This window comes from Scardinius erythrophthalmus, assembly GCF_964197995.2.
Source record: "Scardinius erythrophthalmus genome assembly, chromosome: 17".
In the NCBI taxonomy this organism is placed as follows: Eukaryota; Metazoa; Chordata; class Actinopteri; order Cypriniformes; family Leuciscidae; genus Scardinius; species Scardinius erythrophthalmus.
Window position 1 is genome coordinate 37,154,588 of NC_138237.1, and position 144,179 is coordinate 37,298,766.

Consider the following 144,179-nt stretch of genomic DNA (forward strand, 5'->3'; position numbering starts at 1 on the left):
CTGGATTTGGTCTTTCAGACACAGGGCAATATTTTTTTTAAAACGTATCATTTCCCAGAGGGGTGAAATTAACCTCAATCTTACCTTGATCATGCAAAAATTGTCCAGCATCTCTGCTTTATCTGAGGATGATGTACAATCTTTCCACCAAGAGTACAAACAAAGGAAGACAATACACTGTTAACAAAGCGCCGGGCTTTGTCAATCTTCTTGGGGTGGGAAGACCTCCACCAGCATCTCTGGGTGATGGCAAAGAAGATGATTTTCATCTGAGGGAACTGCGGTTGGAGGTTTTGCAAGTCCTGCTTGATCCCTGCGACAAGCTTCACGCTTTTGATGGTCCCAAGGTCATTTCTGCCACAGTGGACCAACAGGACATCTGGCACGAAGGCACTGATGGAAGAAGGAGAGGAGATTTCTCCAAACCACCGGACTTGGGCATTCAGACCAAGGTTGGTCCCGATGGTCTCCCTCGCATGTTTTTCCCCACGGCGAATAGCTGTCCCCAATAATGTATATTTTGGGTCTTGTTGATTGTAAAACAAAAAGAAAACAACATTACCTTTAAAAAAAGGATCTGGTGTAATATTAAATGTAACAAATTATATTTAATTTTTCCATATTTTACCAAATATAATTATTTTAATTGGATTTAGATCATTCTCAAATTATTCTCAAATTAAAAATCTCATGGTGAAATCACAATACAAGATTTTATTTCTAGATATTTCCACGTCATTTTTTACTTACTCTTGGCCTCTGTGGAGATGAATGATACCCGTTAGAAGGATGTTGGGTCTCTTGATGCCATTTTTATGTCTAAAATAAGGACAATGACTTACAATCCATTCAAATATACTATTGCTTCTGCATGAGAAAGCAGAGGTGTGTTGCATTAATAACTAGTTGCTAACATATTGAATGCATGTTAACAATAAATTACAGGATGCTAACCTAGCTAAAACAGACTTAATGAGCTAAATATGAAGTTGATTTAGCTATCCACCAAATTGTGATAGTTGTTTAATTGTAAAACCTTATTTTAACAAGGTAGGGTTAGGGTTAGGGATCGTTGGCGATTCTCGGACACCATGGCTAGTAGATCAACGACATCAAAGCAGATAGGACATTCTTTAAAACGTCTTCATTCGGGTTCGAACAGCGTGAGGGAGCGCAATAATGACAGCATTTTGGCAGATTTCTTTTGGCCGTAAAGCAATTGTTTAATTCGCGAGACCTGATATCACGCGATACTTCCTGACGAGGCGGCCCGCGGGCTCAAAGTTGCAAGTGCGGATTTTCCGCTCACGGGCACCAGGGGGGTGCGAGACGACCACCATTCAACCCGAAATAAGTAATATAACCATTCCAATGACGACGAAGCTGTTCAGTTAAGGTAAAAAAGTTACTTAGATCACCTTTAAGTGCAGGGGTGTGTACTTGCCCTTGATTCTACCAGAGTGAGGGCGGGGCCTTGATTTCGCGGCTTTACTTCCTGCTCACTACTGCGCAGGTCTAGTCCCGAGATGTTAGCACCATTTCGAGACAATGGCGGCTTCACTTCTCACCAATGGAAGAAAGCAAAGGGGCGTCGTCCATCTTTTTTTACAGTCTATGGTACACAGTCATACCTGGAAACAAATCCTGTTCAAATAGGCTATATGGGCCATTCTACAGAATTGGTTCAAAGTTAGAGTTGGAAACATCTTGAAAAAATATGTCTTTATGTGTTCTGTATGTATGCAAATTGTGTAATATCCAAGGTAAACATTTCTTGTAATTGTGCAGTTAATTCTCATACTGAATTTTCAGAAAGTTTTGGAATATTTATCCTCTCCCCAAATTTGTCACTAATAAAAAACAATAATAAATAATTTGAGAAGGCTTATATTGACCTGTTACGATTTTGTTTACATCTACCTTGTAAATATATTTTTTGCTATTTTATTAAATAGTTTTCACATGTAAATCAATGTGAACAACAGGCGCATCTGTGCCGTTCATTCACACATAGACACGCGTTTTGCAGTTTAAATACACTATATTGCGATTAGAACAAAGCACTTAAGATTAAAAAAAACGAACTATTCACAATCATCGCAGGACGACGTAAAGTGCATGAATCTGATTAAACTTGATGTGTTTTATCGAGTTGATGTGGGTGTTGACAGCTTTGCATGGATCGCCTCAGTTCATTTGCGTTTGAATAGCGCGCGCTTATCGTGGGCGTGTCACATTAGCAGATAATGAGTTGCCATGAGAACGACTGACATCTCTCTCTTTACATACAGATTACATTAACAGAGAGTATTTGTTTTCGTTTTGAATTAGATTGTTTAAAAATACTTAAATGATTATAAAGATGAATTGCTCTTGCCTGTGTGACTAGTATTCGCTGAGTTTTGGTTACGTTTATAGACGTGCTGTTTTTCAAACAGTAGGAAAGAGAGACACCTCGACACATCACTGTTTATGGTATATACACACTCAATTACAGTATATATTTTTAAATATTGCACCGTATGTTAGTTTGATTACTTTCATGTGTAACTGATCAAGCTATTGTATGTCGCCAGTAACGTTAGATTAGCTAACGTAACTTCGGCAGACTACTGAATAGAGATTACTTGTCAGTGTTATTCAGCGGCAATGCACACCCCTACATAAAAATAAAATAGATAAATATTACTTTATCTGTTGTTTGAAAGACTAAAGGCACAATAATCTTTTTCCAAAAAAGCTATGGCGTGGTAAACATTAAAATGTGAGAACGTTAACTAACACCATAGCTACTTGCAACTCTGTGTAATTTAGATACTTAATGGGTTTTTGTTTATTTTTAGGCAGAATTTAGTTGTGGAAAAAAGTTGAGAATGAAAAGAGGACAGAGTCAGACTCAGCAACAGGACATCTAAGGTTTATTTAAAGGGTTAGTTCGCCCAAAAATGAAAATTCTGTCAGTAATTACTCACCCTCATGTTGTTCCAACCCTGTAAGACTTTCGTTCACCTTCGGAACACAAATTAAGATATTTTTAATGAAATCTGAGAGCTGACTCACTCCTTCATGGGCATCTATGTAATCGATATCTGCCATCCCAGAAAAGTTAGTAAAGACATTGTTAAAATAGTCTAAGTCACTACAGTGGCTCAACCTTAAGTTTATCAAGCAACAAGAATTATTTTTGTATTAATTAAGGCCTTGGAGGCCGCCATACTCCTGGTAGAATGAGCTCTGACCGCTAAAGGTGACGGCCAACCCAAAGCTTCATAAGCAAGAGAGATAGCCTCGACTATCCATTTGCTCTATTTGGACGCAGAGAGACCCTTTTAGGCTATCCAAAGCAGACAAACTACTGAACAGATTTCTTCCACAGGGCAGCTCTGTGGACATAAGCACAACTGGACAAAAAAAGGTTCAGCTTTTCCTGGTCCTGATTTCTGAAAGGAGGAGGACAGAATGCATGCAAAATAATAGGCTGCGGTATATTGGTTGGCACCTTTGAAACATAGCCCAAAGGTTGGAGCAATTTACTCTATTCCTTTAGACCATCACTGGTGCGAATTCAAGGCAAGTGGGGGATACTGACCGGCCCTGAAGGTCTAGTACTCTCTTTAGCAATGATGTGCCTAGAAGAAACACTGTTATTAAGGTCAAAAATGTCTCTGGAACTGTATCAAGGGACTTGAAGGGAGTCGCAGATACGCTAGTACAACCACCAGGTCCCAAGCTGGAACCCTGGTACGAATTGCAGGCCTCCACCTCAAAGTGCCATGAAGGAAACGTTATCTTGTTATCAAAAGGAATATCTCTCTCCCCACAGATACACTACCCAAAAGGACATGGTAAGCAGCTATGGTACGGGTATGGGTATGGCTATGCTCTTACATTTTGGTACCCTGGGATGTACTCTGCTCTCAGAGAGAGCATCTTCCCTAGGGACCGCAGAAGGATCTGGTGTGCCAGTTTGCATAGTGGATGCAAACGCAGACCCCCCTTGTGATTTATGTAAGAGACCATCAATGTGCTGTCTGTGCGGACAAGCACATGATGGCCTCCTAGGTCTGGGAGGAAGTGCTTCAAAGCCATGAAAACAGCCATCATCTCAAGGAAATGTATACATGTGCCAAAAAAGATGATGACTCCTCCACAGACCCTGAGCTGAGCGGCCTTCCATTACCGCTTGTGAGAGTAACTCATTGACAATGAGCTCCTTACACAGGACCCTGGGTCAAGAACCAAGGCTTCCTCCATATAACCAAGGTGCAAAGACATCTGCCTGTGTCTCATGTACAGCAGGTCAAAAGTTGTCACGTTGGACGCAGCTGCCATCATACCTAACAGTCTCCAAAACTGTTTCACAGTGAGTGACTGGCCTAACTTTATCTCTTTTACGACAGTGAGGGTAGCAACAACAAGAGCAGGCAATAGGACAGCTCGCATTGTCACTGAATCACACACCACACCAAGAAAAGTGGTCCTCTGAACTGGAGAAAGCACACTCTTCTTGGCATTCAATCTCAACCCCAACTTTTGCATGTGGGTGAGAACGACATCTTGATGCCAAACCGCTAACTGCTCCGACTGCTAAATTAAGCCAGTTGTCTATGTAGTTCAAAAAGCTAATTACTTGCAGTCTGTGTTGCTAGAGCTGCATCTATGCATTTCGTGAACGTGTGGGGTGATAGAGCTAGGCCGAGCGGAAAAACCCGATACTGTTATGCTTCGCCCCCAAAAGCAAACCTTGTGAACTTCCTGTGTTGTGGAAGGATGAAGACATGGAAGTATGCATCCTTTAGATCTATCCTGACAAACCAGTCCTCGGATCATTTTGAGACACAATCTGCCACAAAGTCAACATTTTGAACTTGAGCTTCTTCACTGAACGATTCAGACAACGAAGATCTAATATAGGACGCAACCCCTCATCCTTCTTGGGAACAATGAAGAACCGGCTGTAGAACCCGGACTCTCTGTTGGGTATAGGAACCATTCTATAGCTTCCTTTGCTAATAGAGATTTTACTTCTTGTTCCATAACCAGAGCCTGCTCGGGATGCACCGCCGTGAGTAGTGCCCTGTTGTATCGCGGTGGAGAAGAACCAAACTGAATTCTGTACCTTTTTTCTACAATCTGTATGCAACCCTTTCACATCTAACGCAGAAAAAAAATATTTTAATTTCTTTTAAAAAGTTCTTTCACTTTTGGAGAGTTTTGTTTTTCCATCATCTATATTATAAACAGTGGTCTGCAGGAAAGTGTAGAAGTTGATGAGAGCGTTGTCAAGGGATTGTTAAAAACAAAGTACACTTTGAGGAGCTCATCTAAAGCACCCATAGAACCAGCTGTTTGACTAGGGGTAAGCTTATTATCCAGTGCAGTGTAGGGCAATCTCATCTCAACTCCTCCCTATGGCCAGAAGGAATGATGCTGTGATTGATTGGGTGCTGATCGTTATCAGCTGATAATAGCTTTATATAGTTTGATCGGTGGTCTCTATAAAGGCCAATCAGAAGAGCCGATCAGATGACACAGAACTCGAGAGACAATTGGCTGTCCTACCGGGTGTCTGAAAAGGACAATACATTTGCAACGTCTTTGCGGAGGGCGAAGACATAGCAACGACAGCAAGAAACTAGGGCTGTGCGATTTTAGTTATTTTATTTTCTTGACAGCGGTGCGCTTTCGTTCCTCCCTAATGGGTCAAAATTAGATCAGTGATTGCCGTAAAGTACAGTCTACTGTTGCTAAACTGCAGAGCTTTGAGCTTGACCTTTTCAGTTCTGGAACAGTATTGTGCAGCTACTTCATGCCGCATGCACATGCTCTTAAGAGGCCCATGCCACAAGTGTGTGTATTAGGACAGACCCTTGGTGTCACATTAAACTCAAACTAACCAGGATAATTTTTTTTAAACTACACATTAACTATTAGAAACTAAAGATTTGTAGTTAAGACTGCTTTTTGGCCCTAGAGTGTATGTGTGATGTTCAGTGGTCCATGTTGACCTTTTGTATGAACTGTACTATGTCAGCAGGGTTTCCTTCAATATTTACAATGGTTCCGTGGCTTTTGGTGTACCTTGTCCCAAATTTCAAACTTGCACTCTTACACCCTTTGAGTTTTCCTCTTTGTTATGTGCTTGATGTTATAAAGGGACGATTGTGAAACATTTAAGTGAGATATAGGAATTGCTATTTGCTACAACATGTGAAATCGATAGAAACAATCAACCAGAGCTTAAAAATGGGATATAAAGCCAGAAATTAAATATAACTTTATAATAGTATAATTGTAACTAAACCTTGTAACTTCAGGCAGTGGATCCTCAAACTGATCCTGGTATTTATAGGCTGGTATTTACCCTCTAATCATAGCCAATAAAGCCTGTGCATAACACTTCATCTTTTATAACACAAGATTTCGGACAAATGTATTAAATGACAGGAAAAGCTGAGTGCCCACATAGCTACAAAAACCTTTTGTCAATAACCTTTGTAACCTGTTAAGTTAATGTAAAAGTAATGCTGATCTTACTGCCTCAAATGCGGCCGTTAATGACTGACAAAACACAAATCTTCAACATTCACTGGTGAAAAACAACATTCAAAAGTTCAATTTGAGCTTGATTTTGGGAAAATGTTAATAATATAATGACAGACGCAAGTGCCACAATACTAATTTTGTTCCCGTTTAAATATTTGTTTCCGGTTCGGAGTCCTGCAACCAATGAAATGGAATAACATGCAGTACTGAGTACAGTTTATTTGGAAAAAAACAAAAAAAAACCCAGCAGTATTAAGTTACAAAACAATAAATAAAATAGAATACAAACATAAAAAACAAGAGTGTCACCAAATCAAAGAAAATATCAAAACCAAATGATTCCCGTAACTGATGACCCACACCTTCTAAACCAGGGTTTCTCAAACTCGGTTTTGGAGGGCCACTGTCCTGCAGAGTTTAGCTCCAACCCTGATCAAACACACCTGAGCAAGCTAATCAATGTCTTCAGGATCACTAGAAACTCACAGCTAGGTGTGTTTGATCAGGGTTGGAGCTAAACTGTGCAGGACAGTGGCCCTCCAGGACCGAGTTTGAGAAACCCTGCTCTAAACCAGGGATGGGCAACTTCGGTCCTGGAGGGCCACTGTCCTACAGAGTTTATCTCCAACCCTGAAAAAATCACCTGCCTGTAACTTTCTAGTAATCCTGAGGACCTTGATTAGCTTGTTCAGGTGTGTTTGATTAGGGTTGGAGCTAAACTCTGTAGGACATTGGCCCTCCAGGACCGAAGTTGCCCATCCCTGCTCTAAACTAACAACCAAAAAGAAAATGTAGAAACAAAACTGAAATCTTCATCGTATTCAGTGCTTTACATAAACTACGCTAAATAAAACCAAAAATACAAAAAGTGTCGATCGCTCTTTGCCTAACTAAAAATGAGGATTCTAACTGTAGTTGTTTGCAAATTGCTGTAAGAACACAAATCAACAGAATTAGGAAGCGGTACAAAGTGGCAACGTATAGGAAGCCAAACAAGTAGTAAATTCAGAATTAGATAATTAACAAAAGCATGATCAAGTGCAGGGCCGGATCTACCATACGGGCAATCTGGGCATGTGCCCAGGGGCCCTTGCGCAGAGAGGGGCCCTCCGTGATCAGAGTTTTTTATTTATAATTATCCAATCAGAATTATAAAAAAGTGTATATTACATTATATGATCTCTTATTCATGCAGATGCTTTTAAACAATTCATGTGCGATAAGACAAAAGTGTGACTGTGACACACACACATACACACAGAAAGACGCTCGCGCACACCAGTATCGTGCGCACAGACAACACGCCAGAATACAGTTATCTTTCGTGCTTGAACTTACAATAACACACAATTATGCCAAAATGTCTGTTTTGTCGAGTATCTTCATAACATAAGAGCTGTCTTATGATGAACTTGAAGAGTTGTGAGAGAATGAGGTACGTGTGAGATCCGCGCCTCCGTCAGCTGGTCTTAAAGAGACAGCAGCCAATAAAGCTTTCTGTCAGTAGAGTTAATCAAATAACAATAAGAACAGAGAAAATGACTCACTGCTGTTGACTAAAGGTTTTTTTTTTTTTTTGCTATAATAAGGATTAGTCTATATTTAATTTATAATTTATGCAGTGCAGTTTGATAACTTTACTCATGAGCTTCAGTGCCCAGGGGCCCCTGGGGGTACTTATCCAGCCTTGATCAAGTGGCAAGACCACAAACACACCTCACTGTAACTTTGGCTAATCAAGAACAAAGACTACACAAATTTGGCTCTGATCTCGTCTACCCACACTCACGTTGAACTTGACACAAGACTTAATTACATAATGCTGAATCAGTGAAGACAATGGAGTCAAATGGAGTGAATCCTGCAATACATATCGGTAACCAAAGTACGCACCCAAAGATTCAAGATCACATGGTGAACACATTAAAATACATTCATCGCTGACTAGAAGGTAAAGCTCAACTGAAGGCACAGAATTAAGTTAACCCTGACACTGATCAGGCTCATTACTCAAGCAGTGACAAATAAGGCCTTTTATCCAGGCGGCACATCAGTGGATTGGTCGAGTGTCGTGTTGTCACAACTATGATTGACAGTCAAGTTGTCCAATGATCGTAAACCTAAGAGCAGAATATAGAAACAGCAGAGAAGAGCAAGTGAGGGGAGCAAGAAAAAAATTCCTTGCATTTTCCTTGCAGCACCTTTACCATCGTCTCTCTTTATGTAAATAACCCTCAGTTCTTTGAATTAGCAAAGAAGAAAAAGCAAAGTACCTCCTAGGTTCACAATTCATTATGCAAGATTTCTACATGGATAATGGAGTCTCCGGTGTTGAATGTGCAGAGAAGGCCATCCATTCAGCGCGAGAAGCTCGCCAGGTTTGCGTACTAGGAGGTTTAAGATTGCATAAGTTTGTGTCCAACAACAAGGCAGTTTTGGAGAGCATACCACCCTCTCAGTGTGCTGTGGACATTACAGCTGTCAATCTGTCCCTCACTGACAGCCTTTGGGCATTTACTCTCAACTGGTTATTGATAACTTCAGATTTTGTGTCAACCTAAGGGACCAGCCAGCAACCCTTAGAGGCATACTGTCTATAGTGGCCTCATTATTCGACCCCCTAGGGTTTCTTGCACCATTCTTGCACAAAGGAAAGGCTGTTCTGCAAGAAATTTGCAGAAATGGCATGGGCTGGGATGATCCTTTACCTGATGGTTTGCAGCCAAGGTGGGAGCATTGGAAGGCCGATCTTGCAAACTTAGAGAAGATCAAGGTGCCTCGTTGTATTGTGCCTGCTGGATTTCAGAGAATCACAAAGAGAGAAATTAATCACTTCTTGGACTCCAGCACAAGAGGATATGGCCAGTGCTCATACCTTAGGCTCGAGAACGAACAAGGTGATGTCCATTGTGCTTTGCTCATGGCAAAATCTAGATTAGCCCCACTTAAGGTCACAACAAGAGTTGACCGCTGCGGTTGTGTCAGTTGAAGGGAATGATATGTTAAAGGAAGAAATGAACCTTGCAGATGCAGAGGCATATTTCTGGACTGACTCTCAAGTGGTGTTAGGCTATATAAACAACGAAGCTCACCGCTTCCACATGTTCGTCGCAAATTGAGTTCAGAGAATTCATCACAGTACAACTCCTCAACAGTGGCGATACATGCCCTCAGATGAAAATCCAGCCCACTATGCATCACGAGGTATGAGTGTTAATGAGCTTGTCACTTACAGCTGGTTCAGAGGACCAAACATCTTGTGGGAAAGGCAAATAGCTCCCCCTGTGGATGTTAACACACAACTTCCAATTGGAGACCCAGAGGTCAAGATGGCTCAGTCACTGAACAAGCAAACGGTACAGTATTCCTGCTTATCCAACCGTGTCACAAAGTTGTTCTCATGGTCCAATGTCATCCAAGCAGTTGCATGTCTACTTCGTCGAGTCAGGAAGGACAAGTCAAGTGACCACAGTACAGTGGCAGAACGTAAGGATGCTAAGTGCATCATCATCAAGGACGTACAGAGTCAGATGTATGCAGAAGAGATAGCCTTACTCCGTAAGGGCAAGCAACTCTCACGCAACAACAGGCTATGCAATCTAGATGCCTTTGTCGACCACGATGGATTGCTCAAGGTGGGAGGAAGGCTTTGCAATTCTTCTGTCCCTAACTCCATTAAATATCCAGTAATAATTCCAAAGGAACACCATCTTACAAAACTTCTGATTGCTGATTATCATGAAAAAACAACATCAAGGAAAAGGCTTAACTATAAATGAGATCAGATCAAGAGGATTTTGGATCAACAGGAGTAAATAGGACTGTAGCCTCCTTTGTACGACAGTGCGTGAGATGTCGCAAGCTTCGCAGACCCACAGAAGAGCAAAAAATGGCCACCCTACCCTCAGAGCGTATAGATCCATCCCCTCCATTCACGTACTGCGGAATGGATATTTTTGGTCCGTTCGCTGTTTCATCGCTATCAGAGGGGCAGTTCGTCAAATAAGGTGCGACCAAGGCAGTAATTTTATTGGAGCTAAGAATGAGTTAGCTAAGGCCATGAAAGAGATTGACACCAATCGTCTGGTAATGCTCTTAGCAGAAAAACAATGTGACTTTGTCTTCTACGCACCCCATTCAAGTCACACAGGAGGAGTTTGGGAGAGACAGATTAGAACTGTGAGAAGTGTTCTTCATTCCACTCTGTCCTGATCTTCTGGAAGGCTTGATGATTCTTCCCTTCGGACCTTCTTCTACGAGGCTATGGCAATTGTAAATAGCCAATCGCTCACAGTAGACAATCTGAATGATCCTAAAAGTAGAGCCCCTTACCCCAGATCACCTGCTTACTTTGAAAACTACCCAAGCTCTACCACCCCCTGGCAAGTTTGTTAGAGAAGACGTATATGCTCGCAAGAGATGGCCCCACGTCCGTGAGACCGCAGTGTGTCCCATTTGTCATTTTTAGATCTCAGAAGGGTGCTCGCGAGCGCCCCCATGTGGGGTCGAATTGCGCCCTTGATGCGCACTGATGCGGGCTCCGCAGCAGACTTCTTCCCGACAGTCAAAGCGGCATTACGTCACGAAAGTGTGGACTCAGAGGAAGACCGCGAGTGCTTAGGGTTCCATTTGGGACAGGGCCATAGTCTTGGAGAAGGCAGACGATTTGCCCAGGAATCAGTGGCGCTTGGCAGAAGTTACTGAGACTGTATTTGACAAGGATGGCTTGGTGAGAAGAGTGAAGATACGTTTTGGAGACAGAAAACTGGGGAAGGATGGTAAACGTCTGAACAAACCTTCAACAGTTGATCGCCCAGTGCAGAAGCTGGTCCTGCTGCTACAGGCAGCCTGAACTTCCTGACATATCCTTTGATTTATGCAGTTCATAGTAGAATATGTTTCAGTTTTTCTTTTACATCTAGCCTTAAACATGGGTAATTTATTTTAGAAATCATTTGTGATTAAAGTTTGAGATTTGTAGTCACTCATGATTTGGTGGGAGTGTAAATAATCAGTTATTTGAATTAGTTTTGGGCATTAATATATTATTCTGATATTATCGTAATTATATATTTCTTAATATTAGTTTAATATTCTTAATATTGTGTTTATTATATTTTAGAACTTTACTTTGCACTCTTAGTTATTTAACCTATAGAGACCTTTATTTTGAAAGGCGGCTTGCCGGAAAGGTGAAAAGATTGCTCACGCACAGAGAGCGCGCATACATACAGTATAGATTGCTGACAGACGGAGACACAGAACCATGTAGTTACGGATTCACAGATCTGAATTCTAGTGTTAAGGTCACCTTTAGTGAATTTAGGCATCTAGTCTTTTTTTTTTTTTTTTTTTTGGTAGCATTTTTTTTTGTGTCTGTTGTTTAGCACCTGGTTGGAAAGGAGTACAAGGTATACATAATGTATATTTATGCACTTGTATAATGTTACATAACATATCTTGTCTTTATGATTGTTTTATATGTGTTTGTTTGATTTATGAGTAATTTAAGTTGTTTATGATAAATGTTAGTATTAATTTTGTAATTGTGTTGCTATATCGTCTACTGTTTTGTTTCAAATATGTATGTGTATTATTTACAAATTCCAATAATGTTAATTTATCTGTTCTATCTCTTACGGTGTTGCTTCACAGTAATATTTCCATGTTTGAAAGCTGTGTATCGAAGAGCTTCTGTGCTCCTACGTTTACATGGATACCTTTTGGTTCAATCGGAATGAAATCAATACGATTGATGAATCCGAACACGGTGTTTACATGAACGATAAATAAAGTAATCGGGTTGATGTGCACGTTTATATGTCACAAGTTTCAAATCGGAATGGATTTTTTGACATGCGCACACTGCACAAATATACAGAGTTTCCCGCTGTTCGCGGATAACTATTCTCCTCTATTGGTTATTTATTTGTTTTAAACAGCAGACGTAATATTAATCTGTCTCTAGTCATGATTTGAGACGAGCATATTAACCGTTTTGCCGTGCTGCTTATCACGCAGTAAAAATGCCCCTCCCCGCGGCCAAAACCAGTCGTCTGTGGATGAGAATCGAAAACCAGGACTGATGGGACGTTGTCTTGCTCCACTTCACAGATGCTGAGTGAAAGGAGGATTTTAGAATGACAGGACACTCATTTATATGACACTTTATTCATCAGGAAGAACAGCTCGTTCAGCGCATCATACGTCATTACGCTATTTAACGTCATTGCACATGCGCAGTCCTTTCAGTTTCGGTTTTCAATCCGATCAAGTGTTTACATGTTCTCTCGATCGGATTACAGAAGGAATAAACCACCCCTTTCAATCCGATCGAAATTTCATTCGGATCGAGCTCAATCGGATCGATTATCGTGTTTACATGAAGGTTTTTTAGTCTGACTGAGCCGTCAATCCGAATATAGGCTAAGTGTCCATGTAAACGCAGGTGATCGGGCTGTAGTCTGAATCAAGCTTAATATTTTCAGTTCCAGTTGTTTGCGCGTTGTCTCAAGGACACACACCCACAGTAGGGTAACTTTCTGTTACCTTAAATTATACGCTTATCTCTGTAAAGCTGCTTTGAGACAATCTACATTGTTAAAAGCGCTATATAAATGAAGATGACTTGACTTGACTTGACTTTCATGAATACTTCACCCACTGGAACAGTTTTACAGGAATTTTTTACAATTCTTTTACAATTCTCTAATTGCACCACAAGGAGGAGTGAGAAAGCTTCCCGAGGAGCCTCACATCCTAAGTGGAGCTAAGATACGAGAAAAGGAAACAAGGGATGCACAAATAAGAAATGTAAAGCACCCACTGATCTTCTCCTGCAGAGGTTGTCTTTTGTCGCACTATGACACAGGCGTATGACATAATACGTAATGAGTAGTTTTTTGAGCTTGGTTTCCATAAAAGCTGTTTTAGTACAATGAATTAAGTTAAAAGATCAAGGAAAATTTGATTTCTCAATTCATGACCCCTTTAAAATGTTTGTGAATACAGGTCCAGTTTAGGATGAACATGATCCTTTCATATTGTGTAAAATGTGAAAACAAAAATGTTTAAAATATTTTGCTAACTTTCCAATTAAATTATGAAAGCGTTATTTCTGAATGTCCTCTGAATGTTTAAAACTTTTAAAGATGATTAACTTATGGGAACATTCCATTCTATAATTTTGAAAACTATGGGAATGTTACTTGTGAATGTTCTGAACATCCTGAAAGAAGAGTTAACGTTTAAAAAATGTTCGGCAAACATCCAAGTAAAACGTTTAAAAAAAAAAAAAAAATCCATTTATGATATTGTCACGCTTTAGCAAAGCATGGTGTTGGAACACAATGAAGACGATTAATGTAAACAGACTTTATTAACAAAAGAAAAACATAAACTCAGCATAAACGTTAACGAGAACCAACAGATGAGAACTGAAACACAGGCAAACAAAGATGATTGAATGAACACGTTTCTGGAATATGTTTGTTCATTACTTTGAGAGAAAGTTGTCAAAACCTTGGCCAAATTTCTGAGAACATTTCCTGTTAGCTTGGTTTAATTAGTAGCCTATAGTATTTTTGGTTACCAGTTTATATTTGACAAACTTTTTTTAAAGTGAACTTTACAAAACCATCGTTTTCTCATTCATCTAAAAAGACAAAAAAGTAAAGAAAGAGACTTATCTTACTTTCTCAACGGGTTTCCTCAAGGTCACTTGTTCTGCACAAGCTCTTTATGAAAATTCCAGTGCAGGGGATTTTAATCAGATTAAAACTTATTGCACTCTGTGTGTGTCATGGAGGGGGTGACTTTTAATTCACTTCAGCTCTGCGTTTGGAAGAATGCTTTGTGTTGAGAAATCAGAAACTCCTTTGGAAACCATTAACCCCAAAATTAATCATTCAAAGTTTTAAATAGCTTTTGTTTTTTGCGTAATTTTCATTGAAGGTAAAGAGTTCAGTCGTGGTGAGTTGTGTCAATCTGCTGAGGAAAACTCTAGAAATATTACGGGAGTCTCGGATCAGTATGGGCTTTGCGGATCTTCTGGATGAAGTTGGTGGGTTTGGACGCTTTCAGCTGATTCATGTCATGCTTCTGTCCATCCCGGGCCTTCTGATGGCTTGCCAGAATTTACTAAATAACTTTACTGCTGGTGTGCCGGAGCATCACTGTCGCATATCGAATATAACGGCCGCACTGAATGAGAGCACCTCATCACTCCTGCGCGCGTTTATCCCACTGGATTCATCACTGGCACTGTCTAAATGCACTCGGTACACTGAAACTCAGTGGCATTTAATCAGAGACACACTGAGTCACAGAAATGCGACTGAACTGCAGACAGAGAGTTGTGCTGATGGCTGGACATATGACAAGACTGAATTCACCTCATCTATAGTGTCAGAAGTAAGTGGTTTCATTAGCTCTGACACAAAATATGTAGGCCCTTTAATCAACATTAGCCTATAGGTCGAAATTTATACAGTGGTGTACAAATGTTTTAGGATAAAAAAAAAATAAATAAATAAAAAAACAGAAAAGTTTTGAAAGCTCTAAATAGGCTAAATATTGCAAATTCTGCACTTCTAGGTTTATGCAAATTAGTGGCAATGAGATATGACGACAAATTGTAGACATTGAGTCAGGTCAGATTTAATTTTTTTTCTATCGCAGCACGAGATGCTCTTTTCAAATCATGCTGGAGAACATGGATCATTAGGTTTAGTCCATGCCAGCATACAAACGGCTGAAAGCAAAAGAAAACACACTAAATATTGAGACATTCTCAAATGAACATGAATTCAGCTTTTTCAACATTTCACTTGTTATTACAGCGATAGGCGAATTTGCAATTTTATTAAATATATGAATAAAATAATATTAAATGAGAAAAGTGGGAAAAGTATTACTAGGGTCATTCTGTATCAACTCAACCAGAGGTCACCGGCTAAAATGTTTGACTTTGATCTTTCTTTCTTTTTTCTGTAGAAAGGCAAACATAAATAGTGATGATATTCAAAATATTAAATGTCACAGATGAATATGTACTGCGTAATCTACTGTTTTGTAGAGGGCGGTCAAAATGTCTATTTTCACCTGAGATTTGAAGCCAAATTAGAGGGGTGTAAAAATGACTTTAGAAAGATCAGGTTTATGGTCTTTAGGTCAGCATCATTATTATATTTTTACACAGTGATTGCTAGGTGTATCATAAAATCTGTTTACTTTAGCAATCTTTGTTTAATTAAATGCTAACGGTGACCGTTCAAAAATGCAAAAATGTCTTCTTGTGTTGTTTTTGCCTAAAGTTTGAATGCCTGTAACTTTAAGAATTATTAAAGATATCTTAAGATCTTTTTAGATTCCAGTTCTTAACAAACTTTTCATTTAGTATCTTCATTTAAAGGCCCTCAATGGATCAGTCCCACAGATATGGAGATGTTAATGCAGCGCCATGATTAAATTGGTCAATTGCACACATTTTCAGTGGTAAACCCCAAATGTGGGTCACTTTGCATACAGTTTTTTTTTTTTTTTTTTTTTTTTTTTTAAAGAGGAATATCTGAAGAACAAATAATGTTGAAACTAGAAATGTATCTCGTGTTTTTCTATCAACACCAGTAATTTTTGAACAGGTCCTAACTATGGTTTGCAGATTATTCATAAATAGTCTTATAACTATTCTTAAATTATTGTAAAACCTGCTCACCCTGCACCGGATCCTGTGAGCAACAGTTCAAAGCCACCTCCAACCCTGGAGATATTTTGAATTTTGAAATATATTCCATCAATCAGATCTAAAGATATTCCTCATAGCGTTCTAACACAAAAAAAATATACCGCAGACGCACCCACTCATGAAGCACTCGCGTTTGGTTCAACTTCAAGAAGCATGCACAGAGACTTTTTTCTAATTTCATCTTCTATCCTTAAATATGTGAAAAATGTTTCTCACGTCACTGCCCCCTTATCAGATCATATATTAGTTGCAGTAAAATTAAGTGACATCAATGATAACCCGAGAATGAGGGGCTATTGGAAACTTAATAATACCTTGTTACAAGACAACAAATGTAATAATAGTATCATCAATCTTACCAAAGAATTATTTACCGGATTAACCAGAGATTATAAAAAAAAAATGGGAGTTCTTTAAATATAAATCTAGATATATTGCAGTTAAAAGACGTAAGGAACTTAAAGATATTAAACATAAAACTGATTCAGAATTGGTTAATACACAGCAAAATCCCCAGAGTAAAATTAACTCTGTTCAGAGAACATTTGGTCCCTCTCTCAGAGTTAAAATAACTCTGAATCAGAGTAAAAGTTATTGAGATACTTAAGTGTATAATTAAGTGATGATTGGGCATTAATGATGAACACCTGCTGTTAACAAGTTCTCAGCAGAGGAGGATTCAACAACTCCATAAACATCATTACCAGCTTCACTTATTACTAACCAGACTGACTTTGTTTCTGTCATACGTTTACAGAAGTTCGTATTGAGAATTAACAGAGGTTTAGATGTTGACGATTTATTGAAAATGTATGATCACCATTATCGTGATGAGTGTTTCCTTCAGTTGGGCAGTTTGACTCTAGCTTTTTTTTTTTTTGAGTGTTTATGGTTTTTGTAACAGCTTTTTCCAAAACATGTAATTTGTTGCAAAGAATGCCAGAAGTGAAGATGTTCAGGTGATCTAGTTTTCAACAACAAAAAGTAGAATGATGCGCTTATATCATCACTGTCCAAAAGTGGTCATTTGATGTTAATAGATTATATTGACTAACAATACTCTCTTGCCACAGATTGACATTTTGAATTTTTTAAATACATAATAGGGGGAAAAAAAATTCTAAGACACAGACATCAAGAATCAGCATATGAATCTCAACAATGGTGACATGTGTCATGCCGCAATGCATCCTGGGAGCCATGAGTTTTATACTATTGTGGCTCCCAGCATGCATTGCAGCATGAAGCATGTTACCATTGTTGAGATTCATAAGATGATTATTGATGTCTTTGTTTAAAAAAAAAAAAAAAAAAGCCCCATTATGTATTTTAAAAATTCAAAATGTCCAATCTGTGGTAAGAGAGTATTGTTAGTGAATATAATCTATTAACATCAAATGACCACTTTTGGACAGTGATGATTCAAGTGCATTTTTTTACTATCTGCTGTTAAATACTATATCACCCAATGATCTTTTTTTGGCTTTCTTTGTAACAAATTACATGTTTTGGTAAAAGCTGTTACAAAAACCACAAACTTGCAAGAAGAGTCAAACTGCCCAACTAAAGGTAACCCTCATCACTATAATGGTGATCATACATTTTCAATAAATCATCAACATCTAAACCTCTGTTAATTCTTAATAAGACCTTCTGTAGATGTCTGACAGAAATAAAGTCAGTCTGAGGTGCGTTTCCCAAAAGCATCGTTGGCCAACTATGGTCGCAAGTTCCATCGTTACCAATAGAGTTTAATGGACATTGCGATGAACTTGCGACCATAGTTGGCCAACGATGCTTTCGGGAAACGCACCCCTGGGGTCCGTTCTTCGTACGTCGCTAACTCACTTAGCTGGATTTGATTGTTGGCGATTTGGCATAATCTTGGATTGTTTGGTTCTTCAATGCTCTTCCTGGACTTGCTGTCATAGCAACATGTGCGCAAACTTAAACCTGCTCGGGAGCAGGCTTATTTCATGTTAACAGGATTAGATCCCGGCTTCATAAGCGGAGCTGATACGGGAAGTCCAGCGCAGCGCGATAGTGCACTTTCTGAGATATATATTTTTTCTCGTGATTCGTGAGATTGTCGTTTTTTGTCGTTTTTTTGTCGCTTTTATGTTTAAAAGACAGTTTTAGTTTTTTTTTTTTTTTTTTTTTTTTTTTTTGGTATTTCCAAGCCACTTAAGACCCAATGTTGTAAAGCAGTGTTTTTTTTTTTTTTTTTTTAGGCTATCATAATTTTTTATGAAGATCATACAATCATGACCATGCCGATTACAGATATGTCACTCAGGCTTCACTAACGTGATTGGTACCATAGACCATAGACTGCCATCAAGGCCTCAATGAAGGGGATTATGTGAACAGAAAGGGGGTTCACAATGTAAATGTGCAGCCCAGTTACTATTGTGATTCTTAATATTCCAGATTAGTAATATTATATCAAATAAAAAAAAGGCAGTTGACTAAAATCTTCCATATCACAAATGTGAAAGCAAAATGGCCAGGATCTGTGCATGACTTAAGAATTTTCAGAGATTCACATTTATGCACATTATTTGAAAGTGGTAAGAAAAGTTCCACAATTAAATATCAAGCTCACTGTATTACATACACTTATGCTGATCCTAACAGAACTGCATTTTTTCATAGGTGATTATGACATGTTCCTGCAGACAGGTGTTTTATGACCCCATTCCCTGACCCAAACCAGTTACAATGCAGCTCTAGCCAGGACAAGGGGACACAATGAAATGAACTTTGGCTAACTAAAGGGAAGATTTCAGTGTCTGAAAAGTCTGAAGGTTGCACACCTGACAGGGCCTGTGACATTGGTGCATGTGCCATATTACACAACATTGCTAAAAAAAAACACTTTTCATTAAATGTTTAATAAAAGACAAATATGCTTAGTTCCTTGAGTTTTATTTCAATTGTTCTTTGTAAAGAAAAGCCAGTGGTCAAGTGCCTGCAACAAGAGATATTAGACACATGCCTCATGCAACAAATAAAAAGGAAAAGTTGGCTATACACTGCCCACCTGTAGACCTATGTCTCCTCTGTCTGTGCAGACTCTTCTGTAGACCTTTCTGTACATGTGGAATCCTGCAACTTATATTGCAGCCATAAAGCATACAAGTATAAATGAAGTAAAGTTATTTATGCACTTGCAGGTAGGCTAGTTCCTCCATATGACAGTTATCTGAGAGGGTTTATTCACTGTCCAGTGCAATGGAAACAAATGGACATTACAAAGTCTTATACTTTCTTTCCTTTGGAAAGTTAGAAAATGTCCACTTACTGCACATATTTCAGCCACCACTTTCTTGGGAACAGATACAAGTGTTGGTGTATTATGTAAAAGTGCACAAAAGAGGAAAACACAATGTCATTACAATGAACTACATTCGGGAAAAATGTGATCAAAATATTTTTACATTAACATAAGTTTATCAGTTTTCACTTTCACAAGTCAAAGAATTCATCATTACTCAAGATTTAACAGTTGAAATGACTGTAGGCTACGGCCTTAATTTAACGCAGCAAAAATTATTTTACAGTGTAGGGCACTAAGATCTTTTCTATTTGTTTCTCAGCCTTTTTCTTGGTTGCTTTTATAAACAGACAACCATTTATTTAACAGTGCCTTTAAAAGAGACTATAATATAACTAAAAATTACCATTATGTAGAATATTTTTGTACTTCACTTTTATTTGTTCCCATGTTCTAGTGTGGTGACTCTGACATTACAATGAACAAAGTAATTATGCAATTATTAAAATACAGAAATATAGGCTAATAAGTGATAAAAACATCCAACATGGCCACTTCTAACGGATTTAAATTGTCTGCTACTTTTTGCCAGCCCTCTCTCCTGGCTTTTGCAGACTTTGTGTTCCCTGGCGTTTTGATTAAACATTAAAATTCCGAATAAACTTCGACTATTAGTTCTTGCTCTGCTGAGGAGAAAAACTGAGCGCGCTCTTTGGCCACGCTGAGCAGCCAATAGCAGCGTTGCTGATCAATGTTTCTATCGATACATATCCCCTTTTAAACCAGCGCATGAACGCGCAATTATCTCAGATAACTCAATCCAGCGATACTAATCATATCCGGCAAGTGTGTTCGAAGAACCGAGTTAGCCAGATCATGATTAGCACGATTATATCATCTTGGATGTGTCATTTGATCTCGGATGTAATAAGCAACGTACGAAGAACGGACCCCTGGTTAGTAATAAGTGAAGCTGGTAATGATGTTTATGGAGTTGTTGAATCCTCCTCTGCTGAGAACTTGTTAACAGCAGGTGTTCATCATTAATGCCCAATCATCACTTAATTAATCACTTAAGTATCTCATTAACTTTTACTCTGATTCAGAGTTATTTTAACTCTCTGTAGAGAGGGACCAAATGTTCTCTGAACAGAGTTAATTTAACTCTGGGGATTTTGCTGTGTATCAACAGCTCAGTGATCGTTCACTTTGATACGTCCAAAAGGTTTGACATTCATTGTGGAGTCAGACAGGGCTGTCCAATCTCCCCATTTTTATTTCGATTAGCTACTGAACTACTTTGTCTAAGGATCAACCAAAATGAAAGTTTGATTGGAATTTCTATATTTGATCGTGAGTTTAAAACACCACACTATTCTTGGAGGATAAAAAACAGATACCTAATGCTCTGGAATTAGTGAAACAATTTTCATGTGCTTCGGGTCTAAAACTTAACATTTCGAAATGTGAAATCATCTCAATTCATGATATAGATGAGACATCTTTGGAGGGGATCCCAGTTAAAAATTGTGTAAAATATCTAGGTATCCATATCACAAAAAATCCAGTTACCAGACATCTTTTAAACTTTTCTGATAAAAACTAAAAACGTCTTTAACATCTGGCTTCAGAGAGATCTTTCATTATACAGTAGAGTCCTTTTATCTAAGGTGGAAGGGCTCTCTCGCTCCCTGCTCTCTCTCTGTTTATCAATGATAAAGCTATAAGGGAGATTAACAAAATATTTTTGGATTTCATGTGGAAAAATAGGCCTCACAAATTGATAAGAGAAGTACTCTCTAATTCCAGAGGTGAAGGTGGCCTTGACTTTTTGGATTTTGCTGATACTATAAACACCTTTAAAGTAAACTGGCTGAAAAGATGCCTTGTGAATCCAGTGTCGTTATGGTTTTTCATTCCTAATAATAACTTCAACAAACTCATTGGCCTGTCTTTCCTATTTACCGAGCAAGTTACCCATCTCCTTATCTAACTTTCATCAGCAATGCCTTCTCTTGTGGAAATTGTGTTTTGTCCATAGCTTTTCCCCCCACAAAGTTCTCCTTTGGAATAACGCGGATATAACCGTTAGAAATAAGTCTCTCTTTTTTCCTAGATGGTTTAACAATAATTTTAATTGCATTCTATCTGTCTTTGAGGATTCTGGTCATATTCTAACTTATAAGTGATTTTTGAATCTCCATAACTTTCCAGTTCCACCAAAGGAATATAATACCTTGATAAAAGCTATCCCAGCAGGCTTAATTCAATTAATTAAAAATCACCTTAACTTCAGTGAAGGTAATAGTGTTTATCTGGCTTTACGCTTGGGCGAGATCGATTCTTTAGATCGAAAATGCAACAACAGACATATTCGCACAATTTTTCAAATGAAGAGAAAGGTTACTCCAAGGGGTAAATTCTATTGGGGATCTAGCCTGGTTAAAACCAGACCCTTCTCAGTTGAAACTGAGTGTAGGGTCTGGAGAAGCTATGTAGACAAATCATTTCCAAAGGGGCGTCACCAACCGACGTAGCTCAGCTTGATTGACAGGTGGTCTGACCAATCATACTTCGCCATCCGCCATTTTGTCCGACAAAGCAGTCAGGAGAGTAGATTAACATAGGAGGATTTGAACTTGAAAAACGGAGTGTACTGACGCCTTTCCGTGGTTAAAACAACATTCCTTCTTATGTTTGTTCATGTTTATTTGAGGCTATAAATTAACTAGAAGGAAGAGATGATCGGTTCACAAGAACAGCTTTAACTGAGACTCTACAGCGATCTGTCACGACACATTAAAGAGCAACAAAACGGTATTTATTGTTTAAATTTCTTTTAAAAAATGACCAAATTTGAAAGCTGAGACTTTGTTTAATATGTTTAATATCAAACGTAACCGAAAAGTAGCCTGCTCTGTCCTGTCTGCCAGCGTGTTGTCAGTCTCCTCTCTGCTCCGCAATGTATTTTTCACTGCGTGAGATCTCCTTCAGCGTCATCATGTAAATCCCTCCCCAAACGTTTCTGATTGGTGCCGCGATTTCGGCGGCACAGTAATGAGTTTGAATGGGCTCTTCTCCAGACTATCCTGGAGAGAGAATTGAAATTCGCCGGAAGTAGTCTGGGTTTTCCCAGGCTATTGGGGATCCCTTGTAACAAACATAATCTGGAGAAAGGCCTGGCTTTTGCCTAGTAAATTTTGTGTATCCAACAAATTCATTATAAAATCCTTCACAAAATCTATCCTGTTAACTCATCCATCTCTAAATACTCTGATATTGATGAGACTTGCTCTTTTTGTGGTTTTGTTGAGGAAACTGTCACCCACTTATTTTGTGAATGTAATGTAACCAATAGATTTTGGGCTAAATTGAGTGTTTTTGGCCCTACAAATATGACCCACACCTTCATTCTCAAAGAGGTTATCTTTTATTATGAAAACCCAAAGCTAATGTCCCTTGAGCATGATGTTAATTTCCTTATCTTGTATGCAAAATTCTTCATCCACAAGCAAAAATGGCTTAAGTCTCCTTTGAGCTTCCCTCTTTTTCTTGCTGACCCTACTTCTTTTATTTCATCCCTTAGACTTATAAATAACAAAAAAAGTGCAACATTTTTAATGCATTATGATGATTTATTCAAAGATATGACTTAACCTTGTTGTTATGCTTTTCTTTTTTGTATGTATAATTACATAATGTGCTATGTGCCAATCCAGGTTATTTTTATTATTATTATTTATTTATTTTTGTATTATTGTTTCTTCATTGTAAGAGATGCAACCTTGCTTCACTTCCCTGAGCTTGTAATTATGTGTAAATTCTGCAATACATTTTTTATTATTATTATTATTATTAGAAGCATGCACAGATCGTAGAAAATTGAAAACTCACCAAACTCAGCATAATCCATCACTCAGCTCTAAAGATATTCCTAATGGAGTTGTAACACACTAACCAACCCCCCCACCAGGTTGCAGTGATGAGCATTATTGAAGCCGATCACATTCACATGACATGTATGCAGCGATCTCGTCATTGTTACTCATTTTCTGCACACTAACGAATGCTTTCATCATAACGAACAGTGCAAACACAATGGAAATAAGAGATTCGTTGATTCTAACGGGAGTTTTGGCGAGAGTCCAGAACACTCGCGCTGTTTGATTTACAGTTCCAGCGATTGTAAAGGGACTATCGAGATGATCATTTAGTCAACAAAATGAGTTACACTTGATGCCCCATAGAAATCAAGTGAGGGAGTCAGGACCACCATTTTTGTCAAGCACAAAGAGTAAAAAGCATGTGTAATGTTTTGCAGTAACTCTTTTCTCTCATTTGTCACAGTGGGATTTAGTTTGTACACTTCGTCCACTCAAACAGATGAGCCAGACCATTTACATGGGAGGAGTGCTGACAGGTGCCATTGTATTTGGAGGGTTATCAGACAGGTAAAGCATCCATAACTTTGTGTACACGGTCACGTCTTTGGGCAAAACATATTCACATATGATGCCTTTTTGGACAAGTACAAGTGCATTTAAACCTATATATAGCAGCAAGTTTTTTTGTTTTTTTTTTACAAGAAATCAACACCACAATCTTTAGCTGCATAATAACATTAATGATCTCGAATCGGACTGGTAATAATAAGACTGCTTAATAAAATATGTATAACATGCAGAAAGTAAAATGAGAACTGAAAGGTTGCCACCATGGATGAGATAAATATGATGCATACGTCATGAGCTCAGGATTGACACCTTTTTCAGATCTTCTAAACACAGCGTTAGAATAAAAGAAAATATAAAATAACAATGTGACAACTCACCTCTCCCCGCAAGCTGAATCGCAAACAATTTCAGATATCTCAATGTTTTTTCAAACTCATTTGAACAGTTAGATAGAAAAGAACTGATTCAAAACAGCTGATAGAAAACACACACACAACAGGTCGGTATACAATAATTTCCCATTATCCCAGAAATTTTAATATATAACTAAATTAAATATTTTTAACAATTTACTTATTGACTAGAAATTTATTTAAAAATGTACAGGCCCCATGAGACAAGTCTAAAATGTAAGTTTTTTTGGCTTTCATTATGAATATAAATATAAACCTTGAGGTTAACTATAAGCTTGTGTGCTCCAAAACATTGAAAAAACACATTTACTGTTTTCCTTATGGTGAATGGCACATAATCCACTATATAGGGTATAGGGAGCGATTCAGAGAGCATAAATATGCGTCCTATTGGTTCGAATTTAGGCAGCTTGTAACGGCGAAAAAACTGTCTGTTACAATATAAAAAAAATCTTCTCTATACAGTCTCAATCAGTGAGTGTCTCACTTCACTGTCATCCAACATACAATATACAAAAAGGATTTACAAATAAAAAGTGCAATGAAAGTAATCTCTCAAAATAAATAAGTACTTCTCTAAATGTGTATACATAAGTTATTTCTAACAAGAAGTTGGTGAACAAGAAGTTGGTATTACTAACAAGTACATGGCAGGGGGCAACATGCACTTGGAGTGAATTGAGGTAGCAGTGGCATTCCTTAATTTGATGTGGGCTGTGAGTCCAAGAGAGGTGTGATGTGGATAATTGAAAGACATACTGCCTTGATTCACTTCTCGCGAGAGAGACGGCGCATTACACTTCTCTTCTGAAGATTAAGAGATCATTTTGAAAATTATTGTTATATTACATTACAGCATGTAATATCTATGCATGCTTATCTGCACCACATCCCAACATTGTTAACAATTTTATGGACTACAAAAAACACTACAGAACCATTTTAAACTGGTGAATTTCAGATTCAACTCTTTATTGTGTGTTTATATTCTTGTGTAGGTTTGGACGAAAGCCTATTCTGATTTGGTCATATTTTCAGCTCGCTGTCTTAGGCACATTTACAGCTCTCTCTCCGACGTACTTGGTGTACTGCATCCTCAGATTCCTGACAGGAATGTCTGTGTCCGGAGTCATTCTCAATGGCGTCTCACTCAGTGAGTGTCTCTCTTCACTGTCATACAGCATACCATATCCAACAATTATTTACAAAGTAAAAATAAAATGAAAATAATCTCTCAATAAATTAATTAAGTCAATCACTTTACGTCAATTAGCAAAAGAAAAACTATAAAGGTAAATGTTTAAAGCAGTTGTTCCCTTTCAAGGGAACTTGGTGCTGCGTCATGGTGTTGACGCTATGGGAAAGCCTCCAGCATTAAATGTTGAATAGGCATCTGACTCAGAGGAGTTAGATGTTAAGTACGTGATATGTTCATTTTTTCCACACACTTCTTTTTATTCATTTCTTTTATTCATTAATTGCCTTAATATTGGGTGTATAGCTACGCTGCATTGCAAACGTTACGGTTCTGCAAGTGTACCATACTGATCTCCTGAAAGAGATATACTTCCTTTCTGGGGGTTCTTGGATGTAAATGTTGTTTGGGTATTGAGGGATGTGTCCAATTCTAGCTGAATATTGTGTCCCAATTTAAGGATTGGTGTGTCACAATTGATCAGGACAAAAGGGTACATATTTCTCTGCCTGAAATGGGAAGTTCCCCAGGCTGCTTCACAAGTAAAGCATGCTTATGTTGATTCTTCCATCAGTCTAACCCGAGGGTACCCAACGGGTGAACAATATTTGATGTAACAGGTGGAAAAATACTAATGTTGTCATTTGTGATGCAGGTCAGGAATCAATAGGCATGGGCGGACTGTGGGTCCAATAGACTATTTCGAGTCAATTCGGTAACCACTGATTGATAATTGGTTGTGTGTTCTAGACTATTAAGGACTGCAGGTGCGGGTTTACCAAACACGACTGGTGCAGGACTCAACCGTATCTATATGGACTGACCCCGGCTTCATCCCTGGACCCCCACTTGAGTTGTATTGCCATCATTGTTACGACGGACACGTCCTTTCATAGCAGTCCTAGATGACTGGGTCCTACCGACTAGGAAAAAGGAAAGTATAAAGATATCTGAGGGCTCAAGGCTTTAAGTTGACAACAGCCTTTGGAGCTCAATGGCCGCCCAATGGCCCCACTTTCCTCAAGCCCCAAGATGGTGCGACTTATTGTCTCTAATTCTGAGAAAACTTTCTAGTCGCAGGGCTTGGTTCTGCCCCCCACGGCTCGGGATGTGAACAGTTCTGCCCCCAAAGGGGGAACCATCTTATGGGTCTGGTTTATTGAAAGCACTTTAAAGAGAGTTCAGTTGTTACCTGGTCTATTGACTGACTCTATTAGACACTCAGATTATGAGCTCTCCCTGTCAGTGATTCAGTGCTGTGTCAGGCAAGGCCTTTCTACACAATTCTGAAAAACCATTCTCAGGCATGGTGTTAACCCTAGGATTAGATATTTTTGGGTTAACTTTTGCTCAGCCAGTCTGTGATTGCCTTTCACAGCTTGGTTGAATAGGCTTTTTAAGAGCTCTTTTCAGTGTTGTGACAGAGTAGACCTGTCTGCACGCTTCTAAGTTCTTATGCTTTCGCCTTCTGGGTTAGTAACTCATGTTCACTAAGTCTGTCATAGCCTTTCATAGCTTAGGTGGGAAGGTAGTTATAGGCAATGCAAGCGAAGGGCCAAGGCATTCATTTTCAAGGCCCGTGATGGTTTTGTAACCAATATCTCTTTTTTTGAGCAAATCTTCATATAGCATTGGGCTTGGCTCTGATATGATTGCCTTTATGGTGGTGTTGGTATTAATATTCCCATAGCGTCAACACCAGGACACAGCATTGAGTTCCCTTATCTCAGGCTACATTTAACCCAGTTCCCTAAGAATGGAACTAGATGCTGCGTCACATTGTCATACTTCTGGCATGTCTACATCATCAAATCTCCGTTAACCAATAGAATTGGTGTTTTCACACGTGCCTCAGACATTGGTCATGCTGGAGGTGTTCCCATAGCATCAACACTATGATACAGCATTTCATTACTTATGTAAGAAGGGTTTTACATACCTAACCTGAGATGTTTCCAGTCCTGGTGATGGGGACCTACCGCTCTGCACACTTTGCATATATCCCCTATTTAACACACCTGAATCAGATTATCAGCTGATTAGTTGAGAGCTCCATGAACTGAATTGAGTGTGTCAGATAGAAATTGCGCAGAGCGGTGTGTCCCCAAGATCAGGATTGAAAACTGCTGGGTTAAAAGACATTTAATATCAGTATTGAGCTGACTGCACTATTGGATGAAAATAAAACTGAATTGAGCTAAGTAATTACACTATCATTGTTTCATAATGAATGAGTTTTGCTTTTTGTTACTGTGAAGCTGCTTTTAAACATTATATATTGTATAAAGCTCTATATAAATAAATGTGACTTGACTTGAAATGTTTGTATATATTGTATAAAGTTCTATATAAATAAATGTTTCTCGACTTGACTTGAAATGTTTGTGTTCTCAGAGGTGGAGTGGATTCCCACTAAGACTCGAACTCTGGTGGGAACCTTATCATCTTTCTTCTTCACGTTTGGTCAGATGGTTCTAGCTGGAATTGCATACAGTTTGAAAGACTGGCGTAAAATACAATTGGCTGTCTGTCTCCCTTTCTTCATCTTCTTTTTGTACAGCTGGTGAGAAATTATTCAAACTTTTTGATACTGAATAACTTCATAAATAATGACATTCTATATTACTGGTGTCTGTGACTTACTGGAATTATTAGAACAACCCAAGCTCACTGACAAAAAATTTGCTTGTGGTGACATTTCTGCAAAATTATATTACATTTCTTTTTGCATGTTGAATGTAAAAAATCAATAAATTTCAACAAATTTACTGTCACTGGTGTTTAAATATGACATTGTGGTGCCATTCATGTGCATTCAACTCATTTGATCTTTTCAACATCATTTGAATGCACCATGAACCAGCAGAACCAGGACTGAAATCCGTAATAAACACTGTTGCTGAATTACTACAAATAAATTGAATTAAATGTCAAGAGGTACACGGTAAAAAGAAATCCTGTGAAAATACACACTGGCAGCAGTAGTTACCAGCATTTTACTGTAAAATTATGATGCGTTACTATTATTGAAATTAACAGCACAATACTGTTTTCCCAGCCTGCTGTCACAGATACTCGAGACAGGAGATGAACTCAAAAGCAGGGATTTATTTACCAAAGACAAAAAAAGAAATCAATAAACAAAACCAAAAACACGTTTGTAGCAAAGTAATGAAAATGAAAATGAAAAGTAAACAATAAAACAAAATGAAACGGCAGCCACCTCACAACTGACTGCCATACATAAAACATAAAATGGCCCAGGATTTGTCCTCTCTCACCCTTCATTGTCGTCTGTCCTCCTTACATCCTTCTGGAGCTCCTTTGTGGGACTCAAGAAAAAGACTTTAGACTTTGTTCAAGACTGATGTGTTGCACAGGTGTCATTCATTAGCATTCGCTCAAATTTCCTTTGCAACATCTCCGGGCAGCTATTTTGGGCATCCAAGACCAAGGGCCTCATTTATAAAATGTTGAGTAGAAACCATTCTAAATTTGATCTTTCGATCATTTCTCAAAGGTGCATATGTGTGCACAAAAAACGTTCATGCGCCTCTGTTCCAGAAGTGAAGTTTATAAATCTTAAACCATCTTGAAATTGTGCGCAGCTGAATTGTTTCCGATCTCCGCTTTGTAAAAGCAGCCTAATTAATATCATTGACATATAACAGAGCACCAGTCAACGTCCAAATCCAAATACCTGCAGTACTCCAACTCTCTGCCACAAGAAAAAGTGCGTTCGTCTGCTCCGACCCTGTCATGGCGCTAAGGCAGTGAGCCTCCATTATATCTTTGCTCTGACCCTTGACTATCGACCTAGAAACTTAATTTCCTCATCTTGATTGCCTACTTACAAAAAAACTAGGGGAAAATGGTCCAACGACTGAGCAAGATAGGCAATTTGGCGGCCATTTTTATATGCAAATTAGAAGGTAAAAAACTCAAAATTTCGCTTGGGTACCAGTTTTTTTGGACTCAGCACCCTTGAAATATGTAAGGTAGGCCAGTTCCCCACTTGTACCCATAAATGCTCCTCACTTCTTATAGAAGGCCATTTTTCTGAAATCCGTCTAGTCTACCAGCTGACAGATCACCAAAGACACAAAACATAAGTTCCACAAAAAGTATGATTTATTAGTGTGGAAAAAGTAATTAAATTAAGGAGCCATGGATTCAGGGTGCCCCAAGGGCAAAATAATAAACAAAATAGACTTATGTATAAATTACCTTATCAGGGAATAAACAAAATTACAAAGAAACTTCCCTAACTCCCTTTAAATAAACAAATCACAAACAAAGTCAAAATAAATGGCAGGACAGCCCTATGCTCCTAAACCATAAGAAAGAACCAAATTAAATCATCACAAACAAACGAACATGATCAAAAGAAGGTTTTGGGATCTTTTGACAGGAGGAGGAATCCGGAGCTCTTCACGCCACAAGGCCAACGCCAGAATGAGCTCCACATCTTTGATTAGCGCCACCCTTTTAAAGCATGCATCAGTAGAGTAAGAAATGGATTTTCTTGGCAATGATTTTTCTGTGGTAGGTCGCCAGGTCTTTCCCCAATCAACTGCAATGATTGGGTAACAGTTTTGCATAATTAAAATAATTCTCAACGTCCCTGCAATTACGAATATGAAATTGTTTTTAAAACTTCCAATGTTGAAAAATATCTTGTTACATAGTTAGTTTGCCAAAAAAAAGTGAAACATTTATCTGTATTAAACATGCTTTATATGTCTTGGTTGTGACAAATAATGTTTAAATACTTGGAGTTATCACAGTTATATTTGACAGGATAACTTACGGTGAATTTACTTGTTCTATAGGCTATTCATCGTTCATCCGGTCTGGTCTCGTCTGTTTATTTCATTTTGTTTGTATGTCAAGTTAATCTCTCGCCATCTCTTTGTCGTCTTTCCTCAGTTGTTATTTGTTTGTCTTTCAAAGCAATATTTTTCTTGTTTGTCTCTCTTATTTTTTTAGGTGGAAGAATCAGTCTGTCTCTTTGACTTGAGTGCAGCAAATCTGTTGATTACTCTTCCTAGCTCAATTGAGTTAACAGATTCCTTTTCAATTGAAAGAACATCAAGGTTGTGAAGTCTTTCCTGACCAATAGTTTGCCTCAACCATGTGTACAGGTGTCTCAGGGCACTGAATGATTGTTCACATGTACAACTGCTGACAAGCAGTGTTAGTACAATCTGAACAAGTTTTTTGAGAAAGGGGAACCTGTCACAGTCCAGCAGGCCGTATAGAGTGAATATATCTGGAATGCTACCTTTTTCCTTCTTCCAGATTTACTCTTTGCAGATATTTGTGCTACCCATCTGTGATGGACAACAGACACTCAAACATTACCATCATGTAGACCACAGGAAAACTTGCACAACTTTACCCTGAGGCATACTGCAACAGGTGTTACCAAGTGCATTTGTCAGTTGTCATTTGTCTGACTCTTATCCTGTCTGACAGAAAGAAAAGCTTGTAGCCTACTGAAGGCGGAGCGTTTTGACCAATCAGGTGAAAGGGGCATTTCAGCGCCACCCACGTGTGCAAATGAAATATCGAACCCATAAACCGATTTGTAAACCACAAACGAAAAATTAAAAATCAAGCCCGATCCACATTTTTCATTTTTTTAAACTAAACTAAAAAACGAATAAACAAGCTGGTTTTCATTTCTCGTTATTCCATTCCAAACAGGAAATTAAATGATCAGAAAGCACACGGACCAAGGGCCAGTAAAATTTCCATCACTTTACCATCTGAGTTCACATATTGTCATGACTTCGGTCTGATCTGCTGTGTTTTTGTCTTTTCTCTGTGTGCCTTGTTGTCTTTTGTGCACATGTGCTTGTTTTGATAGCTCGCCATGTGCTCCGCTGTCATTGTGGCGTCTCCCCTCCCACTTGTTATCCTTAACTATCCTTGTTCTCTTCACACCTGTTGTCAATTAATCCCTCATTATCTCCCCTATTTTAGATCCTCTTGTGTTCAGTCTTTTGTCAGACTGTTGTTGTGAGTATAGCTTTTCCTGTGATCAACTTAGCCTTGTCTTGTCTTGTCTTGCCTTGTCTTGCCTTGTCTTGCCTTGTCTTGCCTTGTCTTGCCTTGCCTTGTCTTGCCTTGTCTTGCCTTGTCTTGCCTTGTCTTGCCTTGCCTTGTCTTGCCTTGTCTTGCCTTGCCTTGCCTTGTCTTGCCTTGTCTTTTTTTTTTTTTGTCCTGCTTCCACTGTCTCCCTCTCATCCTGCCAGGCCTGGTTTCCTAGACTGCCTGCCCAGGTGTTATCTTCTGTTGGGACTTGGATGTACCACCCCAGACCCTCTCTGTGTGCTCATCACCTTCTTCAGGGAATTCAGTGTGTGACTTGGACACTGCGTCGGGTGACGCTATAATTGGTTTCTTTTGAGAAGTGCTCTCCTGGCCCAGTGGACATTTATTTGGACTTCCTCTTTTCTTTTTGTGTTCCTGTTGTTTTTTCCTGGGCTCATTTGAGAGCAAAATAAACTATTTTGTTACCTGCAACTGAATCCGTGTCTCTCCCTGACAGAACGGTCTGACCATAAAATGGATTCAGCAGGTTCAGACCAAGTCAGAAACGCGGTGAGTCAACAGGGCGTTCTTCTGGGACAGCATTACAGCCAGTTAACTGCCACTTCACAGGAGGTTGAGTGCCTGCCCAAGTAGCAGATCTCAATCTCCAGATCCAAGTACTCCAGCGGGAAGCCTTGGCCAGCAGATCAGTTGCTGCGTACGGTCGTTCTCTACCTCATGCTGAGCCTGAACCCCATGCCAATAGTCCGCCACCTCACGACGGGGACCCCAATTCCTGCTGTACGTTCCTGTCTCAGTGCTCCCTTGTCTTAGCACTCCAGCCTTGACGTTATGTTACGGAAAAGTCCCAGGTGGCCTTTATCACACTCCTGAAAGGAAGGGCCCGCGACTGGGCAACGGCTGTGTGGGATGCTCGTGCCCCATTCTGTTCCAAATTCGAGGACTTCAGAGCGGAGATGATTAAGCTCCAGGCGGCCTCCCAGCTGGTGCAGTTAAGTCAGGGCGGCCGTTCTGTTGCAGAATACTCCATCCAGTTCAGAACTCTGGCGGCCACCTGTGACTGCAACGAGGGTCGTCTGTATTCCCTTTCTGGTCCTGAGAGAGAGGCCATGGACAAGTATATTCAGGAATCCTTAAATGCTGGCCTCCTCCGTCCCTCTTCCTCGCCCGCTGGGGCTGGGTTCTTCTTCGTTAAGAAAGATGGCTCGCTGCGACCCTGCATTGACTACCGGGGTCTAAATGACATCAATATAAAGAACAGGTATACTCTGCCTCTGATGTCATCAGCTTTTGAGTTGTTACAGGGAGTCAGGGTCTTTACCAAGCTAGACCTCCGTAATGCCTACCATTTGATCCGGATACGTGAGGGGGATAACGTGTCCGTCAGGTGCTACAACGGCTGCTGGAGAACCAGCTTTACGTCAAGGCGGAGAAGTGCGTGTTGCATGTATATATCTCCATACTCTTCTGTACTCTTAAAGCCTTGCCATGAGGCCATGCTGCCACTGTGAACTGTGTTTTTTTTTTCTCTGAATGAACAGGGCTTTCTTCCAATTTTTGTAGCCCTGACTCTGCAGTTTGTCACTGATTCGAATTTGCGACAGCAATAGCAAAATGCTACATTTTTGTCTATTGAGTACTTAAGCCAGACAAAACTGTCATACCATTTTGAGTTGAATGCTTTCATTTGAAACTTAAATTAGCTCATTGGATATTGGGCAAACTTCACTTATTTGGGGCCTATCTCAGTCACCTAGGTCATCCTTGTCTTTTCTGGCTCTCCCTAAGACATCTCCTGTTCTTTCAGCAGTCTCATGCTCTTCCCTTCTGGATAATACTGGATACAAAAAAAAAAAAAAAAAAAAAAAAGAGATTCTGGGGAAATATGTTATGTTTAAGTTAACCCTCTGGGGTCTGAGCTGTTTTCTGGGCCCTGGAGGTGTTCTGACATGCTCTGACATTTGTGCTTATTTGTGTTACTTGTGACATTTTCATGGCTAAAGTCTAATTACACTGTATTCAGCACAAACTCTGCTACAATAATATTTCAGCAGCATGTGTGTAAAAGTTTGTTGTTTTGAGATAATGACATTTATGCGTGGTTTGTGAAAATACAAAAAAAAATTCTCACTGAAATAAGGTCATGAAACCCATACTGATTATTTCTTCACAAGACTTTTGAAAACTGTATGACGTAGCCTAGAATATTTGCTCTAAAACTATGTGAAAATCACCCTGACTGCTCATTCAGATAAGAAAAAAATATTGATTTAAAATTTTTACGACGTGTTTTGTGTGAAAAAGCTTTATGCGGGAGCTCATTAATATGTGAGATTTTCACACCTGAGAAAGACAAAGACCCTCCCCTAACGGCCCTATTAGGAGCTATCAGGCCCTATCATTCTGAGCAACCTTGCACAAAGAATGAGGAGATTTAAAAAAGAATGGCTTTTAGATTTTTTGGATTTATTTACAACACAACATAATCCAAAGATACACAACAAATGACAAAAAAGCACTCATTGAAAACAATTATCCAAAGACAGAGACCTTTGTGCCATTCCTAAAAACATTGTACATACCTTTCATTTCCAAGGTGTTTTATTTTCACTTTACCATGTTCATGTACAGAGGCTCATGTGAATGTTGAAGTCAGCAGGAGTGGCATCTGGGCCCTGAAAGAAAAAAAAAAGTGAACATACTGATATCAAGAGAAAGGCCTGCACGATTTTGGGAATAAATTTTAGATTTTTCAGGTTAAAATTGCACACACATAAATGTTTCCAACAATATATAATATAATGAACACCAGGTTTGTTGTGCCTTGTAGGCATAGGCTATGCGCAGTGCTGCATAAAATAATAATAACAATAGGCCTAACCTATATCAGCCTATAAATCTTCCAAAATATTTCAGTAACAACTAAGCTAGAGAAAAATATATCGATTATCATGTTACTTCAAATGTTTCCATTCGTTATGATGATATGAAATGAGATAATAGTAAAAACATGAAGCCGTTTGGTGCTTTTCAAACACGATCGCGATCCAAAATATGATACATTCAAACGCGATCGCGCTCAAATATAAAACATTATGGTTACCATACACATATCTACATTTGAGCAGATATCCACAAACACAGTAACAGTAAACACAGGTCTAAATATTATAATATCCACCATATATCTAGCAACAGTTCAACTGCAATGTGAAATTTATGCAACAATAACAAACTAATATGTAAGAATTTCTTACCATACATCTTTCTTGTCTTCAAATCGCGTTATTCTTCTTCTGAGGTAGCCTAAATCCAATGTAAGCTCACGGCGCGTCTTTCAAACTCGACGAAAAGCAGAGACTTGTGAAGTGTTTTGGTGTTTTGTTTCTGAGGTAACGAGCACGTTCGCGTTCCATGTGGAGATTTGCATGTGAATATCTTTTGTGCGAGTGGGCGTGTTCAAATTAAAAATAATTAGGAAGCGTTTGAGAAGCTGGACATCTTGTTGGTTTTATACAAATTACTTAAACAGAGAATATTTGTTTTCAGTTTGAATCGATCATTTAAAAGTACACACTTAAATGTTTATAAAGGTGTATGGCTCATAAATGTGTGACAAGTATTCGCTGAGTTTTGTTTCAGTTTTTAGACGTGCTCAAGAAAAAAAAGTTCACCGCGACGGAGAGGCAGAACGCACACCCTGTTTATTTTCTTTATTTTACAAAAGCACAATGTTTTGATTTGATTGTAAGTGGACACATACAAAAGTAAAAATTTCATTTTTTATATTTCTTTTTTCTGTATGACCATAAATGACGGAGTAATTTAAGTTTATAGTGCTACAATGTGAAGAAAATCCAGCAAAACGCGCCGGCGCGTTTGCCGACCCCAGAGGGTTAAAGAGTTCAGATTCAACCCTATATAAATAACACAGCTGTTGTTGGGGTTATCTAGCTCTTCCTCTAATTCACTACAAACCCCAGAGCTTTTAAATGTGCTATTACTGTCATTGTTCCTCCCCCATCTCCCTTTTCCTGGCACAAATGAAACAGTCATCAAGTTAGGCTAGTATTATAATGCCCTGTTGCCTTAATGATATTAATGCTGCCTCCGCATGTTTTGTAAATATGTGGAGTGCTAGAGAAAGGCTAAATGGAACACGTTTGAATTTGTATGTTGTATGTTTCCCCGAAGGCAATCCTTAGAAATTTTCTTTGTTGGAGATGGATCTGGATGTGATAATAAGCATCCTTTAGGTTGATTGAAATGATCCAGTCTCCCCTCTGTACAGAATGAAGCAGGGATTTGTGTGTCAACATTCTGAATCTGTATTTCCTCTTGTACTGTATTTGTTCAAAGATCTGAGGTCAAAGATATGGTGGATTTAATGCAACTGTGCAATGTGACCAACTGGCTAAGCTATGTGTTTTTGAGTACTAGCTCATGAGAGTCAGTGTGACGAGCAGGATGGCGCGAGGCTTGTGGCGTGATTGCTGATGAGCGTCACCTGTGCGACGCACCAGTCTCGCCGTTCTCTCGTGGCCCTCGGCCCTGCTCAGGAGCTAGTACTCAAAAACACATAGCTTAGCCAGTGTATTATTCTCCAACCAATCACACTTATGAGCTGGTGAATTTATGGCATTTGACAAATGCTTTTATCCAAAGTGACTTTTTATGCATTCAAGGTGCAGAACAAGTTTCATCAAGTCCATTCCCTGGTAATCGAAACCATGAGCTTTAATTGCTGATGTACTGCACAACTTTTTGGTTCTAGGTTCATGTTTTTAATTTACTAATAAGAACTGGGAGTGATTTTTAGTCCTGGTCCTGGGCATCCATCGCTCTGCACATTTCCTATAGCTGTGTACAAATTCAGAGCCTGCATCTTTTGAAGCCTGCATTTGAGAGCCGAAAGCTTCACAGTGACGTTCAAATGCAGCCTTCAAATGTGTCCTTCTTTCCCTGGGCCACGAAGGATAGAATGAGTGCCCATGCTTTCACAGTCCAAGAAGGTCTAAACGAGCATTGTTAAATGAGAAGGTCTAGCCTACTGAAGATTACTTTAGTGACAGCTGCCGTTGACGAACAGCATTAATGTGCCGCATCACATACCTCATGGATAGGTGCCCTGAAAGGAGGGCTCTAGAGGATGCCATGCCTCTGGTTGAGTGAGCCCTCACGACCAAAGTTGAAGGCAAACTGCGCACTTGATAGGCCAGGGAAGTAGCCTGAACTATACAGGTGCTGATGGTCTGTTTAGAAGCGGGGAGCCTCTTCTTGGGTGACCCGAAACACACCAGCAACTTCGCAACACACCAGTCCGATTTCCTCCACTGAGAAGACCTTTGAAAATAGATATTAAGTGCTCTTACAGGGCAGAGCAAATGAAGTCTCACATCTTCCGCCATCACATGAGGTGGATGATAAAAAGCCTGCAGAACCGTTGACCTCGCCACATTCGAAGGCACCTTTGGTACTCAGCCCAGTCTGGGGTGCAAGATGGCCAAGACGGGAGCAAACTCCAGGCACTGTGGAGATATGTAGAGCGCCTGGAGATCTCCTACTCTCTTAAGAGAGGTGATAGCAAGGAGAAAGGCCACATTAAGTGACAGGTTCTTGGCCACAGCCGACTCTAGAGGTTCGAAGGGGGCCTCAACCAGCCCTTCGAGAAACCACTGCCTGATCCCAAGTGGGGACTCTGGTCCGAGTCGCAGGCCTCATCCTCCATGCACCACGGAGGAACCGTATGACCAGCTGATGCCCTCCCAAAGGACCATCACTTATAGGAGCGTGGAAAGCCGCAATGGCAGCCATGTACACCTTAAGTGTGGACGGGGTAAGACCAGCAGAGAAGCGATCTTGGAGGAATGGGGCTGCCAGAAGTAGACTGACCCTGTCATGTCGGACTCTCTCCCGGACCTCAGAGGTCCCAAATGAGTTAGGACCTCTTTTCCGGCGGTCCTAAATTCCACCTTCTCAGGAGGCTGTGAGTGAGAGCACCACCTTGAGTCCCAGGCTATCTGAGGGGGAGCTCTAAAGGCGACACTCTCCTTCTGACCCTGCCAGTACAAGGAGCTTGATAACAGCTGAGGCTGCCCCCTGGTGGCAGCCTTTTTAGACCTTGACTGGCGAGGCAGATATTGCCTTAATGCTGCTGACTGCTTCTTTGTCTCCTGGAACCTGACACCGAGTGCATAAACAGCGTCGCCGAACAGGCCAGTAGGCGAGACAGGGGCATCAAGGAGGAAGGCTATGTTCTTCTGCTTGATGCCCAACAGATTAAGCCACAGGTGCCTCTCTGTGGTTACCAGCGCTGCCATGGAGTGGCCGATGGCACAGGCCGTCTCCTTGGGAACCTGGAGAGACAGATCTTTGGCTTTACGCAGCTTGGCAGTATCTTCAGCTGTGGGACCCTCGCCCTCATCAAGGTTTTTTAACAGGCCTGGTAAGCCTGCAAGATGGCCATGGTGTCCAGGCTCGCACCAGTCCGACCCGCCACCATATAAGCTCTGCCCACCAAAGCAGATGTAGTTAGGCAGGGTTTGGTGGGTAGCGCCGGGGCCTTAAGGGATGACGCAACATCGGGGGAGAGGTAGCTGGCCAAAGCCTCTTCCACCCGCGGCATCATCTCATAACCATTCTCTCTAACCCCCATGATGTTGTTATAATCCAACACCAGGGGATTAGTCAGGCGAGATGAAAAAGGCCTGTTCCATGACCCCGGCATGAAGGCTATGATCTGTGCCTTTCTTGTGGCCAACTAATATTTAATTTGGCCACCCCACGAGTTACAACCTCCACAAGCTCCTCGTACATGGGTGCAGTCTGAAATGGCAAGGCTTCATTTTCTAGATCCCCTGCCGCGATGCTGAGCACATCCACATCAAAAAACAAACAAAAACAGTAATATTGTGAAATATTATTCCAATTTAAAACAGCTGTTTTCTATGTGAATATACAGTAAAGTGTAATTTTTTTCCTGTGATCAAAGTTTTCAGCATCATTACTCCAGTCTTCAGTGTCACATAATCCTTCAGAAATCATTCTAATATGATGATTTGATGCTCAAGAAACATTTATGATTATTATCAATATTGAAAACAGTTTTTATTTCATGATGCTATGATGAATAGAAAGTTCAAAAGCACAGCATTTATCTGAAATGGAAAGCTTTTGTAACATTAAACACTACCGTTCAAAAGTTTGGGGTCAGTAAGAATTTTATTTTATTTTTGGGTGAAAGAAATAAAATAAAACAATACTTTTATTTATCAAGGATGAGTTAAACTGAACAAAAGTTACAGTAAAGACATTTTAAATGTTAGAAAATATTCTATTTTAAATAAATGCTGTTCTTTTGAACTTTCTGTTCATCAAAGAATTTTGAAAAAAAATTGTACACAACTGTTTTCAACATTGATGATAATAATGAATGTTTCTTGAGCATCAAATCATCATATTAGAGTGATTTCTGAAGGATCATGTGACACATGTGACTGGAGTAATGATGCTGAGAATTCAGCTTTGATCACAGGAATAAATTACACTTTAAAATATATTAAAATTGAAAACAGTCATTTTAAATTGTCATAATATTTCACAATATTACGTTTTTTTTTATTGTTTTTAGTCAAATAAATGCAGCCTTGATGAGCAGAAGAGACTTCCTTTAAAAACATTAAAAAATATTACTGACCCCAAACTTTTGAACGGTAGTGTATAAGTCAGCATTTGAACTGCTTTAAAGTTGTTGTTGTTGTTGTTGTTGTTGTCTATATATATATAGTAACGTTAGATATTTAAGGTAAGTTGAAACTCAATACTTACTGTACATTTAAAATTATAATCTGTCACTTTCTCTCCAAAAAATCATGAGTCTTTTGTCATTTTTCAGCCTGTGCAGAAAATGGCAGTGTGATTCTGAATATGATTCTGAAAAGGTCACCAGTGTGTTTAAAATTTATGTAGACTAATTAGAACTATAGAAATTCTGCACACAGTACAAATAATGTAGCAAGCATTAACTAACTGAAAAAATGTCTCCATGTCAAAGGTGGTTCTCTGAATCTGCTCGCTGGCTGGTGCTGAATGGTCGTTCTGAGGAGGCACTGAAGCGTCTCCAGCACGTAGCTAAAATCAACGGCAAGCCCGAGATGGCAGAAAAGATCACTTTAGAGGTTTCACATCAGCCTTTCATGTCTGTGTCATAATTAAACACTATACTTATCAAAAGTTTAGGGTTGTTTTTTAAATTATATTTATTCATGTGATGGCAAAGCTGAATTTTCAGCAGTCATTACTCCAGTCAAAAAATCCTCCAGAAATCATTCTAATATACTGGTTTGGTGCTTTTATTATTTTCTATTATTATTATAATAATTATTGTTATTTTTGTTGAAAGAGGTTGTACTGCTTAGAATTTTTTTGGAAACCGTGATACATTTTATTTTCAGGATTCTTTGATGAATATAAAGTTCAAAAGTTTGATGAATATAAGGTTGATATTTATTTATTAGAATATTTGTAACAATGTGCTTATCTACTGTCACCTTTGATCAATTTAATGCATCCTTGCTGAAGATGTTTAATTTTGTAAAAAAAAGAAAAATTAACCCAAACTTTTGTGTGTTTTTGATGGTTTTATGGATGTGCTGATGTTTAGGTGCTGGAGTCACACATGCAAAAAGAAGTTCAGTCTAGTAAGAAAATGTATACTGCGCTTGATCTCATGAGAACACCAACCATGAGGAAGATATCCACGTGCCTTATGTTCGTCTGGTAAGAATCAATTTGAACATGTCAATGTTTCAATGTCTGTATGCAAGACACCTGGATGGTGGTTACGCCTCTTCTTTTGTGTATAAATACAAATACATAAATTAAAAATCAATAATAAAAATGACTACTGTTCTTCCTAACAGGTTTTCGACTAGCTTTGCATATTATGGACTGGCCATGGACCTGCAGAAGTTTGGGGTGAACATCTATCTAATGCAGGTCATCTTTGGGGCGGTAGATTTTCCTGCTAAACTGGTTGCTCTTCTGATGTTGAGCTTTCTGGGCCGACGTTTGACCCAAGGCTTGTGTCTACTTGTGTCAGCATCTGTAATATTTGCCAACATTTTTGTTCCTAAAGGTAAGACAATAGCTCTCTTTCTATTATGATGCCATTGACGCTACAATCATTCACCTAATGCAATGGCTAATCACCTAATGTGATGACACGGATTTATAAATAATAATTATAACATTTAATAAACCCTGCTCCTGGAGGGCTACCTTCCTACAGGCTTCAGTTCCAACCCTGCTCAGACATAGCTGGATGTGGTTTTTAAGTAACCCTGAGCACATTAACCCTCTGGCCAGGGCCGGCGCTAGCCATTTGGGTGCCCTAAGCACAAATGCTTGGTGGCGCCCCCCCCCCCCCCCCCCACCCCCCACCCCCCACCCCCCACCCACCAAGGGAATAACAACCATTCAGAATTTCTTAGTTAGGTTCTCTTTACTTCCAAAATAACTGCTGCAAATAAATAATTTTACATTAACAATGCCACCAAACATGAAAAGAAATAAATAATATAAAGGTTAAAATTATAAATACCAAATACCACCACAATTACTAAAAACACAGATTTGGAACTGAACAATGTAAACACAGAAAGTTAAAAGTGCAAAGGTCAGGCACAATATAATAATTCTGTACATAATTTGACAACTCTGTGAATATGAAAATATACAAACACTGAGATTGTGTTTTTTTTTTTTTTTTTTTTTCTAATTGCAGTTTCAAAGTTTAAAAAAAAATATATATATATTAGCCATGCAGGGCTAAAGCCCCGGATCTTTTGCACTACTATAGCGACGCCCCTGGACATGCATAGGCGTAATTTGCGGGTAGGACATGTCCCCACCACTTTTGAAACATCTCGCGGCACGAATGTACCAATACAAACAAACAAAACATCTCCAGTTAACCAGCAGAGCATTCATTTAATTCGTTTTTGAAATAAGAGTCGATCAAGCGCTGAAATGTGTTGTTTTTTTAAATCAACTGATCAAAGTGCTCGTTGCCGAGCGATCAGTGGCGCGGATACTATGTTTGTTTCTGGCTCGCGCACAGCCTTCACTCCATAGACAGTAAAAGAAATGGACACAGCGACCCCATTGGAACTCAATTGAGACAAGTGAAGCCCGTTTTCAGCGATTTCTTAGCACTTCCTTTCCTGACGCGCAGACTCAAACCGAGCAAAGCGTTACACGGACCACGTGAGCAACCCGTCTGTCTTCTAGTAGCTGTGCCAAGAGAAATCTGAATCATTCCCTTCCGAATCTTGCAGAGACGGAGAGTGTGATTAGGAGCTGTCCATGAGCTTGGAGCAGGAGAAACTTTTGCTAAGTATTCTGATTAATTATATTGTCATTTTGCCTCCACGTCTCCCCGATTGCCCGCGAGCTTCTCCTCCCGTCCATACGGTAATCTCTCTAGTGTGCGACAGAGAGTCGCGTGGTTATGACGCAATCGTTAGCCTACTTTTACAAAAACTGCTTCTACGGGGCCATAACATAAGCTACAAGATAATGGAGCATTTTATACATTGTCGTGTTTCTTTAGAAATAAAAAATGGACAAATGGAGTCTTCAAACGCCTCAGATGTAAAGTTATTCGCTGTCAAAGTGACGCCAAAATGAATGGAAGTCAATGGGATTGCTAACGCAAGTGAAGTTCTGCTACAAGATGGCGGCACCCGGTCGACTTCAACTTCCGGTCGACTTCCTTCCCGCTTGGCTTCACTCAGACGCGCGTTTCAATCCGTTGTGGAGAGACTCTCTATTCGCTCCGGTACAATTAGAAAACAAAAAGCACAAAAAGTGTCCCTGCCTGATATACAACCACTAAAAAACATAATCGGTTTTGATGAGAAAAAAAAAAAAAAACTATATGAGTGCGGATTAGAACTCAGAACCTCTGACACGCTTGGCAAAAATTCTACCACTGGACCACTTAAAAACACACATAGTTTTCGTCGGATCAACATATAATAGGCCTCATTGAACGACCACTTAAACCCAATATTAACATGCTTTAGACATATTTTATTTGTTATTTATACTAGTACCCTATTGTGATGATTTTTCACGATCCAGATTTTTTGGTGCCCCCCCAAGCACTTGGTGCCCTACGCGCAGTGCGTGATGTGCGTGTGCGGAGCGCCGGCCCTGCCTCTGGCACTCTTCAGGCATTTTTGACCGAAAATAATTTAGTAAAGGCTTTGGCACTTACCTTGTGAAAAAAAAAAAATAATTCATGGACGTGATTCGAAAAGGTGTAATGGTCCTGGAGAAAAAAATTGTCACACTGTATTCGCGGTTAAAAATGGCCACATTGGAAATTAATGGAAGGCGAATTTCATCTAGTGAACATTTTTGGTAATGCACCAAATACATTTTTAAGATACATAAGCTACATTTTTGAGATATCAACCTCAAATATATTTCATATAAAAATTTAAAACAGTATTTTTGTAAATTTTTCATAACCATAAACATAAACTTCTATAACTTTTTTAAGTTCACTTTTTTTTCACTTATTTCATTTCAGCAATATTATGCCAAGTGTCTTCAAAAAGAGACCAAACTTTAGAGAAAATTTTATCACAAGATTTATGACAGTTTAAGTTGTTACTGACTACAAAAACTGGTTACTGGCAATAAGTGGATTATAACTAGAGCATAAATATAATTTAGTACCATACAATCCCCTAAAATACAAAATACAAAATATGAAATAAAAAAAACATTATAGAACTAAAATATAGTACATTTATTTAATTGAAACAAAAAATCAGATTTTTTTTATCACCATGCGAGGAGCACCAGACGGTTAATTAGGTGGTTCAGGTGTGTCTGATTATGGTTGTAGCTGAACTCTGCAGGATTTTTAATCTAATGTTTCTTGATTATTAATAAAAGTTGTCATACAGGGATATCTACACCTGTCAGCCACAATATTACAACCACTGACAGGTGAAGTGAATGACATTGATTATATTTTGTTACAATGCTACCTGTCAAGGAGTGGAATATATCAGGCAGCAAGTGAACAGTCAGTTCTTGAATTGTGTTGGAAGCAGGGAAAATGGTAAAGCAAAAAGATCTGAGTTGCTTTGACAAAGACCAAATAGTGATGCTAAGACAACTGGGTCAGAGCATTTCTAAGAAGTCTTGTGGGATGTTCCCAGTATTCACATGCAGTATGAAAGCTAGTCCGTCTGGTCTGATCAGATACATACATACAGCTAGAGTTACTGTAGCTCAGATTGCAGAAAAACATAATGCTGCCCATGACAGAAAGTGTAACAACACACAGTATTATAGCAGTCCGCTTTAGAACTGGGCCATGGAGCAGTGGAAAAAGTTTGCCTGATCAGATGAATCACGTTTTCCTTTAGATCAGGTGGATGGGCATGTGCGTGTGTGGTGAAGAGATGGCAGACAATCATAGGAAATCTATGGGAAAAAGGCAGGCTGGCGGACGCAGTGTTGTGCTGTTCGGCTGGGACACCTCGGGTTCTGACATTCAAGTGGATGTTACTACGACACAAACATTGTCTTCATGGCAATGGTATTCCCTGTTGGCAGTGGCCTCTTTCAGCAAACTAATGCACCCTGCCACACTTTTTCCTTTTTTTCTTGTTTTCTTTTCTTTTACAGGGAGCATGTGAGGCACTGTTGTCATGCCAGAGTGTAGTTTGTTGTAGTATTAAAAATGTAAGTGTTTTAAGTGTAGTTTCCATTCTGCTGCTAACTCGGCAAAAAGTGTTCAGGAATGGATTGAGGAACACGACAAAGAGTTAAAGGTGTTGCCTTGGCCTCCAAATTCCCCAGATCTCAAAATCATTGAGCATTTATGGGATGTGCTGGACTAACAAATCTGATCCATGAAGTGCCCACTTCACAACTTGCAAGAGTTGTAGGATCCGCTGCTAATGTCTTGGTGCCAGAGACCACAGAACACCTTCAGCGGTCTTGTAGAGTCCATGCCTCGACACATCAGAGCTGTTTTGGCAGCATGAAGGGTCCTACATGTTATTAAGCAGGTGCTTTTAATGTTGTGGTTAATCAGTGTATTGTCATTTTATAGTATATAAATGCACTAATTATTTTTGATCAATTTCAAATTCACAAATTCAGCCTTATACTATTTAGTACTGATCAGAGGTGTAACTGGTTGTTGAGTACATCAGTACACATGCTGTCTGTTCTGCTTTAGCTCCCTATTCACTAAAATAATTAAGCTGATCGTGCAATGGCGCAAATATGCCCCCACTAAATCTATGCTGAATCCATGCAAATGCCAAACAAAAATTCAGAACGTGCAAATCCAGATAAAAATGTATGCAAATAATGCAAAAAATACAAAATGTTATTATTTCCCAAGAAACAAGGTTTAGCTGAAAGTTTTGTTTAATGTCTTATGTCATGTGAAAACACAAGCTACAATATCACACACACGGGTGTGTCTAATCTTAATAATTCATACTGACTGGTAATTAAGCTGCTTGTCATTGCAGATATGCAGTTTACAAGGACAGCGCTTGCCGTTATTGGGAAGGGCTTCACGTCATCGTCCTTTACTTGTGTCTACCTATTTACTGGAGAGCTTTACCCTACTGTCATCAGGTCAGAATAAACATAAACTATAGAATCTGTCTTATAGTTTTGTTTAAACCATTAAGCTATTATGCAACAATGTACAATATAGTCCCATGGAATCTTGCACCATAATACCATTGTATATGAATATAGTGGGATATTCATTCAGTATCATGGCATTGTTATCTTATACCATCACTGTTGAATGGACTGTACAGAACATGGATATTATAGTCCTAAATATAAGTGCCACAGTATAGTAAAATCGTCTCGGTTACAAATGTAACCCTGGGAAGGGGAATGAGATACAGCGTCCTAGGGAGCTTTGAGGAACACTTTCAGTGCGACCAGAGTCTGAAGCATGTGTCTAATCGTGACCGACGACAGTCTTTGACGTCACCACCAGTGTGACCAGAGTATAAAAGGGGTGCCTGTAGTACGTCAACAACTTCTTTTGTCTGAAGGAGACATGGGCAGGCATACCTGAAGCATGGCAAAGAGACACAGTGTCTCGTTCTCCTTCTCAAGGAACCAGGGTTACATTTTTAACCGTGACGGTCCCTTTTAAATGAGAAAACTCGCACTGCATCCTAAGACACTTTCGGGAACTAATACCGACATCGCAATGCTGAAGGAATGAGTGCTGTAACAGCTGACATAACTTCTATGATTCCACGGAGCTAGGTCCGGAGTCACCTTTCCCTCTCTTAGATGGTACGCACCGGCGGCTGTCGTGAATATTCCCTAGGGCCAGAAACCCTGTATACATACCCTGTGTGCAGAGCTCAGGGCCTGGTATTTTTATGAATACCTTCAAGGTAATATGGCCAAGGATAAAGAATATCCTGCTTGTCACTTCAAGGGACACTATACCCCCTGGAGGCCTCAGGAAAACGAGGAGCAGAGGTCTCAGCACAACGACTCTCTAAATTGAGAGGAAACCTAACAAAGCTTCCCTAAGGGTGGTTCCACTAAGAAGGCTCACAGAGAGACATGCGGGCCAGTGTAGCCAGCCTGACCGAGCTCTAGACGACTCTCTAAAGCGAGAGGAGACCTAGCTACGTTCTACGCTAAGGACTGCTTACCAAGGAGGCTCAAAAAAGAGCCTGACAACTCGATACTGCTATCCAGGGGTGTGTTTTCCGTACAACAACATAACTCGCTGCTATACTACCTTAGTACGACTGTTTCCTGAAACTGCATTGTCGCAAATTGGTCGTTCAACCACAGTGGTTAATGATTTCATGCAGGTGGTGGAGTAATAACTATTTTTAATGAATCTGTTTGAGATCAATTAATGTTAGAAGTTTTGCTATAAATTACAGACATGGCATCTGAGGCTATTTCTTATTTTTCTCAGTTATTTTGCTTTATTTCCAGATTCACTCATAGGCTCGTTCTTACACACTAGAGCACGTTCGCACATGCGCACTCTTAAAAAAACGATGCTTTAAATCTCTTGACAAACTAAAAGACGTAAATTACATTTGGATGTATCCTAAAGAAAATATATAAATTGTACTGAATGTCAGCTTGCTCATTTGGCTCAAGATAAAGATTTATTAAGTCAACATGTCATGCAAACAAGAATGCTTCTTACCACAGGTCGAGATCTGTTGTTCCAAACACACAACTTTGCGATGCTGTTTGCGAATGTTCATTAGAACGATGGTTTCGAGAAACACTGACTCGTTGAACTATGCTGATAACGATGGAGCTTTATACTTTAATAACGTATACATTAATAACGTAAAATAAACAAATACAAAATGAAAGCAAAAGACAGCAGCCCCTCACGGACGACTGCTGTCACAAATAATGAAACATAAAACACAACATAAGTCCAGGCTTGTTCCTCACTCGTTCTTCAAGGTCGTTGCTCCTCCTTTTATTCAGCAAAATAAGTTGAGGCGTATATATATATACACATTCAACTCACCTATGTTCCTCAACAGTTTTCAGCAGCTCTCTATCACCCCGTCTCCTCACACTCGCCTGGTTACTTTCCTAACCAGAAATACGGGGGGAGTTCTCTGGGCTCGGGCCAAAATACCGAGCTCGGAGCCCTCTCCTCGGACAGCACGCCAAATACGCATACTACTTTATTTGTAAGTGTGAACTTGTGAATGTAATGAATAGAACTTCATTATTGTATAGTGGTACCAGAAGGAGAACATAAACACTGCTCAGGTACAATGAGCTGAATGAGAGAAAGAAATAAAAAAACATACTAAAATCACAAGTCCCCTGTCACTGGCAGAGTCAATAGGTTTCCATTAAAGTCAATGTGTGTGTTTTCACACTGAATGTGAAAGTGCAGAAACAAAATAAAACATCCGGTTAATTTTCAAAATAAAATACACTATGCTCACGGCGGATCATATTAACCTGCACTACACCTTAAAAAACGTCATAATGGGCGGAGACAGGCCTGAAGGGCTACTCCTCTGGATGGAAACAAACCTGTTATAGTGCGATCATACATGAATTCGCGAGATCTTGTGGGTCCTTGTGACTTCAGCTGTCAGTCATGGCCGCAGCCGTTCCACAACAAATCCGGACCTGATGGGAATTGAAGGAAGGCGGAGCACGGAGCCGAGACGCAACCGTTCCGCAGTTGGTGGAAATCCGGGGTCATTCCTGTTCTGCTACCGTGATTGATATCCTTGTGTATTCTCCTCATGTTTCCCTGTGTTTGTGGATTATTACCTGTGATACTCACCTACTCCAGCCCAGCTTCACTGAGGGTCCGTTTACACGACACCATTTTCAACTAAAAACAGAAGACTTTTTATGCGTTTTGTGCGTTCATTTACACGACAATGGTGTAAATGTTTTAATTTTGGTGGCTTGAAAAAAGGGTTTAAAGTGTAAGTTTTTGAAAATGACACCCTTATCATCACTGTGTAAACTACAAAAACGACAACATATGTGAAAACGGTGATGTCATGAACATGCGTAGGCCAGAGTGGTGCCGGTGTGATGTCACTTTGTAGGGCAAAATGCGGAAACAAGTTTGCATTTTAACATTTCCGGTTCCATCATCCCAAAGTCAGTGGTTTTTTTTTATTGGGGTTTTGGTTAGCCTAAATGGCTGAAATAAGGTATGTGGTGAACACAAGCTTAAGACACTGTCACGTTTTATTCTATGACATAAAATACATCAATATTACCTCACTCGTGATTTTTTTAAGCTGTTACGTGTCTTGAAAAAGGCGGATGCTAACAAGTGGCTAAATGGGACTACAGAGGCTGTCGAGGAGATTAAACGTCATTAATGATGCTGTAAAAGCGGACTCTTACAAACCATTCTAACGCAAACATTCTGGGAAAATGTTTTTAGGTAACGTCTGAAAGAGTTGTCGGAATCTTAGTGATGGTGACGTTGAATTTGTGGGATACACCGTGGTGTAGTTCGTTTATATACTACCTTTAGCTTTTTACTTCTGGTGACTGCATTTAGGCTTCAAATTTTATATAAGTTGTGTTCATCTGTCATCATTATCTTGATAGACAAAACTTGCAAGCATCATAAACTTTTGTTGATCACAGAGCTTGTTTTTTAGCGATAATCCAAAAGCCTATGGGAAAATCCTATTGGGGTTTTGTCGAGGGAACCAGTGTGATGCGAACTACCGGTTGGCCTACAAAGTGACGTCATGCCTGTAAACTCTATTGCGGGTTTAGTCTAGAGGATTTTTATTTTATTTTTTTGCGAATGAAAGGATATTAACAGTAAGAAATAAGGGGGGCATACAGACATCATCACAAGTGGATATAAGAATTACACCAATTAACACAATTTAACATTTTGTCATCATGAAAAATTAACAGACTCAAGGATGATAGACTACATGTTTTCGAAGCCTTTGTGTTCAAAGGTTTTTACATTTTCTTAAAGGAAGTAAAACGGGACTTTATATCAGAGGAGAACATTATAAACTTTAGATTACAGTGAATGTTTCTGGCTTTGAAAGACAAAGTAATAATGCAGTATTATCAAGATCAACATCATTAGAATGAAAATCTGACAAAAAATATATATAAATTAAGTAATTTGTGTCTATAGGCATATGTGCGTCCGGCTCGAGTTTACTGTAGAGTATGTGCGCAGGCGCGTAGTCTTTCTTTACAAAGTGACATCGCCCATTACTTGTCTGGCATGAATAATACAGCGTTATTAGTTGTGTTTTCATAACATTGTCATCTGTACAAAGAAAAATCTTTTCCGTTTTGATCTCATTGTTGTACATACCCTGAGGTGTGTGTCCTGTCAGCCAGCATCATTATCAGCATATCATTATTCATCATATCAATCCCTCTCACCGTGTCTGCTGCTGTTCCCGTTTACCGTGTGTCTGCTGTGTGTCCACAATAAAGTGTTTGTCTGCATTCACTTAATACCTTCTCAGTGTGTATTTACTGACAAAGTGAAAATAGCATATTTTCTTAGCGATGGATGCTATTAACACTTAGTGCAAATATAGATATATTTACACCATGTAAAAATAGCAGCATTTTCTTTGCAACAACTGTAAATAGTAGTTAGAAACTATTTGCACCTCTGTATTTTAGTACATTATAAAAACAGTATGCAATAATAACATATTGAGTGTAAATTATTATATTTATTAAATAAATGGCGCCTTATTAGGACAATAAAGCCCTCCCTACACCAACCAATAAACCGGTAGGCACTTTAATTCACATATTTCTTCATATTTATTGAAAATAAATGCCTTTCCGATCTGATATGCGATGGGAAAAGGATGCAGAACGAGTTCGGCAAAACTCGGATTTGAATTCTGGTTCAAACTCGCGTCAGAAGTCTCTTACCTTCCTCCCTACGCCACTGCCTCTGATAAATTACAGGCTTTTTTTGTACTTTTGTCCAGCCAAAGCAGACATTGGTGGGTGGAGTTAGAGTATAGCTTCTACCAACAAAGAGGACTATTTGCACTTGGTGTAAATAAACACTCAGAAATGTTATTCCATAGTGTAAGTTGAGCGACCAACCAATAAAGCTCATGCAGCCTCTCCATTGTTACTCCGGTTTTCATGTTTGCTCCACAGGCAGACTGGCATGGGCTTTGTCTCCACCATGTCCAGAATAGGATCCATGGCCGCCCCTGCAGTCCTGATCTTGGATGAGATTATGCCGGCTCTGCCTAGCATTATATACGGGGGATCGGCTGTAATTGCTGGTTTAATAGCCTTTTTGCTTCCAGAAACCCTCAACATTCCTCTGCCTGAGACCATTGAGGATGTAGAGGAGAAATGGTAACGTCAGCGGTTCACATGATCAATCTCGATAATAAATCAGATCACGTGATTACTAAGTATCGGTTTCGCGACTTCGTATAACACTGTACTGTACATTTCTCTCATACAGGGAAAAGAAAAAGCAAAGTCTTCAGGAACAGACACAGAGTGAATCGCTGACCTTGCAGGACTTCAAACAAGATGGAGCAAAATATGAAGAGAACAAGTCTCACCTCCATCCACTGTCAGAGAATCCAGTTCAAATAAAGGAATAGTTATTACACACTGAGACAAACACTCAGAGACTGTTGATGTTGGCTGTCTCAATCTAGACCAATAAAACTGGACTACAGCTTTTTTATTATTATTCTTAAAGGAAAATGAGAATGAAAGCAGCTGATTGCTTTAAAAGTGAAGAGATGTATACATTACATGTTATTCTCCAAAAGTGCATAGGTAATTTATGCGACACTAGCAGTGTAATGCGTGATAAACAGACTGAAATTTGAGTCATTATTAACCTGATAATCTTAAATTGTTTTCTTTTTTTCCCCCTTTCATGACGCTGAAAAATCATGAGAAGTTGAAGTTAATGCGTAATTGCAGGGATTGATTTTGTTCAGATTTTTAAAGGCACAGATAAGTGAGAAGTCGTATGCAATTATGCTGAGTAATACCTTCTGGATGATTATTTAAAATGTGAGTAATGAAGGATCTGCAGTCATTTAATTATGTGAAACTTATGATGCAGAATGATTCTGCTTTTATTGTAATAACTAAATGTTGGTTTACAATAAAGCTCAGTTCATCAGCTAATGCATTATCATGAACTAAAATCGAGCAACACTTTTTTACAGCATTTAATACTGTGGGTTAGTGCTAATTTATATATACAGTACCAGTCAAAAGTTTGGAAACATTACTATTTTTAATGTTTTTGAAAGAAGTCTCTTATGCTCATCAAGCCTGCAGTAAAAAAATAAAAAATAAAATAAAAAACAGTAATATTATGAAATATTATTACAATTTAAAATAATGGTTCTCTTTTTTAATATACTTTAAAATGTAATTTATTTTTGTGATGCAAAGCTGAATTTTCATCAGCAAGTACTCCAGTCTTTGGTGTCTTATGATCCTTCAGAAATCATTCTAATATGAGGATTTGATACTCAGTTATTATCAATGATGGAAACAGTTGTGCTGTTTAATATATTTTTTTGGAATACTTTTTTCAGGATTCATTGATGAGTAAAACGTTAACAGCATTTATTCATAAAAACAGCATTTATTCAAAATAAAAACATTTCTAACAATATAAATCGTTACCATCACCTTTTATCAATTTAACGCATCCTTGTTGAATTAAAGTACTAATTTCTTTAAAAAAAAATAGTTATTGTTCCCAAACTTTTGAACGGTAGTGTATATTGTTACAAAAGATTTCTATTCTAAATAAATACAGTTCTTTTTAACTTTTTATTCATCAAATAATCCTGAAGAAGTATCTCCGGTTATAAAAAAAATATTAAGCAGCACAACTGTTTCCAACATTGATCATAAATCAGCATATTAGAATGATTTCTGAAGGATCATAAGACACCAAAGACTGGAGTATTTGCTGATGAAAATTCAGCTTTGCATCACAAAAATAAATTACATTTTAAAGTATATTAAAAAAGAGAACCATTATTTTAAATTGTAATAATATTTCATAATATTACGTTTTTTTTGTTGTTGTTTTTTACTGCAGGCTTGATGAGCATAAGAGACTTCTTTCAAAAACATTAAAAATAGTAATGTTTCCAAACTTTTGACTGGTACTGTATATATATATATATATATATATATATATACACACACACAGTATATATATATATATATATATATATATATATATATATATATATATATATATATATATATATATATATGCTCATTCATAATACATTAACTGGTATTATACTATGAGGCTGTTGAATGCTTGAATCTGATTGGTTGACAAACGTTCTAAGGCGTGCAATTATTTAAAGTAGTTCCAGGCAGGTCTCGACCGCATTACAGTGATATTACATTATCACTTTGCCACATGATTTCAGTTATTCCAAAGGTCCTTACAGCTGACAGCAGAAAAATAACAAAAACCCCCAACAACACTGACCAAGCAAATAAATAGTAAACAATAGGATAAAAACGACAAATTATATCCTGGTTGTTGTTGTTTTTTAACCACAAAATTATTATTGCAAAGTTTTTAGTATGGAAAGCACATCCTCTCTCTCTCTCTCTCTCTCTCTCTCTCTCTCTCTCTCTCTCTCCCACTCAAACGCGCAAACACGTAGCCTACAGTGCATTATTTTTCTAATGCTTTAAATAAGGTTTGTCTTCCAAATGGGTTACATGTACAATGATTTAGACTAAAGGACTAAAACCAGTTCTTTTAAGAATAAAAATGTTACAGTTAATTTAATTGTTATCAACTAGAAATTAAAATTACACCACCTTATTTTGTAACACTATTTAGCCTATTTTTAAGCCAAGAAAACATGCACTAAATGCACAGTGTGTATAAGGTACAATTGTACAAAAGTGACTATTATGAGTGATAGTGTTGATTGTTTTTTTCTCTGTAAATAAAGTTGCAAAAATCCTCTGTGAGGGATTGGGAGAGAGGTTTAGAGGGTTGGCATAGCAAAAATTAAACTGATGTCCATGGTTCAAGTTGATATACCACTCACTATTTGCACATTAGATTTTGGATAAGTTGTAGATTTCAATATATAGTGATATAGCGCGAAAAAAATATTAGTTATAAAACCTCTTGCATAATTTAATTTGAAAAACTGAAATTCTAAAACACACTTTGTTCAGGCGGCCTTTGAATGAGGTGAAAATGACCATTTTGTCCATACGAGCAGTTCAGCTTTCATTTTACTGCAGGCTATCGCGTCATTTGTCTTTCAGTTCTTGTCTAGTAGGTTTAAGTTCACCTGATTACATTATAACCCAACCCACATGCGCGAGACTGAGTGACTGAGTGGAGAAACCGGTAAGACTCAAACGTCAAGTCACAAACACGCTGTCTAACGTGACGTATTCATTCTTCATGAAGAACATCACGAAGGTAAGTTACATGGTCTCTCATATAGATATGCTATTTATGTAAGTCGAGCTTTTATTTCATTAGGACTGTTTTTCATAGACTGAAAAAGTATGTTTACATACAGCAGTAAAACTAGCTGTCAAGTTTCATATCAAATGTAGCCTAGAGCACTATAGTAGCCTATTTGTAAGGATTATTAGGGATATTATTAGATTTTAGTCGTCGTCGTAATAGTAGTACACAACAAACACAAAGCGTAGCTTACAGAAATATAGAATAGGCTTCATAGAAAATGAAATTTCGACCTGAAAGGGTCCAGTTGAGTTAGATTTGGTGGCGTTAATAAACGTTTTTGTTGGGGTTATAGCCTATTCTATAAACTAGTTTTAGGTGTTGTAGATAAACACGAGTTTTATATCCCATTATACTCATAAATCGCCACGTTATTTCCGCTTAGGAATACAGTATTTATATGAGAAGGATTGTCGTTTTATCTAAAGGGGGCGCTATAATAACAGTGACAAACATGACAATATTTCTATAAACTTTGTCATTGGAAGGAACAAGAAATAGGCTACTGGTAAAAACTGAGAACAGTTATTGCTTCATAAATTATACATTTATGAACTTAAAGACTAAAACCCTGATAAGTTTAGCTTGCAGCAACATATTTATTTGTACTGTCTATTAAGGTCCAACATTGTTGTGAAATACAGTGGTTTTACATTTAATTATATGACCATCAAACACTGAATTTATTACATTGTTACGTGATATATTAAAATATGTAACTCAGAAATTCAATTATATTTGCCACTCACTCATCAATACAAAATATGTACAATATAAGTTCTAATTCCCTTGATATACTTATTATATTCATAAATATATAGTGTGTGTGTGTGTGTGTTTGTGTGTGGGGGGGGGGGGTGTTCCCCTTTGACCAACCTTTTGTTGATGAATGGAAATAAATCTCTGCTAAATACGTCATGTTTCTAAACAATTGAAAGGCAGTGATCACTGTATACTTATCACTGCATGCAATTCTTGATGTTTAAATTCTTGGCATTTCTAACCCAGTCATGCATAGTCTAACATATGTTATGCATTATACTTTTTTTGCTGCAGATGTCTGTGTCTGATCCACCTGTTCTCATACCTGTGCCAAAGCCACGATCAAGATATTTACTCAAAGCAAGTGCAGGACAAACATCATTTACTGACAGGTGAGCAGATGCTGTTCAACTATTGTCTGTAAAGTCTTAATCAGAAAAAAAGCTTACCTTTTTATGCCTTAACACTACAAAGAAAGGCATTTCAAAAGAAACAAAGGACTTGAATTTTCTATCAGGAGTCTAATCCTAATCCAGGATATCTAATATCAAGAAATCTTTTTTGGAAAGTCAATACATTTACTATACTTCAATATCTTACAGAGATGGCGTTGGTCAGATGCCTTGTCCAGAAGTTCAGGTTGATGCACAGATGAACTCTGAAGGTACTTTTTATTATGTGGTTTTTTTTTTTTTTTTTTTTTTACAAGATATCAGTAATATGTTTATCCTACAGTATTAGTCGTCCTCCGTGTTGACCCAGAATACATTATACTTAAAATGTAAAATTTTCCTTAAATTGAAAAAGAAAACAATAATATATTATGTAAAGTGGGTACAGAAAGTCGCCACAACTTTCAAAATATTCACTTTTTTTTATCCCTATAAAAGATTACAATGAAAACAGCCAAACAGTAACCCACAATATTTCATATTTCAGGAAATCAATTAAATATAAAGCCATAAAATAAAAATTTACATTTAAATTTACAATTTACGTGGCACACTTTCTGTGTAATCCAACACCAATGACTCGAAATGTGCAAGAGATAGTTCACCCAAAATTAAATTTAGCCCATGATTTACACACCCTCAAGACATCCTAGGAGTATATCACTTTCTTCTGTCAGCCGAACACAATTGGAGTTATATTTAAAAATGTCCTGGCTCTTCCAAGCTTTATAATGGGAGTGAATGGTGACTGAGATTTTGAAGCCCAAAAATGTGCATCCATCCATCATAAAAGTAATCCATACGACTCCAGGGGTTGATAAAGGCCCCTGGACACATTACACAAATAATGGCTTCAAAACTAATACAGTAATAAAACATTTATTCGTTAGACTGATTACGACAAGCACAAAATGAATGAAACATATTTAAAATTACAGCACAGTAATGAGTCTGTGAAGCCAATTTGACTAAAGGGTGCATTTAATGAATTAAATAAAATAACCACAATGCACTTCCAGTTTCAAATCTTTTATCTCAGAAATCAAAATGGTGTAAGAGCAGCATTTAAATATCATTCATGTTTTAACCATTTAAAATGCCCATATTAAAGTTTTAAACCAAAATAGACTATGATGAAATGTTTCTGTGTCTCAGGCAAACTGCACACAGTAGATTTGTGGACATGTTCAGCACACTCAAACGCTCTCTCTGGGGTTTCTCGGTAGATCTGTACACACTTAAATGTGAATAAAGAATATTAGTATTTTGGTTCATAAGTCACCGTAGCGATGTAACCTGCAGACAGGTAAGCAGTCGAATTCGAGGAGAATCTTTCTGGTGAACTGATTCAAAAGTCGCTGAGATGAAACGAGGCATATTTGATTTATGGACAATATAAATGGAATAGAGTTGCATCTAAAAATTAGCTTTTCATTTAGGGTGAATTTTGATGTAGGACGCTTCTTCAAGTGCATTAGCAAAAGCGGGGCACAAACTAATGCAGGGCTAGTTGTAACACAATACGAAGCTTAGTGTATTTACTAGTTGCCAACGCTATATAGTGAAAAAATTGCACCAAAATTAAAAAATCTTTGGAAGATATAACCAGAGCAAAAGTACATTTAAGTAAAATTTTCATCTCTGTTTTTTGTGTTTATTTAAAATTAGACACATCTGATATTATTTTAATCGTATATCTGTTATTTAACAGTTGATATGGTTCTTTAATGCATCGCTAACTAGCAGAAGACACTAGCAGGGTTTAAATCCCAGTTGTGCAAGCGGGGCATGTTGTCACACTGCGTTACAATGAGCCCCTATTAGAACTATGATATTCTATTCTATGCTTTTATGAATTCTATTGAGAAATCATTAGAAAAAGGTGAATAAATACTGAGAGTCAATGTTCAGAAATTATTATTATGTTTTAAACTATGCTGTATAGCTGTGTTTTGCAGTGTGTTTGTTGTCAAATGTTGTCTAATTTATTTTTAGCCTTTTTTTATATACAAACTTAATAATTGTATTTTATTGAGAAACTATTTTAGTTTGAACTGTACACTTTTTGATTAGATCAGATAACATGGTCATACAATGAACTCCACCTATGGGGCATGTTGTCACATTTCACTTCCATTCTTTCGGGGTAAATCAAGTAAAAAAATATACACTGTATTAATGAAACAAAACCACATAATTGTACTAGACATGAGTGAAATTAATGTGGGAAAAAATAAATACTCCTAAGTATATTTACACAAACTGAGACATTCAAAAGCTGTGTGGTTGTGCCCCGCTAAAACTTTTTTTAGCGTTTATGGTCATGTGACCCTCGCGATTAACTTTAAAGCTAGACGATAGGAGTTAACATGAAAACAGAATAGCCTAATTCAAGTAATTTTGTTTTTGAGATACATACATTATCGTCATGCATTCAATATGAAGTTTAAATAAGTTTCATATGTAAGAAATGTGTTTAATAGTAGATACGGTACGTTAGGTAAATGTGACTATCTGCAATGTCAGAAGAATAGAGGGCAAGTTTTAAAGTGTTAATGAGCAGAGAGGAATGTTGGGTTTCCTTGTTTTATGGGGACTTTCCATAGACATCATGATTTTTATAGTCTATTGTACAAACTGTATATTCTGTCACCTAAACCTTCCCATCACAGAAAACTTTCTGCATTTTACATTTTCAAAAAAAAAAAAAACCACTTAGCATGATGTATAAGCTGTTTTCCTCATGGGGACCAAAACCGTAGGGAATACCTGATTATTCATTTCAGTTCATGAAGCTTTCTGCTAACGAGCTGATGATCTGAATCAGACGTTTTAATTTAGCGAGATGTACAAAATGTGCAGAGCGTTGGGTCCCCAGGATTGAAAACTACTGCTTTGCCAAATGGCTTCATTATGGGTGCGTCTCAATCAGCTCCTGTGTTCAGTGGTCAGGGCACTGATCTGGGAGTCAGCCATTTTAAAGGTAGGGTAATAGAAGTGGTCTGAATATAAAAAATAAAAAAAATTTACATATTGCTTCTGTGGAAGTCTCTGGACCAAAAAATTATGTTGTGCCTTCAGGAACAGGGTTGGGGAAACACAACCTTGGTCATTACTTTCTGATTAATCCCACATCTGTTTCTGTTCTGGTTAATTAACTGTTTAAGCACTTATACAATCCCCAAAAAGCATTTTTTTTTAAGCATTTACAGTTGAAAAGTTAAATGTTATCAAAAGAAGAACGGATAATCTGTATGCCATCTTTATCAAAATTGGAAAGAATAACTCTTGGAACTTTAGTAGGCAAGGGTCACGTATCTGTGTACTATAATTTAATGGTCAAACACAGTTCTGAATCAACACTGGACAAATTAAATGCCTGGAAAATGGATATACTGGAAGATATAGATGAGGCAGACTGGAAAGATGCATGTCTTAAAGCACAAACACAGACAATAAATACAAGGTTTAAATTACTTCAATATAAATGGTTAATGAGAACCTATATAACACCTGTCAAAGTTCGTCAAATGTCCGGTAATACTCCAGATGTGTGTTCTAAATGCTTGGATAATAAAGGTACATTATATCATTGCCTCTGGGAATGTCTAAAAATACAAAACTTCTGGAAGGAGGTTATAAAATGTATGTCAGACATGTTTAACATTAAAATTCCTTTGAATGTAAAACTTTGTATTCTTGGAATATATCCAATGGACTTTATACAAACATCAAGACGGATTCAATTCATAGACTTTGGTCTGCTTCAAGCCAGAAGAGCTATTGCATTATGCTGGAAGAGTATGGATGCTCCATCCATGAAAATGTGGATAAAGGAGATATCAAACTGTATCGGACTGGAAAGGCTAACTTATATTGCTAAATGCAAGAGGAAAGGCTTTGATCAGCTGTGGGAGCCATACATAAATATCATGTAAACTGGGAATGTTATCATGTAATTTGGGAATCCATTCACACGGATCCGCGAAAACGACTAAAAACGCTGTATTCTGCTGCCAGGCCAGTAGATGGCGATGAAACTCTATAGACTGAACACAATCATATGCATGACGTCATCGTCTTCAGAGATTCCTGTTTTTGTTGTTTACATGGAGACCGTTTTCAAAAACTTGCACTTTGAAACCCATTTTCAAAAGTGTATGTTTTCAGGCACCCAAAACGCTGTTCTCGTGTAAACGAATGGCCAAAACGCATAACATTTTTTACGTTTTAAGTTGAAAACGGTGTCGTGTAAACAGCCCCTTAGTTTCCTTAGTTCTTTGTCCGGTATTGTCCATGGTTTAACATGCTTGTGTTCTCCTGAGCTTCTCCCTGGATTTTATTTTATTTTATTATTTCTCTGAAACACCAATGAAGACAATTGTTGACAATGCTCCTTTGATTACATGCAGTGCAGCTGTTGTGAGCTACAAAAAAGACAAAAATATATACAGAAACATAAATACCATTTAAATGTGTAAAAGTCATCAATATATCTAATCCCATGCAGTGGCTTTGTATATTCTCATAAATATATTCTCATAAATGTCAGATATCAAAAAACACGAACAGAACAACCAACAAATGTAGACAATAACCAACATGTAGCAGCTGAAACTGAGGGCTATAAATACACATGCAAACACCAGGGACTAAATGAGACAATTAAGTAGACACAGGTGCACCACATGAGGGTGAATCAGAAACCATGGCAACAGTGGAACTGGGACAAATGAAACTGAACTGGGAACAGTGCAAAACTAAACACAAAGTCCAACTCAAGCAAAACACAAACACAGATCCAATCTTACAGCATCTTGCCGGTTCTTGCATGTCTTGTTAGCCGACATGGCAAGTTTGATTACGTAGTGATGATGAGATTTCAAAACATCAGTATCAGTGAGTAATGATGACATCACACAAATCTGTTGTATTGAGGATACTTGGAATATTGAGCATGATTCACATGATTAGATTCATGGTGATTTTTCTATTTTTACTTTCATTGTTTCAGAGCTGAATGGACATTGTTGAACATTCTTTCTTTTGGCTTTGGAATGATATAAATGTGTGAGATGACATTCACCCAAAAAATGATTTACTCATGTTTTTCCAAACCTGTATGAGTTTCTTTCATCTGTTGAACACAAAGAAAGATGTCAACAAAATCAAGGTTCTGTTAGTGAGTGGAGGCGGGGCTCATTTGCATATTCATAGAACCGTGCATACTAAATGAGGCAAGGGTGTCGAGTTACATTTAAGCTATTTTAGGGCATGAATAATTTTTTTAAAGGAAAAAAACCTTAAATATGTAATTTTAGTAATTGAAGATGAGTTTAAGGGATAAAATAATTGACTACAGGGGGACTTTAAAGAGTGTTTGAGTATTTTTGTTTCCTACTATGGAAGTCAGTGGCTATCATCAACTGTTTGATTACCAACATTCTTCAAAATATCTTTTGTGTTCAACAGAAGAATAAACTCATACAGGTTTGAGGTGCGTAAGTGATGACAAAATGTATTTTTAGGGGGAACTATCCCTTTAAAACAGTGATCTCGAACTCAATTCCTGGAGGGCCACAGCAGTTTAGCTCCAACTCACTCCTGCTTGGAAGTTTCTAGTTATCCTGAAGAAATTGATTAGCTGGATCAGGTGTATTTGATTAGGGTTAGAGCTGTGACCCTCCAGGAGTTGAGTTTGAGACCACTGCTTTAAAAGGACTTCTACTGCTCACAGTCACAAACAAGGCAAACCCTTATCAAAGTGTGTAAAAGGTATGGAAGCTGGTTTCCGCCACAGAATAAAAAATACAAAATGCACTTGTGACTTTTTATCTTTTTTTCCTCATATAAAGTCAGAATTGCGAGAGATAAACTTACAATTCTGACTTTATAACATGCAATTGTGAGTTTATATCACGCATTTCTGACTTTATAAGACGCAACTGTGAGGAAAAAAAGTCGCAAATTATATTTTAAAAGGTTTTATTCTTTGGCAGAAACAAGTTTCCATAAAAGGTGATGGGTTGATGACTTTTTTTGTTTTGTTTGTTTTGTTTTCTCAGTAGAAACGTATATCAAAAACGATGTAAGTGTGGATGATTCATCTAGTCAGTTGCATTCCAGCTCTGAACCCCCTGATCTTCAAGCGGTTGAAACCAGCTGCAGTGAAACATTGCCTTGGCCAGCATCACTCACCATCATTCCCAGTTCAGATCCGGATCCAGCGAAAACTGCTGACTCAATGTCTTCTGACGATTCCACTGTGACTCTAAACTCCTCAAAATCACAGGAGGACCTCACTAAGGATGATGACCTCACTAAGGATGATGACCTCACTAAGGATGATGACCTCTCTAAGGATGATGACCTCTCTAAGGATGATGACCTCACTAAGGATGATGACCTCACTAAGGATGACCTCTCTAAGGATGATGACCTCACTAAGGATGATGACCTCTCTAAGGATGATGACCTCTCTAAGGATGATGACCTCACTAAGGATGACCTCTCTAAGGATGATGACCTCACTAAGGATGACCTCTCTAAGGATGATGACCTCTCTAAGGATGATGACCTCTCTAAGGATGATGACCTCTCTAAGGATGATGACCTCAATAAGGATGACCTCACTAAGGATGACCTCACTATGGATGATGACCTCACTTCTGATAATGCAAGGTAATGAATCACTACTGTTTCCATCACAACTGTATTTTTATTTTGTTTATGAAATGGCATGTTTCTTGACGAAACTTGTCTTTGGTAACTTCTCTGTTTATATTTTTCCTTGTAGTGTCAGAGATCAGTTAATGGATGCTCAAACACAACTCGGCACCAGTGAAGGGATCTATCAAGTTCCCAAATCACTGAACGTTCAGATCAAAACTGACAGATTCAAGAAACCAAGGTACATTATGATTACTCCTCAGAAAACAAGGTTCCCTATCATGTCTCATATGACAATCTCGTGTGCCAATATTATATATTTAACGCCTAATCAAATAAGAAATACATTTACAAATACATACATTTTGCGTACTTTTTTTTTTATTTTTGCATTGTGACGTTAAAGTCCCCCTGTGGTGAAAATCAAGCTTTTAATGTTGTTTATATGTCTATGTGGTGTGTTTAATATGCTTTAAGACAAACCATGTGTAAATTCATAAGTCGACACCATTGCTGAGTATTTCCTCCTTAAAACTGCAGTGAACCAAAGACAGTCTCAAAAACACGCTTTGAAATCGCTGGTGTTTCTGACGTCACAAACTACCTTGTAACCAATCAGATCCATGTGTGATCGCCAACCAGTGGATCTCTGAGCTGAGTGAGTGAGTGGAGGCGGGGCTCATTTGCATATTAATAGAACCGCGTAAATGAGGCAAGGGTGTTGTTACATTCAAGCTATTTTAAGACATGAAAAATCTTTTTTTCAAGGAAAAAACGTCTAATTATGTCATTTTGGTGATCAAAGATGAGTTTTAAGAGATGAAATTATTGACTACAGGGGAACTTTAAGCATATGTACAACTCTAATATAGAAGCAAACTTGACATTGCATATTTTTTTTGCAAGATCTTAAAATATCTTGAATTCTTGGTCTGCAGGGCTGCAACCATTCGTGTGAGCAGGAAGAAGCAGACGTTATCAGGCCCGCGCCAGAGAACCACTGAGTGTGCGGTGACACAATCCAGCTGGCTCGACGTGTGGAAGGGACGCAAGTAACTAACTCTTCACAATCTCAGAAATCACATGACAAGTTCAAAGAAAAGTCAAAAATCCATTTGAAACATTTCAAAATAACCAGCTATTCAACAGCTAATTTAAATAATGCATTTCAAAATAACAGTATTAATAATAATCAAACATCTTTACAAAAAAATAAAAAATTAAAAGGGCCTTTTCACACCAAACACTTTGCGAAAAGAAAAATTAAATGCAGAATTAGTCTGGGGTATTATTCTGACAGCCAAACAAGTTGGCTTAAGGAAATGGAAATTTGCACACATTTGTGCCCATAAAAAGATACTTCTGGTAATCATGAAATTATACACTGCTCAAAAAAATAAAGGGAACACTTGTTAATCAGAGAATAGCATCAAGTCAGTTAAACTCCTGGGATATTGATCTGGGCCGGGTTTCCCGATAACGATGTATCTTAGCTCTCAAGAGCGCTTTCTACGTGCAAAGTTACGAACGCTCGCAGCAATTCCACGAGCGTTTCCAAAAAATGCACTTAACATGAACGCGCTCTACGTGCTACTTAAGAGTCGCTGTCCATTCGCGAAGTGCTGAAATATAACCTTATATGGAATCGTATTCTGAACGTTTAACCTAATAATTGTCATCTGTTGTGGATTAGCAATCAAGACAAGTCTATATAAAGCACCTACAGGCGGAGGCACTGACAAAATGGTTAAAAAAAACCCACGAAAAGATACCTTTCAAAAAGATGAAATTAATGTCCTTTTAGAGGAGATAGAGCGAAACAAAGATGTAATTTTTAACAGATTTAAAGGATTTCTTTTATATATTTATTCATTCATTTAATTTTGATTAAAATTATTAGATTAAATTATTTCAATTTTTTTCTGACCTTTTAAATTATTTAATTTATACATTAATTTAACCAACAACAAAAAGAGTAATAAAGTGTACAATAAAGTACAATCAAAACCTTATATTATAATCACATACATTTGAATAAAGTTAAAGGTGTAATCTGCCGGTTGTTCTGCAGGTGTCCTCATAACTCTGTCTTCTTACGATGCACTTGGGGATGTACGATTACTCCAGAGCACTCGTAGATCTACGAAGATTTTCAAGTGCTACTTAAGCTACGATGCTTTTGGGAAACAGACCGTAATATTAAGATCAGTCGTACGATCGTTTTTACGATCAACTTAGGCTTACGATGCTTTTGGGAAACGCAGCCCTGGTAAGTTAAGTAACAGAGGGGGTTGGTAATCAGTTTCTGCTGCTTTAGTGTTAATGTAATTAACAGCAAATACAGCGGAAAAAAAAAACTACGGGCCCAAAATAGACCCCTGAGGTACACCACAAGTTAATGGTACAGAAGAGGAAGAAAAAATCCCAACCTCCACAGAAAATATTCTATGAGAAAGATAGGATTTAAACCAATTCAATGCTGTACCTTGAATTCCCACGCAGTTACTCAAGCAAGATAGCATGGTCAGTGGTATCAAAAGCTGCACTGAGGTCCAAAAGGAACAAAATTGCACAGTTACCTGAATCCACAGCCAACAAAAGATCATTCAGCACCTTCAGCAAAGCTGACTCTATACTGTGATGTTGTCTGAAACCAGACTGCAACTTATCTAATAAGTTATTCTCACTTAAAAATACAGTAAATTGATGGAAAACAGCCTCTTCCATTACTTTTGATAAAAATGGTATTTTTGAAATTGGGCGATAGTTCTGATCTGAAATGGCCTTTTTGCAGAGTGGATTCACTACTGCGTGTTTCAGGATTGATGGAACAGTGCTTTGAGAGAGGCTGCTATTTATAATAGTTAAAACAAAAGGTTCAACTACACCTAACACTTCCCTAAGTAGACGAGGAGGCACCACATCCAAGGAGCAAGAGGAGAGCTTCATTTTATGGAAAAGCTCTATGAAAAGAAGAAGAAATAGGCTCAAACTCAGTTAAGCAGGCTGAACATGGGTCATTAACGGATGAGTTCAAATCAAACTTGGGGATACAAAAATGAATAGTATTAATTTTATCAACAAAAAATTTCAAAAAATTATCACAGATTGTAGGTGTAGCATCAGGAAATGAGAGCAAATTGAGATTAAGGACATGATTAAGTACAGGACAGATTTCATCAATCTCTATATTACTGACAGTGAGACCTACTGAAATGACCAAATCAAGAGTATGGCCTTGTTTATGCGTAGACTCTGTGACAGACAAAGTGAGATTAAAAGTGTCAACAATTTGAAGAAATTCAAAGAAGAAGAAAGGTTGAGAGGGACAACACACATGTATATTAAAATCACCTAGAATGAATAGTTTTTCTTAAGGTACCAGAGAAGATAAAAACTCAGAAATTCCTGCAGAAACATCTAATTATAATAGAAAGGTCGATAAATCAAGGCACAGAGAAGGACATTCTCTGTACTTATCTTAAAAACTTGAACTTCAAAACTGCTAAAATTGTCCACTGATAATAAACAACACTTAAAACTGTTCTTTAAAATTGTAGTTACCCCCCCCCCCCCCACACACACACACACACACACGCACAACCCAATGTCCGTGGAGAACTGACAAAATTAGTCATTAGGTGCCGCTTCAGCAAGAGGACCAAGTTCATCACAATTTAGCCAAGTTTCAGTTATAAACAAAAAATCCATATCATGTGATGAAAAGAAGTCATTAATTAAAAATGTCTTGTTTGAAATCGATCTTGCGTTCAACAGAGCCATCTTTACAGTCGTCGTTTCCGTAGATTGAGTCAGTGATGCTGTTTGTCAACATCAAGAGTCCGAAGTTTACCCCAGCCTGGGCCCTGGGGGCTTGATCTTAAACAAGCTAGATCCGGTAACAATCTGTACGCCATATCCAAATGCTGTGGCCAGAGAGGTACGGGGCACGAAGGTCTTGTAATTGGCGATCAAATGTAATTAAAGATGTAGCATTATGTGTTAAACAACAGTTACGAACAGAAACAGCGGGACACACTACACACACATAGAGTGACGGCCTGCCGATCAACTCACTGGCGCCATCTTGCTCCTAGAGGAAAAACAGTTTCATAGGAACATAAAACATTTGTGCTCAACATTTGCATTTGGTGTGAAAGTGCCTTTTGGACACCCATTGATTATAAGATTTCAGTGAGGAAAGAGAAAGTTCTGTGTTCAAATTCGTGTTAAATTTAGCAAATGCCAACTTTGTTTTGCAGGCACAATGTTCTGTGGACGACTCTAGATGGGCATCTCATGTCATTGTGGAAAAAACGCACAGTGAGTTGTTTCATAATAAATACTGAATAAATCAGTTTTTGCCTCTACCTATTTGTCAATATAACCACATTTTCAATGTGCTCCAGGACAAGTTCACAGAATATGTGTTTCACGTAACAAGCATCACCAACATACGGAAGCAGGATCAGGGACACTTCTCCATCGCTTTACAGAAGAAGCAGTTTGAGTTCATGGCTCATAGTGAGGGTAAGCTGTATTTTGGAGAACTGGAAACTCTGGGCGTAGAGAAGTGAAACATGCCATTTCCTAAATCTGAGAGTCTGTGTTTGATTCACAGTGTTAATATTAGCATCTAGTGACTGAAGGTCATTGCGTTCAGCTCTATCTTGTGAATGTGTTTTGTCGCAGCTGTGCAGGAGAGCTGGTTAGTGTCTCTCTACGCCACTCGAGGGAGGGAACCGGTCACTACACCCAAACATCACGGACCACTGGTCATGAAAGACCCGAGGAAAAAGGTGTACACTGCTATCTGTGGATACACCCTTTGGATTTACAGCAGCAAAGAGGTGTGGAAAATTGCTTACTAATGTGAAACTTTCAAGAAGAATTTAATAGTAAATAATTTTATCCCTTAATACTCATCTTTGGTCTCCAAAATGACATATTTAAGTGACGTCAGAAACACCAGCGATTTCAAAGCGTGTTTTTGAGACTGTCTTTGGTTCACTGCAGTTTTAAGGAGAAAATACTCAGCAATGCTGTCGACTTTGAATTTGCACATGGTTTGTCTCAAAGTATATTAAAAACAACACATAAACATATACACAACATTTAAAGGCTGGATTTTCACCACAGGGGGACTATAAGAGATAAGAGTGGAACAGCTGTTACTAAGCCAGAGTGTTTGTAGCTCAGAGCTCACAATCTGTACTGGTGCCTTGACACCTGGCGTTGACATGCTTATCCGGATAGTAGAATCCAGATATGAAAGTGGATAGCGTTTATCCTCATTCCAACGCAACTTTAGTGCCGTGGGAAAGAGAGCCGATCACACTTATAAAATGCAAATCACCACTTACATATAACATGATAGTTTGCATAAACTAAAAATTTCTGTCATTTTACAAAAGATAAAAGCATTCACAGATCGTTCTGTCATTGTAATCTATATTGTCCCTCTCTTTACTTAAAGCACACACACACAAAAAAATCTCATAAAATAATTAGCCAATTAAATCAACAATTTCCAATATTTTATCTGAGAACATAATCTACAGGCTCAGTCTATCAAAGTGACGTTAATAATTATTTGAAGCATAACCTCAGTACATATTACTGTGTAGCTGAATCCGGATTACGAAAATAAGACAAACTGTTCATTATAAACTGACGAAAATAACGACTTGAGTGAACTTGAACCCAAAACTAAATTGTTTAAAGTCCCCCTTTAATCAATAATTGAATCCCTTAAAACTCTTTTTTGATCACCAAAATTACATATTTAAACGTTTTTAACTTTAAAACATGCTTTAAAACAGGTTAAATGTAACTCGACACCCTTGCCTCAGTATACGCGGTTCTATGAATATGCAAATGAGCCCCGCCTCCACTCACTCACTCAGCTCAGAGATCCACTGGTTGACGATCACACGTTGATCTGATTGGTTACAAGGTCGTTTGTGACGTCAGAAACACCAGCGATTTCAAAGCGTGTTTTTGAGACTGTCTTTGGTTCACTGCAGTTTTAAGGAGAAAATACTCAGCAATGGTGTCGACTTATGAATTTACACATGGTTTGTCTTAAAGCATATTAAAAACACCACATACACATATAAACAACATTAAAAGCTGGATTTTCACCACAGGGGGACTTTAATAACATGAAGCAACAACTGTCTGGTTAAAAGTGTGTTGAGACTATGAGCAAAGTAAAGTTATTATTTAAATGCTATATACTGTTTGTTAAACTTAAACAAAGCCAGACTGTGATATATAGTTGTTGACACGGGAAGTTTGCAAATTGAACTTTTTTTAATTAACAGGACTTCAATATAGGTCTTGGCATGATGTTTGTGTCTATGAATATAGCATCTGTGAAGTCGACAGGGCGTCACAGCTTCACTCTCATCACTCCATACAGGACCTTTAAGTGAGTCTTCCATTGCAATGTTTTTTTGTATTACCTCTACACACTTTGTTGACTGTGGGTTGGTTTGTCCAGTTTCTCCGCAGACTCCGCGAAGGAGGCGTCCATGTGGCTGGAGAATCTGAACGACGTGATTCGCAGCGCTCTGTCCTACAGCGAGGTGGCTCATCGACTGTGGTCGAGTCCCTGTAATAAAGTGTGCGCTGACTGTGGTGCTGCCAACCCAGAGTGGGCTTCAGTGAACCTGCTGGTGGTCATCTGCGAGGCCTGCGCTGGCGCACATCGATCCATGGGCAGCAACCGGTCCAAAGTGCGAGGTCTGAAACTAGACAACAAGGTTTGGACGGAGCCTTTAATTCAGGTGAGGTTTGTCAAAACAAAACGCATCATCCTGTCAGCATGTTTTTATATTATACAGTACTGTGCAAAAGTCTTAGGCATGTTAATCCCCCCCCCCCCCAAAAAAAAAAGGTTTTAAGTCACTTATGTATATATTTTGCTGTAGTGTGTCAGTAGGAAATATCAGTTTACATTTCCAAACATTCTTTTTGCCGTTAATTGTAATAATCCAGTGAGATTTCTGTATGCACAAGGAGTCTGACAACAGCCGGTATGATCTGATCTCACCATCATCGAGTCCGTCTGTGATTACATGAAGAAACAGAAGAAACTGAGACAAACTAAATCCAGAAGAACTGCGGGAACGTCTCCGAGACGCTTGAAGAAACCTTCCTGCAAAGCTACCTGAAAAACTATGTGCAAGTGTACCTGGACAAAAGCCGTTCTAAACGCAAAGGGTCGTTACACCATATATTGGTTTGAATTAGTTAATAGAAGTTAAATCATAAATAAATTCAATTTGTGCTTTCATTTTTGAAAGCATTCTCACTTTACAGCATTTTAACACAAGTGCCAGTACTTTTCACAGTGCTGTAGCTTTACAGGAAGGTTTCTTCAAGCATCTTGGAGACGTTCCCGCAGTTCTTCTGGATTTAGTCTGTCTCAGTTTTTTCTGTTTCATCATGTAATTTGCATATGCATTTTAAACACTTACATTTATTTTCTTGCTCCGTCCATGCAATAAATGCACGTTCTTAAATGAGCGAGGTCTATCTAATTTCAACTTGGTATAATTCAACAATCAAATCAGAGCTGTGTATTAATATTTACAAGTAAATATGAAGATACATATTCTCGAAGATACAACTCCTTGTACAACCTTGATTGCATGCAAACATTTGCCCGTTTTCGTGTGTGTTTGTCATCCTCTGCATTTCTGCCACAGACTGAAGCGCGTGAGTAGCCTATAAAACACACCGCGCCGTTACATTCAGTTAATAAAGGAAAAAGACTGCAAATTTCTGGTGTTATTTTTGTGACTGTTTGGGGCATTATACAGCCATTCATTAAACCTTTCAACACAGAACCCACCTCATGTTGCTCAATCAATGCACAAATCGAAAAAACAGATCAACACTATCTGTTCCTAAATTCTGTTTAGATGAGTCAGCCCAACCCTGCCCATGTCTTGAACCGGTCCCGGTTATTGGCATTGGTCTGCCTGTGATTTAGCCTTAAGGCATCTTGTGCTCTTCTCTCAGGTTGAATTTGGTGGGATAGCTCAGTCAGAACAGACTGTCAAACCTTTTTCTTCTCAGGGGCTTTTGCAGATCTTTTGATTTTGGCATTATGGATGATTGAGGTTTAAAAAAGGTGTGGCCTTTTTCTTTCATTCTACTAATTTGCACTTGATTCCAGAATATAGCATATATAATAAATGTAACCATCTTGGAGCTCGTAGTTGGTCTGTGAGAAAAGGTTTATATGGTGTTGTTAAAAATCATTTTTTCTGTTGAGAAGGTGAATAGTAGTATATGTACTTACATTCTTTGATGTTACTTCAACTTTGGATTTTGAAATTTGCAAAACCAAAATGTATAAAAAAAAGTAAAAAAAAACTTTTTAATAATGTTCAAATTAATGTAGTATAATTTTTTTGTTTAAAGTCCCCTTGTACTCAATAATTGTATCCCTTAAAACTCCTCTTTGATCACCAAAATTACCAAAATGTTCCTTAAAAAAAAAAAAATCATGCCTTAAAATAGCTTGAATGTAACTCGACACCCTTGCCTCATTTAGTATGCACGGTTCTATGAATATGCTAATTAGCCCCGCCTCCTCACTCTCTCAGCTCAGAGATCCACTCGGCCAACTTACTGAGGTAAACACTGCACAATGATATCGCTCTTTACAACGTCGGACACATAGTTAATGTGATTAGCCTTTTGCTTGACTTTTATCAAACGGCAAATAATGTGTTGCTAATGTTACACAAACCATGTTCCAGTTCGCATCTCAGAGTCTAACAATCATCAGAAAAACTTTGAACAACTGAGAACGTCAGTGGAGAAAGGCATATCGTTCATCATAACATCGTAATATACATTCACTGCAGTTTTAAGGAGAAAATACTCAGCAATGCTGTTGACTTATGAATTTACACATGGTTTGTCTTAAAGCATATTAAAAAAAACACAGACACATAAACAACATTAAAAACTTGATTTTCACAACAGGGGGACTTTAACAATAACATCTAATCAATCAATCGATTGATTGATTGATTGATTGAACAATCTAAAAATGTGATTTTAGTTTAAAAGTCTTTTAACAGTAGATGCAAATGTTTTGTTTCTCAGTTGTTTATGCTGTATGGCAATAAAGCTGCCAACAGTGTGTGGGGTCACAACATCCCTCCGGCGGAGCAGATCGGACCTGATGTCTCACCAGATCAGAAGGCGGAATTTATTCTAGCCAAGTACCGTAAAGGACTTTACCGCAAAGCTCACCCGCTCGCTGCAAGCCAGAAACTGCTTGACCAGGTCAGAAATCTGATCACGGCACCCTGCAATCTTATTAGTTTCAGACCTATCTCACTCTGACCACTGCATTATGTTCTGGTGCTCTTCAGAGGTTGCGTGAGGTGGTGTGTGGTCCTGATGTAGAGGAGACTCTGTCTCTGCTGTGCTCCGGGGCAAGAGTTTCGTTCAGCGCCACAGATCCTGAGCTTCACTCCGCCATCATTGTGGCAGAGAGTTCTGGACAGGCACTGCAGACTGAACTACTCCGACATAATGAGTTCGTGGGTTAGTGGAGTCCTGATCAGGGCGAATTAAACAGGATTAAATTAATCTCTAAGGGTGCTAATTGTGCTATTTCTTAAAATTAATGCTACAATACAAAATTATTATGATCTATAAAATAAAATAAAAATCTTGATCTTGAAGTGTAACTTGGACATGTTTTAGTTAAACTGACTCTTGTTCATTATCTAACATAAGTGTAATATTCTTAGTTTTTTTTTATGAAAAGGATGTTTTTAATTCTTGTTGCTCTGTTTTTAAAGAGGCACCTGACTTTGAGCAAACAAAACATTCAGAGGAACAGATGGGTAAGAATGCAGTACACTTTTAGATTATTGTATTGAGAGTGAAATACATTTTACCAATGCAGAATCAGTTTTATGAAGCCACTTTGATTAAAGTAATGACGCTGTGGTTTTTCTCTGATTTCCACATGTGTAGAAGAACTCCACGGAAAGCTGGATGAGGAACGTTTCTTGTTCTCACAGGAGAACGAGTCTGCTGCCTGTGATGTGCTGGATTTGACAGAGGTCATTTCAGTGTTTGACTGCTCTGCAGGGTAAGCTCATGCCACAATATTTATTAGTGTGTGAAAGGATGTATGACTTGATTTACTGTCTACAAGTTAGGACAGTATTAATTCAGGTGTGCTTGATAGCCACGCATTAAACACAGGTTTATGCATATGATAATATTTGTAGACGCATTGTGTGTAATAGGTTGTGGATGTAATGTGTAGATAAACAAGCACGAATCTGAATCGAGTCAGAGTTATTTTAATGAACAAGGAGAATACTCATGGAAAAAAACAACAAGGAAACTACACATTAACATAAACAAAGAGCTGAGAGGGCTTAAATACACGGATGAGGTAATTAACTGGAACAGAAACAGGTGAGCGATAAATTGGAAACCATGGAAACTGATAATGACCAGGAACACAGGCAAAACGGGAACAATGGTAAAATGAAACCGAAACATACTCCTGGTATTAGTCCCCCCTCCCGGGAGATGCGTCCTCACCTTTACGAGTCCAACTAAGGGGGACTAATGCCAGGAGGAGAATCAGGGGCTTGCGAAGGGTAGGACACAGGAGGATATGATGGTGGGAGAAACCAGGGTGGCGATGATGGTAGGAGGAGACAGGTGGGAACCCAGAGCACAGCCAGGATGAAGGCCCACAACAGAGTCGAGGGAGGGATGAGCCATGGTGGAGACCAGGGGGACGACAGACTGAGACGGAGCCGATGGAGGTGGAGACTTAGGGGGAGCCGAAGAGCAGATGGATCTGGAAGCCAAGAGCTGCAGTGACGAGACCTCGGCGGGGCCTGGCGAAGCCAAAGGGGTGGAGTGACGAAACGCAGCTGGAAACCCAGATGCACAGTGGCGACTGATCCTGGTGGAGCCCGGTGGAGCCATAAGGACGACGTCCCTAGGTGGAGCCAATGGAGGGAGGAGCCAAGGTGGAGTGACGGGCTCGACAGCTGGAGGCGGAGCAAGGGGATCCTCTTGCCAAGGTGGAGCTGGAGACGGAAGACCCGAGGCAGATCCACGCAGCAGAGTGGAGTCACAGACAGGCAGTTGAGGGACTGAAGGGAACCAGCGGAGGCGGGGCCAAAGGACTGGCTGTCTTGAGTTGAGGTGGCAGGAGAGGGAGGCTGTGTGGGACCAGCGGAGACACAGGAGACTTGGAGCTGGACAAGACCAGTGGAGACGGAGACTTGTTGTTGGGTGGGACGAGCAGGGATGGGACGGGAGACTCTGGGAAATATCCTCTTCAACTTCCTCAAAATAATTCCTGGAGGCCAGGGCTGCTTCTCATTTCTTATTTGTGCATCCTCATTTCCTTTCCTCGCGTCTCAGCTCCCGCCCCTGTGGGATGCGAGGGAAGGCTGCAATGAAAGAAAATGAGGATGGAGGAGTCGAAGGAAAGCTTATTTGTGTATTGGAATATTCTTGATCACTCGAGCGTCACCTCAAAGCGTCATCTGCTGAGCTCAAAGGATCTGCCCTTATGTTGTTAAAGTTTGGATATTTAAGAAATTAATAAAAAATAAAGATAAAGCAAGATGCACTGTTGATAAACGTGTGATATATGGTTTATTTAAATAATAATATAAAAATACAGAATAATTAAAAATTGTTGTGACAGATATGAAGGGGCTGAGAATTTATATGTGCGTCAGGATTCTCGACGAGAAAGACTTTCCGCACAGGATACACCTGTGCATCCTTACTCATCATAACTCCTCTGGAAGCCTCCTCGTTCCTCACCTCCTCAAATTAGAGAATTAAGATGGCTGAGTTTGAACGGGTCAAGGGCTGGAGGACAGAGGAGCGAGGAAACAAGGAAGCATTAATTTGAGTATTGAGAAGCACCCCAGGTGTAGCAGCGGGAGTGTGGGCGGGGCTTCCCTCCATGTCCTCGTACTCCACTAGCACACCCACTGGGACGGATAGTGTTGCCGGCTCACCTTGACGAGCCGGCAACGAGCCGGTTGCCGGCTCACCTTCACTCACCTGGTCAGACGATCCGTCAGGCTCCGGGGCGATGATGTGCCCGGCATCATTTGTCTGTTAGCAGCGTGGGAGGCGGCAAGCTGCGCTCTGGGGCTGGAGTGGGGCTGATGATGTCCTCCTCAACCAGGCAGATGGTGACGGAGATCCCGCAGTTCACCAGCATGCACTCCACAAACATGGTGAAATTAGGAGGTCCCCGAGGACCATCACCGGGCAGGCGTGCCTTGGATCGCTCTCTGAGCTGTGCATTAAACGATATGAATGCACTCTACGGAGGCTCCGCGTCGGGCGGTTCTTTGCCTCCACGGGCGTAGCTGTGCTTTAAAATTGTTTAATGCACAGCTATCCGTGGATTATCCCTTACTTATCTGCAAGTAGTTTTTTTTATGATTTCACGTACATTACACGTGTGCATTAAATACAATTAAGTTTGTTTCTTTTTCAGAAGTGAATAGTGTTGTCCAAAGTGCTGAATACGGTACCAAGTCGGTACTGATATTTAAAAATGTGACGATACCAGCATTTTGAGCGCTGTTGAACGGATTCTTAAACACCTTTGATTGGCCATTGTGTTCACGTGCTCAACATGTATGTCTCTGATTGGCTACAATGATCAACGCTTCAAAAACATTTAGTCTTCTCCGAGCGCTCACACAGATATACACGGGAGCGTTTGAAAGCGGGCATCTATCAGCGGATCCCTACTATATCCACTGATAGACGCCTGGTGTCTTCAGCTGTGATTAACTAAGTCACAGTTGTTCTGGCATTCAGAACAACAGCCCACTTACTTGAATTATATTATTTAAATATACTGTTTTATTTTGTCAATAATGAATTGTTAATAATCCAGAACCATTCTTAGGAGGTTCTCTTATTTATATTTTTCTTATTCCGTAGAGAAGAGTAATTTCCTTTTGTCTTTTATAGGCAAACCCATGAGTTTGAGGTGTTAACTTTGACAGATAGACTGACTTGCTCGGCAGACGAACGAAACGCCCTCCTTGGTCACATGTTGCATATCATGAAGGTAATGTGGTTAATCTCTTTCCTAGTGGATACAAATGTGTCAGTATCAGTATAGCAGTGCCTGAAGAGAGCGTCCTGCATGTGTGTAGATTGTGCTTGCGGGAGCAGTGGTGGATGACGATCTGTTGGGAGTGTTTGCCGTGTCGAGAGCGTCTCTACGGGAGGGTGCCGCTCTACAGTGTGCTGAGGTGTGGTGCACACTTCAGGCCGGAGAGATGACCATACACACGAAGCAGCACGGCTCCAGAGACACAGTGATTCTGGGCGCTCAAACACGCTGCCGTCAGTAACACCCCCCATCCCCCCCCCCCCCCATCAGTTTATCAAATACTGTCTTAATAATGTCATTAAAAAATGCTTCTTCTTTGTAGATCTGCAGCGTTCAGAGAAATGCATCCTGCTGGAGTTTGCTGAAAGGTCAGTGACAGGCCTTTGTGCACTTATGGACCGTGTCTCAAGACCTAGTGAGCTGCCTATATGGACAGCATCGCAGGCACCAGTAGCTCCCCTGCCTGTATAACAAATACACACATTGCGCACCCTAACATCACCAGCATTTCGGCTAAAAAAGCGCAATGGTCAAAGATGCCAGTCTAGCGCAGTGTTATTCAAATGGTGGACGGTTAAATCTATAGATTAAAGTGAGCAGCGCGTAAATATTTGGCCATTATACTGTAAGTACATACAGCATTTTTTGGGTTTCAACATATATCAGCAGTGTTGGGGAATGATGCGTTACTCCCTTAAAAAGTAACTAATTGCGTCACTTAGTTACTTTTTAAAGTCAGTGTGAACCGGAAGTTGCAAACGACTTTTTTTTTTTTTTTTTCATGTCGACTTTAAGAAAAGTAATGCATTGTTACTTTTGTGTTACTTCTCACCTGGACTGAGCTTGTTTGTTTTTAATTACAATTTTTTTTTTTTTTTGGGTAAATGTATAGGCCAGTTCACACCAAAATTTAAATAAGGCTGAAGGAAGTGCAAATTAAGGCCTATACAGTAGAGGGCGCTCAACAGCTCAGATAAACCTTTCAGCTGTGCTGCCGCTCTGAATTACAGAAGAATAGGGAGAGAAGAAAGTTCAACACTTACTTCAAAAATGAAAAAAAAACAACAACTCTAAAGTAATTTTTGCTTATGGTTTAACTGAATCATCGATAGTCAGCAGCAGCAAGTACATTGGTCAATGAAGTGAGATTAAATGCATACAAATATTTATTAAATTTAAAGGGGTGATGAACTGAGAAATCAAATTTTCCTTGAACTTTTGACATATGTGGTCATCATCATACTATAAGAATATCCTGTAAGTTTCAGAACTGAAAACTTCCTTGTTAGTCCAATAAAAGCTTTTATTGACCCCAGGCTCAGCGAACGATAGTGGGGATCTATCAGGTCAAAGGTTATCAAACCCCGCCTCCGCAGAAGATCAACGTCTACTTCAACACTGCCGGTTTAGCCCTGCCCACCGATTTGCGCATTACATGAAACTCATTATAATATGCAAAACTGTTATCCAATCATAGCAGTGGGCATTTACTTCAGTTCCAAGTCTTCAATGCGACACGCCAATAAAAACTGAGCATTTCAGGAGGCTCAAAACCAGGGGAGAAAATAGCCTATTGCTTATTCATTTTGATGTTTTTGAATGTAAAAACCAAGCGAACGTCATAAGTTGACCCCAGACAATAATATAAAAAATTTGAAAAAGCCAGTTCGTGACCCCTTTAACATATTTCATCATTGGAGGCTTGTGTTGTATTCTGATTTTGCATTTCACTGATTGTATTCATTTTGAGGAGTACTGAATGTGTTTTTGAGCATGTGAAGATGAGTAAATGCCCACATTTAGACTAGAACTACAGTAACTATCATGTCCACACACAACGCCTCTGCACTTACTCACGTTTTCTCGCCACATGGGGACAGGAGAGCTGTCAGTCAATAAATGGGAAAACAAAGTAACTTTCTTGAAAAAGTATCTTGCATTATTTTTACCTTTACAACAAAATATCCATTACTTTACTAGTTACCTAAAGTAATCTGATTACGTAACTCGGGTTTCTTGTAATGCGTTATCCCCATCACTGTATATCAGAATGCCTCGTAAAGCACTGAACGCGGTGTGTATCTCCTGCAGGACGTTACACATGCAGTTTGATCTGGAGCTCAGCTGTGTGAGGTGGTATGAGCTCGTGAAGAGGGCCGTGAGCTCGACGACAGACGGACGGCAGCGTGCGGGATCTGTGCCGTGTGCTGTAGACCGGTGTATAGCTCACATCACACAGTACGGTGAGTGACGGACTGGAGTTAGGCAGGTTATGAGTTTCAAGATGAAAAAGTGCAGATGTAAATGAAGGGATGACAACAGCACTGTATACATGCAGCTTCAGTTTGGCTAGTTTAACAATATACTGAAGCTCAGGTTAGCTCTTGTGAAAAAATAAGTCTGCTTAATTGCATTGAATATGTACTTAAAAAAAAAAAATAATAATAATCTGTACATGCAGACAATATGAATTAAATAAAAGCTCACTTAAGTGCATTTAGAGTAGAAGTATGCTTTGTTGTAATGTTAAATTAAAAGTTTTACTTTCTACATTTCAAATCATTGTTTTAATAATATTTTGTTGTGCTTGAAGTCCCCCTGTAGTCAAAAAAAAAGTTTGAAGGGATAATATTATCACCAAAATTACAAAGTTTTTTCCTTGGAAAAAAAGAAATTATTCATGCCTTCAAATATCTTGAATGTAACTCAACACCCTTGCCTCATTTAGTATGCGCGGTTCTATGAATATGCAAATGAGCCCCGCCTCCACTCACTCACTCAGCTCAGAGATCCACTGGTTGACGATCACACGTTGATCTGATTGGTTACAAGGTCGTTTGTGACGTCAGAAACACCAGCGATTTCAAACCGTGTTTCTGAGACTGTCTTTGGTTCACTGCAGTTTTAAGGAGGAAATACTCAGCAATGGTGTCGACTTATGAATTTAAGACAAACCATGTGCAAATTCATATTAAAAACTCCACATAGACAGATAAACAACATTTAAAACCTTGATTTTCATCACAAGGGGGACTTTAAATACATGACATACAGGTTTCAATATTAAAGTATATTTTAGTTTACAATAAATGCGTGTCAGTGCATTCGCCAGTACACTTATTTCAAATACAATAGAAGTAATTATGAATTTACATATGAAGATGCAATAAAGTTCTGCTTATTTGGGTCAATAAGCACTCTTAAGTTCAATTAATTGTATTTAATACAAGTTTAAACTATAGCATTGTAATTTAAATGCAAAAAACATGCAGTTAAGTCTCTGAAAACATCAAAAGTATATTATTTTACATTACATAAGCACTCTTTTCTGATATATAGTATATAGTATACTCTTCACATTGTTCTGTTAGGTAAATTAATTAATGAAATCTTTCTTCTGGATAGAAGGTTAGATTTGGTGTTTCATGTCATAGCTGGTGCTATATTGTGTATTTTAGCACAGCTGGATTGACCAATCAGCATCCAGGACCACATTTTAAAGCTTGACGTATATCCTGAAAGCTTTCATTTTTAGAAAACCATCAAAAGAGAATCTTTCAAAGCCAGATTTGAAAAGAGTTGTGCTGTTTGTTTCAGGGTTAAAGGTCGAGGGCTTGTATCGGCGCTGTGGCATCGCTCCTCGGATCAGTAAGCTGGTCGATGCCCTGCGTGTTTCTCCAAGAGGAACTGTTCTGGAAACAGACGAGCTCTCCGTCCTAGATGTTTCAGGAGCACTAAAGCAGATCCTACGGCAGGAGATTGAGCTCATACCGAACACACTCAAACCGCACTGGCTGAAAGCTGCAGGTACATCTGTTCTCCGCTGTCATCATCCTAACAAACACAGCTTTCACATCGGACATCAAGATCAAAAGCATTACTATTTGATTTATTTATTCAAAAACAAGGCAAGGATACGCACATCCGTATCTCATATTTTCCTAATGTCTTGTACCGTTAAACGTATCGCGTGGATGAATATGCAAATGATATGCAGATGAGGTTCTGCATAGTAAAACGAGGCGCTGTAAGCTCCACATAGGGTTATTTCGCATGTGCGCACAATCTTCCACTGACTTATAAAGGGAATTTTGCGCATGTTCTGGCGTATGCACAGTTTTATAAGTGAATATTTTTTGCCGTACGCCATTTTTGGCTTTTGGGCACACATACACTTTTATTAAGGATCTTACACACAGTTTTTTAAATGAGACCCCAGGAGTTTATCAGAGAACAGTGAAAAACATGTTCCCAATCAGCAACCCAACATAACTGGTAACCTTCTTCAATTCAAGTCACATTAATTTTCAGACGAAGAACCATTTAGCTTGTGCCAAGTAGCAAACAATGTGAATATCATCAGGTTTTATTAAGGATGAGCTGAAGATAACAGTCCTCGGATCTCGTTCATCTTCCTTTTACATTATAGGAGACGTTTCAGAGCTGTTATCTTGGCAAAGGGAGGTTACACAAAGTATTAAATGAATTAATTGAATCCATATAGTTCAGAAAAAGAAAAAAAAATGACTTTTAGATTTTAGGTTAGTTTTTTGTGAATATTTTGAAGGAAAGACTTGCAAAAAAAAAATTTCACAGTCAGTTTTGCTCATATATAAGACTGTTTATACTGTATTGATTGATGATGTAATGATCCACAGCTCTGTCAGATGCAAAGCTCAGACTGCAGACGTACCGCAAACTGCTTCAACAGCTTCATCCGGACAACCATGCAACACTGGCCGCTCTGTGTGGACACCTGCACATGTATGATATCAAACTCAATATCTGGATTTATACCTATAAATTGATATGAGCTATCAATACTGAATATGTAATTGTAAACATACATTTGATAAATCTGAATGTATATCTGTCAGCTTGGGTATATTGTTTAACAGACTTGTTTTCTATTTTACATTAAAACATGTTTTCTATTTTACATCAAAAAATATATTCATTATCAAAAAATATATTCATTTTTATGCTGTGTCATGCTAAAATGCTTTCAACTTTTTCATCAAATGCATCATTTAAAAAAAAAAAGTGCAACATCACATTGACCCAGGTATTCTTGAAGTGTATAGATGTGAAGGGGGGAAAACAAACTAAATGAAAGCATTTTAGCATAAGGCTACAACATGAAATTGTGGTAAAAAAAATTAATGAATGGGTCTGAATACTTTCACTGTGTAATATTGCAGAAATGTGTAAAATGTTGTGCAGTGATCTCTGATGTTTTCGGCAAAACCAAAGAGAGACGTTAACTTTTAAAACAATATTTAATGATTAAGTACACCTGTATCCGCTTAGGGGAAACTGATAGAGGTTGATATTGATGGATTGAGCGCCAGTTGAATGGAGAGGACCTTATGCTTCGCATTAGATGAAGTATCGTGTAAGTGTACTTTTTGGACGAGACCGAGTTGTTCTGAATCCTGTCTCTCTCGGCTCTCAGGGTGCAGGCGCACAGTCAGGTGAACCGCATGACGGCGCATAATCTGGCCGTGATATTTGTGGTCACGCTGTTCCAGGAGTTTGCCATGAACACAGGCATGGTGCAACTTACCCGAGAGCTGATCATGCTCCACATGCAGATCTTCACGGTGAGCATGAGCGCACACACACTCACTATAATACATCTCATTGAGTCATTCATGACGGTGTGATCTGACATTGTGTGCAGAATCACATGGACACGGATGGAGAAATCATCACTGCATTGTGAAGAGCTCCCCGGTTCTCCTCGAGTCTCGTGAAGGAGTGAGTTCAACAGCAGGACGGGAGACTGAGCTGCAGAGTGTATTATGCTTTATTGTAGCTCAGAATTAGACAGTACATTTGTATAAGTGAATAAATGCGCTAAAAAAAGTGCATTTAAACTGTGTTTGTTTCCAGAGGGGCAAAACTGAACCCTTAGCTATACAACGGGCTTGTCCACGTGAATGTTGGGAATAAAACGGTCAACAGTCAAGTCTTTTAAGATGGGATAATGATAAGCATTTAGTTTCTAGAAGCTCTGGCATCACAGTTAACATTGCATCTAACACTCTTCCTAAAAACTTTGACAAAACAACATGGGATGAATAGTAAAAATCAGAAATATGATAACATCCTTTCTCTACCAATGTATTTGGTTGTATGAAAATAAACAAAAACAGCACAAATGGACAATTAATTTACTGTTACATGTGTGCATCATATACATGCAGCTGGAAAGATTTCTTCACTCCTGAAGCTTTAATATTTGGGCCGTTTTACGTCCACCCTGTACAATAGAAGAGGAAACAATCATGAACACACACTGAAAAATAACACACACTGATCGTAACATGACTACATCCCACTAGACGGAAAAACACCCAATTCCCATGAGCTGATCAAATCTCATTTCTTTTCTGAGGTCATTTACGTGAGCTTCAGCCCATATCAGACCTGCGTTTGGTTTTTTAAATAAATGTGGTTCAAAACCCAGTTTTACTCGGAGCAAATCATTCTCATAATTATTGGAGCCTTACATTACATACAGTTTTGTATGAATCGTGCATTAGTTTGAGCGTTGATCGATGTACATAACTAAAAAATATAATGCAAAATAAAATAAAAAAATCATGCAGAGTGATGTGCCATTGACCCTTAAGAAGCTTTATCCGCTTCACGAGTAAATTAATTTCTAATTACAATAGGCTACTCTTGACACTGAAATAATAATAAATAAAAAAATTGTAAAGCCTGTACAAATACTAGAAATTGTGAAAAAAGGAAATAAGAGGGAATTGTGTAACAAACATTTGCACGTTTGATTTATCTATTAAAACTATTGCCATTTTGTCTGCTTGACTGTTTCCTTTTTTAATTATATGATGTCATTACATTTTATTGTCTGGCCTCCAGCCAATCGCTGCATTACTAATCATTGTTTCGAGTGTCGATATATCTGCTCTTTCCATCCAAAGTTGCGAATTTATGGCATAAAACATTTGCGAATCAGGTTTCCATCCCAAAATAGTCACTTCCTGGAAAATTGGCAGCAAAATATCAGTAATAAAAACGGAAGTTGCTCTTTTTTTCCCTCCATCATAAACGAGTGTGTCTCAGAGCGTCAGACGAAACTCAGTAAACGCTGTCGTGTTCTCTAGCGTCCGGATGCTGGTGTTCGGGAACACACTCGTGTGTGTGAGACGCTTCTGGAGGGAATTACACCAAATCATTCTGATCACACACTTTCAGAAGCACCAAACCAACATTAGAGATGCTGCGATGCCATTGGTCCGCTGGCTACTCCAGTTATCCAATCACAGCCTCCGCTGAGGCAAAGTTTGTGTTGCGCATTGAGGGATTTATTCTGCAAATGTGTTTCCATCATAGTTTATGTGCACGTCTTATCGGATGAGAAAAAAAAAAAAAAAATCACTGGCCTCAATCGAGCGCATTCATTTTTTTATGCGATATCCCAAAATTCACATAAAATAGGTGGATTAGAAGATGGCAAAATTTTGGAGGAAAAAGAGAAATATATAAATATCTGATTTCAAAATATGAGTCGCCCACATGATGAAAATTCCAGTATTTTTGCTGTTTACATCCATTTTTTTAGGATTTTTTTTTTAGACTGAAAAGAAAAGAAGAGAGAAGAGAAAAACTGACAACACTCACCCATCTGCCTCCATCTTCTTTCTCTTCTCAATGATCTGAAATAAACACAGACAGTGTGAACATGCAGCAGGATTCATCATCATCATCATCATCACACCATATGGGGGGTTCAGCGCTTACACAGCGCTTACACATTCACAAACTCACAGCACTGATTTTCTTCCACTGACGGTCTAACTCGGCCTTCTCGTTGGTTTCTTTAAAGCGACGAGTCTTTCGGCCCTCGGACATTTTGATGCCGTACTGGAAGGCAGCCCTGCAAACACACCATCATCATAATTAGAGTGAACACACAACCTCACATGGCCGAACTGAGAAAACAGAGGCTGTGTTACTTTGGCAGCGCCTCCTTGTTGTTCATGTAGTCGCTGTACTCCTCTTGAGTGTCGAAGTCCCAGCGGCCCAGAGGACCCTTCTTATTACCCTGCAAACAGACACACTCGTGAACACGCCTGACCAGAGACACTCGGACAAATTACAACTCAAACTCATACATGCCTGGTCCATCTTGCTGTAGTCCACTTCTTCATCGCTGTCCACAGCCAGGTCATCCATCCTGCAAGACAAAGCAGCATCAACAACATCATCATCTCTGAAGGAGTAGCTCACTTCAGAGTTATAATCTCCTGATCATTTACTCTCCCCCACTTAAGATGTTCATGTCTTTCTTTCTTCAGTGGAAAAGAAATGAAAGGTTTTTGAGGAAAACACTCCAGGATTGTTCTCCATATAGTGACTTCAATGGGGTCCAACCATAGACTGTAAAAAAATATGGACAACGCCCCTTCGCTCTCTTCCATTGGTGAGAAATGAAGCCGCCAGTGTCCTGATATGGCGCTGACATCTTGGGGCTTGAGTCTGCGCAGTAGCGATCTCGGGACCAGACCTGCGCAGTCGTGAGCGGGAAGTAAAGCCGCGAAATCAAGGCCCCGCCCTCACTCTCGGTGTGAAATAATTAATTATAGAAATTTAGATATTAAATTTAAAGCTCCAATCTCCTCAGTCCTCAGAAGATCCTGAAAAACAGTCTGTTGGTGCTTCAGTGACTACTTCGCTCAGAGAACCTGTCAATCACAGCTGTCAATCATGACGTCACACCACCGCAACAAATAACTAACTAAAAACAAACTTATTTTAAAAACAAACACTTGAATTTACATCAGCGTGATAAAAACTACAGTACATGACAGAAACCACCTTCAGAAAAAAGATATTTGAAGTGTAATTAAATTGTTTAGTTGGTCTCACGTCCCGCTGAATAACACGGGGAGGCGGGGCTTATGACCTATACTAGGACCAGCCACCGGGGGGCGATCGAGACGCCTTGGCTTCACTTTTCAGGGCTTGTGCGGCACGCTTCGGTCCAACGGGTTGAAGGTCCAGATGTGAGTTTCAGTGCAGCTTCAAAGTCTCGACATGATCCAGCCGAGGAATAAGAGTCTTATCTAGACAAACCAGCGGATATTTTATAACAAAATAAACATTTATATAGTTTTAACCACAAATGCTGGTCTTGCACGACCACGACTTCACACATTACGTAATCACGTTGAAAGGTCACGCGTGTTCCGGTTCAGAAATGTAGGGTAGGGCGAAAAACTCCATCCCATTTTCTCCTCCAACTTCAAACTCGTCTGACATCGTTGTTTTACCTTTTATTTATGAATTAATTTTTTTGCAAATGGTGTTTGACTTCCACGAGTGACCTTTCAACCTGATTACGTAATGCAGAGCTAGTGCTAGACGAGCATTTGTGGTTTAAAAGTATATAAGTGTTTGTTTTGTTATAAAATGTCCGCTGGTTTGTCTAGATAAGACTCATCTTCCTCGGCTGGATCGTGTCGAGACTTTGAAGCTGCACTGAAACCTGGAATGTGTTTTCCTCAAAAACCTTCATTTCTTTTCCACTGAAGAAAGAAAGACATGAACATCTTGGATGGCGTAAATGATCAGGACATTTGAACTCTGAAGTGAACTCCTCCAGTCAGTGTTCACGGGAGAAGAGATGAAGGCAGGAACTCACGTGGCAGGATAGCATTCGGCGTAACTGTTCGACATCCCGAAGAAATCTCCCAGATGCTTCTTCTCTTCACGTCTGCTTCCAGTGCTCGCAGTTAAAGAAGCAAACTACAAACTCAGCACTGCAGTGCGAGGCATCATGTTACTCGACAGCACTTTAAAATCATACACACGAATGCATCAATTATATACGATATTCATGTCTGCGCACAAACCATGATAATAAATAAGGATATTGAAAAAAAAATTAGATCTAAGCATAACTGGAAAAATGAATCTTCATTAACCTAATGTAACGTTTCTAATGAAACCAATTACTGAAAACACAGATATCTTGTTATGTATTATCCAGCCAATCGCTGGGCTGTCTTAGAGACCAATTAACCCTTACATAAAATGTAGTATATTAAATCATTTCTGCACATTATTGCTTATAACAAGAACATTAAGTGCTGTATAAGTGCAGAACCTGAATCCGATTGTTCTCTTTCATGCAAATGTCAGTGATTGGCTGCAATGACCAACGCTAAGTCCCAATTGGCCTACTTCTACTACGCACGCCCTAAAAGTATGTGTAGCAGAAGAGTAGGCAAGCTTTAATACATACTTTATCATTATTATGTGCATCCTGTCACCGTTTAAACTGATCTGTCAATCATCTCGTCACAGTTAAAATCCTCCACATTCAATCTAATTTAATTTCCTACTGTTTCGGAGACAAATGTCGCGTTTGCATTATGATTCATTTAAAAGTTAATGACTAGACGTATCTTTATAAAAGCTGAAATTTAACGTGGATAACATTAAATAAATATCTTAGATACTGATTATTAACCTCTCTACGTATCCGTCTGACTCACACATCCGCCATTTTTGTAGTATTTTAACACTTTTTATTCATGTTTGTAGTTCTAATGGAATCCTCGTCCGACACTCAATGGGTTGTGGGTAATATTAGCCGTTAGATTGAGCACGGATCTGCACTTCGGACTCTAACCGGAAAAAGTGGACCATACGGTATCTTTGTAACACTCTTTTCAACATACTGTGATTCGGGACACACTAATTCTATTTTCGAATACTATTTAGATCTGGTTTGGGACGCAGCAGTCGTGATTTTGAAGCTTTTGATGCAACAGGAGAATTTCGAAATATGGCCATGTGAAGGTTACCGTAAGGTACCGTACTGAGTTATATCCATGAGTCCTATTCTTTATGAAACAAGATTTTTTTGGCTTTAGGTCTCAAAAAATCCTGTTGATTTCCGACCGGATTTCAAGTAGCCGTTTCATCATTTGGGACAACTCTGATGGTATCGCTCTATACACAAAGAGCAACAGTGAACTGACTCGTGAAGGATATGCTTCTGGACCGACTCCAGCAAACTTCTCATTGATTAACTTGATCTGGTCCTTCACAGAGCTTGGACCTGCAAGACAACATCACAACTACAGCATTGAAGAACTCAACAGGCTTGGACTTTAGCATTCAAACTTGTGTGTGTTTTTTTAAATTTGCAAATTTTTCAGTGAACTATTCCTTCAATGAACCATTTTTATGAGGAAGATTGTGAATACTCACCTTTATCGATGTCTATAGGCTGAAAGGACAGAAATATTAGACAATTATTACAGAGATTGCTTACTTATGATAGTGATATCCATAAGTTCTGCACAAATATTCTAAAGCAATGAGAATCATTTTCTCTGGTACTCTTCAATCTTTGAAAATTGAAAAAAAATACGTTTTGTGTTTTTTAAAGAATTTTTTACCGCATTGTATAAAAAATGGTACGAAACTCGGTAAAGGTTTTGGCACTTGCGAATTTCCTCTAGTGGAAGCGTTTGGTACTGCAGCCAAACATCAATCTCAAATTTGGACAACTTGTTTAGGTTTTGATTTTCTTGCAGTTAAAACATGATGATTTTGAAAATATATATTTCATATCAAATTTAAAATAGTATTTTTGTGCATTTTTCATAAAACATCAAATTCTGTTACTTTTTTTTTATTTCACTGTTTTAAACTTTTCACTTCAGCAATAATCTGCCAAGTTTCGTCAATTTCAGTCTGTGCTCTAAAGTATTCAACATTTACCACAGTTTAAGTTGGAAATGTAATTTTCAGGTCTATGCTTAAAAAGTGAATAAATGGATTATAAATACAGCGTAAATATAATTTAGTATGATAAAATCCCCTAAAATACAAAATATTAAATAAAAAAAACTTTCAAACTAAAATATAGTACATTAATTTCATTGAAAAAATAAAAAGAAAAAAATCTTTAATTTTGGACCAACACGCGAAGAGCACCAGAGGTTTAAACAACAACGATCAGCTGACCTCCTCATCAGCTCGGGGCTTCTCAAAGTAACTGTGTCGTCTTTTCTCCTCGTCCCGATCTCTCTCTCTCTCTCGCTCTCTCTCCCTCTCCCTCTCCCTCTCTCGCTCTCGGTCTTTCTCCCTCTCCCTCTCACGGTAGCGCTCTTTCTCTTTGTCTCTGATGCTCTTGGAAGTGGAGGGTATGTAGTCACCGATGTCATCAAAGATACTGCGTGGACACACACACACACACACACACACGTGGTTAAGAAGCTAATGATCGGATCATAAACGTAAAACACTTTGACTGCATGTGAACTCACCTTAAGTCAGCCTCTGGTGCTTTCTTCTCATCCAGACGCCCTGAAAACAGGAAACACTCAGCTTTCACACATACACAAGCACTACACGTGTGTATGAGAAATCAAAAATAATTAAAATTTATTTTTCTTCTTTGCACTTTGCAAATTTCCAAAATAAAAAGAGCGCATTTTACATCAAAATGCATTTGAATTTGGTTAACACTGTGCTTACTTTCTCTGTTTTGCTCTGAGCTATATGAAACCTGAAGACTTATTAATATCATAGATCTTGCAGAGTGTTTTTTATATACAGTACTGTGCAAAAGTCTTAGGCACATTAGTATTTTCACCCCCAAAAAAGTGGTTAAGCCAGTTATTTATATCGTTTGCTCTAGTGTGTCAGTAATGTAACATTTACCGACTGTTGTCAGACTCACTGGATTATTACAATTAATGGCTAAATGAATGTTTGGAAATGTAAACTGATATTTCCTACTGACACACTACTACTAAATTACTGACTTAAACCATTTTTTGGGAGTGAAAATACTAAATGCCTAAGACTTTTGCACAGTACTGCATTTTCTTTTCTTGTTTTTAAAATGGCAGTTTAACACTGCCGCAGAGTTTCTAATGCAACGGCTAAAGGCGTAATGGCTTTCTCTCTTCTGACCGTCGTAATCAATCTCTCGGTACTTTGATCAGTGATATCTAGGGCTGATCTCTAGTGAACATTCAGCTCTACCTTTGTCCTTCTTCTTGATTTTCTTGTTGCGTGTGCCTTGCCTCAGGTACGACAGGATCTGTGTCAGTTTGCTGATGACTATGTCATTGGTGGTGAGTGTCGTCTGAGCCTGAGGAACAAAAACAGCAGTTTGACTAGACATTAAATATGAGCTGAAGAAAGCGAGAGTGCCCACAATGCCACGTTCTGAGTGTTTTTAGCCCATTGCGATTAACCCGTGAATTGAACAGTGCTGGATCAGTTATTCGCCGTATATACTTCAGCATGAGCAATAGCAGTAGTGACGCTTGATTTGGCAACCACCACTAATAATTCACTCGAACAATATCCAGCATTTGAAAGCACGTCAGAGTAAAACATGTTAGCATCTGCGTCCTTAAGCAATGTCAAGGTTTGTAGTGTTGTGTTCGGGGTCTGTACCTCCATGGTGGGGCAGTCGGCTTTGCTGCGGATGAGTGTGGTTGGGATGTCTGTGTCTGCGTACTCGTCTTCCAGGTCCACCACATACGCCATTCGGCCCGGCAGGAAAAGCTCATTACGCTCCATCGGACGACCCTTGAACAGGATACGATAGATGTTTCGTCCTAAAGAGCAGAAACAATACACACAACTCACATGTAGTTCAGTCTTATTGCTGTCCAGAGACATTAGGGGCTTTTGCACTGGGTAGTTCTTATGGCTGGGACGATACACCCATCGCCTGATTCGATACTATCACAATACTTGAGTGCCGATACGACAAGCATTGTGATTTTTAACAATTGCGATTCGTTATTTATATTCGTCAATCACTTGTCGCCACCTAGTAGCAAAACAATGTAATCGCTAAATGTTTTATTTTAAGTGGCCAGTTTCTATCAAAAGCTCATTTGCTCTATTTTGATCACTACCGTAGACATCAGTGTTTATATTTGAACTTTAAACTTTTATCCCAGTACTTCTGTGATAATATGAACTATTGTATCACAGAAATAATGATTCTATAGGGGCTTTCGCACCGGATAGTTCTAGGAACGAGCCACCAGTGTGTTTCCCAGAGAACTAATGTTTCCCATAGGAAGGTTTTCCTGGTTGCGTTCACATCGCCAGCAGGAACTCTGAAGTGACGTGAGACACGCTTGTTGTTGAGACTTTTATTTTGACAACTCTGAGAACGGCAACGTTCTCCGTGTTCATTAGTGTGTGATCTGTCTATCAGTGCCGTCTCATACGTTATCAGACAGAACTGTTACACACAGAGAGTAGACAGTGATGAAGAGTTATTAGCGTATGCGTGTGTCTGATGAGCAGAAACACATAATCATGTTTCTCTTGTTCTCCTCAAAGTGGCGTTGGATGTTCTCCTCAGCGTAAAGGTTTAGAGGCTCATCGATCACTGTTTTACATGTTGGTAGAGTTCGTTTTTTTTTTGGCTGGTGTTTCGCGTGCGTTCTGCCATTTAGCGCTACACTTACGTCACTGGTAGTTCCTATTGTGCTGGGTTAGATACTACTCTGAAGTAAGAGCTAAATTATGGCTCGTTTCCACTGAACGGTACAGTACGTAATTATTTCTGTTTCCACTGTCTCGAAAAACTAGGGGTCTGAGAATGTGGGACTCTGGGTGCGGGACTGTAGCTGCAGGCTCCGAGTCTGCAGCTTCATAATGTTGAACCGTACCGCTTTTTCAGTACCCTAAAGGGTGGAGCTAGACTCACTGCAGGACGTTGATTGGTTGACAGAGTATCGTCACTTGAGCGAGCTACAAGGGGAATGACAACATAAGAGGCGCCATTTTTTAATATACAGTTGAAATACAATACTACTGTTATTGTGTCACAAAATGTAGTTTTGAGAGTTTTTCAGGCGAGAATGTAGTTGTTTAAAGCTCAAATCTGTGGTTTATTTATAAAGATTTATGAAATCTTCCAGAAATTTGATCCAGGTTGTGAGATCCTGGCGATCACCGGCGCTGGTCCTTCTGCATTTGCCACCGACTCGGACATCTCTGTAGTGGTTAAACACGAGATATAATTCGTCTTGTGTATATCTAATGGGCGATTTTTGGGCTTGTGAATCTATCATTTGTTCTTTGACCAATCGTTTTGGCTGAGGGCTAAGTGAAGTTTCATGACTTTATATAGAGGCAGGGTTGAGTTTTATAAAGAGGCAGGGTTGAGTTTTATATTTCGTTTTGTTATAAATAGGCTAACGTGATACATGCAGTGAATATAATCAATAGGCGTCGCCTGAACCACATTTGTGTGGCTATGTTTAAGATTAAGATAATGTTTAAGATTCCTTTAAATGAAAATGAAAAGAGGCAGTGTGGTGTTCTATTACATATTTCATTTTATTGTTGCCTAAAATGTACATGCAGAGATAACCGGAGTAGCAGAGCAACCGGAGTGACGCTGTTCAAGTTGCAGAATTAACGTTCTCGGGAGTCATTCTCCTGAGCTGGACTTGGCAAGTCCAAACTTTGCGTACTTGGTATAAACGCCTAATATCGGCGCTTGTCTCCTTGTGACATACAGCCACTAGCGGTGAAGCAAGAACAAGATCTGCTGAAAGTCATCCATTGTTGTTTACTATGTCGCTTTCCTCTTCGCACGAAAATGACGTCGATCGCCTCTTTCCGGCATAAGCTACACCAACGCCTATCAAGTAAGGGTACTTATGGCGGTGGAAACGCAGGTCGGATCAGGGTTTACGGTCCTGAATCGTACTGTACTGTACTGTACCGCTCAGTGGAAACGAGCCATTAGTTCCCCTAAAAGGCTTTCCTAGGACTAAAATCCTTCCCAGTTCCTGCTTCCACCAATAGTTGGAAAGTTGAAAGTGTTCCTCCAGTGCGAAAGCCCCTTAATGAGATTAAACACAGACTGAACTCACCCAGGCGAGTCTTGAACTCAATCTTCTGCTCTGGATCTTCATCTCTCCTGTCAAACACAAACATGTCAATAGAGACTCGCAACTGGGTTAAAGGGTTAGTTCACCCAAACATGACAACTCTATCGGTAATTACTATCCATCATGTTGTTCCAACCCCGTAAGACTTTCGTCCATCTTCGGAAGATAAATTAAGATATTTTTAATTAAATCTGAGAGCTGTCTCACTCCTTTATAGGCTGCTATGTAATTTCATTCTGCCGGCCCACAAAAGTTGATAAAGACATTGTTAAAATAGTTCAAGTGACTAAAGCGGCTCAACCTTAAGTTCATCAAGCGACGAGAATACTTTTTGTGTGCAAAAAAAACTTTATTCAACTCTTCATTTTCTTGCGTGTGGGCCTCTGATGCGAGTTCACAGCGACGCATGCGCGAGAACTGAGGAGATGATGCAGACGGGTCTCGATGTAGTGTTTACAGTGGCTCTAAAGTGTGCATTTCCTGGATGTCCGAATCGTGAGAAACCAACGAGAAGTGCCTTACCAATGCCTCAAAATAAATGGCTTACATTTCACACTTTCCAATTAAATGATCGTGAACGTCGTCTTCTCAGTTCCCGCGCATGCATCATGGCGCTCTCATGAAGTCACTCAGAGGCCCACACACAAGAAAATGAAGAGTTGAATAAAGTGTTTTTTGCGCACAAAGTATTCTCTCCGCTTGATAAACTTAAGGTTGAGCCACTTTAGTCACTTGGACCATTTTAACAATGTCTTTACTAACTTTTGTGGGCCAGCAGAATGAAATTACGTAGAAGCCTATGAAGGAGCGAGACAGCTCTCAGATTTAATCAGAAATATCTTAATTTGTGTTCCGAAGATGAACGAAAGTCTTACAGGGTTGGAACGACATGAGGCTGAGTGATTACTGACAAAGTGTTCATTTTTGGGTTAACTATCCCTTTAAGTGAACAAATAAGAACTTATGAAACATACTTGACTTCCTTCTGCACTTTCTCAATCATGTCCTCCTCTTCCCGCTCCTTACTGGTGATCTCAGCTCTGACCTGAAATTAAAACAGTACAATAAACACAAGCATATATGTGGCAGTGGTTTGATTTTCAAACAATGGTTACGTGGATGTACCTTCTGTAGCAGGGCGAAATCCAAACCCTTCACCAAGTGAGTGTGCTCCATATCACCACCCAAGAACTTGGACTCCTGGATCAGCTGACGCCTTTTCTCTGCGGCTGATTTGTCCCTGTTCAACAACAGTGCAGGAAAAAGACAAACAAAAATGCACATTCAAATACAAACCAATGACAAAGCACTTTTTACTGATAATTCCAAGGCAATAATCAGTCCGATAATAAGTATTCAGTCGTTAATATTAGCCCTAGACAAAATAGCATACGGTTAAACTCTTGGTATTTTTGTTCACAGCTGCAAGACAAAACAGTGTCACCATGTTCAGCGATTTTGGGAGTAATGCAAATGAAAATGAACGAATAAATTACTACATTTACAACGGCACAAATCTGTAGAAAGACGCAGAAGAAAACAAATGATGTGAAACGAATTATAGAAAAATAAATGTCGAAAATGAAATAAATCAGCAATATCCTGGTGATTTTCGGGGCAGATCACAGCCTTCAGACGGACCGCTGGATGACATCTAAAAACAGCAAGTGAATTTCAAGTAATGGTCTACAAAAAAATAAAAAAAATGTTGTTACTTTAGGGAATTATAGTCATTTTACTAAAACGGACAGCATTTTTTAGTCTCTGGCAGCCATGTGAAATACAAACTTCAAAATGATGATTATTAGGGATGCACAATATATCGGCCACCATATCGGTATTGGCCGATATATGTTCCGTTTTAATCTTATCGTTATCAGACAAATAAGAAAATATTAGAGGTCGACCGATAGTGGATTTTACCGATACCGGTATTTAGGTTTAACCGAACATGCAGATAACCGATATTTTTTTAATTGGATATTGGGATTAAAACAAACATAACACTCATAATCATAACACAAGTAAAACAGTGATGAACTGAATTGTGCTAAATGAAATAAATATATAAATATGAATACATTAAAATGAGAAGTTCTAACTAAAATAATTTAAACACTAAAATGTTACAGGTCAAATGTGTGTTTCTTTAGCTATAACCATAAACATAGCCTATTTAAGTTTCAGAGGTAACACTTTGCAAGTCCCATTTGTTAACAAGGATGTATTAGCTAGCTTTCATGAACTATATGCATTATGCAATCATTTTACTTTCACCAATCAATTATCGGTACCGATATATCGGCAAAACCGATGAATCGGTCGACCTCTAGAAAATATGGCTGATATATTAAAGCTGATAAATACTGTATTATTTCCTTCAGCTGAGACACTTCAGATGCGCACTGTTCAACATGATGGTTTTGAATTGCTTGAAATATGATTGGAATCACTTCAAAAAAGGAAAATACGGTTCAGTGCAACATATAGCAGAGCAAGTCTGTCATATAAGCAATTCAATGAGAACATCATTATAATTGTGTGATGGGACATGGATTTTAATGGTGAGACTTGTTTTTGTAATCAGGCTTTCAAAAATGTATATAAAATAAAATATTTTGATTTAGATTTATCGGCCAATACATCGAGAATCAGCTTTGAAATATAAAGAATTATCGGTATCGGCACATCCCTATTGATTATTGACAAATGCACTACAACCTACATGCAAAGTTGGTACAAAACAGTCAAAAAAAGCCCCTAAAACTAGGACAGGGGTTCTAATAAGAAAGTCAACAGAAATGACAGGTGCCTAAACATATACAGAAGATGGTCATATAACAAAACACAGCTAGAGAAAAATAATTCTGATTTATGCAACATGCAGTAAAAAATGAAAGGCACGAATGTCAGGAAACTCACGCCTCTGCGGTGGGTCCCACGGCTCGATAGTTGGCAGTGGTGCTGATGAGCTCCGTCTCCTCGTAGTCTTTATTAACGCCATCACGTCGCTCTCGAGCACGATCACGGTACTTCTCCGCCAGCTCGCGCTCTCGCTCCATCTCCTGCTGCCGCAGTTTAGCGTAGTAACTTCAAACAGAAGCGTGAAGCGGAAGAACAGAGAAAAAAAAAATCTCTCAAAACACTATTGAATTTTTACAAGACACATTTTACATGCATTTTAGTACTTAATTTAAGCAGTAATGAATGGGGGAAAATAGGAACTCCTGAAAAAAATCTAATTCTTCCTGGTGTGTTCATACATGAACTTCACTAGCACAGGAGGTGATGACTGTATAAATACTGTATTGTGTATTGCATGCAAGTAATAGAAAAAAAACACACAATTATTTATGAAATAAAATTATGTGTATTTATTGAGGGGTTTTAGTGTGGATCTTTCTTGGCCAGCAGCCATATCACCCTGTAGCCCAAGACTGGTTGCCCACTGAAGCTAAGCAGGGCTGAGCCTGGTTAGTACCTGGATGGGAGACCTCCTGGGAAAACCAGGTTGCTGCTGGAAGAGGTGTTAGTGAGGCCAGCAGGGGGTGCTCACCCTGTGGTCTGTGTGGGTCCTAACGCCCCAGTATAGTGACGGGGAAACTATACTGTCAAAAGAGCACCGTCCTTCGGATGAGACGTTAAACTGAGGTCCTGACTCTCTATGGTCATTAAAAATCTCAGGATGTCTTTCGAAAGAGTAGGGGTGTAACCCCGGCATCCTGGCCAAATTTGCCCAGTGGCCTCTGTCCATCATGGCCTCCTAATCCTCCCCATATACTGATTGGCTGATTGGCCCATATAAACATCTCGATAATTTCTGGGATTTGGTCAATAACGATAATTAGACGATATTTTGCTGTGTGTTTATTGTGTTGATACATTGGCAGGTTTAGGACTGATTACTAAAGTTTTGGATATTCTTTATATTCGCTGCAGTGGTTAGTTCACAGCAGTGACAGAAATTACATTTTCCAATAAATTTTAAATTATTTTTTACTTTTATCTGCATTTTTTTACCTTTATAAGGGCAATTTTTTCTTCCCTAATTAAATGTAGCCTATGCATAATTTATTATGTCAAATAACTACATAAGACGACACTACAGGGCTGTTACCAGTCAAATGAAATCAGTATCAACTAAATTGCTCTTTGCAGTGCAGAGGAGACACAGACGCTGCATCTGAAGAGGCGTTTAGATGCATTTACTCAGTTTAATGCAGCTCAGAGGGACATGAATGCATTTAACCTGCAGCTACACATGCAGAAATAATGCTTTACAAATAAAACTTTGATGATATATGAAATGATTTTAAAATTTAAAAGATACTTTAAATATAAAACTGAAACCGCCAGTAGGTGGCAGCAAGTCGCTGTTAATGAGCGAGTCATTGAGTCAATTCGTTTAAATTAGGGCTGCACGATATTGAAGAAAAGTGTGATATGCAATAACTCATTAAATAATGCGATATTCGATAAGATAATGCTTAAAGCGTGTAAAATAAGCTTAAATTATCTTTAAAATATATTTAGAATTATATAACCTACATGCGTGTTTCACATTGTTTTTGTGACAAGAAAACATCCCTAGAGCTTCTGAAAGTGAACATCAGTGTTTAACTGTAGCGTAAGAAGTGTTATTTTAACATCAGTGTAAACCACAGGGTTCAGGATATCCTACATTAGGTTTATTTCACAACAGAAACTGAATAATCAAATGTAAAAATAAAACACTGCTTAGTTTTCACTGAATGAATTACATATATACTGATTCTTATTAAAGCTACAAACGTTATTCAGCCGAGAGCAGCGAGTGATTTTCTCTCTGTCTTTTGTTCATGACCCGTTATTGCAAGCCGATGCGATATGCATATCGCGATATATATATATTTGCGATAATTTCAATATATTGTGCAGCCCTGGTTCAAATGGACTGATTTATTCAGTGAAACACCACTGTGTGTTGCTCAGAGATACAGAACAGTTTTGCCGTGGCTTTGTTGGTGAAATGGAGAAAAACAGGCAATATTGTGTCTAATATGCAAGTAACTTAATTGTTTATTGAACTGTTGTATAAAATCAGTTTCACATTTGCAATTGTGCTGCTATTTGAAAAAACAGCATCTTTGTGTGATTCACTATATCATGATATAAACATAGTCTAAAAGGCATACTCATACAGGGGCAATGTTTTTATTTGATAAAATGATAATTAATGCAGAGCGAAACGTAGGAGAGTGTGTGCAGAAGAGACAAAAGCAACAGCAGGATTAGATATTAAAGCAGTAGTAATGTAGGAGGATTCATTCATGTTCCTCAACTCACCTTTTCTTCTTACGTCTGCGAGCCGCAGGATCCTCGTCCTCGTTATATTCCCGTGGCATCCTGGGAAAATCATCGCAACAAAAAGTTAACAGGACTGTTATCATAGAGACACGCAGTGCACACATGACCACAGAAAGATCTTAAACAAGTGTGTTCAAAAGCAAAGTACTCATGTTGTCGTGTTTTGGAGGGCGGAGCGGAGGACGGGGTCGATCTCGGGGTCATCAGAAGCTTCCTGAAGTCATCATTGGTCAGCTTGGATCTGAGGGTCACAAACAAAATTTCACTGAGACACAAGGACAGATTGCTATCTCGACTCGAGATAGTAACGTCACTGAATCGACTGCCACAAAATAATACCATAATAACAAAAGTTATTACATTTAGATTTAGCATTAGAGAAGCAAGATCCTATGCATTTTAATGTTAGGTGTAAATGCGATTGCTTCTGCACTTGTCTTTGAATACTGTCACTGCTGATGCTTCACTCATTTAAATCACATGAGAGGAAAAAACACCTAAAGTTACTTAGAAATAAATAAAGGGAAAGCTAAAGATTTAACAAAAGAATGTTCACTGCAGAAAACGAGTCCATGGCGGCACTGATCATCAGCACATTATTGACAGGTGAAGAGCACTTACTGTAGCGCTGACCGATGATCTTCCACCTCATGGCCATCAGGAGCCAGAGGATTGGAGTACACCTCGGCTGAAAGACACACACATCAAATGTTTGCCTTTAAATGTTTGTATACTAATCAGTTGTTAGTTTTAACCTTTAATATCAAAGTAATGTACCAACTGACAGGGTTCCCTGTGTAGTTTACATCATTAGATGAGAGTTTTTGTCTATCTATGAGATAAACTGACATGTACTGTATCCGATATACATCCAACTGAATCGATATCGGAAGTGAATCGAATCGCAAGCGTGTGAATCGAATCATTCCTCGTAACGTTACTCGACTCTACAGTGTTGTAAACAGTGAGGGTTTGGCTGCAGGAGCTTTGCTGTATTTGTGTTAATGCGTGTTTTATTTGCACACAGACAATCTTCTTGTATATCTCTTACATATTCTTTAACTTATCAAACGTACACATTATCTTTGAAATCTAAGTTACACAGAATCACTACCAGTTATGCAAACGGCACAGGCATGTTCATAGAATGTAACAGCGTATTTATTTTCATACGATAAGAACATATATGATGTGATTATTCATCCGCACACAACATAAACTTAATAAACGGTATGTAATACTTACATTCGCGTTCAGGCATGATGAAATTAAACGAGTCGCTCTAAAACGCGACTCGACGCACTTTAATGTTGATAGTAGGTCTGATGACGTCACACTTCCGGTTATCAGTGTCACGTCGCAGCAGCGCCGCCTGTTGACCTGGAGGAGAGCCGATCACACTTAATATGTGATAATATTAAGCATTACTATCATAAGTTCACCCACAAAAGTTGTTCCTCAAGTTGTTCCAAACCTGAATGTGTTAATTTGTTCTGTTAAACACAGAAGAAGATCGTTTGAAGAGTGTTGGTAAGACACTGGATGGACCCCATTGACTTCCATAGTTGTTGTTTTTGTTGTTGTTGTTGTTGTTGTTGCTGTTGCTGTTTCCATAAATGATGACAGAATCTTTCATTTTTGGGTGAACTATCTCTTTAAATGGCAAAAAAAAAAAAAAAATAGTTACAGACAAGAAGGTAAAAGTTGAGAAACTATCTTCTCGTGGATTGAAAGCATTATGGTTTTTTTATATTGCTATTTATCATCACAAGCAACATCACTGTTTGGATTATATGAAGGAAGAAATATAGAATACAGTGTTTAAATGAGGCCATTCAAACAATTGGACATCTAATGAACAAATTTAAAAGCTCAAGATACATTTCACTCTGCAATGAAGGAAGGTATAGACATACATCAATAGTAACTGCCTATATTCGAAATATAGTGATAACATGAAAGACAGGAAAGAATAAAGAAAAAGGCAGTAAAAATAGGCCCTAATTGTGTTTATATCAATGAATTTTACGTAGCCTGTTAAATTTTTCACAGGCGTTTTGTGTCGTGTTTTAGGGTTAAAGAAAAGTAAAGATTTTTTTTCTTACAGTGTATAAGAACTGATTTGAATTTATGTTGAAGAAGAAGTTGAAGAAGAAGGCTTCCATTCTCACAACAGCAACGAATTTGAACTGGATGTACAGGAGTAAATGGGAACCTAACTCACATCAAAAAGACATCCTAATGATTGTTCACGTAATTATGATTGTATTGCTGTATTATGATTATAAGACCGAATCTGTGGAGCATGTCAAAGGGCAAATAAAGACAAATACTGTGTAAAAAAAAAAAAAAAAAAACATATCCAGTTCGGTAGGTGGCGGTAATGCAGATGAAGCGTGTTTGAACCCGCAGAAGAAGAGCTCCACTTCCGGTCGCTGAAGGTGACAGTAATGGCGGCGACATCAGTGGTTCGCGGGATCGGCTCGAGTCTGTCGAAGAATCTGCGTGAGATCCGCCTGCAGTTGTGCCAGAGATCAGCCGCCAGTCAGGGGACCAGGTGCAGTACTGAGGCCTTTACTACTCATGCGTTTTGTTACAGAGTGACTGTTCTGTGCCTATCACTCTTACACTGTGCACTGTGTACATGCATTAAATGTAATGTTACATTATAAATACTGTCTGAAATCCTAGTGAATTATATGACAAACCGATTAGCTTCATCCATTGTTATATATATAACGTGATAGATAGATAGATAGATAGATAGATAGATAGATAGATAGATAGATAGATAGATAGACAGACAGATAAGCACTGGCTGCCAAATATGTGTGTGAGACAGCATGTTAATGTGTGTGTCTGACCTCAGTGTGTTTCCCTACTGTCCGCCACAGTGACCCTCAGCAAGTAGTGTGTGTGTGTGTGTGTGTGTTAAAACACTGTGATAATCAAATGTTCACACATGTTCTAATTTGTTACAATGTTTATTTAAATTTAAGTTATGTTCTAATATTTTCTTCAATTATTTTGATGTTTTTTATTATTATTTTATGTATTCCAAGCTTTGGCAATATTGTATTATTCACAGTCATGCCGAGAGAGAGAGAGAACAAACATGAAATAATTTATAAAAAGATTAAGGACATTTGCATTCCACAAATTAGAGTTAATGAAAATATTCTGTTAACTCAGATTCTTCATCTCTGATATTCTGATGCCTGAATTTTCCTTTAAAAAAAAAGCCATTAAAAGAACAGAAGACTTCAAAATTAGTGATGGACTGATATTAGTTTTTTGATGGCCGATATCTTAGAGAGTGGGGTGGCAGATATATAATCTATATAATTTATATTTACTTTAATTAGTATTTAATAAATGATAAATAAATGAAAATACATTTTAAAAATAAATATTTAAAATATACATTATACCGGTAACTTTAGATGGAAACTTCTTGATTATGCAATCCTATTAGCCTACAGTATTTTTCACATATAAAGTAATTATTTAAAAATACATGAATACAATAAAAATGAATAATAATCATATATATATATATAATTTTTTTTTTTTTTTTCAAAACAAAGACAAGGTAACACTAATTGTACAAACAGGACACGGTGAAAATGGCATTACATTATTGCGGCACCTCTTTTCACTTATTGTTATTCTGGTGTCTCTATTGTCCTGTGCTTTGGGTTTCAGCACCCAGTCCAAGCCTATTCATTCACACACACAATGTAAAACCAAATTTACCATTTTAGGCTAATCAACAGTACATTTTTTGTTAACCTTTTATCACAGGTCTCGGAGTATCGGGTAAAATATCGTATCGAGGTGTGGCATGAGGGTATCGTTACACCTCTAGGACGTTAACTATGGCGTTGGTTTTGCCGTATCAGTTCGAGCCCGAGTCCAGTTTACTTCACAGTGGAGACACATTAACATTAACACAGTCACTTCAACTAGACTCTGTGGAGGACTATATCTCTCCGACAGTGAGTGACACACAAACCCGCCTCCTGATGAATATTGTTGCTGTTACAGGGTTATGTTACGCATACATTTTCTCATTCCCGCAGATTTTGTTCTCAAACCCAAAGTTCGCGCACATAAAGCCGCCTCTCAGTACTAATTGAGTTCTTTTTTGCTGCTTATTGCGCTTAAACAGTCGAATACACAAAATAATGTCAAAATCCCAGTCTTGGTGAGTATTCACGTAAACACAGTCAGTCATGTTTTAAGTGAACGTAAACAGTTGAGAAAGAAAACACACGTGTAACAGTATAATGGATCTGTGCGTCAGGTCTTAAAGTGACAGCAGCCTAATAAACCTGCTGCCAAATTATGATAAAATATTAAAATTATCTATATGGCAGTTTTTCCCATGGTATTGATTGATGTCAAATTTGTGTCCAGTGAAAATACTGAGTGGCTGTAACTTTGGAAAACCACTCGTCACAGGGACAGGAGAGCAAACCAGTGAATGTCAAGCCCTGCCGTTCTTACATTTAAAGTAGCCAGCCAATTGTGCAAATGTTGCTACATTACGAACATTATGGCAGGACTACAGAGGTACACACTAGTTACACATTAGCAGAAAGGTAAATTATAATAATAATAAAAAAGGATAGTAAGTCCCCTTTAATAATGGCCTGGCGTGGTCGAGTCCTATCTTGCAGCACACATGTTGATGATTGGTCTGTACTGCGCCGTTCAGACAGATAGCGCAGGTTATTTCTGGTTTTGAAGTGTTCATTAAGGCATTTAGTCACAGTCTGGATCCCTCTTGACTCGTGCGCTCTTCTGTGAGAGGGATGAATGGATTGTGTGTGCGCCTATAAACCAGCCTGACCATTTTTAAATTCAACATGGACCAGGTTCCCAGTCTCATTCTGTTTTGCTAATTATTATTTGTTGATGTTGTTATTTTAGGGATTTTATCGAGCAGCATTATGTGACATTAAAGAAGGCAAACCCTGAGTTTCCCATCCTGATCCGAGAGTGCTCTGGAGTTCAGCCCATGCTGTGGGGTCGATATGGTAAGAAAACACAACTGAAGCATATGCATACCAATGAGCATATACACATAATGATGCATCATCTCTCTCTCTGTCTTAGGTTTTGGTAAAGAACACAGCGTTTCACTGGACAACATGAACGCCGACCAAGTGGCCAAAGCACTTGAAACCATTGTAAATGCAAAATCCTAAGTAAGCCTCATAATGTAAAATGTTGTAAATGTTATGCGTGTCACAAATGGAAAATAAATGTACATTCTAAAATCCTTGGATTTTTTTTTTTCTGAAGCCTTTGCCATGTGTGTGGATTTCCCATTGACCCAAAATATTTCCACTAATCAAAAATGAGAAATCATTGTTCATGCTAGCCTGGTAACAATACAAACTAGAAAACTTTCATAGCCTGTTCTCCAAACGACTGAATGCGACTACATTTCCAAATACAGTGTGAGAAAGTAGTACCTATATGCCACCTGACATAAGTTATCATTTAGTAGGTTTCATCCTAAAACATTTTTATGGCGTGTGAACGTCCCCTTTGTTTCTTTTGCATATTTCCTGCACCTATATTTACTGTTCATTGCTGTCATAAAGGCCCTGTCTACACCGTTTTGGTCGATCGGGTCACATGTGGATGTCATTCCTGTTTACACCTGGTGTTATAATCCATCTTAGATCTTTCGATCTAATGGACCAAATAAGTTTGCGCAATTTACATGTGAAGATGACCGGAGATGATGGAAAAACACACGGAGAGCATCAGCTTTCTTTTCTGCCGAGCGCTGTGAGTGTGTGTTAGAAATCTGGAATGGTGAGAGAACATTGTGCTTGGTACATTTTTCATCTTCAAACCAAACTCGTGTCTCCAGCTGATAAAGTCTAAACCCCGTCCGGCTCGAGCTCTTCTCATAATGTTCACTCATTATCCAGTAGACGGAGAGAAGACGGTCTATAGTGGCTGTTTGAACACACTCGATCACATGAGCGTTTACACTACGAAAGCAATCCGGTCGAATGTGTTTTCAACTCCCTCTGGAAGTGGAGAAAGTGGACGAGCTCAAAACGTTTTAGATCTAAACTGTTTTACATCTCTAGAATCGCTGCTCCCGAGAGAACCAGTCATTTTGTGGGACAATCTATGATGAAGCGGCATTTTAAAACTCAATATCTGAAAGTTTTCTATCCTCATATAAACTGTCAACTGTACTCTATTTTCAGTGAACGGTATTTGTGATATTAACATCATTCTGACATAATTCAACGGGAGTAGAAAGTGAATACAACTTGTATACAACACTTTTTCTTTCTTTTTGTCTGCCCAATTTTCATATTTTGCTATTTTAGCAACTGCATAAGCTAAAATTATGTAATTTTACTGTCAGAAAAACAACATTTCTCTTTGGTGGGACATGACTTGATTTAATCTTACTTAAGCCTTTCCACATCTAAAAGGATTTTTTTTTATTATATTGTCACTCAATTATTTTTAGAGACTGTGGTTGATGTGTATTGACAAGTATGTAGTTTAATTTGAGGGGCCACTGCCATTTTTATAATACTGGTTAACCTTTTTAGATTAGTTTTATTACTTTGTTAAGAGGTGAATGAATGATAAAATGTTGACAATGACTGTATAAAACAAATAGAAGTTTTATATGAGGCACAATCATAAAAGAACAGTTAGATGACAATGACTAACAATATATTTTAATGCATGGCTTGGAGGAGCAAATACATGCTGGGTGGCCTGGCTCAAGATTTTCTTTAGTGTAATTTTCGGAACAATTAGGGCCGGATTCGGGATTTCGGGACTGTCCTGAATTCTTCGGGACGTCTGGTCACCCTAGCTGTAAACTCCATCTTAATTGTCTGTTTTCAGATCCGCGCTTCTTCAGCAGTGTGGAGAGAGCGCACGGTTGCCAGATGCTATTGAAAAGACCTGGTAGAAAACGTGTTCTTTTAACAGAAAAGCTTTGACTGGGGGTTTAAATCATTGAAATCTGGCAACCGTAAGCATGATCACTCGTAAAAAGAGTCTGTAATGTGTTGTCTCCTCCTTTATTCGACAAAAACAAGTGGTTTAGTCAAGTTTTTATTTATTTTTTAAACACATTTCAGTCTTGTATTTTTCCGTCAACGATATTGCATGTGTTGACAGAAGTCCCAGTTATCGTGGTGTCGTCTCTCATCGTCTTGTCTTAGTCAGGGGGAAAAAAAAGGTTGTCAACGCACATTTTTCGTCATAGTTTTCGTTAACGAAATTAACACTGAAAGCAAAGCCCGAAGATTTTCCTCTCTTCTCTCTGCCCCGATGAGTGCGCTGTTCGGGTTGCTGCTCTTTTCGAGGTGGATGGCATTATGTTTGCTCTTCGGACTCTTCCTCGGTCTCCAAACTTCTTTGTCGTCTTCCAGTGGCTTGAGATCGAGCCGAGAGGACATCACTACAGCTTTCAGACCCAGACAGCCTCCACACATCATCTTCATCCTGACAGATGACCAGGGTTTCAATGACATCGGGTATCACAGTCGGGACGTCCGAAGCCCGACGCTGGACAAACTGGCGTCCGAGGGAGTGCGACTGGAGAACTACTACGTGCAGCCGCTGTGCACCCCGTCCCGCAGCCAGCTCATCACAGGCAGGTCATTCACACAATACTTTAATAAGAACACACAGACATTACACGGTTTTTTAGAGATTCAACTGAAATCAGAATCTAAAATCAGGTTATAAAAACAGATAATGTTGTCAAAATCCAAGTAAACCTTACAGATCAGGGTTTGATCACTGTTTTTCATAATGAACCATAAACAATTATTGCACATGTGGACCAGTCCTGTACACACTAACAGTTTACAAGCTAAGGTCATGGTTACTATAACTTAAGACACTAAAGAGACCTTTCTGCTGACTCTGAGAAGCAGATGCACCGGCAGGTCATTCACCTTATCACCTCTTTCACACAATACTTTTGGTAACACTTTACAATTTATTAACATTAGTGACCTTAACATGAACTAGAATTACCAATACTTCTTCAGCATTTATTAATCATAGTTCATATTAATTTCAACATTTAGCCTACTAATACATTAGTAAAACAAATGTTGTATTTGTTAGCATTATTTAATGCATGTGAACTAACATGAACAAACAATGAACAGATGGGTTTTTATTAACTAACATTAACAAAGATTGGTAAATACTGTAACAAATGTATTGCTCATTGTTAGTTCATGTTAAAACATTAATTCATTAGTTCATTAAAGTTAACTAATGAACCTTATTGTAAAGTGTTACCATACTTTTAATAATACACAGAAATTGCACGTTTTCTTAAAATGAAAGAGGTTCACTGAAATCAGAATGTAAAAGGGTTATAAAAACTCCCTTATTTCAGGGTAATATATTTTAAAGATAATTTTGTAAAAATCCAAGTAAACCTTACAGATCTTTATTGGAAAGGGTTTGATCAATGTTTTTCATGTTTGTTTAATGAACCATAAACAATCATTGCAATTATTGATTTACTCACCCTCAAGTCATCCTAGGTGTATGACTTTCTTCTTTCAGACGAATACAATTGGAGTTATATTAATAAACACCCTGATGCTTCCGACCTTATATATATAAATATATATATATATATATATATATATATATATATATATATATATATATATATATATATATATCACTATATAAAGAGTTTGGTGAGCATTTGTCAACTCTGTCAGTGACAAAACTAAATATTTTTCCACCTCAACCACATTTTTTCCCTCAGTTGTAGCTGCCTTAAAGGGATAGTTCAACTAAAAATGAGAATTAGCCCATGATTTGCTCATCCTCAAGTCATCCTAGGTGTGTATGACATTCTTCTTTCAGACAAATACAATCAGAGTTATATTAAAAAATGTCCTGGCTCTTCCAAGCTTTATAATGGCAGTGAATGGCTCTATATAAGTCCATCACAGTGCATCTATCCATGATAAAAGTGCTCCACGTGGCTCTGGGGGGTTAATAAAGGCCTTCTGAAGTGAAGCGATGTGTTAGTGTAAGAAAAATATCCATATTTAAAACTTTATCGACTAAAATACTAGCTTACGGCAGTAACCCTTGACCCGACGCACAACACAACGTAATGACGAACGCGGAAGCGCTGAGGATTGAGCAAACCACCAGTCACGAATTAGAATTAGAAGTCTAAAACAACAATTTTTAAAGAGAAATGTGGGAGGAGCTTGAGTTTGTTGCCCAGCCCTGTGTGTTTGAACCGCAAGAGGGTCAAAACTTACGATACTCCTACATCCTTCGTCATTCATCGTCAAGTGTTACTCTTTTGGCGTAAGGCGACTTGTAGGCTGTCTGCCGGAAGCTAAAAAAAAAAGAATAAAAAATTATTTCAAAATGAACAGAAACCTTCATCTGACGATGGTAAAAAATGACAAATGAGTTGGCAAAGACTGACGGAGTTGTAGCGGTACAGTACGTCTCATGCTGGGTCTCTAGTTGCTCACATATACAAGAATCTGGTTAGGTGCAGCATAATCATAAGCATTATTATGTGCTGCCCTGTAGAAGAAACAGAAATGTTGCCAATGTGAATCCTATTCTCCTAATGAGCTATGGGTGAGGTTTGGGCATTACGTGAAATAAACCAATCAGAGTCTCATCTCCAATTCCCTTTAAAAGGCAGTTGTGCTCGCGCCATGGCGGATTTGCTATTTACATGGCGGAACTTGCAAGCGTAAAAACAGAATGTTTCTCTAGCGAGGAAACGGATCTGCTCGTGCATGAGGTTAAAGCTGTGTGTGTTTGTGTGTGTGTGTGTGTGTGTGTGTGTGTGTGTGTGTGTGTGTGTGTGTGTGTGTGTGTGTGTGTGTGTGTGTGTGTGTGTGTGTGTGTGTGTGTGTGTGTGTGTGTGTGTGTGTTAAAGCGCAAGCAGACCATCTACGGGACAAGCCGGATTCACCATATCTTTATGTACATAATAATAATCTTTTACATTGTAATCCTTCTATTTTAAATATTTGGCATGTTTGTGTGCTGCTGCGCATCCCTGTGTGTGTAATAAGCAGTGTGTACACGCGTTGTGGACTCGCCTAAAGGTGCACATTACTATTGCGCCCTTTAAATAACAAAAAAAATACTGCGCCATTGACTTTAGACCAGGTTTCAGTTGGTCAGTGGCGCAGTGTATTTCAGTTCCTCAAAATAGCAACACGCCAACAATGCGCCAGAACACACACACTTGTTCTCAGACCAACAGCTCATGGGCGCACAGATGGGCGCAAATGCATTTGCTGTTTAAACAATGTGGCTCAGGAGGTGAAAATCATAACTGCGTCGGGCTGAAACTAGCAAAAAACACTCGCCTGATGCCGCATTGCGCCGGGTGTATGATAGGGCCCATAGAAAGTAAATAGGGTCAGATTTAAGTTCATGTCAACCTTAAAACCAGGTGTAAAAAGCTTATTGTTTCAATTCTTGCTTTATCTCTCTTTCCGAGCATTAAGAATGTATTTATGCTTTCTTTTAGATATCAAATTCACACCGGCCTCCAGCATTCCATCATCAGACCACGTCAACCCAACTGCCTCCCTCTGGATGCGGTCACGCTCCCTCAACGCTTGCAGGAGGCTGGCTACTCCACTCACATGGTGGGCAAGTGGCATTTGGGCTTCTATCGGAAAGACTGTTTGCCCACACGTCGTGGATTTCACACCTACTTCGGTTCATTGACTGGCAGTGTGGACTATTATACATATGGCTCATGTGACGGCAAGTCATTGTGTGGCTTTGACCTCCACGAAGGTGAGTCAGTGGCATGGGGGAGAGGGGGGAAGTACTCAACTCACCTCTACACCCAGAGAGTGCGCAAAATCTTAGCAACGCACGACTCAAGCAGTCAGCCTCTTTTTATCTTCCTTTCCCTTCAGGCAGTGCATACACCTCTAAACCCTCCCAAAGAATACATCTATCCGTTTCGCCGCATGGGCAACGTTCCCCGCAGGAAATACGCAGCCATGGTTTCCATCGTCGACGAGGCGGTCCGAAACATAACTTACGCGCTGCGCAAATATGGCTTCTACCGCAATAGCGTCGTCATCTTCTCCACTGATAATGGAGCCCAGCCGCTCACAGGGGGCAGTAACTGGCCCCTACGAGGGTGCAAGGGAACATATTGGGAAGGTGGTATTAGAGGAGTGGGTTTCGTGCACAGTCCCTTGATACGCCATCGAAGAAGGGTCAGCAGAGCCCTTATTCACATTACTGACTGGTATCCAACTCTTGTTGGACTTGCTGGGGGGAATGTGTCACAGTATCCGGGATTAGATGGGTTTGATGTTTGGCCTACCATTAGTGAAGGGAAGGAATCTCCACGACTGGAAATTCTTCACAACATCGACCCTCTCCACCGGCGCAGTCGGGGCTCATTTAAGGAGGGCCATGGACTGTGGGACACAACCGTGCAAGCGGCCATTAGAGTCGGTGACTGGAAACTCTTGACGGGCGACCCTGGACTTGGGGATTGGGTGCCACCCCAGGTTCTCACGAACTTTCCTAGCAGCTGGTGGAACCTGGAGCGACAGACTGGAGAAAAAAGGAAATCGCTTTGGCTTTTCAATGTTACAGGCGACCCTTGTGAACGCCATGACCTTGCAGTGCACAGGCCTGATGTTGTCAAGGAGCTACTGGCACGTCTAGTATTGTACAATCGCACAGCAATACCTGTTCGCTACCCGCCAGACGATACCCGTGCTGACCCTAGTCTGAATGGAGGTGCTTGGAGACCTTGGGTTGGTGAAGGTGAAGAGGAGGAAAACTGGGATGGGATTTATTACAAGAGAGGAAAGAATCGCAAAAGAAAATGTAGGCTCTGCAAGTTACAATCTTTCTTCAAGAAGTTTAATTTAAAGATCATGTCAAAACAGATATAAGACAGGATGTAATATAAATCTATGGTATCCCCAGAACGTGTCTGAATTTTTTAAATGTTTTGAACCCAAAAAATATTAAACGAGATCTGTACATCACACCTTTTTTTTTAGGGCATAAGCTGATCTCATTAGAAAACTTATGCCATCGAGACATGAGTGTTGTGTCTGCCTGAGAAATTTATTTGAATGGTTGATCAGTAGTTGATCGGAAGTCAACTTTGTATTCAAGAACAACGGCAAATTGCTCAATTTAATGCTAAGATTCAGATTCAGCTCTGTAGGAGAACGTTTCTATAGATTGGAAAGACAATGTAGTTGTTTTTCAGTGCGTTCAGAGCTGCTCTTTTGAGAATCTCACTCGTCTCTTTTGCAAAGTTTTATTCTCTCACAGACACTATGGGTCTCTATTGCAAGTTTAGTGAAGTTTCGGTCACAATATTGGTTTCTCCTTTTGCTCTGTCTCAACCCATGCGCAGAAACACCCACATTCACAAGTCTTATTCAGATTTACCACACAAATATACACACAGATGAGATTTATGTGATCTCTCTGACACTTGGGCATAAGCCTTAGAGTTGGGGGACTCGAATATTGAACTAACTTGGACTTGTCACGCACTCAGGTGAACTTGTACTCGGACTTGTCACGGACTCTGACATTTTAGACTCGGAAAATATCCCGAGTACAGTTGAGCCCGGGCACTGGAGGACACATTATTATTAAAAAACGAAACGAAACTCCTTGTGTTGTTTCAGCGTTAAGGATTGTAGCCAATCACAGACATGTATATAAGTGCATGAACGCAGTGGCCAATCAGAGGCATTTTAGATTCACCATGCGGAGAATAGAGAGCCTAAGCCCTCCCCTCCGCTTCCGGCTCATGGGACCTTATTTCGGAAAAAATATTTATGGTAGTCAATGGCGAGAGACACTTATCTTTTTATTCTGTCTGAACTGTGTCCTGAATTACACATATGATGTTTGTCAATTTAAATTAATAGATAAATTATGAAAAATTAATAGATAATTATGAAAGTCAAGAAAGTCGCAGTTTGTCATAAAACAGAAGAGTAACGTTTAGTTTTATGTGAAAATTGCTCAATGAACTACATCTCTCGTCATCACCCGGGAAGTGAAACAACGAGCAAGATCTGTTGCTCGTATGTGTGCAGTCTGGTACAAAACACTCAGGCATGACGGCGTAACGTTACGATTATAACGTAAGACTATAGAAAAAATGACAGACGTTAGCTTCAGCAAAGCCTTTTGGGTTTGTAGTCTTTGTAATTACGTATTTTCACAGTCTTATACCTCAACAGTTTTACATCAAACTGCGACTTTCTTGACTTTAAAATGTATCTTTTAAATTGACAAACATCATATGTGTAATTCAGGGCACGATTCAAACGAGATCAAAATATTTGTTGTCTCTCGCCATTGACTACCATACAATATTTTTCTGAAATAAGGTCCCATGGTGGTCGACCGGAAGGGGAGGGACTTAGGCTCTCTATTCGCTCAAAATGTATGTTTCAGTATGTTTCATGTATGTATCCTTTCACAAATCCCCTCATAAACAACAGAGTCTAGATGCGATGTAAATAAGAGATTCACTGTGCAGTGCAGACACCTTCAGTGTTTATGACGAGAGTTTTAGTGACAGTGCAGAACGCGGTAAGTAAGTGATGGCTTAAAGGGAGCGCTATTGATCTAAATAGTTTTGTTTTTCATGCTTCTAGAAGGCCAGTTGTTACGTTCACACTGTAAATTATAAAGAGTGATAACTGCATTTAAATGTGGGAGTGAATCCGCTAAATTTGAGTCAATTTGAGTCATGAAATAACGTGATAACCATAGCAACATTTTGGCTTCTAGTAATGTTATGATTTTTGTTACATTTACACTTTAGTCATAAGTTTACATACACCTTGCAGAATCTCCAAAATGTTATTTTTATATTTTTTAATAAGAAGGATCGTATAAACATTGTTTCTATTTAGTACTGCCCTGAAAAAGCTTTTTCACATAACAGATGTTTAATAGCCTAGTCCACAAGACATAAGACAAACCCAAAATACAAGACAAATTACAAAGACTTGATTTTTAATATTGTGTGTCATAACCTGAAGTATCCACAACTGTTTTTTTGTTGTTGTTGTTGTTGTTGTTGTTGTTGTTTTGTAATGGTTGTTCATGAGTCCCTTGTTTGTCCCAAACACTTAAACTGCTCAATAGTCTTCAGAAAAATCCTCCAGCTCCTGATCATTCTTTGCATATTTGACTCCTTTCCAGCAGTGATTGTATGATTTTGAGATCCATCTTTTCACTCTGGGACTCAAACACAACTATTACAAACCCTGCAATCATTTAGTGATGCTCAAGGAGGAAGCATCCGTTAGGAGCCAGGGGGTGTAAACTTTGAACTGGATCATTTGTGTAAAATTTTTCTTATTTTGTTTAAAAATTCATTAATTAATTTAGTCCTGCCCTTCGGAGGCTAAGTAAGATATTAGCATGTAAAACAAAGTAAGAAAATTGTAAACATCATCTTGCTCAAATGTTTACCCCTGGCTCTTAATGCATCGTGTTGCATTCTTGAGCATTACCTTGCAGATTCTGAAAGATGTACAGTAGGTAAACGTATGACTGCAACTATACATTGCAATCCTTTTGTTAAGGTTAAAACATTAATTTAAGAGCTCAGTGTTGAGACCTTTCGCCGGAATTTGATTGACAGGCGATCTGACCAATCATAATGTAGAGATATCCACCATATTTGTCTGACAAACAAACCAAACCAGTTAGATGATTAAAGTCAGTGGACTTGAACTTGAAAAATTGTGTGTATTGATTTCTTTTTGCAGTTCTGGTGTTCATTCATGTTTAATTTGTGCTATAACTAGAAGAGATTATCAGTTCACGTGCTGCTTGAACTGAGGCCCTACACATTAAAGCACCACAAAAAAAAATATATTGTTTGAATGTCATAAAATTGAAAAAAATTGAAAGCTGAGACGTTCTTGTCTGTTGGCACATTGTCAGTGTCCTCTGCTCCGCAATCTATTTTTCACTGTGTGAGAACATGTGGAGTGAGAGAGGAATGGCTCGTCGGACGTAGCAACAGTAACTAAGAGGGGCGGGTCTTTGTGAAAGGTCAATTTCAAATAATTTAAGTCTTTGTGGACTCGACTCGGATGTTAATGACTTGGACTCGACTCGGACAGGAGGACTCGGACCAACACTAATAAGCCTATTTTTATTGCAATTTTTTTTAAACATTCTTTTATTCAATCAATCAATCGTCAAAATAATTGCCAGATACAAAGGGTCTACCACACTCCGCTACCAAGATAATCAATAACGACAGCCCTACTGTAATGCAGGGTGAACTCCAGAAATGAAGGGAGAGCTGGATCCAAATGCAAAGCAGTTTAACCTAAACCTAAACCTAAACCTAAACCTAAACCTAAACCTAAACCTAGGAACCGAGAACAGACTGAGACGCACCAAACGTACATCCATGTAGGACAACACCAGACAAATAACATGAGAAACACTGGGGTATATATACACACAAGAGGAGATTGGTAAATAAGACACACCTGGGAACAATCAGGAACTAATCAACAAGAAAAACAACAAAGGACTACAAAACATGGCACAGACCAGGAAATAACAAAAGTCCACACAAGACAAGGGCAATGCAAGACAGGAATAATGACACCTGCACACTACAAAACAGAATATTGCTGTTGTCCCTTCATGGACTGAGTATAGTTGCAGATGTTATAATAAATGTAACGATAAAAGCAATACTGAGCAGTTCCTGCAATAGACATAGCTCAACAGAAGCATTTATTCGGTCACTATTTCTGTTTTCCCCCTTAATTGTCTTCAATAGTTCTGTGGTAAAAGAAGTCTAAAATATACATATTTCTCAATTTATGTGAGCTTATAAAAACTTTTTACCAGAGTTAAAGCAACTTTCTCCAATTACAGAGTTTCTTTTAAATGGTTTGAGAAAATTAAAGCTCAAATAAATGCAATGTTAAATGTTTTGTATGAACAAACAGTAACTGCTCACATTATTGTCAACAAGATGACTTGATTGATGATGCATTAGGCTTTTTTTTTCCATCAAACCAAACGGTCGTTAAAATATGTTAGCTCTGTGATGCAAGAGCTGGTAATGATGCAATGTAGGTAAACTTTGGAGCAAGTCAAGTCAAGTTACATTCATTTATATAGCACTTTATACAATACATTGATTGTTTCAAAGCAGCTTCACTAAATAAACAGGAATATCTGTTGTCAGACCGGCTCGAATACCTAGGCCTTGAGTTACCTCAACAAAGTAGTTCTCTGGAGTAGTTTTAACTTCTTTGTGTCATACTTTAATGCAAAATCCAAATGCCTTGAAGACCATGGTAAGACATGAGAACTTGTTCTCGTTCCTGTCAGTGGTGATCTACATGGGTCTGGTAAAGGTATGGACAGTGACAGATTACTGGAATGGGTCCAGACTCTAAAGTATAGGCTTTCAACACTTAAAGAGCAAGCTGTTAGTTGTGCCCGACGCACTTTATGCATATACATGTTTTTTTTTCTCATACGCTATGAAGACAAATCTGTAGCACAGAGACATAAAGCAATGGATGTAGCTACAAAGCAGTCATGGCCCTCATGGATGATAAGGTCTTGGGTCTGGCCCAATACCATTTTGGGACCTCCTTGAGTGGACCATCTGAAGCTTTCCACAAATCACCTTTAAAAAACTGCCCAGCGTGGAAGCATGACATGAATCAGAAAACCATCTTCTCTGTGGTGAATGGAAATACACAAAAAAAAGTGCTGATGTGATCCTCCTTCCATTCAGCAAATGGAGATGGAGGGTGTAATCAAGTGATGGATAATCCAAGTGATGGTGGTGGTTGAGGAGAGACCCCGAAATGATTGTAAAGCGCTTTGGGTGTACAGTAGTACATATGAAAGTGCTATATAAATGCCTCATTCATTCATTAATTTATTCAATGGACAGAAATGACTGTTCCAATTCCTGCTACCATGTGAGACTGCAACAAGTGAGTAGAACTTGTTTTGTTGTGTTGTGTAGATGTGTTTATATTTTATCTATTGACCTGTGTTTTACATTTGAATATATGATTCTGAAATATGTCCCATTATTTTCCACACAGAAACATGGGAGGAGTGGATGTATCCGATGGCCTCAGTGGGTATTATTCAGTGAACAAAAACAGAAAGTGATACTGTGCCCCTCATGAAAAACAATACAACATACTTTTAAAATGAGTATGCAATTAACATACTTTAAGAGAGTATACTGTACTTCACTGAATGTAATGTTTTCAGACACTTATTGTTATTTACAATTAAATGAAAATGTATTATAGTTTACATTTATATTACAGACAATTGGTTGAACTTAGTGCTTTTTTGAACCACTTAAGTAGGACTTGAGTACATCTTTGTATGTCATTTCATACGGAGCCCCTAAGGGGACATGGTGGTGGGGAAAAATATGAGATTGGAGGAAAAATTATAAGTCTATGCTTTTGCTTTCTCATGCAAACATGTTACGCAAAGTTTCTCATGGGAACTCATAGATATTACGCAAAGTTTCTCAGGGTAACGCAAACATTTTACGAAAGGTTCCTTGGGGGAACACAAACATTTTTGCGACAAATGCAAAGTTTTTGGGGGAATTCAAAATGTTTATGGTTATTCACGTAACCCTGGTTCCCTGAGAAAACGGAAACCGGTATTATGTCAGTTTTAGCTGATGCTTATGGGGAAAACTCCTGTTTTCTTCAAATCCTGAAGCCTGATTGATTCACATCTGATAAGCCACTCAGAAATGCCAAATCGTCAGAATCTTTCAACTGAGGAGCGGCTTAGCGTGACTCTCTGGGCAGCGTAATAGTACAACAAGCTACGCAATGCTCGTTCCCATTATCTCAGGACACCAGGGTTACATGAGTAACCATAAACGTCACTCGCATTACTTCAGTTTTAGCTGACGCTTATGGGGAACTGAATCCAATAGCATTGAACTACAAGCGCAGAATGGATGCCGCTCTGCGAGCCGACAGCTAGGGTGCGCTCGATTGAGGGCTATTAGACCAGCTAGGGGAAAGGCTCAGACCGCAGTCGGTCCATAAGTCCATAAGTGTCTCCGACTGACAACACCTGTGCTTGAAGAACAGGGATCTCCAGGTTGTAAAATCTGACAACGGTGGACGGCGAGGACCTGCTGGCCGCCGCACAGATATCTGGGATAGCGACTCCGCTGGACCACGCCCAAGAGGAGGCCATACCTCATTATAGTCCTTCACGTCTATTGCGATCTCAAAATTCCGCCCAGTTGATAATACCTAGAATATCAAAATCGACTGCTGGCGGTAGATCCTTTTCTTATTTAGTACCAAAACTCTGGAACAGTCTTCCTACCATTGTCCGGGAAGCAGACACACTCTGTCAGTTCAAAGCTAGACTAAAGACACATCTCTTTGACCTAGCACACACCTAATACATTATAGACTTCTATAATTCAATATTAGGCTGCATAGATTAGGTCAGCCGGAACCGGGAACACTTCCCATAAATCCTGATGTACTCGTTACATCATAAGAAGAATGGCATCTACGCTAATTTTAGTGTCTTTGTTTATCCCGAGGTTTTCCCGCAGCCTGCCGGATCCAGGCCGTATCCAGATCTGATGAAGGACCTTCGCCTGGACCCGATCCAACGCAGTGCTGAAGTGCCAACTAGTCTCTCCCTATGGAGGATCCCTTTACCACTCTACAGATAAAGCGTTGTCGGGAAACTCAATTCGCGTATCTACCCCGAATTGATCAAATCAAATAAAATTCTGTATCAAAAATTATAAGGAAACGCCAGTACTTTGTTTAGGCTTGGTTTGTAGGGAATTCCAAACCTGCGTACATATATTCAAACGCACATAACTATAGAACCAATTCTTAATGCGCATGTGAACGCCATCAGCGTTTCTCACAGGTTCGCGTTTAAAGTCTGTAGAGAGAATTGTGTCGTCTTAGCGGCCCCTAATTTAATAACAAATGATTGTTGCGACGGAAGCGAATCAATCAAAACTAACTTTAGCTGTAAAATAACTTTATTAAAGAACCGCTATAAAGCCAAAACAATCTCTGTTACCTTAAATTATACGTTTATCTCTGTAAAGCTGCTTTGAAACAATCTACATTGTTAAAAGCGCTATATAAATGAAGATGACTTGACTTGACTCTAGTCCATGTACTTGTAAGCCAGTGCTATCGCATCCACAATCCATTTGGAAAGTCTTTGCTTTGAAACCGGCAGCCCTTTATTGCGGCCTCTAAAGCTGACAAATACTGTAACTGCTCTGATTGCTGAAATTGGCTCAGTAGACACTTGGAGGCATCTGTCACGACCATTTTCCTCCTGGAAACTGAGCCCAGTGTTACCTTTGGGATTTCCAAGGGACCAAGGCGCAGTCGTGGGTCACCCTGATAGTGTCAGCCTGTGTGCCATGCATGGGGTAAAATTAGACCTTTTAACCAGAGTTTTAACCTTTTAACCCAGCAGCTTCTGAAACCTCTTGAGGAGGTGAAAGGGCTCCACTTTGAACGTGGTCACCATGCTCCTGATTTTCAAGGCTCGCTCTTGTGAGACTGCTCCCAGGAATGAACTGCATTGGCTGGGGAGCAGCAAGCTCTTGCCAAAGTTGATCCTGAAGCCCAGGTCCTCTAGATGGCTGAGGAGCTGGGATCTCTGGGTGCATAGCTCCTGATCCGATTGGACCATAAGCAGCCAATCTTCGAGATAGTTGAGGATGCGGATTCCCATCTGTCTCAGAGGGGAGAGTGCCAAGTCTACACACTTCGTAAAAGTACTCAGAGCTAGAGAGAGTCCGAATGGAAGGATTGTATATTGGTATGCCACCCCCTCGAACATGAATCTCAAGAACGGTCTGTGATGGCGGGCTATCTAGATATGAAAGTAACCGTGATTCAGATCCACTGATATAAACCAATTCCAGGGCGAATTTGCGCAAGTATTTGTTTGATAGTTCACATTCTGAAGGGCCATCTCATGAGGGCGCGATTCAGACATCTCAGATCGAGGGTGGGCCTGAGGCAAGAAGATGAAGAAGTAGCGGCTATAAAAGCCTGACTCTCCGCATTGTGTGGGGACTTTCTCCACTGCGCCTTTTACCAGCAGAGACTGAACTCCGGCTCTGAGGACATGAGAACTGTCATCTGAGACCGATGTTTCAATCATGCCCCTGAAGCGGGGCGGTCTGCGAGCGGATTGAAGCTAGTAACCTCATTCTATTATCCCTAAAATCCAGCCTGACACTCCGGGGATCAGTACTACAGGCTGCGTCTCGCACTGGCCCTCGATGCTTCAGATATGGGTAATGTTTGGCCGGGTGGAGGCGTGCTTTTGGCTGGGGCTGGACGGGCGCTGAGGCTGGCCTTGGTTGCTGCTGAGTCGGCAGGGCTGTCTTGGAGCGACTGGAGGCAGTAGCGAAGCTGGTTCTTTTAGGCAAGAACTGATGCATAGTCTGCGATGACTTCTGGGCCTCGATGTAGCGTTACGCAAAGCCGTCCAGTCAGCTTGCTTACAGAGCGTTGCTGAGTCAGTTTGCTCGCTAAGCGTCTTTTTCCGCTGCAAGGATTGTTCGACGGCGAGAAGAGGCGAGAGAGAGGCTTCAGTCTTCTTTGGAGCAGCGAGATGATCTTTGCGCTAAAGGAGAAAGATTCTGACGATTCTGCATTTCTGAGTGTCTTATATAGGCTGCCAATCACACCCCTTTTGGCGGGCTGAAATGCCATTTGTCTGTGAAAAGCACAGATTTGACCAATCAGGCTTCCCTGATTCCTTTTTCCCCTTACGCGTCAACTAAAACTGACACAATGTGATTGCAGGAGAACGCAAATCATTTTTCCTCCCATCTCATTTTTTTTTATTCATCTTGTCTCTCTAGGGGTTCCGGTTACATGATTATTTATATTGTCTTTGAAATATTATTGTAGATAATTGTTTTTGAAATATGGCAACTAATAAGTGTACTGCCAAATGTACTTATAAGCATTTATGGTAAACTAAAATATAGCCTAGTTTATTTATATTGAAATGTGCATGCCATATATTTAAATATATTCGTAATTACACATTTGTAATGTAATTTAGTAGCCTACATTTAAAATATATTGACTTGTATTATAAAATATAAATATATTAATAGATTACACACTACAATTAAAATTAATATCAATTACTTTACATGTACTTTAGTTTGTTATTTAATGCATCAAAATAATTACTTTTTTAAAGCAAACACAAAAGATTAAAACAATAATTTGACATTATTACAAAGCACAACAATTTTTAAATGTACTCTGACATTGTTTTGAGAAATCTATGAAAGTGTAGTCTGTATGTACACTTAAGTTGTCTTTTATTTCATAATATTATATTATCTACAAGTACCTGCAATAGTTAAGCACACTTCTTCCCAAGAGCCTCTCTTTTTTATCATTTTTTATCATCATTTAATCAATGTCTTTGTGAACATTGCAGTGGTGAATGTGTTCATCCTCCTCCACCGCACTGCAAAACAAGAAGGCAAAAAAAAAAACTTCTGGGAAGCTGCAGTTTCGAAGCTTGTGGATTGGACAACGATCCAATTTGCTCTCTTGCTCCTACTTCTCACAAAAGGACACTCTTATCATGCATGCCACAAACCAAAGCCCAATGCACAATCCAGATGTGCGTTCATAATCTTCATGATGTTATATGTATGTGTATAATATGTTTAATAAACACAGATCTGTGTGTTCTGGTGTCAGAACAAGTAGGTGTCACGGTTGTTGAATGCATTGTTTCTTTCTTGTCTCGTGTCGTTGTGTTTATGTGTGAGTGGGCGTTGTCCCGCTCACGTGTCTGTCAGCGCTCCAGCTGATCATCATCATCACAATCACTGTTCACAGCTGCTGTTCATTCCCATTGCCTATATATACTCACACCATTCTCTGTTCCAGTGTCGGATTGTTTGTTGAGGTCCTGTGTTGCCGTGTCTGTGTTTCCCGTGAAGTTTGCCGTGTCCGTGTCCGTGTTCGCCTGCCTTGTCTTCTCGCCGTCTTGTTCCTCGTCACTGGATTCACCGCACTCAAACACCGGGATCGGGATTCTGCACTTTCACAGCACCAGAGCACCACAGACCATCGGAAAGTCCCTGCACGAGCCTGAGTCGCCGCCCTTCTTTGTTCCTGTACTGTTTCTGACTTTATTGAGATATTAAACACTTTTGAGTACCTGCAACTGTTTCCTGTCTGTTCAGTCATGACAGAACAATCCGACCAGACGATGGAAGCAGCAGGTGGCGCCGCAGCAACTATGGATGACTTTGTTCGTGCAAGTATTCAAAGGATGGACGCTCAGGACCGTCATCAAGGGGATGCGGCGCGCGCGATTCAGGCTCTCGTCACGCAGGTGTCCGAGCTGACCCAGCGTTTTCAACAGCTGCAACCTCCCGCTGCGCCAGCCGCACCGCCCGTCCCTCCCACACCACCGATGCCCGCCTCCCAGTCGGAACCACGCCTTCCGACTCCTGAGCCTTACTCTGGTGAGCCTAACTTTTGCCGGCCGTTTTTGACTCGATGCAGCATGCATTTTGCTCTCCAGCCACGGACATTCGAGAGAGAGGAGACGAAGGTGGCATTCGTTCTGACACTACTGACTGGGAGAGCGGCACTATGGGGGACGGCGGTGTGGGAGAATCAAGAACCATGCTGTTCCTCGTTCCAGGAGCTCTCCTCGGAGATGAGGAGAGTTTTCGACCGCGCGGTCGCGGGGAGAGAGGCTGCCAGGGTCTTATCAGATCTACGTCAGCAAGATCGATCGGTTTCCGATTATGCCATTGAGTTTAAGACCCTGGCGGCCGAGTGTCGCTGGAACGAGGAAGCGCAGTGGGATAGGTTCCTGCATGGGCTGGCCGACCGCGTCCAGAGGGAGATCTACGCCCTGGACCTACCCCCCTCACTGAATGGACTTATCGATCTGGCTCTGAGGGTGGACGCCCGACTTGCCCGGGTCGGACCACGCGCTCCACCCAGCCTGCCTCGTGGGGGGGTGGAACATCAGCGGTCCAGCGGCATGGACGCGGTCGGTCCCTCCGATCCCGAGCCCATGCAGGTGGGTCGAGCTCGGCTTTCCCGGGAGGAGAGGGAGAGGCGGAGATCCCTTGGCCTTTGCCTGTACTGCGGGGGAGCGGGACACTTTGCCAACAACTGCCCGGTAAAAGGCCAAGCCCGATAGTAAGCATGAGGCTACTATCGGGTGGGATCTCCGCCGAAAAGTCCTCATCTACATCCACCATCCTCCCGGGAAGACTTAGATGGTCTGTCCACGATCATCACTGCACCGCACTGGTGGACTCCGGGGCCGAAGGTAATTTTATGGATCGCACCTTTGCACTTCAGCTTCAAATCCCACTCAGAACACTCCCCCAGAGCATCACCGTACATGCACTCAATGGACAGTCACTACCCACCATCTCCCAGGCCACCGAGAACATTACACTCATCATCTCAGGAAATCACGCAGAGACAATATCATTCTACATCACGGACTCCCATCACACCCCCATTGTATTGGGTCACCCCTGGCTCAAGAAACACAACCCCCGCATTGACTGGAAACAAAGAACCATATCAGCCTGGAGCACTGAATGTCATAGTTCTTGTCTTGTGTCTGCCTGTTCTGTTGTCTCTGTTCCTGTATTGCAGGAGGAAGCAGTGGATTTATCAAACGTGCCCGCGGAGTACCGTGACCTGAGGGAAGTGTTCAGTAAGTCAAGGGCTGCTTCTCTTCCTCCGCACCGTCCCTACGACTGTGCTATAGATTTACTGTCAGGTAAGTCTCCGCCTAAAGGCAAGATTTATTCACTCTCGGTTCCGGAGAGGGAGGCTATGGAGAAATATATTTCTGATTCTCTAGCATCCGGGTTCATCCAACCTTCCTCATCTCCAGCGGGGGCGGGGTTCTTTTTTGTGGGGAAGAAGGATGGATCGCTGCGACCTTGTATTGATTACCGGGGGTTGAACAACATCACGGTAAAGAATACTTATCCTTTGCCGTTGATGTCTTCAGCCTTCGAGAGGTTGCAGGGAGCATCCATCTTCACAAAACTGGACTTACGTAATGCTTATCATTTGGTTCGTATCAGGAAGGGGGATGAGTGGAAGACTGCCTTCAACACCCCTAGGGGGCACTTTGAATACTTGGTCATGCCTTTCGGTTTGTCCAACAGTCCCGCAGTCTTCCAAGCACTCGTCAATGACGTGCTGCGAGACATGATCGATCAGTTTATTTATGTTTACCTGGATGACATTCTGATTTTTTCCTCGTCTCTCCAGGAACACGTGCAGCACGTCCGACGAGTTCTCCAAAGGTTGCTAGAGAATGGGCTTTTTGTCAAGGCGGAGAAATGCGCTTTTCATGCACAGTCGGTCCCTTTCTTAGGACACATCGTGTCGGCTGAGGGTATGCGTATGGATCCTGACAAAGTTAAGGCTGTGGTAGAGTGGCCAAACCCAGATTCCCGTAAGGCCCTACAGAGGTTTCTGGGGTTCGCCAATTTCTACCGGCGTTTTATTCGTAACTTTAGCCAACTAGCCGCACCTCTGACTGCCTTGACCTCCCCCCGAACTGCGTTCAGGTGGTCGGAAGCAGCTGAGACTGCTTTTACCAACCTCAAGAGCCGCTTCGTTTCGGCTCCCATCTTAATCGCCCCTGATTCCTCACGTCAGTTTGTGGTGGAGGTCGACGCGTCAGAGGTGGGGGTAGGCGCAGTTCTTTCCCAACGCTCACCTTCAGACAACAAGATGCATCCATGCGCGTTTTTATCCCATCGCTTATCACCAGCTGAACAAAATTACGACATTGGCAACAGGGAGTTGTTGGCGGTCAAGTTAGCCTTGGAAGAATGGCGTCATTGGTTAGAAGGGTCCGGGGTACCCTTTATCGTCTGGACGGATCATAAGAATCTGGAGTACATTAGATCCGCTAAAAGGTTGAACTCCAGGCAGGCGCGGTGGGCACTTTTTTTCGGCCGATTTGATTTTACCCTCTCGTATCGTCCGGGTTCCAAAAACATCAAACCCGATTCTTTGTCCCGTATTTTTGATCGATCCGAACACGCACCTACTCCCGAGCGTATTTTTCCTGAGACCCTAATTATCTCTACGCTCACTTGGGAGGTCGAATCGAGAGTCAAGAAGGCTCTAGAAGGGGTAACGCCCCCGATCCGGTGCCCACCGAACCGCTTATTTGTGCCGGAGAAACTACGTCCAGACGTTATTCGATGGGGCCATTGTTCTAGTCTAGCCTGTCATCCAGGAGTTACTCGCACCCTCTATTTGGTCAGACAACAATTCTGGTGGCCGCTTATGGCTCGCGACGTTCACGATTTTGTTTTGGCTTGCTCAGTTTGTGCTATTGGTAAGTCTTCCAATCGACCCCCAGATGGGTTACTCCAACCGCTGTCGGTGCCTTCGAGACCCTGGTCCCATATCGCTCTAGATTTTGTTACCGCCCTCCCACCCTCCCAGGGTAACACGGTAGTTTTAACCGTGGTGGACCGATTCTCGAAGGCAGCCCACTTTGTTCCCTTGCCCAAATTACCCTCAGCCAAGGAGACAGCGGTTGCAGTCGTTAATCACGTCTTTCGGTTACATGGCCTCCCGACAGACGTGGTTTCCGACAGGGGTCCCCAATTTGTGTCCAAATTTTGGCGAGAGTTTTGTAAGTTACTGGGGGCGACGGTCAGTCTGTCTTCCGGGTTTCACCCTCAGAGCAATGGTCAAACTGAGAGAGCCAACCAAGACCTGGAGAGAACCTTGCGATGTACGGCTGCCAGGAATCCTTCCTCCTGGAGTCAGCAACTGCCTATGGTGGAGTACGCCCACAATTCGTTGCCAGTGTCAGCTACGGGCCTATCTCCTTTTGAGTGTAGTATAGGATACCAGCCACCGGTCTTTTCTAGTCTGGAATCCGAAGTCGCGGTCCCCTCCGCTCACGCCTTCGTCCAGAGGTGTCACCGCACATGGACAAGAGCCCGTGAGACTCTCCTCCGTGTGCGGGCGCGCACCAAGGCCAAAGCCGATCGCCACCGGTCTAGGCCTCCCGTATATGTCGTCGGTTCCAAAGTGTGGCTTTCTACTAAGAACATTCCGCTCCGCTCCGTATCCAATAAACTGGCTCCTAAATTCATTGGCCCGTTTTCTGTCACCAAAATTGTTAGTCCGGTGGCAGTCCGCCTCAACCTCCCTCCAGTGTACAGGAGAATTCATCCGGTATTCCACGTGTCCAAAATTAAACCCGTTTTTTTTTCCCGCATTAATCCGCCTGTCCCGGTTCCCCCACCGCCGCGACTCGTAGATGGGGAACCATCCTATTCGGTCCGTCGCATTATGGACTCTAGGCGGAGGGGACGCGGATTCCAGTACCTGGTGGACTGGGAAGGTTACGGTCCGGAGGAGAGAAGTTGGGTTCCGGCTCGTGACATCCTGGATCACTCTCTTATCGATGATTACAATCGACAGGTAAGGGAGTCTGGGAACGCCGTGAGGCGTTCCTAGAGGAGGGGGTACTGTCACGGTTGTTGAATGCATTGTTTCTTTCTTGTCTCGTGTCGTTGTGTTTATGTGTGAGTGGGCGTTGTCCCGCTCACGTGTCTGTCAGCGCTCCAGCTGATCATCATCATCACAATCACTGTTCACAGCTGCTGTTCATTCCCATTGCCTATATATACTCACACCATTCTCTGTTCCAGTGTCGGATTGTTTGTTGAGGTCCTGTGTTGCCGTGTCTGTGTTTCCCGTGAAGTTTGCCGTGTCCGTGTCCGTGTTCGCCTGCCTTGTCTTCTCGCCGTCTTGTTCCTCGTCACTGGATTCACCGCACTCAAACACCGGGATCGGGATTCTGCACTTTCACAGCACCAGAGCACCACAGACCATCGGAAAGTCCCTGCACGAGCCTGAGTCGCCGCCCTTCTTTGTTCCTGTACTGTTTCTGACTTTATTGAGATATTAAACACTTTTGAGTACCTGCAACTGTTTCCTGTCTGTTCAGTCATGACAGTAGGAACCACTTCCTGTCCTTTAGGAATCACCAGTGAGGCGTGAATATCTCATTTGTTGGTACAGCAACTAGCCTTTAATTTCCTAACATTTAAAACCATATAAAAGCAAATGATTTATTGCAGTACATCGTTTTATTACACTGCTATAACATCATTTAATTGACTTATTGTTCATCATTTCATTTAAAATTAAAATAAATTCACATTTATTTGTATAACGCTTTTCACAATACATATCGTTTCAAAGCAGCTTTACAGAAGATACATGTTTCTACATTACAATTTAGAGTGATCTGTTATCAGAGGTGATGTGTCCAAGTTATGTCCATATGAAATTTAGTTCTAAGATAATACAAATCATGCAGTTAGCTAACATCATGTATTCATTTAAGCAGAAACAATGATTACAAGGTGTGATCAAAATGATTACAATATATGGAAAATTTGGCAGTGGTGCATGTTGATTCAGAGTTGGCGTCATCTCGAGTCGTCTCTTCACATCTGGAGCTGACATAGTCTCTAGTTACCTCGGGATGGGCATCCTAAGATAAAACAGAAAAGCAAATGGAAAATAATTAGCATTTCTGCTGTTCATAACATTTCAAGCAATACAGAGTCATGTGCATTTCATCTGATATAACTGGAGTACAAGGTTATGAGATGCGTCATATGAATGCTTGGCTAAAGAGAAGCGTCTTAAATCTAGATTTAAACTGAGAGAGCGAGTCCGAGGCTTGAACATTATCAGGAGGACCATTCCAGAGTTTAGGAGCCAAAAGCAAAAACGCTCTCCCTCCTACAGTGGACTTTCTAGGTACTATCAGAAGCCCAGAGTTTTGTGATCTTAAAGAGCGTGATGGATTGTAAGGCGATAGAAGATCAGTTAAATACACAGGAGCTAAACGGTTTAGGGCTTTATAGATCAGTAGCATTACTTAATAGGTAACCAGTGTAGAGATGATAAAATTGGTGTTATATGATCATATGTTCTTGACCTCGTAAGAACTGCATTTTGGAGTAATTGTAGCTTGTTTATTGAGGATTCAGGACAAAGCTAGTAATGCATTACAGTAATCTACAGGTCATAAATGCATGAACTAACTTTTCAGCATCAGAAACTGATAGCATGTTAGCAGTGTTTCTGAGGTGGAAGAAGGCTGTTTTTGTAACATATGAAATACTTTTGTGAAAGACTAATATAACACCCAGGTCTTTAACTGTAGAGGAGTAAGTGACAGTACATCCTTCAAAATGCAAATTATATTCTAAGAGATTCTGTGTACAGGTTTTTTGGTCTTATCCAAATTTAATAGAACAAAACTACTGGTCGTCCAATATTTAATATCTTTAACACACTCAATTATCACTTTAGATAATGTAGAGATCTGGTCGTGGTGAAATATAAGTGCATCATCAGCATAACAGTGGAAACTAATTCCAGATATTACCAAGAGGCAGCATATACATTGAAAATAGCAGAGGGCCTAACACAGATCCTTGTGGCACTGCATAATTAATGACGTTATCTTAGATATTTCCCCGTTTAAACGGACAAAATGGTAACGGTCTGGTATGATCTAAACCACCTTAATGCCTGTCCCTGAATACCAGTGTAATTCTGTTGTCGATCTAAGAGTGTTTTATGATCTATAGTGTCGAACGCAGCGCTAAGATCAAGTAAAACTAGTATTGAGATGGCATGTGTTGACCCCTCTGAGAAGATAGAAAACAAGAAAAGCTATTCTTTACGTATCATTGGTAGACTTAATTATTTCATAACTTCAAGTAATGTTGTTTACCTCTGCAATGCATTGGCCAAATGGACATCTCCATGCATGGATTAATAAACAACACCGTATGATTTTTTCTATGGCGAACGTTTAAGGTAGCAGACAAGAATAAACTCAACCAGGAAAGCTGGTCCAGTTCATGGAATTGAGTTACAAAAACGTAATATTATTAAAACTATACCTATAATCCCCTGCATGCTATAGATAGCACCAGTCACAGATTACAGCTGTACCATTGAATGTTATAGAATGTTCATTTTTTCATGGCCGTGAACTTCTGTATCATTCCCCCCTTCTTCTTAAATAAATAATTATTTTGCAGCTTATTGTTTCATTATTTATTTGTATTTGTATTTGTATTATACATCTATTAAAAGTAGCCTACTGTTTTAATTGACTACTAAAAGTAAATAATTAAATGGCAAGTACAATTACGAGTTTGACTGATATTATGTTATGTTGTGTGTGGCTTTAATATTATGATATTAAAGCTACACTGAGTGTAAGCCTGTGTTAGGTGTAGGTGTAATTTCGCGGTGGTCCTGCAGGGGACTGCATGAGACTGTTTCTTTGGCACTGGATTCACATGGCGATAATACAGAGCACTTTTCAGCCGCTTAAGTAACGATGATTTTGTGAAGCATTTTGTGATCCGTACGATCGTTTCTACATGATACGATATGCTTATTTGGAAACATGGTCCAGTTTAGCGCGTAGACTATTACTAAGCCGAAAATAAATAAATAAATAAATAAATAAATAAATAAATATAGACATGAAATGTAGCCTTAAATAGCTAAATTGACACATTGCAAATGTGTGACACGTTTTAATTAAGTCATTTATTTACACTAAAAATTAGGCTATATGTTGATGTCATGTTAACTTTAAGACACCATAATGGACAAACGTGATTTTGAGAGAAACATCTGCATCTGCAGTAGGCTATGGTGATGTCCTACATATTATATTGCATAACAAATATGCAATATATATATATATATATATATATATATATATATATATATATATATATATATATATATATATATATATACATACATATATATATAGCCTATATGATAAAAACAAGTAGCCTATTGTTATCTACTGTTATCTGCTAAATTAGCTATACGCTAAATGTAATAAAAGCAAGTCTAATATAGACAATTGTATATTGAAAGCTTTTATTAAATTGCTATTTTTAAGATATATTTATCCTGGTAAGGAGGGAAAAAAACTACAAAGTGGTTCTCATACCCACTTAAACAAGCTTAGTTTTTTTTTTGTTGTTGTTTTTTTTATTTAATCGAGGTTATTGCCAAAATATGGAAGCACGAATTGGTGCGTGGTCGAATGATCGAAGAAAAAGTGTGATGCCTTGTAAATGCAAGAACGAATTATAATATTCTTTTTCACAGCTCGGTGTTAACAACAAGGGCAACGAACACTCTCTCTGCCATGAGACGTCTGAGTTTTACCCGCATTATTATCAACCATCAGTGTTTGTTACACTCATGTTTTTCTCTCCAAACAGACTAAATGTGTTTTAATCAACACTGAAATATTTTGTTAATATATATTTATATATATATTTTATTTGTAATTCATATCGACCATTGAAAATCAGTTCCGTCTGTTGCTTTCTCAGGGTCAGCAAGTCGATGAAGATATTCTCACCCTTTTTGTCGAAAGCTCTTCCCATTTCAATCACAAGGAAGTCACACCTGGCTGTGAAACGTGTCGCACACATCTAAATCCTCTCAGGTCGACTTCAGACCCTTTTCTCCCGCTGGACTGACAAAAATCGTTTGCATTATTGTTTCCTCGATGTCTTTTATGGATGGGAGAAAACATACTGGTGTGCCTTATGTATTGTAAATATTATGGTTTCTGTTTGGATGTTTTCAGATGTTGACCTGCTTAGAGTTGAGTGACAATGTTCAATGTCAAGAGGAAAAGTATGAGTCAAACTATGAGAAATGACTCAATTCTGAAGAAATAGATGTTAGATAAGATTAAATCCTGATAATTTGTGTACAAATTAACTCATTAAGTTTACGAAATAAGCCCATAGGTTGGATACAAAAAATGTCTAAACTAGCCTATTAAAAATAAATCTAATATCGAGCAGTCAATAGGCTACCAAAGCAATCTTCAACAGTGTTGTTGTCTTAGTTATCAATAGCTAACATTTTTCTAATCGAACTCTGAAGTTAAATAAAGCTGCACCGATTATAGCCTATAATTATTTGCCACAAACGCACTCAATGTTTGTCACATTATCTGCCTACACAATCATAAATATTATTGATTAGCAGCACTTATAACTGTAGCGCAGATTAAATATGTGCCCTACACTAAAAAATAAAACAATTTTCACTACAAAATCGGCAGTAAATTTCACAAGTGGCCTAATTAAAAAATGGATTGATTAAACGTGCAATTTTTAAGTAGAAAGACCGAAATAGTCTAGTATTTTCTTGTAGCAACTCCAATTATTATTATTATTATTATTATTATTTTATTTTTTACAGCATAACATTTGCAGATGTTTCTCTCAAAATCACGTTTGTCCAGTGTGGTGTCTTTAAGTTATCATGACATCAACATTTACTTTCTTAATAAATGTTTGATCGCACAGTGGACGATTCATAAAGACATTTTATAAAGCTCTCTAAATATCTTTTGATATCTTTCTTATAAATATTATATTTTATATCTTTATGATGGTTTCTTTTTTCTTTTTCTTTTTTTACAGTTCATATTTTATGGCCGTAGGCCTATATGTTTTGGATGATATGGAGACTCGATATAATTTGGTAGCTTATATTAATTGTATCTCTATCCACCGACACCACTGTCCGCTTCTCTTCTTAAACACGCTTTGAAAAGTGAGAGCTCAACATCGCAATCGGTACAGAAATATTCATTAGGCTAGCCTATACATCGCTGAAAATACAGAATTGTACTATAGACATCAATGTCACGTTGAAAACACATTTCTATAGTAGCCTAAGCTGGATGATTTTCCAGTAAAAAAAATAAAATAAAAATTTGCCACACTTTAGTAAAATCTGTTGAAAATCAGACATTTGCCATTAACCAGGTCTAGAACTAACAAATACATTATCTCTGCTATATATTCAGCATTAGCCTATATGTAGCCTAGTATTTTCAAATTAAGGCTGTCTAAACTTTAATTTCGTCTTGCGCAGATTCGCTAACGCGAGGGATCGGGATCGAACACCTGCTGCACATTCCGTGTTTCAATTCAGCAGAACTCGAACAAGACGAGGTTCGGAATCGAACACTGAGGAAATCCCGTTCCATGTGTGGTCTACTAATATAAGCACTGAAATAATCTTTCTATAACATCCAGTGTGTTATATGCTAAAATGTGTCTGCAAATGTGTCACATTTTAACGCACATCCCATAAAATCTAAAATGACGTAAATGTAAATGATTATATTATGGCCATGATCTTTGCCTTGTTCACACTGTAGCTGCTCCTTGTTTTAAACCCAATGATAATCAAATGTGTGTGTGTGTGTGTGTGTGTGTGTGTGTGTGTGTGTGTGTGTGTGTGTGTGTGTGTGTGTGTGTAATTATAGGACAATTGTATATTGTATATAACCTACTCAATGAAGGCAACAGTAGGCCTATAGCTAATGCAATATTCTTTTGTATATAAATATGGTATAAACTGGTAGTTTTGTTTGGCAAAATCTTATTAAAATTGTGACAAAGTATTACGGCATGTCATTTAATTATAAAATGTTGATTTACCAATATATCCATTTAAACTAATCATTTTTTAATGTAAAATGATATCGGAAGGCCACATTATGACTTAAAGTTTATGATAATTATTGATATTGATAAACCAATATAGGCCTATCCATTTAAACTAATCTTTTTTAATGTAAAATTATATTGGAAGGCCACATTATGACTTAAAGTTTATGATAATTATTATTTTAAGCTATTATTTTAATAAAACAAAGACCGAGCACAAGCGACACTAAACTAAAAACAATAGCCAACAAATACAACATAAAAACAAGCATAGAATAACTCTTTTTTTTTTTATCTAAACAAATATATAGGCTATTGATGCGAATTTCGTGAATGCTTCTTTCCCTATAAGTTGATCCTTTTACTTGTTTTTAACAATAATGTAGGCTATCTTACAAATGTGATACTTTCTTGTTAAATATAGTTATAAGATAAACCACATTTTACTTTTAAACTTAATCGAGGCTAGCCTACATGTAGGCCTTTAAATGCAATAACATCTTTTACGGTAGGATTTTTACATTTTCCTAAAAATTAGCCAACAAACATGTTTGCAGTGGATAATTATATAATAACTCATTGCATTCTTTCATGCGCCGCTGTGTTTCGATACCGTGGGAGGGTGATGATCGGGATCATAAACGTGACGTCAGCCTCGCAACCTTTAGCAGGCACTGAGGCTGAAGGGTTCAGAGAATCTGTCCAGGTAGACGAACCGTCAGGTTATAGGGAAACCTGGGTCTGAGGAGCCAAGATCAATCGTGCGGGTGCATATTATGCACTGGAGTCATCAGGCGGGAAAATGTATGTGAGTTACCTCTTAGAGAAGGACACCAGCATGTACCCAAATTCCATGAGACACCCAAGCCTAAACCTGAACCCTCAGAATTTTGTAACCGCACCTCCACAGTATCCGGACTTCACTGGATACCATCACGTCCCTGGGATTACCAACGACCCTCACAGCCAAACCGGAGCCTGGAACCCCGCGTACCCTCCTCAGAGAGAGGAATGGACACCTTATGGCCCGGGAACCGGACCTTCGGCTTCGGGCACCGGTCAGCTGGGCTTCAGTCCTCCGGAGTTTTCATCTGTCCAAGCGTCGGGCCTTCTTCCATCGTCCATAAACTCATCCGCCGGTCAGCTGTCGCCGAACTCGCAGAGACGGAACCCGTACGACTGGATGCGTCGGAGCGCGCCCCCGTCAAACTCAGGTGCACTTCAAATCTGAATGCAATTATTGCACTTTAAAAAGTATAAGTCAACGATGATGATTATTATCATAGAGACGCATAACCTATTTTTTTTTTACGTGCATATGATACGCACTTTATGGCGTGTGTAGGCTCACTCCACACCACTAATCCTACCCAAGGGGTTTACAGGGCGTATCATATGCGCGTAAAAACTATTCGTTGCGTATAAATTGCACGATAAATACAATTCGTAATATAGATACGCATTTTCATGAGATCGTGTTGACATGACTATCGGGTTCGCAAAAAGCCACTTTAAATAAGTTCAATTACAGCCTATATGCCATATGTAACGTCGAAACTGGTGAGCTCGGCGCCACGGACACAGTTTTACAGCTGACACAACTCCTCTGCATTCACGCGTTTGTCATGCTAATAGAGATGTGTGTGTGTGAGAGTCCCTTTGCTTTGATGTCACTCTTTGTTCTTTTTTATGCCTGGATGCCGAGAAGTCTGTTGAATACACGGATGCGCACGTGCAATTAACAACATACTGAAATAGGGTTACACTTTATTTTGGTAACACTTTATTTCACAGTGTCATTGTTACATTACATGCAGTTACTAGTAATTACTAAAAAAATATGTATAATTACATGCAACTAACCCTAAAACAATCCCTAATCCTAACCATATAGTAAGTACATGTAGTAGTTACTTAATATTACTCAGTACTTATCATTAAAGTGCAACAAAGACACCTTAAAATAAAGTGTAACCCTTTATTTTACGGTGTCCGTGTTACAGTGTAATTATACATTTAAGTACTGAGTAATAATAATTAGCTACATGTACTTACTATGGTTAGGATTAGGGATTGGTTTAGGGTTAGTTGCATGTAATTATGCATAATTTATTGTTATTACTACTGTAACTAAATGTAACATGTGTAACAATGAAACTGTAAAATAAAGTGTTACCTGAAATAGCAGTAAGGATGTTTTTTAAATAAACCGGAAAAAAGCAGTAAAAAAAAAAAGATAGTCGTGTAATAATTAATGAGATTATGTCAACACTTCGATCAATTGCTTAAACTTAAATTCGGCGGATCTCGGTGGATTATAAAAAATGGAAAATGCAATATAAATTGAGAACATTTAATATGTTTACATGTACAATTGGACCGAATATTTCCATCAGATGGGAAACAATGAGATTTGGAATGATCTCAGTATGCAGTGATAACTTTGATATTTCAGGAAACTTTAGGGACCAACAATGACTCTAAAGCTGGGAAAAAGTCGTACATTTAGTTGGACATATACTCAGATGCGTGGTAATGTCCGTGTGAACACTATTTCACTCACAGTCTATAATATGAAAAAATGCATATGCCGTAAAACTAGAATCTTGAGGCAATTCCCCAAGACAGTACTTTTAATCACTAAACATGAACAAACATCTCAGTAACCGAACTGTCAAAAGTCTGGAGCCAACCAAGCACAATTGAAGTATTATTAGCTCATTAACGTCCTCAATTTTATACATCACAATGAAATAACTGGCTTTAAAATGGAGGATTGTAAGAGTTGCTCGGCTGAGTTAATGATAACTAGAGATTATGGTCTCTGGTGAGATTTGGGGTGAAGATGCTATATGGATGAGAAGCTAATTATCTGGAGTTCCTCCCTGTGTGTCTGTTGCCCTAGACAGGCGGCGTCCTTCCCTTCGCCGTGTGTGTGTTTTAATATTTAACCCGCCGGCCACTTAAGTCCCCTCTTGCCACTGACAGGGTAAACTAAGTTTGAAATATAGAGACACGATTCCAAAGACCTTTATAACATGGACATCTTGGTGTTTTATATATGTGTGCTCTTAACGATTGTCTTGATTAAGGGAGCAAACACTATGTTCCCATAGTTACTTTTTAATAGAGAAGATAAACACATTACTGCATTAACTCGAAAAGACCCTTTATTTTTATCACATTATCATTAATTATAGTCAATTTGATTTGTTTAGCATTTCTCACTTATTGTTTCAAATCATCCCTCGTGAACGCCACGCGATGTTTACGAGAGAAACCAGATTTACAGTGAATTCTATGCCATGGAAAAAATATTCTTCAATTATGTGAAGTGAACAAAAGATTAATCAAAGGGACGTGTAGAATGAATTCTTAAAGGGACTGATTTACAGTTTTGTGTTTACATTTTCACTCGATTATTAGTTAATAATGAATTTGCTGTGGTGTTTTTCTTTTAGGAGGAAAGACCAGAACAAAAGACAAATACCGGGTAGTGTACACGGACCATCAGCGTCTGGAGTTGGAGAAAGAGTTTCATTACAGTCGTTACATCACAATAAGAAGAAAAGCAGAGCTGGCGACAACACTCAGTCTGTCAGAGAGACAGGTCAGTTGCTTTCATACAGTCATTACAGAAATATGATATCATAATCTTAGCCTAATCATGCATACCTAACGAGTTTATGATTACTCATATGCAGTGTTGGGGTAACGCATTACAAGTAATCAGATTACTTTTTCAAGTAACTAGCAAAGTAACATTACTTTTTAATTTACAACAAAATATCTGAGTTACTTTTTCAAAAAAGTTATGCAAGTTACTTTGTGTTCCCATGCATTGACTGACAGCTCCCCATGTTGAGACTCATCTCACTTGCACAAAAACAGATTCAGTATTCTTCAAAATTAATAAAAAAAACAATATGAAATATTATGTAAATCTTGACTAATTAATCTAATTTTATTTAATCTCATTTTATTGACTAAAATATTAACAGATTATTATTTATCCCACTTGCACAAAAACAGATTCAGTATTCTTCAAAATGAACAAATACAGTGAAATGCAAACGCTGAATATTACACAAATCTGGAATAAATAAATGTTAAATAATACAAATATACTTTATGTATTTAATCTCACTTTATTGACTAAATGTCTTGGCTGCTGACCTTCGACGATCCAATTCAACCAAACTAATAAGCAAAAATGACTTTAGTTTCATGTTTGGTTTTATTGCTGAAATAAGAGTGATGAACTTGTCCTATTCTTTTGCGATCCAGAATGGCCAAAACAATCTCACAGCAATTCGTAACTGTTTGTGCGTTTTGGCGAATTGGTGGCTAATTTGTATGAATTTGTACAGTCTCATTCGTACGTTTTCGTACGATCTGTTTAGACCCCAGTGACGGGTATGTTTAGGGGCGGGGTTATAGGTGGTCCTGCATAATGACTTTTTTAAAACACATAGTTAGAATTTATATGAAATCACCACCACTACAATTAATTAGTATAAGTCGTCTAGCCAACAGTGAGCAAAGTGCAATATTATCCCTCTCTAAAGATGTAAGTTTAACATTTTCTGGAAGAACCCATAAAGCTGTCAATGGGTTGGGGTCTATTACTGTTTTAAGAATTTCTGAGACACAACTAAAAATTCCCCCCCAAAACCTTAATAACTTTAATAAACCTTAATAAAGGAGGACCAGAAAGAATGAAACAGAGAGGCTGGCTCCGCAACACAGTGTGGGCAGGTGTGGTCTAAATCAAGAAATATCTTGCCAAGTTGCACCCTAGACCAATGAATACGATGCACTAAAAGGCCTTTACATTTGCCAAAAAAAAAAAATGTTGTATTTGAAAAAACAAATAAGCAAGCCCAGTCCAGGTGAGAAAAAAGTAATGCAAGAGTAACGTACATTACATTCCATAAAAAGTTAATTTTTTAGGGAGTAATTCAATATGGTAACGCATTACTTTTAAAGGAGACCTATTATGCCCCTTTTTACAAGATGTAATATAAGCCTCGGGTGTCCCCAGAGTGTGTCTGTGAAGTTTCAGCTCAAAATACCCCACAGATCATGTAATGTAAATTCCCATTTTTGAGTGGAAGGAAAAACATGCTGTTTTCGTGCATGTGTCTTTAAATGCAAATGAGCTGCTGCTCCGCCCCCTTTCCAGAAGAGGGCGGAGCCTGTACAGTGACTCTGATACTCTGCCAAAAGCTAAACAAAACAGAGAAAATAAGAGAAAATAATCCAAGGCACTCGAGTAATTTGTTTTTAGAAAAATATAAAAAAGCCTTTTACTTTCATACTTTTGGGTGCCTTGGATTGTTTTTTCTTATGAGCTGAAAGAGCACAAAGATACTGAATTTACTTTTTGCTTTCCTTGTATTTAAAAACAAAACATCTGTTTGGTTTTGATTATCATCTCTATCGTGGTCATGCTCATCTGACATTGCAGTACTTCATCATCATGAAAGGTATTATTTACGTTTTAAAGCCATATCAGTTTAAACAAATATGTTTTTTTGAATGTACTGTATAAGTCCATCCGAAGCAGGCTGTCAGATGGCACGTCCCGTGAGTATTAAACTAATTTCTATATTGCGTTTAAACTGTCAAAAACACACAGAGTTCACAAAAACACAGTCGGTTGTGTCTATGAACGTAAACAGCAGGGAAAGAAATCACATGTGTATATTAGATCTGTGTATTAAAGTAAAAGCAGCGTAATATACACATATTTGATGTTAATTTTAAAGAAAAACAGAAAATCACTCACTGCTCTTGACTGAATAACTTTAGTAGCTTTAATAGGAATATATTTCTTACTTGAATGCTGCTGTTGAATGCTCTGGTGAGGAGATATACACACCGCTCACTGAGGGGCGGGGCTAAGCTAATAGGGCGGAGTCTTTGTGCAATCGTGGGCGGGGCTTGTTCCAATGTGACATCATATTGGAGCACATTCCTGAACGGCTCATTTTGAGGCACTGTTTCAGATTCATGGGAAAAAATAACAAACAGAGTGAATGAATTTTTACCACAATAGGATAGTGCGGACACATAAATATGTTCAAAAACAAAAAACAAAAAGTCAATTTTGCATAATAGGTCCCCTTTAAAAGTAATTTTCCCCAACACTGCTAATATGTAAGATCTAAGAAAACAACTTTTACCTCAATAACTCTCGAGGGAATTTTTTTTTTCCAGTATGACTCATGGCATGTTGTTGACAGGTGAAGATCTGGTTCCAGAACCGGCGTGCTAAAGAGAGGAAAGTCAATAAAAAGAAGATGCAACAGCCTCAGCCAGCGTCCACAACCACACCAACCCCACCTGGATCATCTCTCCCAGGCAATATGTCCATGGTCACCAGCAGCAGCGGTGGCCTGGTGTCACCGCCTATGCCAATGAATATCAAAGAAGAGTACTGAAGAGAGAAGGACGTGCAGACTTTGACTGTTAATATTTTTATACTGCCCTTTCACACTTAGACATACACATGGTACTTTAAAATCAACACGTCTTTGTTGCGATGAAAAAGAAACTGTGACAAACGTGACAAAAGACTGTCTGCTGCATGGGGTTTTATTGAAAAATACAAATGAAAAGTCGTCAACTATACCATTCCAAAGTAAAATGAAGCAACATAAATCTGAAAGGTTGTGTAATATTTCTCTGGCCGTGTTGGTTTCTTTATTTTAGTACTTTATTACCGCTGTTGTTTTGTTCATCATTGTAAACTTTAAGATGTTTTGAGATTATGAAACGGAATTAAAATAATTGTGTATTTCTAAAGTAATTTGTATTAATAAAATAAATGTTTTATTGTGGCAAATTGATTCATTTCACACTTGCCGAGGAGAGCAGCGTTTCCACCCATTCATTCTTTATACTATATCTGACATTATTAAATTGTGCCTTAACAGATATCTAACATATGAGCTAATCTACAGCCAAGTGCCAAATTTCACCCTGTGAAATACATACAGAGAATACTGTGTATTGAGAATACAATACACATGCAGTGCTGTTCGCATCAAGCACTGATTTGACAGTTTTATTGAATGTGTTTTTTAGTATTATTTTAAAATGTCCTTCTTTTTGCAAGGGTCACTGAGAAAATGTCAGATGTTTCCGCACATTTAGAGAGAAAACACCGCTGGAGAAGCATCTTAGGCCCAGTTTACACCTGCGTTTTGGTCGATCATATCACGTAGATGAGGGAGATACATTTCCGTTTACACCTGGTGTTTTAATCTGTCTCTTTTGTCCACTTTCACCCATACAGTAATATAGTGTCGGCCCAGATCCGGCCCACATCTGGTATGCGTTGAATCCACAAGTAGCCTACCAGATGTGGCCCGGATCTGGGCTGACACTATAGGCTGCATTTACACTTGGCATTAACATGCGGTTGCAATCTACCACTTCTGTCCTGGGGTGCGTTTCCCAAAAGCATCGTTAGCCAACTATGTTCGCAAGTTCCGTCGTTATCAGCATAGTTCAACGAGCCAGTGTTTCCCGAAACCATCGTTCTAACGAACATTCGCAAACAGCATCTCAGAGTTGTAGGAATGACATGTGACATGTGGACTTAATAAATCCTTATCTTGAGCAAAATAAGCAAGTAGACATTCAGTACAACCTGTGTCTTTTATTTAGAATACATACAAATGTCATTTACGTCTTTTAGTTTGTCAAGAGATTTAAAGCACGTGCTCTGTAAGAACGAGCCTATGATTGAATCTGGAAATAAAGCAAAATTACTGAGAAAAATGAGAAATAGTCCTCAGATGTCATGTCTGTAATTTATAGCAAAACAAAGCCTAGCGTTAATTCGATCTCAAAACAGATTCATTAAGAGAAGTTATTACTCCGCAGTCCGCACCACGTGCGTGACGTCATAAACCAACGTGGTTGAACGTCCACTTTGCGACAATAGGGTTTCGGGAAACAGTCGTGACTTTGTAGTTGATTTATTCTACGATGCATCGTAGGCTACTATGGTAGTTGGTATGGTAGCAGCGAGAACGTTGTTGCACCCCTGATTTCTTCGAGGGGAGGGTCTATGGGCGGGTTAATGTATTAGTTTTTTCAGATCTTTCAATCTGTTGGACAAAATAGCAAAAAGACAAAATAACAAAAAGCTCATACAATTTACATACGCGACCGGAGACGATGGAAAAACATATGGAGAGCATCAGCTTTTATCTCTTCAAACCAAACTTGGGTCTTCAGTTGATTAAGTTTAAATCCCGTCTGGCTAAAGCTCTTCTCATAATTTTTACGGAGAGAAGACGGTCTTTTAGTGGCTGTTTGAACACATTCGATCACATGAGCGTTTACACTACGAAAGCAAACCGGTCGAATGTGTTTTCAACTCCCTCTGGAAGTGGTGAAAGTGGACGAGCTCAAAACGTTTTAGACCCTGTTTACACCTGTATTTAGAGTCGTCCACTTGTGATTCGATCGACTAAAACACACCGTAACAACACCCGGTGTGAACTGGGCCTGAGGAGAGGGCCTGTCTAGTCTGAGATCCACTAGGGAACAGACATCACTCGCGCCGGACCTCGCGCTGTTTGCTCAGTGTAACGGCATCGCTGGATAAGAGACGAGCGCACACCGAGAAACTGTGAGCTATTTCATTATCAAGCACACTCTGGACTCTCTTATCAATGGTGTGACAGAGAAGCTCAGCTTGACGGGCATTGCATATCTCCTCCACGGCGTCGCTGAAACAGGACCTGTTTTATGACCACGTTAACAAAGCCAGGGTGTGGCGTCCAAAGGCCAGCGAAAGCCACTGTTGAGTAAACAATATACATCTGCCTGCGTACATATCCATTCACAGAGTCCATATGCCCACACTCAGCCTTCAACACTATTATCTGCATCTTTGTGCATTTCTAAACGAAAGAAGACATTTCACATTTTCATTGTGATCAATATCTTTCAGATCTCCATCTCTAAATCAGGGGACCAAAATCAATAGATTAAATCCTACAAGTATCCTGATTACACATTAATTGATACACATGAGAGAAATATAGTGATTCTAAAGACACACTGTTTTATTTAATAAAACTAATAAAGATGTTTAAATGATTTGGTAAATCTGTCTTGTTACCTTAGCCTATATTGTTTCATTTTCTTTATCATTGCTCTATTTCTGGTGAGGGGAGAAGTGTATAAACAAGCTTGCTGATAGCTCCCTCATGCCATAAACTTTATTGGGGGCATGTTGTAAAAATATTCTCACCACAGTAACAAAAACTTGTTGATAGCAATTCTGAATGAAGTAGCAAAACTTTCTTGGTAATACTTTACAATAAGGTTCATTAGTTAACATTAATGTATTAACTAACATGAGCCAATACATTAGTTACAGTATTTATTAATCTTTGTTAATGTTAGTTAATAAAAATACAGCTGTTCATTGTTTGTTCATGTTAGTTCACAGTGCATTAACTAATGTTAACTAACCTGAGATTTTAATAACGTATTAGTAAATGTTGAAACGAATATTAATTAAGATGAATAAATGCTGTAGAAGTATTGTTCATTCTTAGTTCATGTTAACTAAGGTTAACTAACGTTAACTTATGAACCTTATTGTAAAGTGTTTTTTATTAGGAAGTCCAAATAATTTCTTGATGCATTTATTAATAGAAACTGAACATGTGTCTAAATCAGTGAGATGGAGGAAGATTAATTGTGATTAATTAAAAATAAAAAAGTCAATGTCATCATATCTATCTTTCTTTCTTTTCTTTTTTCTTTTTTTTATGTATTTTTTTATGCATAATTATAATTCAGTACAAAACAAAATAATACAGAACAATGAACACGAACATGTGGGGATTCAGAGAAAAGGAAAAATTAATAATTATAAAAAGAATAAGAAAAATTACAATTTACATAAAACTTGTTCTATAATACAAGATGTTTTCAAAGCTTTTTTATTGGAGGGGATTTTTTTTTAAGTGATCACAATAATAATTGTAAATCATAAGCAAATTACCCAAGTATCATGGAACTACTGTTTTATCGCAAACAAAAAAAAGTCCTAATTTGAAGTTGAAGATAAATATTTGTATATTTGTTTTTCCATCTTAAAATCTCTTTTCAAAACCTACAATTTAACAGGATCATCTATAAATAGTTAATTAGGGCAAATAGTGTAAAAAATAATAAAAGAAGAATACCCATGTCTATCTTCACTTAAAAAGGCTAAACAAACTCATTACCCGTCTAGTATTACTTATATAGCTTGTTTACGAGGCTATTGTATCATAAACTTTCAATTACAATAGTTATACCCACTAATAATCTCTATAATGGCGAGAATAATTCAACATAAACACTGGAGCTGTAAAGCAATGATTCTAGTGTCTCTCTATAAATAGCAGATATGGTTAAGTGCCTATATGACACCTTTTCATTGAGCCCAGCGGAATTTACTCACAGAAATACTTCTGTCATCATAAAAACAACCCGAGTTTTTAATAATGCTGTATAATATTATTATCAAACCAAATAAAAAAAAAACCAAGAAAGCAAGGCCCTGTTGTTTACCCTATTTGTGGAAGGTGCCTTATTAAAGTCAACATTATTCATATATATATATATACAGCATATACACTGCAGAAAATGCTTTTCTTACTCAGTATTTTTGTCTTGTTTCCAGTCCAAATATTAAAAAATTCTTAAATCAAGATGCATTTACTAGATGAGTAAAATGCCATTAGATATTATGTCCTGTTTTCCAGGGGAATTCATCAAAATTAAGAGAGTTGTTGCTTAAAAAAAGCTAAATTATCTGCCAATGGGGTATATATATATATATATATATATATATATATATATGAAGAGTTCAGATGCAAAAGCCTCTAAGTGCCATCTGAAATTTTCTTCTAGAATGATAATTTTTATCAAGCTCGTATATTTAAGTTCAATAATTTCACTTAAATGGCAATGCAAATTACCTATTAATTGTCATTTAAGTGAAATTACTTAACTTAAATATACAAGCTTTATAAAAATGATCATTCTAGAAGAAAATTTCAGATGGCACTTAGAGGCTTTTGCATCTGAACTCTTCAAATATTGAGAATATAAAAACATTTAATTTAAAAACAAATAAATTGGGACATTGTTTTTGCACCATAGCTGTCAACAGTGATGAACGGCCAAGAGGAAGTATAAAATAGTTTTTTAAATTGCATAATCGTGACATGCCTTGATATCAAACATCAGATTTTTGATAGTAGTATGAGTGAATTTTCTCGGGTCTCTTTGAAAGCCTCATCCTTCACCTTGATAATCAACCTTTGGCTTTGTTGATAATTTCGAGCATTTCAACATGACAATGTATATCGATGTCAAAACAAGTTCATGTTTGGCAATCCAAGATAGACGTGCAAGAAACAAACCTCAGTTTCCGAGATGTGAAGTGTGAATGATTAACCCGCGCAATGCTCAGTAAACTTTAACATCAATAAAATAGCAGTGTGACTTCAACTGTCATTCACAGCACTTCTAGTGCAGTAGTAATACGATTGTTCATCACCGTGGGAAATGTAGTAATACACAATAATAGCAAATAATAGCAATTGCAAAACCACAAGCTCAAATTAGAAATGTAGTACGAGTAAACGCACATCTTAAACGTCAAGGCACATAGAAAAGAGTAATATTTATATATCAGTAATATTATATATAACTGCTCTATACTCCTCATCAAATGCAGAGTTTTAATTGACTGATGTTTCTGCCTCACAGCGGATGTCAGAGGTCAGAGGTCAAAATGCAGGACTAGGACCCTTTTCTTTGTACCTGGATTACTGAGTTATTTAGATTTCATTTGGTTTAGACATGATCCTCCGTTCTTCAAAACTCATCTCAGAGTCCGTAAATTTATGTAAAAATCACACATCTCAAAGTCTGGGAATTTAGCAGGTTTAGTTCAAGTAATATACTGTAGCTTTCTGAACCAGGTACTGGGATAATAATATAATAATAATAATAATAATATGGGACCTATTGATGATGATAATAATAATAGGTTAATAACAATAATAGGTGTAAGTTGTGTACTTGCATGTTTTTACATTGTACTTATATTTAAAAAATGCCTGTTTGTAATTGATTTCTGTAATTGCATGTATAATTACACTGTTGACCTTCCCTTACACCTTAACTCACCCTTAAACATAACCAGACCACCAAACCTGTCCCTAAACTAACCCGTCTCCTCCTCAATAACACCTCAAAGGTTTCCACGATTCACAATACAACATCAACACAATAAGAGTTAGTACATAGCTAATGACACCTAATATAAAGTGTGACCTAATAAGAATATTTTTATTTTAATATATACTATAATAGTCACAGCCGAATTACTCACTGACAATTTATTAGTGACACCTTTTTGGAGGGGAAATTATAATTTTATTAGAGCCTTGCATTAGCTGTACAGAGCTGGGGATTCATTTGAACAGAGACAGAGACATTGCTTTATAAGTTTTGTAAGAACGTGGGCTTAATGCCATCAAGCAGCGCATCCCAATAAATTTCTTTCAAACTCTTGACATTAAGACTGTTTACACAGGCTACTACTAGAAATAAAATCTTTATGAATCCTATCGCAAACTGTTTATTGGTCGGTTGTCGAGTAGGACCGGTTACATTTGGTGCGTGACCCGGATGGAAGTGAGGATTGGGGGGGGGGGGTGCATGTGCAACTTTTTCGCAAAGTAGGATCATATCCCTTTAATATTTCTGCATTAATACCTAATCACCACTCGAGTGTGCAGTCACACGTTCTTCACTTCACTTCCGTAAAGGGTTGAAGACCTTTCATGCTGTAAATCAACGATCTTCAGTCCTGCTCCAATGACCCACTGTCCTGTAAAGTTTATTCCAACCTGCTTTAGCACACCTTGATGTGTATTTTCAAGCAATCCTGAGTAGCTTGATTAATGTGTGTGTTTCACTAAACTCTGCTGGACAGTAGTTTAATCAACTCACCATTTGAGAATCTAAGACTGAAGACTGAATTCAAAAAGGTAACACAGCATTACAATTTACATGGTTGCATGCAAAAGCCTTAAGCATTTTTGTAAGCTGCCTCATCGCAGCTTACAAAAATGTCAAGTTTGGTTAACTTTTACCTGGGAAATTGCGTAGACAAAAGTCATTTGACCTCTTTTTGGTGACTATTTGGATGGTAGACACAATTTAAAAAAAAGTTTTCATGTTACAGATCGACAAATTATTATTATCACTGTATATTTAAACTATTTACTAAGCTATATGTCATCATCACCACCATTTCCTTGAGGAAACCTGACTAGTTTGTGAAGGGGACAGGAATATCCAAAGGGAACTTGTGTATTACGCTTTAAAGGTACGAGTCAAGTTTGGTAAAACAGTGCCGTCCAGTGGACAAAAGTATCAAAATATATCATGTATCTTATTTTAAAGTCACAACATTGACATCTTCAAATTAGTTTGGCCATACAGAAAATATTAAGCCTGGCATTTTTTTCACAGCCATTCATATTTCCTTTACAATCTATTGAGTTTTATAGAAGAAGGCCTACTTTTTATAACTTGTGGTGGACTGGTCCATGTGTCTCCTGCTTTAGGCTCAAGGCGCCGAGACAATCTCCAGCATCCCAGTGACTCTACACAGGACAAGCAGTTTGGAAAATCAATGTATGGATACTTATCCCCCAATACTGAAATTAGTCAACAGTTTGTGATATTATATCTCTTCTATCAGCTATCAGGCAGGGGAAGAGAAGGACAGGTGAAGTGATGGAAAAAATGAACATCTATTCAGTAATCTTTGTTGCAAGAAATTCAGATCATATTGGTCTGATTCACACCAAATCATTCTTGCATTTTGTTTGTTTGTTTGTTTGTTTGTTTGTTTGTTTGTTTGTTTGTTTGTTTGTTTTTGTTTGTTTTTTTAGTTATTTGAAATTAAATTGGAAAAGGATTTAATCTGCTGCTAGTATGACTGTCTGAATTTGAATGTAGATAGTGGTTAAACATGAGATATCCCAGAGAGCAACATAGTATCAGTCCAGATCTGGCCCAAATCTGGTTCATGTGGATTTCACACGGTCCAGATGTGGGCCGGATCTGGGCCGATACTATGTTGCTGTCTGTGATAATTCATTTGGGGTAGGCTATATCAAACGTGCAATCTTTGGTCTTATTAATCTATTACATGTTCCAGAACAAATCAATTTGGGTTAAGGGGAAAATTAAGTTTCATAACTTTAATAACTTTGACTTTCATAACTTTCATAGCTATTTAACTTAAATCATGTACTAGATTGCTGCTTTTGTACGTTTTGACTGAATTGTTTCCTTGTGTTTATTTCCTATTGTCTTTTATAATGGCTATTGTTGTTCATTTAGCCTAAATATTGTTGTTCAATAAATATTACTTTATATAGCCAAAATAATATGCCGTATTTGGTATTGAGAAAGGGTCCGTTAGTGATGGTGAGATGGACTTCAGTGAATGTTACATTATTACGCCATTAGATGGCGGAAAATACTGTCTTTATGATTGAGTCAGAAAATGAAGTTGTTTAGCACTGTCATGGGAAGGACGAGGTCGAACATATCGCTTTCCTCAGCGGAAACCAGGGGCGTCACTAGGCCCTTTTTAGGGGGGCTTCAGCCCCCCTAAACTTCTGCCCAGCCCCCCTAAAAAATATTTGATTAATATATTTTTTATCGCTTCAGTCCCCTAAAAAAACTCATTTGAAACGGCGGCAAGCTGCGTCAAGTTCCGGCTCCTCCCCTTATCTGAGTCTGTTTGGATTTAGCGCATTTTTCAATCTGCAGGGGCGCCGAGCAGAGCGAGGTGTGTCGTGAGTGCATTTATTGATAGATTGCTATGATATTACATCTGCATCGGTGCAGTTCTTTGTCATTTATGCATTGCAGTTTACATAATGTTACTGGAGCATTGGGAGCAACACGGGACGGTTCGGTTTCTCATCCAATACCAATACGTTTCGCTGCGTTCACCTCATGGTTCACCTTCAGCCCTTATCAGTGTGATAGTTGTTTTTTTCTACAAAACAAAAATGAAGCGATTAACACCCATGAAAACATACTTTAGAAAACGATCATGATTTATTTTAATTTACTTTTTAAACTTTAAAACATATTATTTTGTATTTCGTTATTACATTATGCTGCCATGCACAGAAATGATTAAAGACACACATCATTGTCTGAAAGCACTAACGTTAGATGGCCTTGAGAGAGAAACATCATGTGGAGTTATTTTGTTTTGTATTA

At 38.9% G+C, this 144,179-nt stretch overlaps 6 protein-coding genes across 9 annotated transcripts; 5 read left to right on the top strand and 1 right to left on the bottom strand.

The window, feature by feature from the left end:
• Positions 1-14,577: 14,577 nt before the first annotated feature.
• On the top strand, positions 14,578-50,627 carry oatx (organic anion transporter X; the record flags this gene model as incomplete). Its single annotated transcript, XM_081390508.1, has 9 exons — positions 14,578-14,958; positions 23,916-24,019; positions 25,434-25,588; positions 28,025-28,193; positions 39,744-39,867; positions 40,353-40,468; positions 40,612-40,826; positions 45,262-45,370; positions 50,417-50,627. 9 exons carry the CDS (start codon positions 14,578-14,580, stop codon positions 50,625-50,627), a joined length of 1,584 nt encoding a protein of 527 aa, XP_081246634.1.
• A 2,983-nt stretch (positions 50,628-53,610) lies between these two features.
• LOC308705091 (arf-GAP with Rho-GAP domain, ANK repeat and PH domain-containing protein 1) lies at positions 53,611-81,657 on the top strand. Of its 4 annotated transcripts, none has more exons than XM_081389926.1 (23): positions 53,611-53,726; positions 54,834-54,931; positions 55,142-55,203; positions 61,060-61,672; positions 61,788-61,901; positions 62,599-62,712; positions 65,923-65,983; positions 66,070-66,190; positions 66,353-66,510; positions 67,987-68,093; positions 68,166-68,451; positions 70,790-70,972; positions 71,062-71,236; positions 71,497-71,541; positions 71,675-71,792; positions 74,684-74,783; positions 74,872-75,064; positions 75,154-75,199; positions 76,923-77,074; positions 78,429-78,638; positions 79,490-79,595; positions 80,287-80,434; positions 80,515-81,657. In XM_081389926.1, the coding sequence occupies exons 1-23, from the start codon at positions 53,709-53,711 to the stop codon at positions 80,554-80,556; spliced, it is 3,270 nt and encodes a 1,089-aa protein (XP_081246052.1). In that variant the 5' UTR covers positions 53,611-53,708; the 3' UTR covers positions 80,557-81,657. The 4 variants fall into 4 exon arrangements, with proteins under 4 accessions (XP_081246052.1, XP_081246051.1, XP_081246053.1 ...); XM_081389925.1 differs by having other exon boundaries at positions 53,616-53,726; positions 61,057-61,672; XM_081389927.1 differs by lacking the exons at positions 53,611-53,726; positions 54,834-54,931; positions 55,142-55,203 and adding an exon at positions 59,738-59,890 and having other exon boundaries at positions 61,057-61,672.
• Positions 80,623-98,989, bottom strand: ik (IK cytokine). The gene is made up of 22 exons (XM_081389944.1): positions 98,215-98,989; positions 97,584-97,762; positions 97,355-97,489; positions 96,731-96,797; positions 96,258-96,350; positions 96,089-96,148; positions 93,686-93,853; positions 91,889-92,003; positions 91,738-91,808; positions 90,746-90,792; positions 88,293-88,456; positions 87,873-87,981; positions 87,149-87,188; positions 86,847-87,054; positions 86,085-86,103; positions 85,866-85,932; positions 84,508-84,588; positions 82,983-83,040; positions 82,820-82,908; positions 82,632-82,740; positions 82,485-82,519; positions 80,623-81,096 (listed from the first exon to the last, which is right to left on the bottom strand). Exons 3-22 carry the CDS (start codon positions 97,368-97,370, stop codon positions 81,069-81,071), a joined length of 1,644 nt encoding a protein of 547 aa, XP_081246070.1. The 5' UTR covers positions 97,371-97,489; positions 97,584-97,762; positions 98,215-98,989; the 3' UTR covers positions 80,623-81,068.
• Positions 98,535-101,387, top strand: ndufa2 (NADH:ubiquinone oxidoreductase subunit A2). The gene is made up of 3 exons (XM_081389962.1): positions 98,535-98,666; positions 101,045-101,151; positions 101,231-101,387. Exons 1-3 carry the CDS (start codon positions 98,560-98,562, stop codon positions 101,320-101,322), a joined length of 306 nt encoding a protein of 101 aa, XP_081246088.1. The 5' UTR covers positions 98,535-98,559; the 3' UTR covers positions 101,323-101,387.
• A 1,745-nt stretch (positions 101,388-103,132) lies between these two features.
• arsib (arylsulfatase family, member Ib) lies at positions 103,133-108,197 on the top strand. The gene is made up of 2 exons (XM_081390501.1): positions 103,133-103,770; positions 106,668-108,197. Exons 1-2 carry the CDS (start codon positions 103,442-103,444, stop codon positions 108,067-108,069), a joined length of 1,731 nt encoding a protein of 576 aa, XP_081246627.1. The 5' UTR covers positions 103,133-103,441; the 3' UTR covers positions 108,070-108,197.
• A 21,433-nt stretch (positions 108,198-129,630) lies between these two features.
• cdx1b (caudal type homeobox 1 b) lies at positions 129,631-135,274 on the top strand (the record flags this gene model as incomplete). Its single annotated transcript, XM_081390560.1, has 3 exons — positions 129,631-130,042; positions 132,290-132,438; positions 135,077-135,274. 3 exons carry the CDS (start codon positions 129,631-129,633, stop codon positions 135,272-135,274), a joined length of 759 nt encoding a protein of 252 aa, XP_081246686.1.
• Between the last annotated feature and the right edge of the window lie 8,905 nt (positions 135,275-144,179).

Excerpts from the sequence above, each read along its gene's own strand:
- ndufa2 (XM_081389962.1), top strand. The coding sequence starts at position 98,560 with ATGGCGGCGACATCAGTGGTTCGCGGGATCGGCTCGAGTCTGTCGAAG. Across the intron at positions 98,667-101,044 it reads GCCGCCAGTCAGGGGACCAG|GGATTTTATCGAGCAGCATT; the intron begins GTGCAGTACTGA and ends TTGTTATTTTAG. Across the intron at positions 101,152-101,230 it reads CATGCTGTGGGGTCGATATG|GTTTTGGTAAAGAACACAGC; the intron begins GTAAGAAAACAC and ends TCTCTGTCTTAG.
- ik (XM_081389944.1), bottom strand. Across the intron at positions 87,982-88,292 it reads CCGACTGCCCCACCATGGAG|GCTCAGACGACACTCACCAC; the intron begins GTACAGACCCCG and ends TTTGTTCCTCAG. Across the intron at positions 81,097-82,484 it reads AAGAAGATGGAGGCAGATGG|GGTGGACGTAAAACGGCCCA; the intron begins GTGAGTGTTGTC and ends TCTATTGTACAG.
- arsib (XM_081390501.1), top strand. The coding sequence starts at position 103,442 with ATGAGTGCGCTGTTCGGGTTGCTGCTCTTTTCGAGGTGGATGGCATTA. Across the intron at positions 103,771-106,667 it reads AGCCAGCTCATCACAGGCAG|ATATCAAATTCACACCGGCC; the intron begins GTCATTCACACA and ends GCTTTCTTTTAG.
- LOC308705091 (XM_081389925.1), top strand. Across the intron at positions 68,452-70,789 it reads GGACGGAGCCTTTAATTCAG|TTGTTTATGCTGTATGGCAA; the intron begins GTGAGGTTTGTC and ends TTTGTTTCTCAG. Across the intron at positions 71,542-71,674 it reads ACATTCAGAGGAACAGATGG|AAGAACTCCACGGAAAGCTG; the intron begins GTAAGAATGCAG and ends CCACATGTGTAG.